Source organism: Neoarius graeffei, chromosome 6 (assembly GCF_027579695.1).
Source record: "Neoarius graeffei isolate fNeoGra1 chromosome 6, fNeoGra1.pri, whole genome shotgun sequence".
Taxonomy (NCBI): Eukaryota; Metazoa; Chordata; class Actinopteri; order Siluriformes; family Ariidae; genus Neoarius; species Neoarius graeffei.
Genome location: NC_083574.1, coordinates 80,736,721 through 80,855,644, shown reverse-complemented (window position 1 = coordinate 80,855,644; position 118,924 = coordinate 80,736,721). Strand labels below are relative to the sequence as shown.

Here is a 118,924-nt window from a genome sequence, read left to right as displayed (position 1 = left end):
GATTGTGTTGAATGCTGAGCTAAAGTCTATGAACAGCATTCTGACATATGAGTCTTTTGTCTCTAGGTGGGTGAGGGCTGAGTGGAGGGCAGTGGAGATGGCATCACTGGTTGAACGGTTGGACTGATATGCAAACTGGAAAGGGTCCAGGGTGGGGGGGAGGGCAGACTTGATATGTCACATGACTAGCTGCTCGAAGCACTTCATGAGGATGGGAGTGAGTGCGACAGGGTGGTAGTCATTGAAGCAGAAGGGAGACGGCTTCTTCGGGACCGGGATGATGGTGGTGGCTCTGAGGCACGTGGGAACAACAGCCTGGCTCAACGAGATGTTGAAGATGTCTGTAAAAACATCTGTGAGCTCCTCGGCACAGTCTCTCAGGACACGACCAGGAATGTTATCAGGACCCGGGGTTTTCCATGCATTTGTCGTCCTGAGAGCTCTCCTCACGCTGTCTGGGGACAGCGTCAACACCTGGTTGCCGGGAGGTGGTGGGGTCTTCTGTGTCGTGGTGCTGTTGTCTGCCTCAAAGCAAGCGAAGAAGTCGTTCAACTGATTCAGCAGAGACGTGGAGTTGTCACAGGTCTGCAGTGAGGGCTTGTAGTCTGTGATGGTCTGAATCCCCCGCCACAGGTTCCTGGTGTCTCTGCTGTCGTTGAAATAGTCAGCAATGTACCTGGAATACTGTCTCTTGGCCACCCTGATGCCTTATGACAGGTTGGCCCTAGCTGTCCTCAGGCCCACCTCATCCCCAGCTCTGAAGGTGGTGTTCCAAGCCCACAGGAGCCTGTGGACTTCCCCTGTCAGCCATGGTTTCTGATTGGCCTGAATGGAGATGGTTCTGGTGACCGTAATGTCATCCATGCACTTCCTCATGTAGGCAGTGACGGTCTCCGTGTACTCTTGGAGATCTGTGGAGTTGTTGTAGGTGGCCGCCTGTCTGAACATGCTCCAGTCAGTGGTGGAAAAACAGTCCTGGAGCGCCTCTGAGGACCCCTCTGGCCACACACGTATCTGCTTTGTAGCTGGTTTGGTGACTTTAACCAGCGGCCTGTATGCTGGCATTAGAATAACAGTGGAGTGATCTGAGGCCCCAAGGTGGGGGAGGGATAGGGCTTTGTAGGCGTCTTTATGCATGGTCCAAACATTGTCCAGAGTATTGTTTCCACATGTGGGAAAGTTGATATGTCCATAGAGTTTTGGAAACACGCTCTTGGGGTTTGCATGGTTGAAATCCCCAGCCAGGATGAGAAAAGCATCTGGGTGGGCTGTCTGCTGCTCACTGATGTGCTGATAGAGTTCATTCAGTGCTTCACTCCTGTTGTTATTGGAGCCGGGAGGGATGTATATTGCTACCAGCAATATGGCTCTAAATTCCCTCTGCAGATAGAATGGCTGGCACTTAATAATTATAAACTCCACCAGTGGTGAGCAGTGTTTGCAGACCACAACAGCATCGCGGCACCAGGCATCACTGATGTAAACACAGAGTCCTCCGCTGCGAGTCTTCCCCCCCCCTCAACTAGCACTCTGTCTGACCGGTAGCATGTTAGCCAGGCTAGCTGAATGGCACAGTCTGGAACGCTGTCGTTAAGCCATGTTTCCACAAACACAAGGACACAACACTCACTCACAGACTTAGAAGACGAGCGGAGCAGGCGGACATAATCCAGCTTGTTGTTCAGCGAGCGTACGTTGGCCAGAATGATGGTAGGGATAGCCGGCCGGTGAGGGCTAGCTGCTAGCCTAGCCCAGATACCGCCATGCTTGCCCCTCTTCTGCTTCCGCATGTTCCGCCTGTGGCGCTTCCATTGTGGGCTGGATGCAGGAGTGGGGGTCGGTGGTTGAGCAGGCCTCCGGAGCAAATCGTAGTCACATAGCACTTCCGCATCCACTGGATTTATATCTGTGAATATAGTTCTGTGGATGTTGAGCAGAAACTCATGGGAGTATGTGCGCCTTAAGACTGATGGACGTGACAAAGACAAACAGATACACACTGTTTTAAAACACAAAAATCACGAAAACACCGTTCTGTCGGGACAGAGAGGAGCAACTGCATGTGTACGCGCCACCATCTTGGAACCTATAGCAGAATAGCAGAGTAGAGTGCAGAGCAGAGTGCCTTCACTGTAAAATGAAAATAACAGTAAGAGCAGGTTCCACCACAAACCTGCACAGACACATCAGAACTGTCCATCCCACAGTGCAGTTGGAGGAGAGAGGGCAAGCTGGCTCAACGTCTACTGACCCTGGTGTGTCTGGTCCCAAACCAACAACTGCTGCAGCAGCTACTAGTAGTGCAAGTACTGCTGCAGCAGCAAAATGCACCCCCAGCAGCCAGCCAGCTCCACCATTAGAGGGCCAAATGGAGGAGGAGCCACAAACTTCTGCTGTGTGGAGGATCTTTGATGAAAGAGCTACAGGAGATGCTGCAAGGAGAAATACTACAGCTGATGTTATAATGGAGATGCGATGTTATCTTGAGGAGCCCCTCATCCAACGAGCAGAAGAACCACTGAGCTGGTGGCAGGCCAAGGCCTCAGTCTTCCCACACCTGGTGAAGGTGATGGAGGGGAGACTGTGTATTGTGGCAACATTTGTTCCTTCGGAGAGAGTCTTCTCAAAAACAGGGCAGATACTAACTGAGAGGAGAAACCGGTGCAGCAGCCCATCCAAGCTGAGGCATTTGATTTTTTTGAATGCCAACCTGCACTGAGGACATACTGTTTGGTTACTGAGTTTGATTTTGTTTCTGTTCTGGTTCTGTTCTGTGAATTTGTTTGCAGTGTTTTGTTCATTTGTTTTTGTGTTAAATTAAAATTAAAAGTTTGATTAAAATATTAAACAAAAGTAAGAATGCCTGCTTTTGTAACAGAACAAATACACAAAATTAGACAATTATAAGGGTCCGTGTATCATCCGATCATTCAAGTATTCCATTCAATCTGGAAAACGAAAAACAAAAAAATGACTCAATATTTCGTTTTCCTGTTTTTCTGTATGACCAAAAAATGAGGGATTGGTGTTTGTTTTCCTTTTTTCAACTCAAAACAGAACAAATAATAAACAGGGAAACCAAAACGAAATAATAACTCTAATTTATGATTATTGATTTTCTCTATTCCCCACGCTACATTAGCCTTCCCATGATCCTCAGCGACAGTTACCACCAGTGGCATAGCCAGAAATAAAACATTGAGTGTGCAACAGCAAATACTGGGTGTGCCAAATTTATTATGAAATGTATACACCTCCACATACATTCAGCATGTATCTCTCTCAAACAACATGCAACCACCGCAAAACAACACACAGACACTGAGATGAACATAAGTATAACACCTGAATATAGCATCTGAACAAATTGGCCTTAGCAGATGAGTGAAGAACATAACAACACTGCTGCTACACCTGCGCTGCGCAACTGAATTTATAGGGCAAGACGATGTGGCTTGGCCTTGAATGCATTTATTATGTCATCACAGTCTAATTTCTTGGCGAGCTCTTTTTCGAACATGAGCAGTGAGATGCTATTAATTCTGTCTGTGAGCCTCGTGCTTCGGATCTTCGACTTTACTCTGTTAACCGAAAATAGTCGCTCAACAGAGCAACTCGTGACTGGCAGTGTTACCAATACACGCAGTAAACTGTTAATTGACGGAAACACATCTTTACAACATGAATCCAAGACTTCAATAAGGGATGAGAATTTATGTCCTCCGTCCATTTTCCTTTCGAGCAATTGCCCAAACACGTTCAACTTGAATGCCTCCAACTCAATTCCATAATGCCTGCTTGCCTCGCGCAATGCGTTGAGCTGGTAACATGCGTCTGGCGCAGACATAAGGGAGGCAGCAGCCTTCATTATTCCGTACGAGTCACTTTGGAAACGGTTGTTAAGTTCCATCAGCTGTCTGTCAAGGATCACATTCCACAAGGACTGCAGGTCCGAATCATTCCTGATGGGCGCGCACCTGCCCACTGTGGAGGTCACATGTGAGTCGGCAAACCTGGCAGGCAGCTTTCTGTTCCATGCGCCTGGCCCTGCTACATCCCAGTTCTGAATATCATTTTCGGTCATAATATCATCCGTTTGCTTTAGTATTCTCTCAAATTCCCCGCCTGAGTTACTCCTGAAAGTAGCCAAAGTTTCCTTGAGACCCTCAATCATGTGGATGCAGTCAGTCACTGATATAGATGGGGACTGTAGGCTTTTGGTTGCAAAATCACTTGCACTGAACAACTTAGAAAATGCAACGAGAAGAAATATGAATCTTTTTGTCTGTAGTTGTTGCAGGAGAGACTCGGCGTCTATTTTAGTCTGCCCTGACCCCTCCGCAAACTCACTCAGTGTCTCCAATATCACATCATACAACTTCAAAACACGGCCCACAAACTCTGATTTTGAACTCCACCTTATGTCTGTGGCATGCGCAAGCTCCAGACTCGGTGCGCCTGGGTGAAGTTCTTGTTGGATTTGTAAAAATCATGCATGTCTGTTGGCTCCGGTCATGAAATGATGGAGTGAATTCACAACATCAAAAAAGTGGCCACAGTAGGGGACACTTTTGAGGCTGTCGAAAGCACCAAGTTCAGGCGGTGGGAGTGGCAGTGTACATACACTGCATGAGGAAAAGTTTTTTTGAGCTGCACCTGCACCCCTGATTTCTCACCAGACATAACTGCTGCTCCGTCAAAACTGAAACCCACACACAATTCAGGATCCAGCTGCAGTGGTTCAAGTACTTCCAAAATCTTTTTGGTGATGCCAGATGATGTCATGTCATCTGTCGCAAGAAATCTGACAGCTCTCTCTCTCAGGTTACCCTTATGCACATACCTTAAGCAGACAGCAATGAGCTCTTTTTTTGACAGGTTCTTATATTCGTCAGCTAAAATGGCATAATACGTGTCTGTCTGCATGCAGCTCGGCTTTGATTTTTCGAAGGAGTAGTGATGCTGCAGTTTCAAGGAGATCGTTCTGAATGTCTGGGCTCATCATTTTAGCGTTATTTGGAAGCTCATCAAAGCACTTTTTAATTTCAGGGTCATAATTACAAATCAGTTCGAACAGCTCTAGAAAATTTCCTCTGTTCAGGCTTTCTGCGTCCTCCTTGTGACCACGCAGTGCAATGCCTTGTTTCGCGCAAAACAGCAAAATATCAATGATAACTTTCACGTGTGCCCGGTTTCTTTCAATAGAGTCTATTAAACACTTGTGTTTGTCCTTTGTCACTTGATGTATGATGTCACTGTTTCCAGCTCATTTTATCTCAATGTAACCTTTGTGTCGGGCCACTGCAGAAGCATGAGCTTTACTTGATTCGTGCTTAACACAACTCTGACCTAGATGCCCCCAGTCTCTCATTACTGTTTTTATGAATCTGTCCTCCCTGACGTCTGTGCTGAAGTGACGACATGACTGACAAAACACCACATCCAATTTACAACTGTACTCCAACCAGCTGTATCGGGCATACCATTTAGAAGAAAAACTCCTCCTCTTTCCACTGACAGCTTCAGTGGTTGGGAAAGCTTGCAGCTTGGGCTGGCATGCAGGCTCATCCATGGCAGAGAGATCAGGGATCCCCGCGCTAGCTACTTGTATATTGGGGTCATCTGTAGTGCTAGCTGCTGTGGTAGGCTCACTTGGTGGTGTCGTGGGCCAGCTTGTTGAGGGTAAAACATCTTCCTCAATTCTCAAACTTGAGTCTTGCTGGCCCTCAAGTCGAGGCTTTTAAAAAAATGTTTGAGAGAACTCTGTTTCATCGCAGCACTGTCTAGCTTGTATCGTGCCCCGGTGCTTGCTTACTATCGGTTGCCAGGTGATGAGTGGGTGTGCCAACTGTGTCTTTGGGTGGCACTGGCACACCCTAGCACACCCATGGCTACGCCCATGCCACAAAGGATGTGTCCATCTGGTCCATCTCCGCTATAAAATGTCAATGACTGCTCGTCCACGTTGTTGGGGCCGAGGCTACTTTTTCCGCTTGCGCGAGCAGTAGAAAAGCACAGTGGGAAATGGGGACCAATAATCATAAATTAGAGTTATTATTTCGTTTTGGTTTCCCTCTTTATTATTTGTTCTGTTTTGAGTTGAAAAAAGGAAAACAAACACCAATCCCTCATTTTTTGGTCATACAGAAAAACAGGAAAACGAAATATTGAGTCATTTTTTGTTTTTCATTTTCCAGATTGAATGGAATACTTGAATGATCGGATGATACACGGACCTATAAGGCTTCTCCTAAAAACACTGAATGCAAAGGGTTTATCAACACATAAAGCATTCATATTTGCCAAGTTAGGCTAAAATATGAGGCTACAGATGATCATAAATTAAGAGCCATTTGGGAGCTGAAAAAGCCGGCTCTTCTTTGGGAGCCGTGCCACAAGAGCCAGCTCTCTGAAAAGAGCCAAACTTCCCATCATGACTGTGGTGGTCTGCATGGGCACTGGTCGATTGTATCCTCAAAGATGCAATACCACAAATCACCACCAGAAGTCACTAATGTTACTCAAACACTGACAGGAGTCAGCACAGTACTGAAAGGCAACTTTGTGGAGTATCTGGTGCAGGAGTCTGCTGTCTCTCTTTCTCTTTCTTCCAACTCCCTTGCTCCTCAGGACCCTCATCTTGTTCCCACTTCAATCCCCCTGGAGTAGTCCTGGGATAATTATCCTCAAGATGGATGGCATTGTCTGGTTCTGTGTGAAAGGAAGGGGGAAAAAAGCTCAATATGATGTGTAAATTTGACAGTTATATAATGCCTCACATTGAAGAACAACCCAATCAGCAGGGTACAACCATTTTTTTAAACACTGAATTTAACATGGAAGGGGAATCATCCAGTATCCTAGTGACCCCCCAAAATTCATAACTCCCCCACTTTTTTTTTAAAACATCTTTCATGAGCTACATCAAATTGGAAAATTTCCTTTGGTTTATAGTGATCTTTGCCATGTTTCAGTAACTCAGACATTACTTCCCAATCACATTTCACTCTTGCACATGTTGATTCTGTACACTGTCCTGATTCACTGAGACAGGTACTGTAGGATTCATGGTTTAACAGCAACAACAACAATAATAATAATAATACTCATCTCGTCTCGTCTTCTTCTGCTTATCCGGGACCGGGTCGCGGAGGCAGCAGTCTAAGCATGGAAGCCCAAACTTCCCTTTCCCCAGACACCTCAGCCAGCTCCTCGGGAAGAACACCGAGGCGTTCCCAGGCCAGCCAAGAGACATAGTCCCTCCAGCATGTCCTGGGTCTTCCCCGGGGCCTCTTCCCAGGGGGACATGCCTGGAACACCTCCCCAGGGAGGCGTCCAGGAGGCATCCGAAAAAGATGCCCGAGCCACCTCAGCTGATTCCTCTCGATGTGGAGGAGCAGTTGCTCTACTCCGAGCTCCTCCCGAGTGACTGTGCTTCTCACCCTATCTCTAAGGGAGCGCCCAGCCACCCTACGAAGGAAACTCATTTCCGCTGCTTGTATCCGCGATCTTGTTCTTTCGGTCATTACCCAAAGCTCATGACCATAGGTGAGAGTCAGAACGTAGATTGACTGGTAAATTGAGAGCTTCGCCTTTTGGCTCAGCTCCTTCTTCACCACGACGGACCGGTAAAGCGACCGCATCACTGCGGAGGCTGCACCGATCCGCCTGTTGATCTCATGCTCCATCCTTCCCTCACTCGTGAACAAGATCCCAAGATACTTAAACTCCTCCACTTGAGGCAGGACTTCTCCACCAACCTGGAGAGGGCAAGCCACCCTTTTCTGGTCGAGAACCATGGCCTCGGACTTGGAGGTGCTGATTCTCATCCCAGCTGCTTCACACTCGACTGCAAACCGCCCCAGTGCATGCTGAAGGTCCTGGTTTGAAGAAGCCAACAGGACAACATCATCCACAAAAAGCAGAGATGAAATCTTGTGGTTCCCAAACAGGATTCCTTCCGGCCCCTGGCTGCGCCTAGAAATTCTGTCCATAAAAATTATGAACAGAACCGGTGACAAAGGGCAGCCCTGCCGGAGTCCAACATGCACTGGGAACAGGTCTGACTTACTGCCGGCAATGCGAACCAGACTCCTGCTCTGTTCGTACAGGGACCGGACAGCCCTTAGCAAAGAGCCCCGAACCCCATACTCCTGAAGCACCCCCCACAGAATACCACAGGGGACACAGTCGAATGCCTTCTCCAGATCCACAAAGCACATGTGGACTGGTTGGGCAAACTCCCATGAACCCTCGAGCACCCTATGAAGGGTATAGAGCTGGTCCAGTGTTCCGCGACCAGGACGAAAACCGCATTGTTCCTCCTGGATCCGAGGTTCAACTATTGGTCGAATTCTCCTCTCCAGTACCCTGGAGTAAACCTTCCCTGGGAGGCTGAGAAGTGTGATTCCCCTATAATTGGAGCACACTCTCCGGTCCCCTTTCTTAAAAAGAGGGACCACCACCCCAGTCTGCCACTCCAGAGGCACTGTCCCCGACTGCCACGCGATGTTGCAGAGGCGTGTCAACCAAGACAGCCCCACAACATCCAGAGACTTGAGATACTCAGGGCGGATCTCATCCACCCCCGGTGCCTTGCCACCGAGGAGCTTGCAAACCACCTCAGTGACTTTGGCTTGGGTAATGGACGAGTCCACCTCTGAGTCATCAGCCTCAGTCTCCTCAGTGGAAGACATGACAGTGGGATTGAGGAGATCCTCAAAGTATTCCTTCCACCGCCCGACAATGTCCCCAGTCGAGGTCAACAGCTCCCCACCCGCACTGTAAACAGTGTTGGCAGAGTACTGCTTCCCCCTCCTGAGGCGCCGGACGGTTTGCCAGAATTTCTTCGAGGCCGACCGATAGTCCTTCTCCATGGCCTCCCCGAACTCCTCCCAGTTCTGAGTTTTTGCCTCCGCAACTGCCCGAGCTGCAGCACGCCTGGCCTGCCGATACCCGTCGGCTGCCTCAGGAGTCCCGGAGGTCAACATGGCCCGATAGGACTCCTTCTTCAGCTTGATGGCATCCCTTACTTCCGGTGTCCACCACCGGGTTCGGGGATTGCCGCCACGACAGGCACCGGAGACCTTGCGGCCACAGCTCCGAACAGCTGCATCCACAATGGAGGTAGAGAACATGGTCCACTCAGACTCAATGTCCCCCGCCTCCCTCGGAAGCTGGGAAAAGCTCTCCCGGAGGTGGGAGTTAAAGACCTCCCCAACAGAGTGCTCAGCCAGACGTTCCCAGCAGACCCTCACCATACGTTTGGGCCTGCCAGGTCTGTCCAGCTTCCTCCTCCGCCAGCGGATCCAACTCACCACCAGGTGGTGATCAGTTGACAGCTCAGCCCCTCTCTTCACCCGAGTGTCCAAGACATAGGCCCGGAGATCAGATGAAACGACTACAAAGTCGATCATCGACCTCTGACCTAAGGTGTCCTGGTGCCACGTGCACTTATGGACACCCCTATGCTTGAACATGGTGTTCGTTATGGACAAACCGTGACTAGCACAGAAGTCCAATAACAAAACACCACTTGGGTTCAGATCGGGGAGGCCGTTCCTCCCAACCACGCCCCTCCAGGTGTCACTGTCGTCACCCACGTGAGCATTGAAGTCCCCCAGTAGCACAATGGAGTCCCCAGTCTGAGCACCCCTCAGTACCTCTCCCAGGGACTCCAAGAAGGCCGGATACTCTATACTGCTATTTGGCCCGTAGGCACAAACAACAGCAAGAGCCCTCTCCCCAATCCGAAGGCGCAGAGAGGCGACCCTCTCGTTCACTGGGGTAAACTCCAACACATGGTGGCTGAGCTGGGGAGCTATAAGCAAGCCCACGCCAGCCCGCCGCCGCTCACCACGGGCGACTCCAGAGAAGTGAAAAGTCCAGCCCCTCTCGAGGAGCTGGGTTCCAGAGCCCAAGCTGTGCGTGGAGGTGAGCCCGACTATCTCTAGCCGGTACCTCTCAACCTCCCGCACAAGCTCAGGCTCTTTCCCCCCCAGCGAAGTGACATTCCATGTCCCAACAGCCAGCCGCTGTGTCCGGGGATCAGGTCGTCGAGGCCCCTGCCTTCGACTGCCACCCAATCCACACTGCACCAATCCCCTACTGCTACCTCTGTGGGTGGTGAACCCACAGGAGGTCAGGCCCACATCACCTCTTCGGGCTGAGCCCGGCCGGACCCCATGGGCAAAGGCCCGGCCACCAAGCGCTCGCATACGAGCCCCAACCCCGGGCCTGGCTCCAGGGTGGGGCCCCGGCTGCGTCATACCGGGCGACGTCACGGTCCTTGATTTTTTCTCCATAGGGGTTTTTGGTGAACTGCTCTTGGTCTGGCCTGTCACCTAGGACCTGTCTGCCTTGGGAAACCCTGACAGGGGCATAATGCCCACGACAACATAGCTCCTAGGATCATTCAAGCACACAAACCCCTCCACCACAATAAGGTGGCAGTTGTAGGAGGGGATAATAATAATAATAATAATAATAATAATAATAATATATATATATATATATATATATATATATATATATATATATATATATATATTGTTTTTGCTGTCTCTGACCATCTACTTCAAGATTCAAGATTTTTATTTGTCATATACACAATAACAGACACAGCGGTTTATTATTGGGTAATGAAATTCTTATTTTGCAACTGCCCGACCAAACTATGCTTACCAAAATAAAAATATATATATAAAATATGAAATATAAAATATAAAGTGCATATGGAATGCAAAATATAAAGGTAGAGTGAAAAATGAAGATAGCATTTTTAAAAAAAGAGGCAAACAAACAATGTGCAAACATAGAGGTAGATATACTGTCCAATGTCTTGTGCAGGCGGCACGGTGGCGTAGTGGTTAGCGCTGTCGCCTCACAGCAAGAAGGTCCGGGTTCGAGCCCCATGGCCGGCGAGGGCCTTTCTGTGCGGAGTTTGCATGTTCTCCCCGTGTCCGTGTGGGTTTCCTCCGGGTGCTCCAGTTTCCCCCACAGTCCAAAGACATGCAGGTTACTCTAAATTGACCGTAGGTGTGAATGTGAGTGTGAATGGTTGTCTGTGTCTATGTGTCAGTCCTGTGATGACCTGGCGACTTGTCCAGGGTGTACCCCGCCTTTCGCCCATAGTCAGCTGGGATAGGCTCCAGCTTGCCTGCGACCCTGTAGAACAGGATAAAGTGGCTAGAGATGATGAGATGAGACAACACATCTCAAAAAATTTGGGACAAGGCCATGTTTACCACTGTGAGACATCCCCTTTTCTCTTTACAACAGTCTGTAAATGTCTGGGGACTGAGGAGACAAGTTGCTCAAGTTTAGGGATAGGACTCTTAACCCATTCTTGTCTAATGTAGGATTCTAGTTGCTCAACTGTCTTAGGTCTTTTTTGTCGTATCTTCCATTTTATGATGCGCCAAATGTTTTCTATGGGTGAAAGATGTGGACTGCAGGCTGGCCAGTTCAGTACCCGGACCCTTCTTCTACACAGCAGTGATGCTGTAATTGATGCAGTATGTGGTTTGGCATTGTCATGTTGGAAAATGCAAGGTCTTCCCTGAAAGAGACATCGTCTGGATGGGAGCATATGTTACTCTAGAACCTGGATATACCTTTCAGCATTGATGGTGTCTTTCCAGATGTGTAAGCTGCCCATGCCACACGCACTAATGCAACCGCATACCATCAGAGATGCAGGCTTCCAAACTGAGCACTGATAACAACTTGGGTCGTCCTTCTCCTCTTTAGTCCCAATGACACGGCGTCCCTGATTTCCATAAAGAACTTCATATTTTGATGCGTCTGACCACAGAACAGTTTTCCACTTTGCCACAGTCCATTTTAAATGAGCCTTGGCCCATAGAAGATGTCTGCGCTTCTGGATCGTGTTTAGATACTGCTTCTTCTTTGAACTATAGAGTTTTAGCTGGCAACGGCGGATGGCTCGGTGAATTGTGTTCACAGGTAATGTTCTCTGGATATATTCCTGAGCCCATTTTGTGATTTCCAATACAGAAGCATGCCTGTATGTGATGCTGTGCCGTCTAAGGGCCCAAAGATCACGGGCACCCAGTATGGTTTTCCGGCCTTGACCCTTACGCACAGAGATTCTTCCAGATTCTCTGAATCTTTTGATGATATTATGCACTGTAGATGATGATATGTTCAAACTCTTTTCAATTTTACACTGTTGAACTCCTTTCTGATATTGCTCCACTATTTGTTGGCGCAGAATTAGGGGGATTGGTGATCCTCTTCCCATCTTTACTTCTGAGAGCCACTGCCACTCCAAGATGCTCTTTTTATACCCAGTCATGTTAATAACCTACTGCCAATTGACCTAATGAGTTGCAATTTGGTCCTCCAGCTGTTCCTTTTTTGTACATTTAACTTTTCCAGCCTCTTATTGATGAGGACTTTCGCTTTCCTTTTTCCGGTTTTTTTCCCGGTTTTTTTCTCTTTCTTTTTTCGGAAGAACGCCGAGACCGGAAGCTTTCTTTTTCTCTCCTCCTGTGTAAAGTCCACAAGCGGAGGCCATCTGATCTGCTTTAATATCAACAGATCTTCATTTAAGGTACGTGAATCTTTTCATCATGGCACACCTTCAGCCTGTTCAGTGTGCTGAGTGCAGGATGTTTAGTCATTCTTCCTCCGTCACTAGCGATAGCTCTATTAGCTTTACTTGTGATAAGTGCAGATTAGTTAGCTCTCTGACGGAGAAGATTTCAGTGCTAGAAGCGCGTGTCCAGGCTTTAGAGCAGGTTAGTGAGCGTGAGAACAGTGTAGTTTCTGTTAGGGAAAGTCTGGACGCCCTAGGGGGAGTTAGCAATCCCCCAACTCCGGCATTAGAGCCCTTACAGCGGGGCGAATGGGTGACGGCTCGGCGGCATAAGCGTAGAGCCAAAGCTACCGCTGAGGCTCGCCCACGGGAGCACCACTCCTCTCCGCGTCACGTGTCGAACAGGTTTGCTCTCCTTAGTGATGCACCCACTGAGAAACCTGAAAGAGCTCTGGTTATAGGGGACTCTATCATACGGCACGTGAAATTAGCTCAGCCTTTAGGGGCACCAGCAGCTTTAGTCAGGTGTATACCGGGAGCCAGGGCGCCGGACATAGCAGGTAATCTTAGGGTCCTAGGCAAGCACAGGTTCTCAAAGATAGTTATCCATGCAGGAGCTAATGATATACGCCTTCATCAGTCTGAGGTTACTAAGAGTAACTTTGTAGAGGTGTTTAAATTAGCGAAGGCGATGTCCGATGCTGTAGTATGCTCTGGCCCCATCCCAATGCGGCGTGGCGATGTAGCTTACAGCAGGTTATGGTCGCTGAACTGCTGGCTGTCCAGGTGGTGCTCTGAAAACAGTGTGGGCTTTATAGATAATTGGGCTAATTTTGAGAGCACTGCTGGCCTGTTAGGGCGGGACGGTATCCATCCCACTCGGGAAGGTGCTGCTCTCATTTCCTGCAGCATAGGTCATAGTCTCAGAACAGGCCTAGTTAATTTCTGACAATCCAGAGCCAAGGCCAGGGAGCAGACGAACAGGCTAAACCGACTGTCTGCTAGCTGCACAGAGTCGTCACTCAGGGTCCACTACATCGAGACTGTGTCTGTTCCCCGAACTCAACAAAAAGGTAGAAATTTTCAGAGAGTTTGTTCCAGTAACCTAATCAATATAAAATTAGATCAGACTGACTGTACAGCTGCTGCCAGCACCTTTGATCTAAAGGTGGGGCTATTAAATATTAGATCTCTTACATCTAAAGCGCTAATGGTTAATGAACTCATTACTGATCAGGAGTTTAATGTACTGTGTTTAACTGAAACATGGATTAAGCCAAATGAATATATAGCATTAAATGAAGCGAGTCCTCCTGGATACAGTTATATACACCAGCCTCGTCTAACTGGCAGAGGAGGAGGCGTCGCGGTTATTTATAACGATTATCTAGGTGTAACACACAAACCTGGTTATAAATTTAATACATTTGAAGTTCTTCATACTCATATAATGTATGTAGCCTCGAAAAATAAGTCTACCCAGTTAATTCCATTGCTTATTATTTACAGGACCCCGGGGCCATATTCTGAGTTTCTTTCTGAATTTGCAGATTTTATCTCAGATTTGGTTATTTCCTTAGACAAAGCTTTAGTTGTCGGAGATTTTAATATTCACTTCGATAACCCAGAAGACCCTTTAAAAACAGCGTTTGTGTCCATCTTGGATTCAGTCGGGATTAAGCAGAATGTCATAGGACCGACCCATAATGGTGGTCACACCCTTGATCTAATACTAACATTCAGATTAAACGTAGACAATATAGTCATACTTCCACAGTCTGAAGTTATCTCAGATCATTGTCTCATCTCATTCAAAATATGTCTGAGTAATAATATATGCACCTCACCACGCTACTGTATTAAACGTACTTTCACGTCAACTACTGCACAGAGCTTTATAAATGATCTCCCAGAGTTATCAACTTTGATTGGGTCACTGTCAGCCCCTGCAGAACTTGATCAGGCAACTGAATGCTTAGAGTCAACATTCCGCCATACTTTAGATAATGTAGCTCCTCTAAAAAGGAAAATGGTCAGAGACAAAAAATTAGCACCCTGGTATAATGATGACACTCGCACATTAAAACAGACCACTCGAAAATTGGAACGTAAATGGCGTCAAACAAAATTGGTAGTGTTCAAATTAGCTTGGAAGGAGAGCTTCCTAAAGTATAGAAAAGCTCTTAGTGCTGCGAGATCAACATATTTCTCCTCCCTAATAGAAGATAACAAAAATAATCCTAGATTCCTATTTAATACTGTAGCAAAATTAACCAGGAATAAGTCCACTATCAACACATGCACACCTGCAGTATGTAGTAGCAACGACTTCATGAATTTTTTTAATGACAAAATTGAGAATATCCGACAAAAAATTCAAACTACTAATTTAAGGTTAGACAATGAAAGTGACCTTGTAGTTAACTATATAACTGTATCAGATCATCAGTTAGAATGTTTTACTCCCCTAAAAGAAACTGAATTACTTTCATTAATCTCTACATCAAAAGCCTCAACTTGCGTACTAGATCCCTTACCGACACATCTATTCAAACAGATAATGCCTGGAGTAATTGAACCGCTTCTAAAAATAATAAATTCTTCTCTTATGATTGGCTATGTACCCAAATCCTTTAAACTAGCAGTTATCAAACCCCTGATTAAAAAACCTGACCTTGATCCCTGTCAGCTGTCCAATTATCGGCCAATATCAAACCTCCCCTTTATCTCCAAGATCCTTGAAAAAGCTGTGGCACAGCAGTTATGCTCATATTTACATAGGAATAACATCCATGAAATGTATCAGTCAGGATTTAGACCTCATCATAGCACAGAGACAGCACTGGTTAAAGTAGTAAACGACCTACTGTTGGCGTCTGATCAGGGCTGTGTCTCGCTACTTCTGTTGCTTGACCTTCGTGCAGCATTTGATACCATTGATCATTCCATTCTTCTGGATAGACTAGAAAATGTTGTGGGAGTTAAGGGAATGGCCCTCTCCTGGCTCAGGTCTTATCTAACTGATCGTTATCAGTATGTTGATATAAATGGTGATATTTCTAGACGTACCGAGGTAAAGTTTGGTGTTCCACAAGGTTCTGTCTTGGGTCCACTGCTTTTTTCTCTATATATGTTACCTCTGGGCGATATTATTCGTAAACATTGTATTAGTTTCCACTGTTATGCTGATGACACACAGTTGTATGTTTCTGCAAAACCTGATGAGAGACACCAGCTTAATAAAATTGAGGAATGTGTTAAGGACATTAGACACTGGATGCTTATAAATTTCCTTCTGCTTAACTCTGACAAGACTGAAGTACTTGTGCTAGGACCACATACAGCTAGAAGTAAGTTTTCTGATTACACAGTAACTCTGGATGGCCTTTCTGTTTCTTCACGTGCAGCAGTAAAAGACCTCGGAGTGATTATTGAACCCAGTCTTTCATTCGAAACTCACATTGATAACATCACCCGGATAGCTTTCTTTCATCTCAGAAATATTGCAAAGATAAGAAATTTAATGTCATTGCATGATGCAGAAAAACTAGTCCATGCTTTCGTTACCTCCAGGTTGGATTATTGTAATGCCTTACTGTCTGGATGTTCCAATAAGTGCATAAACAAGCTCCAGTTAGTTCAAAATGCCGCAGCAAGAGTCCTTACTAGAACTAGAAAATATGACCACATCACGCCTGTCTTATCCACACTGCATTGGCTCCCAATCAAATTTCATATTGATTATAAAATACTACTATTGACCTTTAAAGCACTAAATGGTCTCGCACCACAGTACCTGAGTGAACTTCTGCTCCTCTATGACCCGCCACGCCTACTTAGATCAAAAGGTGCAGGCTATCTGCTGGTACCTCGTATAGTGAAGGCTACATCAGGGGGCAGAGCCTTTTCTTACAAAGCCCCACTGTTATGGAACAGCCTTCCAAGTAATGTTCGGGAATCAGACACAGTCTCAGCATTTAAGTCTAGGCTGAAAACATATCTGTTTAGTCAAGCCTTTTGTTAATGGTGTTTATGAGGTAAAGGAGTAGATCTGGAGGGTCCTCAGACATAGAGTGTTTTGGTAAACTGGGATGTATGGATGCTGTCAGTCCCCACTCGCTTGCTCACTCGAGTTTGTTGACGGTGTAGTGGCTGGCTGCTTTATGTCCCGGGGCTCCCTCATGCCTGTGTTACCTTCTGGCTCTCTCCTTTTAGTTATGCTGTCATAGTTAGTTGCCGGAGTCCCTGCTTGTACTCGGTGCAATATGTATACTGTTCCTACTTATTCAGGTGACATTGGGCATACCTAACCACCTGTGTTTTCTTTCTCTCCCCCCCCACCCCAAATCTGTCCCTCTGAGTTACATGGAGTCAACAGGAAATCTTTTGGTGGAGACGGTGGGGACCTCGACTGGCTATCGTAGCCTGCAGGGAATCGGCCGTCAGACATTCTGTCGCATGTCCCAGACCCGGTGAAATGTAACTGAATTGTCTTGGCCAGGCCTAAGGGTCCCATCTGCATCTCATCATTGCTGAGGAGTGTGCTCCCATCACCCAATCAAGCATCCAGCCAGAGCAGGTCATGATATATTTTTTACCATATTAACATGCCATTGTGTGTTATGCCTGATGTAAAGACTCTCGTCTCTGCGAGCCTACCACACAGATTTAATAATTGTCATTTTTAGGGCATACCTAACAACGTGTTTTCTTTCTCTCTCTCTCTTCCCCCCCCAATCTGTCCCTTTGAGTTACATGTTGATCCTGGGATTGAGATGCTGGCCTCTTCTGCCCCTCGGACCTGCTTGATCCATCCTGGTGCCCTGTGTCTGGTCGGAGTTTTATCGCCCCACTCCTGTGAAGGACGGCCCCATGAGGACAGTTGAGGGTTATATCTGTTAAAACTGTTAATATTATAGTCAGGCTGTCTGTTGTTGCCCAAATGAGGATGGGTTCCCTTTTGAGTCTGGTTCCTCTCGAGGTTTCTTCCTCATGTCGTCTGAGGGAGTTTTTCCTTGCCACCGTCGCCACAGGCTTGCTCATTGGGGATAGATTAGGGATAAAATTAGCTCATGTTTTAAGTCGTTCAAATTCTGTAAAGCTGCTTTGCGACAATGTTTATTGTTAAAAGCGCTGTACAAATAAACTTGATTTGATTTGAAACTTGATTATTGCCCCGTCCCAACTTTTTCGAGATGTGTTGCTGTCATGAAATTTCAAATGAGCCAATATTTGGCATGAAATTTCAAAATGTCTCACTTTCGACATTTGATATGTTGTCTATGTTCTATTGTGAATACAATATCAGTTTTTGAGATTTGTAAATTATTGCATTCCGTTTTTATTTACAATTTGTACTTTGTCCCAACTTTTTTGGAATTGGGGTTGTACGGTAATAGCCAGCCAGCCCCAGGAACTGTCTCACCCCCTGTTTGGTCTTTGGCCTTGGGCAGGCCACAATTGCTGCTGTCTGGTTAATTTGGGGACGCACCTGCCCGTTGCCCAAGTGGAAGCCCAGATACCGTACTTCCACCCACTCAATCGCACACTTCTTGGGGTTGGCTGTGAGACCCGCTCGCCTCAGCGACCTAAGGACGGCCCTCAGATGTTGTAGGTGCCGCGGCCAGTCATTACTATAAATAATGATGTCGTTGAGGTATGCGGCCGCATAGGTGGCGTGGGGGGGAAGGACCCTATCCATCAGCCGCTGAAATGTAGCGGGCGCCCCAAACAGCCCAAAAGGAAGAGTGACAAACTGGTGTAAGCCGAACGGTGTGGAAAAGGCCGTTTTTTCTCGGGATAATGGAGTCAAGGGGATCTGCCAATAACCCTTTGTCAAATCCAGTGTCGAGTAAAAGTGAGCCGTGCCTAGTCGATCGAGCAACTCATCAATATGAGGCATTGGGTACGCGTCGAATTTAGGCACCATGTTGACTTTTCTATAGTCTACACAGAACCAGACCAACCCGTCGGCCTTGGGTACCAAGACCACCGGGCTGCTCCAGTCACTGTGGGACTCCTCGACGATGCCCATTTTGAGCATGGCCTCAAGTTCTTCCTGAACCACTTTTTTCTTGTGTTTGGGTAGCCTGTAAGGGCGGCTACGCACTACCACCCCCGGGAGCGTCTCAATGTGGTGCTCTATGAGGTTGGTGCGGCCAGGCAGGGGCGAGAACACGTCCGAAAACTCGGTCTGCAACTGGGCAACCTCTGCAATTTGGGTCGGGGAGAGGTGCTCTCCACAGGGGACCGGAGAGGTACGTGATGCCAATGCTCTTTTTGAACCTCCGGCCCCAGCTCCGCCTTCTCCAGAACCACCGACACCAACACCACGGGGACCTCCTCGTTCTAGAGTTTGAGCAAATTGAGGTGGTAAATCTGTAGCGCCCCATCCTTGTCCATTCGCCTCACCTCATAGTCAATGTCCCCGACTCACCGTGTGACCTCAAATGGTCCTTGCAACTTGGCGATCAATTTTGGAGCTTGATGTGGGCAACAGTACAAGTACTTGATCTCCTGGTGCGAATTCCCTAAGGCGCGTACCCCTGTCATACAGGCGGGTTTGCTGTTCTTGGGCCTACCGCAAGTTCTCCTGGGTTAGGTGTGTGAGTGTGTGGAGTTTTGTGTGCAGGTCAATAACGTATTGAATTTCATTTTTACTTGGTGAAGGTCCCTCCTCCCAATTTTCTCGCAGCGCATCCAGAATGCCGCGCGGCTTACACCCATATAACAATTCGAACTGGGAGAACCCCGTGGAGGCTTGGGGGACCTCTCGCACTGCAAATAACAAGGGTTCGAGCCATTTATCCCAATTACATGCGTCCTCACTTACGATTTTTTAAATTACATTCTTGAGGGTGCGATTGAACCGTTCAACTAAACCGTCCGTTTGTGGGTGATACACGCTGGTGCGGATCGGCTTAATGCCCAACAACCCATACAGTTCGTTCAGTGTACATGACATAAACGAGGTGCCTTGCTCAGTCAGAATCTCTTTCGGGATTCCAACTCGGGAGATGATTCAGAAGACCGCTTCCGCAATACTTCATGCTGAGATATTGTGAAGAGTCACCGCTTCCGGGTATCACATTGCATAGTCCACCAGAACTAAAATAAAGTGGTACCCTCATGTTGACCAATCTAATGGCCTGACGAGATCCATCCCAATTCTTTCGAACAGGGTCTCGATTAATGGGAGAGGGCGCAAAGGCGCTTTTGGAATGGATTTACTAACTGGCATTCACGGCACGCCATCCACCACCTATGGACATCGCCGCGAATCCCTGGCCAATAGAACTGGGCCATTATTCGGGTTAGTGTCTTATCCTGCCCTAAGTGTCCAGCCATGGGATTAAAGTGAGCCACCTGGAATACCAATTCCCGGCGGCTCTTTGGAATCAAAAGCTGCGTGACTTGCTCTTTTGTCTGAGTGTCCTGCGTCACTCGGTATAATCTATCCTTCATAATTGTGAAGTAGGGGAAGGATGGGGTGGCTTTTGGCTGGAGCGTTTGACCATTGATTACTCTCACTTGGTCATACGCAGTCTCGTCTCGCGACTGCTCTAATGGAAAATCCACAAGGGATTCCCCAATAGAGAGAGGAGGAGCCAGCGGCTCCTCACTCTGACGTGGAGATGACGTAGACAGCTCTGTGACAGCTGCTCCCACCAACCCGACACTGGGACCTCCCCCTGCTAAACTACGGCAGGACCCACTCTTCACTAAATGACTCATTAATTCCCCAAATCCTGGCCAAACAGTTCCCAAAATTATCGAGTGGGTAAGGCGAGGATTAACTGCCGCCTTTACTCTAAATTTTTCCCCTCAAAAAAGAATGTGGACCGACACTAAAGGGTAGTTTTGAACATCCCCATGCACACACAACACCTTCACCAATTGTGCTCCCCCTAATGCCTCGTCTTGCACCAGGCTTTGGTGGATTGAGGTCTGATTACAGCCAGAATACACCAACACCTGATATGTATCCCATTGGACACTCACCGCTATGCGATACGCTCTGACCCGATCGAGGGCAGCTCTTGGCGCGTCAGGGATCTGAACCACCGTGCCCACCTCCATTACCAAGCACTGATGTTGGAGGTGGCCCGGCTCCCCGCAGTGCCAGCAAACCGGCCCTGGCTTCCTCCCTTCACTGGTGCTCTGGGGCTCACTCACCTGAGGGGGGGAGAGACAGACACAGAAGGGAGAAACGGGAGGGCACCGCGGGTGCGGCGGGCCAGCTGGGGTGGCGCCAGCCCCCGCCTCCGCGGTGGGGGAACGGGGCGAGGATGAAACACAGGAGGAGAGGGAGAGAGAGAGAAGAGAGAGAGGAGAGGGGAGAAGAGGTTGTCTGCTGTCCTGCCGTCGGGACAGCCGCCAAATGGTCCTCCGCCAGCTCGATTGCCTGATCCAGCGAGGCCGGGCGGTGGCACTGGACCCACTCTGCGGTTCCTGCTGGTAAGCGAGCGATGAACTGCTCCAGTACCACCTGATCGATGATTCCCTTGGCGTCTCGGTTGTCGGCCCTCAACCACCACCAGCAGGCGTCCAGGAGTTGCTGGCCAAACGTGAACGGCCGACCGACTTCCTCTATGCGCAAAGTGCGGAAGCGCTGTTGTTGTTTCTCAGGGGTGTGCCCCACATGCTGGAGGACGGCCCGGCGAAGATCCACATTGACCAGCCGGCGGTCAGCGGGGAGCTGTAGCGCAGCCAGCTGCACCTCGCCCGTTAGCAAGGGGAGGAGGCACGCCGTGCGCTGTTCCACTGGCCATCCCGAGGTCTCTGCTACCTGCTCAAAGAGCGTGAGGATGGCCTCGGGGTCATCCTGCGGGCCCATCTTCATTAGGGTGACGTGGGAAGGGCCCACGGCGGTGGAGTTGGTGGACCCCGCTGACACGAGGAGGTGCCGGAATGCCTGTCGATCTTCCTGCTGAGCCAACACCAGGGCCTCAAACCGTTGCTCCTGCTCCTTCTGGAGGGCGACTAGTACCTGGTGCTGGCTCTGCTGGGCCGTGGCGAGGGTGTGGACCAGGTCGGCAAAAGGGGAGGACTCCATGGGGCTGTTCTTCTTCTGTGCTCTAGGTCCCGAGTTTCGGCACCACTGTGGCAGTTCGTAAGAGTGGGCAGAGCACAGAAGACGGCAGGACAGAACTAAGTTTGAAAATCTTTTTTATTTTATACACTTTTCAGTGGTCTTTCAGTCTAACATACAGACACTCACTCACGCACGCACGCATGCATGCACACACATCTGGTGTCTGGATCGGGAGAGAGCTCTCCTCTGCTCTCTCTCACTCCTTAAATAGCGCGCGGTCACTGGGGAAGACACACAAACACACATTAATTAACATCAGGTGCAATGATTCTGCCACTTACTTTCCCTGACTCTGCCCTCCTGTCACAGTCCGACGCTTGACCACGCCCCCACTACCACACCATGCCACTGTGGATCATTTCAAACATTTTTTAAATATGTTTTAAACCAAGTGAGAGTAATTGATTGTCAAAACTTCCAGCCTACCTTTCCTCTTGCCAATCCTTATTTATGAAGGCTGGAACTTCTTCTCTTTGACGAGGCATCTGATATCAGATGGTACAGATGGTGATGCTACTCGCAGCTGATTTTCCAGGTTTGGGCCAGTCAGTCTTGAGTGGAACCGATTATTTGCAAGGGTCAGTTTTGAGAAGAACTGCTCACAGCAGTAAGTTGTCCCAAACAGTGATACAAACATCAGTGCATGTCTCCTCAGAGTAGGAAAATCCTCAGGATGGACATACAGTTTGTAGAACTCAAGCAGAGGAAGGTTGTTGGACCTAGCTTTGAGCTCAGTGTTGTTTTGCAGCTCAATGATTTTGTGCTGTAGGTTGTCAGGCACATCAGCTGGTTTCACATTGAATGGCATTGCAAATATGTTCAGGTCCTTCTCGTAACTTCTCATCAGCTGGAACCTCTCTCCAAAGGGCTGGAGTAGTTTTGCACACTCCCCAGCATATTCAGATGTCACAGCAGGCTTTTGTTCTTGCAAAGTAGGAAAGTGCACAATGTTTCCCCTTTCCAGTTGCACTTGCCACAGCTTCAATTTAGCTCCAAATGATTTCACATTTGAAAACAGTGCACTGAAAAGATGGTTGGGACCTTGGAGCTTAACATTCAGTTCTGAGAGGTACTTGGTAATGTCCACCATGAAGCCCAAATCACACAGCCACTTGCTATCACTGAGTTCAACGACTGGTTTGCCCTTCATCTCCATGAACTGCTTGACTTCTTCCCTCAAGTTGTAGAAGCATGTAAGTATATCTGCGCGACTCAGCCACCGCACCTCACAATGGTAAACCAGGTTTCCATACTCTGACTCAAGCTCACTCAGTAGCTCTTTAAAGTGGTGGCTGTTAAGTCCTCTGCTTTTAATAAAGTTGATGTTGGAAACAACAGTAGTCATCACATTATTGAACTTCAGGGAATGTGCACACAGGCCCTCTTGGTGTATGATACAGTGGCACACAACCAACTCATTTGGATCCAGACTGAGATGACTCATTTCTTTTTTAACCAACGCAGTCAATCCTTTCTGCGCACCAACCTTGGCTGGGACTCCATCTGTAGCCAGTCCCCTTAGCTTGTCAAACTGCAAGTCAAATTTATTCATAGCCAAAACAACTTGCTCAAACAAATCCTCACCTTTGGTAGTGCCATGCATGGCTTGCAAAGACAACATTTCCTCCCAGGTATCAAACTCGGCTGTAATCCCATGCACAAAAATGGCGAGTTGGGCGGTATTTGTGACGTCTGTTGTCTCGTCACAGGCTAAAGAGAAAAACTGAAAATCCCTCATGGTATCCTTCAGTGTTTTCTCAATGTCTTGTGCCATGCCAGTAATCTGATTGGAGACAGTTCTTTGAGACAAACTGACACTTTGGAAAAGTTTCACTTTGTCCAGTGTGAGCAGTTCTGCAGCAGTGACAAGGCACTCCTTCACAAACTCCCCTTCTGAATGTGGTTTTAGTTTCTTAACGGATAGCTCACTTACCACAAAACTAGCCTGTGTAATGTTTTCTTGGTTACCTTGAGGTCTTGTGAATGTTGCTTGTTGGGTGCTCAAACTCTGCTGAAGAGCATTAATTTTATCCACATGCACTTGTCCTTTCAGCTTGTCCAGCTTGGCATGTTTGGTGCTGTAATGACACTCCAGATTAGCCTTTTTCATCACTGCAAGGGTGTCCCCACAAACTAAGCAAACTGGCTTGCCTTTTACTTCTCTGAAAAAATAATAGTTTGTCCATTTTTCCTGAAAAGCGCGACATTCCACATCTACCTTTCTCTTCCTCATACTTGCCATGGTGCGTTTTGGTGAAATCGTTAAACAGTCTGCCTATGCCCGCTAAATGACGTGATGTGACCCCGCATGACCACGCTCTGCTCATGTGGGGTTCAGGACCCTGACCTTGGCCTGGAAAGACAACCACTCACCTATTTTATTAATTGTGCTCTCATTTTTTCTGATTTAATTTTTTTTTGTGTGTGTGTGAGTAATTATGAATCATCTTGTGGGCCGGATTAAACGGTCTTGCCTGTATATGGCCTGGAGGCTGGACGTTCCCCACCCCTGGCCTGCACCATGGCCTATCTAGATGACATTGTCATTTATAGCAATGATTGGCAGCAGCACTTTTAACATCTGAGGGCTGTTTTGAAATTGTTGAGACATGCAGGGCTTATGGTGAACCCAAAGAAGTATGCAATTTGTTAGGATGGTATTTGGGCTTCCACTTGGGTCATGGGCAGTTGCATCCCCAAATTGATAAGACTGCAGCAATTATGACCTGCTCGATACCTAAGACCAAAGAGGAGGTGAGACAGTTCCTGGGGCTGGTTGGCTATTATCACAGGTTCATGCCTCACTATTCGAATGACCCCAGCCTGCTGACTGATCTCACTAAAAAGGGAGCACCAGATCCATGCCAGTGGACAGAGCCATGCCCCCAGTCTTTCCCAACAAGCGAGCAGGCTTGTTCTGCAGAGCTTCCCCCTGCTCCTGGCAGATGCAACCATGGTGGGACGGTTCACAGGGGAGCTGCTGCTGGCTAATAGCACCCGCACCCCTCCAACTACATCGGAGGCAGTAACTGGTATCCTGAATCCTATCCGAATTGTCACCTACCAGGAAAGTGAGGAAGGTTAGGCATGGGGGCAGCTTCCCCACCCTGTCAAACCAGGTGTAGCTATGGAAATGATAGGAAGGAGAATGAACTCATCTGGCAATAGGAGAGAAGCTGTCCATGCAAATGGACATATGATGGTGGGGGGTCAAAGCCGAGAGGAAACCCTCAACTCGAGAGTGGACATCCTGTCGCCAAAACACTGTATAAAAGTAGGTTGCTGGAATGTAAAGACTCTGTTCCAGACTGGAAAACTTGCACAAACTGTCAAAGAAATGAATGAATACAACTTATGTTTGTTAGGAATTACAGAAGCAAGATGGACTAAAGCAGGAAAACAAGCACTCAGTACTGGTGAAACAATAATATGGTCAGGAAGGGATGATGATAAACATCAACAAGGGGTAGCCCTGATTATCAGTAAGACATATGCTAACACTCTGATTGAATGGAAACCAATAAATGAGCGCTTACTGTATGTAAGATTGAACCCTAAGTACACGAAACTGTCTGTTATTGTGGCCTATGCACCTCCTGACGTTACTGAAGAAGAAGAGAAAGAACAGTTCTACAGTGCCTTGCAGGGAGCGTTAGAGGAAAGACCCAAGCACGATGTTCTTTTGGTAATTGGGGATTTCAACACCAAGGTGGGAAGTGATAACACAGACAGAGAAAAGACCATGGGAAAACATGGTCTAGGAGACATCACTGACAATGGAGAGTGTCTGATAGACACCTGCGAGGAGTATGACCTGGCCATTGGAGGTACACTTTTCACACATAAAGACATCCACAAACTAACATGGACATCGCCGGATGGTAAAACCAAGAGCCAAATAGACCACATCATTATCAATAATAAATGGAAGTGATCTTTACAAGATGTCCGAGTTATGAGAAATGCAGATGTTGGCAGTGATCACTACATGGTCGTAGCAAAACTCACCCTAAAATTGAGAAAAGCAAAAATTGGGAAAAGTAGAAATAAGTGTTTTGATGTTGCTAAACTAGAAAACCCAGTAGAAAGGAAAGAGTTCGGTATAACACTCACAAATTGCTTCAGTATATTACAAGATGAGGCAGCTATGACCATAGATACCTTCAATGAGGCTATGGCTCATGCTGCCAAGGAAACTATTGGTTACAGAAAGAACAACAAGGTAGAATGGATGACTGTAGACACTTGGAAAATAGTAGAGGAAAGAAAGGCGATAAAGAAGAAAATCCTAGGCTCGAGATCACAGAGACAGACACAGCGGTTGAATGCCCAGTATAGAGCAATAGACAAAGAGGTTAAGAAGTCTGTGAGAAGAGACAAAAGATGCTTCACAGAACAACTGGCAGAACAAGCTGAATCAGTGGCTCAGAGAAGAGACATGAAAACTGTTTACAAGATCACAAAGAAACTAAGTGGAAACCAGAGCACCAACTAAGATCAGCCAGTCAAAGCAGTAGATGGTACTACCATCACAGAAGAGAAGGGAAAGCTGGAAAGATGGAGAGAACACTTCAGGGGTATACTAAACAGACCAGAACCACAAGTACTCCCAAGTATAACAGAGGTGGACAACGACCTTGACATCAACATGAATGATATTACTGTTGAGGAAGTTAAAGAAGCAATTAAAAAATTGCAGAATGGTAAAGCCCCTGGGGAGGATGGGGTGTGCCCAGAAATGCTCAAGGCAGAAAAACAACTTACACCTCAAATACTAAGAAACATTTTGCAGAATATATGGGACCATGAAGCAATACCAGCTGTCTGGAAAACTGGAGTGATTGTGAAATTACCCAAAAAGGGGAAATTGACAGACTGTAATAACTGGAGGGGTATCACCTTATTATCAATTACAAGTAAAGTCTTCAGTCGCATTATTCTTCAAAGGATTAAAACAGCAGTAGATAACATATTAAGGCTGGAACAGGCAGGTTTCCGGAAGGGACGCTCATGTATTGATCACATTTTTGTACTGAGACAGATTTTAGAACAGTCACAAGAATGGAACAGTCCTCTGTATGTTGTGCTTGTGGATTTTGAGAAGGCGTTTGATAGCCTACATTGGGACTCTCTGTATAAGATACTCTGGCATTATGGAATACCTCAGAAGCTGGTAAACATCATCAGATCAATGTACAAGAACTTTGAATGTAGAGTTATCCACAACAACATGTTGACTGATCCGTTTATTGTAAATACTGGGGTTAAACAGGGTTGTATCCTCTCCCCTCTGCTCTTCTCATTGGCCATTGACTGGATAATGAAAAATGTCACCCAGGAAAATCAACAAGGCATTAAATGGACCTTAAACAAAGTTTTGGAAAACTTAGATTATGCTGATGACTTAGGACTACTAGCACATTTACACTGTCATGTACAAGAGAAGACAGGAAGGCTCCACATAACTGCTGGTACCATAGGGCTATGGATAAATGAAAAGAAAACACAAGTACTTAGAAATAGAACTGCTACAAAAGACCCGGTTAGTTTGAATGGCAAGCAGTTTGTAGATGTGAAAGAGTTCACATACCTAGGCAGCATGGTAACGTCTGATGGGGACTGTACTAAAGAAATAAATACACGGATTAGCAAAGCAAATCGAACCTTTGCAATGCTCGGCCCACTCTGGAGAGACACCTCAATCAATACTAACACAAAAAATTAAGATATACAAGAACAATGTGCAAAGTGTTTTATTGTATGGAGCAGAGTGCTGGAAAACCACAGCTACTATCAGACACAAACTTGAAGTCTTCCAAAATAAATGCCTAAGACGCATATTGGGGATCTTTTGGCCGAACACCATTTCAAATGAGGACCTTCACAGCAGAACAGGAGTGGCGCCCCTGGTGAAAACTATTGCAGCCTGCAGATGGACCTGGCTTGGCCACGTATGTCGAATGACTCCCAGCTCAATAATAAGGAGTGCATTAAAGTGGATGCCAGTTGGAAAAAGAAACAGAGGCCGCCCCAAAGAGACCTGGCGAAGAACAATAGAACGAGACCTAAAAGAGAGAGGACTGACTCTGGATACAGCCCCAAGTATTGCCTCAGACAGGGCCAGATGGACAGCACGCTTCCTAACGCCTCAAGGACCACTAGGCCCAGAAGAGGAAGGAAGGAAGGAAGGAAGGAAGGAGTGAGTGAGTGAGTGAGAGAGAGAGAGAGAGAGAGAGAGAGAGAGATCCAGACCAGTGGACAGAGCCATGCCCCCAGTCTTTCACTCAGGTAAAAGCTGCATTGTGTGTCGGGCCACTGTTACAGTTTTCTCTCCCTTTCGTTTTACAGACTGACACATCAGACAGAGAGCTGGGAGCTGTTTTGTCCCAGGTACTAGAGGGAGAGGAGTGCCCAGTGCTGTACATCAGACAGAAGCTCTCAGTGCAAGAGACTAAGCACAGCACCATCAAGAAGGAGTGTCTAGTCTTCAAGTGGGTGGTCTTCACCCTCAGGTTCTACCTTCTGGGATGCCCTTTCACTTTCTGCTCAGATCACACCCTGCTCCAGTGGCTCCACTGCATGAAGGATGCCAACCTGTGGATCACTCATGGGTATCTGGCTCTTCATCACAATCAGTTCAAGGTGGTCCACAGGCCATGGGTGCAGATAGCTAATGGAGATTTCCTCTCCCACTATTGGGGTGTTTGGCTGTAGATGGGAGGTGGAGTTGTGGTCATTTTCTGAATGGAGGGCAAGACTGTGGGCGGTGAGTGGCAAAGCAATTACATGTGTGTGTGTGTCCCCAGTGTATGTATTTCAGCTGCTTAACTCCTATACCTGTAATGGAACATACATTGTCTTCACCTGTGTTTCAGTGCTTGGCAGTGGGCTGGATTTTTGGCGGGTTTAAAAACACCTATTTTTAAAATTACTTCAACAATGTTATATCTAATTTCTAGAACATTGGCAATTTTCTTGTATGGTTGACAACAGTACTGTGACTTTAAACTATAAAATGATGACATTCAGTATTTCAATTTACTCTGAGTTATTTTTACTCAGTAAAAATATATATGATACACATACTCAGTATCAGTTTTTATAATGCATGAACTATTTGATTTAGCAGAACAGCAGACAGACCATAGTCTGATAATGACAAAATCTTGCCATTTTATCCAGTGTTAGGTTATGAATGTGCCAAAAAACTGTACAAATTATCTACAGCACTTTAGTTTACACGTTGTGTCAATATTAAATTAAATTATGTTGGAAGAATTCAGATTTTCACACATAGTTATGTGTAGTTTGAAAATAAACACAGCCTGGGAACTTATTCACAACATTGAACACAGTATGTGTAGACTGATCTGCTCTACACAAACTCAGTATCTTTTTTAAATGCATGAGCTATTTGATTTAGCTGAAGAGCAGCCATCTGTAGTCTGATAATGACATCGACTTGCCATTTCATTTTTATTTTATCCTATACTGTTATACATAAAATATCATATTTCATATGACAATCACTTCACTATGTGAAACACTCAGACAAAACAAAACAGAAAAATATGTGCGGCTTAGTGGTCACGGAACACATTTGAACATATCCTCTCTATTTCTCAGAGATAATGTGAACAACACTGCTAATGCCAGCCACTGAGAAACTCATCAGTACTTACTACTCACAGTATAATACCCTTTGCGGATAAGATTGAAGACCCCTGATTACAACCTCCTGGAAATGAATGGAATGAGAATAACTCGGGTGAGGGATTTCAGTGGAGGAATTTTAACTAATGGTGGTTACTTAAGTAGTGTTACATTACTGCTAGCTCTCTCTATCTTCAGCTTGAATAATAGTGATGTGTCGGTCGCGAACGATCCGGTTCAAAGAGCCGGCTCTTTGAAGTGAATGACGGGAGCCGGCTCTTCGGTGGGAGCCGAGTTGGGGAGCCGAATTAGTTTTTGTCCTTAGGTGCCTCAGAGAGAGAGAGAGAGAGAGAGAGAGAGAGACAGAGAGAGAGAGTTCAGCTCAGCTGAAGGATGAGTGTCTATTTGACAACCATGATCATTGTTTTGTTGCCGTGAATTCCTAAAGCTCATGATATAAATTGTCGCTCATAAATTGACGGGTTCGGTCAGCAACCGCCTTGGCATGGCCAGATTAATCTGCGGTATACAATGAGACAGCAGTCATTATAACAGGAGCATATTTGCTGTTCCAGAGGCTTATCATTACTGGTGGAGCAGAGTGCGGCACTTTTTTCTCTTTTTACATGCGCTCAAGGCAGTGGCGGCTCCTGAATTTTTTTTCAGGGGGTGCAATTTTCCCCCATTATGTCTACACAGACCGTAAATGTCCACAGGACTGAAGTAAATTGACCTAGGTAGCAAATCAATTGGCCGAACTTGTTTTTGCCTGGTAAATTCAGATATCAATATAGACAATATCTCTTCTCTCCACTAGGTGGCAAGACTAAACAAGTTAAAGGTGGCAAACTAAGGTAGCCTAGTAAACTAGACCCACCCGCCTAGCGGCCAAAAATGTTTTTGCCTACGAGTGGCAAATATTCACATTTAGTCTGGCTTGCCAGGCTAAAACTAAGGAAGATTCATTGTGAAGCCTTCAAAGCAAAACATCTGGCATCACAATCAGTTAATATTACATTACTCATTTATTTTCTCATATTATTCCAGTATTCTGTAATAAGTAGACACAAATTCTTAATTATAAACATATTCTAATTTCTTCAATTCTAAAGAATGCAATTAAAGTGGCAGGATATAAATCCAAAACAAGTGTTTATTTAAGTTTTGAAAAAGATGAAGAAAAGCAGAACCATCAAACAAACATGTGCAGCTTAATTATGTGAGTTTTTTATATGGAATTGCACCATTTTAACAACAAATAATAATTCTAAATAAATTCTGCAGTTTTTTTTCCCAAGAATTCCTCCAGAAAGCCATGCCTTAAAAGAAAATTTAAAGTATTACAAGCATGTCAATGAACACAAAAGGCTTTAGTTATTTAGCTATATACACACAAGGTTACACAAGGTTTTGTAGTCAGTGCAACTTGGCTTAACAAGTTGGAAAAAAGGTAAGGTGCTGCTGGCTCCAATGAACACATATACTGTACAATATATAAAAACTGAAAATATGCTTAATTTACACCAAGTCAGAGAGAACTTGAGGCTACTGAAATATTCCAAGCATGGCAATGTTAAACTGCCATTGGTAAAACAAAAACATGGCAATGTTAAACTGCCATTGGCAGGGGCGCTGCCAGAAATTTTGGGCCCCATGAAAGATTAGAATTTTGGGCCCCCCAACTTTGTCCACCCTAGTCACAATTGCACTATTGTCATTATTTGACTTTTGATAGCCCATGGACCTTGAGTTTGTGACTTTGTTATTACATTTTATGTATTAACCAATGGTTGAAACCAATGGTTTAGGACGTGTGAACATTCCACACAAGTAACCATGTCAAACACTTGACTGGTGTCCATTATTAGTGTAACGGGTTTATTTTTTTCCACTTGCCATTGTGTGTAGTGGTGGGGAAATTCTGCGCTGGCCCTTTAAGAGCGCAGGTAGTTATAGGAACGAGGCGCTGGCCTCTTTCAGTTCGTTTTTTGGAAATGTAAGCGCCAATGTCACTGGACGTTTGCAGCCCGTCCTCAGCAGTGTATTTGTGTCTCATTTCTTCAGAATAAAAAGACTGGTGAACAACACAACGCAACATCTGTTACATTAGCAACACTTTAATCTAGCAAACTGTATATGGTGCTTGCTCATTAAAAACTTCAATCCTAAAGCATTTATGGGTTGTATTGCTGCTTACCTCCTCCTCCAAAGGGGGGTTCAGTGGTTTGGTAGGGCGGAGGTCCCCCTGAGGCTGAATCTGTGCATATTTAGGGCACCCCATTAGTTATGAAACTGGTTATTAGCACTAGTTATTAGCACCAGCATAACGTAATATTTCATCTTGTTTATCACACAAGTCAGTTCAGTTATTAAAATGGAAAAAATGTCACTGTACAAACTGTAAAAGTGTTCTCTTGATAGGCTAATCCAACCACGTTCATACTGTTCATTTACCATTTGCTAATATTTTGAACACACATGTGAGCGATAGCTACCTTTCTTTGGGAAAAACTGAGTGACCAGTTGCCTGCCTCTCCAGTCCCTCTCAGCTTTCAGCTGCCTTTCTTTACGTTTTTGACAGCCACTCTTCATATTTATCATAGACTGTATAGACTTCATGGATCATAGACTGTACGCACTCCACTGCTGGCTGGCTGGCTGCTGCACCGCGACACAGCAGCAAGTAGTGTTTCACTGATCAGCACACAGATTTAACGCATCGTGCTTCTACCAGAACTGGACCGTACCATTTCGCAAAAGGGGGAGGGTTAAATGACAATATGTTGAAGAACTCAAGAAATAGACAACCTTGTTCAATTAGCTCATTTTACCAGATGGAATATTGCATTGTTATTTCAAAAGTCTTATTAAAATCATCAAAAGCATATTATCAGCCCCTTAAAGGGCCCCATGGCAGTGCTGGGCCCCTAGAATTGTTCTAACCTTTCCCCCCCTGGCGGTGCCCATGGCCATTGGTAACACACACACACACACACACACAAACAACTTTTGCCTAGTAAATTCAAATATCAGATATCACTGTACCATCTGCTGTGCTACTTCCAGGGTGGAAGAGAACGCAAGGGTAGCAAAAAAAGAGCATTGACTACATCCCAGCCAGCTAGCCAAGTTTTCTGGTGGTACCAGTTCTTGTTAAAACCTCTTGAGTAGGTCTTCTCCCCCTTCGTAGACACTTGCTTGATGTTTAAATTCGGTCTAGGAGGTCCTAGCTGTTTGATTGCCGTTTTCTCCTCATTGGTATGATGACTAAAGGGAACTTCTTTCAGAGACGCTATCGTATTGTTGCACTCAACACTCGCTGCCATCTTCATAGAATGTTCACACATTTCCCGTGCAAGTTGCGTTTTCCAGCCCAAAATTATGTTCAAAACCCGCCAAAATGTACTTAAAAGCGCCCAATCTGGCAACACTTGCGCGGCGCAACAGGCGTATGACGTAAGTACGCTGCTTGTGTGAGCACATAAAACCTAATAGAAAATGCATTGGGAGCATGATTTTCGAAAAAAAACGTACGTACCATTAGTGTCAATGGGAGATTTTGGGGCAAATCTGAACCTGACAGAAATCGCCCCAAAAGGGCTACACCAGGCTACACCAGGCTTGCCATAGGTTTATATGACCAGTGATATGAAACAAGTTCAGTTACACAAATTGAAACGTAGCGATTTTCTATGCTATGGAAAGTCCGCACTATAATGACAGGCGTACTAACACCTTCTGCGTGCTTCGACAGCGCATTGATACGGAGCTCCGTATCAATGCGCTGTCGAAGCACGCAGAAGGTGTTAGTACACCTGTCATTATAGTGCGGACTTTCCATAGCATAGAAAATCACTACGTTTTAATTTGTGTAACTGAACTTGTTTCATATCACTGGTCATATAAACCTATGTAAACAGGAAAAACGCGGAAGAGTTTGGTCGCATCTAACTACAGCCCCAAAAAATACCATTGGCTACGCTGAGCCTAGCTACATTGCTAATATGAGTGACAGTGCGTCTGACTGACTGGGAGGTCGCACAAAGCTCGGAGAGGTACGGAGCAGCTCGTCTAAATTCAGATAAGAGCATATTTCATTATGGAAGTACGGTGGACTGTTCCTTTAATACTAAAACAGGTCACCACATATCCCCATTGCAATTAAGATAATTGTTATGTATGTATCCCCAACCATTGTAAACTAATGTAACCACTATACGATCACTTTATGTAAACCCAGTCTATTGTTTTATGTTTTTGTTATTTTATCCCACAATGTAATCATACATATAAAAGTAACCTCAGTGTTTATTGTTTTATGTGCCTAATGTGTTTCCTATAATAGGTGCTATGGCGTTTCCACTCTCTCTCACACACACACACACACACACACACACACACACATAAGAGTTATTCAGAACATTCTGGAAGACTGATTAGAATCCTGTCAGAGACCTGCTGCTGTAATTCATGCCCGCGTTGTACCACTACTTTATATATTTCAGCAATAAAAAGGGAATACTGCTGTGACCAAACCTGCCTCCTGTGATGTCCATATGAGCCCTAGTGGGACACAAACCAAACCAGTCACATTGGTGCCGTGACCGTGGAGTTGGACCTTCGCCCGACCTGGGATCATTCTGGACATCATCTGCATTGTGGTTTTTGTGGTATTTTACAGTATATTGCATTGCACTGGCATTACAGCGTGTTCTCATTTTTTTGTTATTATTTTTGTTTTTACTGAGCATGACTATTGATGGTATTGTGAGAGAGTAATTTCACAATGAGTTTTACACCGCAGCCTCATAGTACTCCGTGTCGTCCTTCCATAGGTAGGGGTAGAGGGTTTGCAGCACTGGGGTTGGATAGTCCTGTTCAGGGTAGTAGTAGTCCCGGTATTGAGCATATACCACAGGTCCCACAGGTTGCTGAAACCATTAGCTCGCCTCCCCCTACACAGTCACCTATGGTAGCTAGTCAGTTGAGTGATGTAATTCGAGATATTGGTCAGCAACTGGCAGATAGCATACTTGCACGCCTCAGTACACTACACACACCTACACCTGCACCTTCAACACCCACTGCTTCACATGCTCAGTACACACCCACAGACACATTCACCACACCTGCTCCTTCAACACCCACTGCTTCACATGCTCATTTCATACCTGCAAACACATCCACTACACCTGTCCCTGCATCATCCACTATTTCACATGCACAGTTCACACCCACAAATGCATCCACACAGAGTCTGGACGTGTCACAAGTTCAGTTTGTGCCTCACAGAAAGGTGAAGGAGCCTCCTGCATTCAGAGGTGACAGCTCAGACACAGTGAATGTTTGTGAGTGGGAAGATCTTATGAGAAGTTACGTGAAAAAGACAAACTTGAGAGTCGAGCAGCAAGCGGAGGAAATACTTACACATCTGCGAGGCAGAGCAAGAGATGTTGTGAAGTTTGGAACAAGGAATAGTGGTGTCGATGTCACTCAGAATCCAGAGGCCATCTACAGCCTGCTACGTAAACACTTTGCCACTGTCCCCTGTTCTCCTCTCCCACTAGCAGATTTCTACACCACTCTGCCACGTTTGTGAAGATGCCTATGACTACTGGCTGAGACTCAACAGGGCCGCTGACATTGCCATTGACCGTCTCAAAGAGCAAGGTAAATCACCAGACAACCCTGGCTTGGAAGCGACATGTATGTTTATCAGAAACTGCCCATCCAAAGAGCTGGCCATGACCTTCAGGTCAAAGACAATCGATAAGTGGTCTGCTGAGGAAGTTCAGGCCGTGCTAGATGAGTACCACCTCGAAGTCAGTTTGAAGGGTGCTGCCTCTGCCTCTGCTGTGTGTAGGAAGCCAGGCGACAATGTGCGCGTCAACACAGCTGGCCTGATGGACGCTGAGATGCCTTCATCCTTCCAGCAGCCCTCCACAGCAGCCAAGCCCAGTGACTCGTCTGCCCTTGACCGTGTCATCTCTGTGCTGGAGAAAGTTTTGCTTGAAAAGTCAACCCGTGCCCAGTCCATGCCAAATAGGCACTCCAAGCCTAAGTTTCCTAAGATCGATGGTCTGAATAGCCTGCCATGCACTGTATGTGGAGATGCCGCTCACACTGCCCTGACTCACTGCCTTAACAACAAGCTCTGTTTCCAGTGTCACTCTCCTGACCACCCCAGACACAAATGCCCCCTGCTGAAGCCTGCTGAGTCGGGAAACTGATGGGTCTGCATCCAGGGGAGGACGATGCAGATCCTGTTCAGTCACCTCCCAACGAAAATGACTACGAGTCCACATACATGTCGTTTCAGTCCACACACTTCACTAACAAAACAGTCATTTTTCAAGGTCAACATAAAGTTCAGAAGTCTGATAGTCTATTCTACACTGATGTGTTAGCAGCAAATGTTACACTGAGAGCAATGATAGACAGTGGTTCCATGGCATGCACACTGAGTGAAGCTGCAGAAGCACGCCTCCTCCAACACAACAGTGACCTGAGGAAGTGCCCTGCTGACGACGTTGTCATTGTCAGATGTGGAGGTCATCAAGTTACACCTAAAACAATTTATGATGTGGACGTGGTTGCCTATGACTGCAAAATGGTCATTCCAATGCTTGTCGTTCCTGGGCAGACTGATGACATGATACTCGCCAGCAACGCCATCAAAAAGATCCTGCAGCTGATGAGAAAGACTGACAGCTACTGGCGGCTCCTGTCCACGCCTGCTGATGGCAACGATGAGGACTGTCATCGCTTTCTTTTTCTCCTTTCCAACACAGAGAGATGGAGGGGTGAGACAGTCCCAGACAAGGTCGGTACACTTAAGCTACAAAAGTGTGTCGTCCTACAGCCGCAGAGCGAACATCTTACATGGGGCAGACTGCCTGCATCAGCACCTATATCAGTGGGCAGTACAGTGATAGTTGAGCCAACCACAGCAAGGTGCAAGCCCAGTAAAGTCCTCGTAGGCAGAGTAGTGACGCTAATGTGGGGTGACAGGTGGCTGCCAATGAAACTCATCAATCCCACCTCTGAGCAGGTTGTGCTGAGAAAGAACATTAAACTGGCAGATGTGTTTCCCTGTATCGCCACTGAAGACCTGTCACAGCCCAACACCATTCAGTCTCTCCCCCAGTCCCTGTCTGCTGCCCAGACGACAATGTCAAAGGACGACATCACAAGTGCAATGGCAGAGCTCGGACTTCAGGATCTGGACCTGGATGCGTGTGAAGTTTCAGACCTGTGGAGAGAGAAGCTCTTTCACATCATTCAGAGGTACAAAACCATCTTTTCTCACCATAAGCTGGACTGTGGCGAAGCGTCCGAGTTTGTACACAAGATACACCTGGTGGATGAGAGGCCGTTCCGCCTGCCTTACCATAGAGTGCCACCTAATCACTATGAGAAGCTGAGAACTGCCATCAGTGATATGGAGGAGAAAGGCATAATTCGGAAGTCCACCAGTGAATATGGGTCTCCACTTGTCCTTGTGTGGAAGAAGAATGGCAATGTCCGCATCTGCACTGACTTCAGGTGTCTCAATGCCAGAACTCTGAAGGATGCACACCCGCTGCCTCACCAGGCCGATGCACTGGCTGCACTTGGTGGCAACACCTATTTTTCCACCATGGACCTGACGTCTGGCTTTTACAATGTGCCTCTGTGTGAAGACCATAAGAAATACACTGCCTTCTCTTCCCCCTTCGGTCTGCATGAGTACAACCGGATGCCTCAAGGTCTGTCCAATAGCCCCGCTACTTTCATGCGCATGATGCTGTCGATCTTCGGCGATGAAAACTTCACCAGCTTGTTGTGCTATCTGGATGACCTCATGGTCTTTGCCCCTACAGAACAGTTGACGCTGGAGCGTCTAGAGATGGTCTTCTCCCGCCTGAAGAATCACAACCTCAAGTTGGCCCTTAAAAAGTGCTACCTGATGAGAGCGACTGTGCGGTTCCTCGGACATGTAATCTCTGAAGTTGGAGTGCAGACAGATCCTGCGAAGGTTGAGGCCATCAGCCAAGTACAAGTGTCAGATCTGATGGACAGTGATGGCATCACACCCTCACAGAAGATCATCCACTCCTTTTTGGGCATGGCACTCTATTATCAGCACTTTATCGAAGACTGTTCAGCCAAAGCCAGGCCACTTTTTAAGCTCCTCTCAGAACAGAAGTCTGATAGTAAAGTCCATAGGGGTAGGAGGCTGAAAAAGAAGCGCCATAGCTATGTGATGCTCACACTTGATGACTGGACTCCTGAGTGCCAAACTGCTTTTGAGGCCTTGAAGCACGATCTGTCACACGCTGTGACGCTGTCTCACCCTGACTTTGGGAGGCCTTTCATTTTGGCAATCGACGCTTCGTTTGATGGGATCGGTGCAGTTCTCTCCCAGCTGCTGCCAGGTGACGACATCGCTAGGCCCATTGCCTTTGCCAGCAAGACTCTGTCACATGCCCAGTTGAACTACCCTGCTCATAGGCTTGAGTTCCTAGCTCTGAAGTGGGCCATATGCGATAAGTTTTCCCACTGGCTGAAAGGGGTCCATTTCACTGCATGGACAGATAACAACCCCCTCACATATGTCCTGACCAAGCCCAAGTTAGATGCCTGTGAACAGAGGTGGGTGGCCAAGCTCTCAGCGTACGACTTTGACCTGAAGTATGTGCCTGGGCCCAAGAACACTGTCGCTGATGCCTTGAGTCGGGAGCCGTTTGTCAAGTCATGCATAAGTCACTGTCTGGTGAGGGAGCCCTACCTGTCACTGCTTAATGACACAAGTGGAGTCATTAAGACTGGAGTGCAGGATGCCTTCCGGCTCACCACGAACTGCCAAAGCGTTGAAGTCCCCGATGGTCGTGCCGATGCTGTCCAGGGTCCTGGCCAGGACCTTCGTCCACCCACGAGTGGAGCCTTCAGTTTGGAGGAGGTGTCTGCAGTGATGGATGCTCACCAGGCTGGTGGTGTCTCACAGCTGCTGTGCCCGAACGCAGAGTCACTGCAACTGCCGGATGAAGACCCATCCATTATCATCCCACAGAGTCAACTACACAATCTGCAGCAACAAGACAGCATCATCAGCAGAGCCCTCTTCTATGTTCAACGGCATAAGCGTCCAGATGCACGTGAGAGAGCTGCCGAGTCAAGTTGTGTCCTTCGGCTGCTGAAACACTGGAAGAAGCTGAAAATTCAAGATGGACTTCTCTATCGAGTGAAGAGAGACAGACACATGAACAGGAAGATTTTTCAGTTCGTCATCCCTGACGCTTTGAAACAGCAAGTCCTTCACGGCATCCACGATGCTGCTGGTCACCAGGGCCAAGCTAGAACCCTCTCTCTTGCCTCTGAACGATTCTTCTGGACGGGCATGCAGAGAGACGTCATGAATCATGTGCAGCGCTGTCAGAGATGCGTTTTGGGCAAAACCCCTGAGCCTGATGCCAGAGCCCCTCTTGAGAGCATACGCACCTCAGCACCTATGGAGTTAGTGTGCATTGATTTTTGGACAGCTGAACTGAATGACAGGAAAACAGTTGACATCCTTGTCGTGACAGACCATTTTTCAAAGATGGCCCTCGCCTTCCCTTGTCGTAACCAGTCTGCCAAACAGGTTGCCCGCTGTCTATGGGACAAATTTTTTTGCATCTACGGGTTCCCCCAAAGAATCCACTCAGATCAGGGAGCTAACTTTGAAAGTCGGCTTCTGAAGGATCTAATAGAGATGGCAGGTGTACACAAATCCCATACGACTCCATACCACCCCATGGGCAACGGCATCACAGAAAGGTTCAACAGAACACTGGGTGGCATGATCAGGGCCCTGCCTCCAATATCCAAGTCCAGATGGCCGCAAATGCTGCAGACATTGACTTTTTGTTACAACTCCACAGTACATGAGACGATAGGCTTTGCGCCGTTTTACCTGATGTTTGGACGGACCCCGCGTTTGCCTGTCGATGTCATGTTCCACCATGTCCTGAAAGACACTAGTGTTGTCAGCCATCACGAGTTCGTGCATCGTCTCAAAAAAGATCTCTCCAACGCAGCTCTGGTTGCTCAACGAAACATCAGTAAGCAGCAAGACCGCCATGCCGAGATCTACAATCGGAAGGTCAGAGGGCTGCCCTTAGCAGTAGGTGACAGAGTGCTGTTGGTGAATCATGGTGAAAGGGGGAAGAAGAAGATTGCTGACTGGTGGGACTCAACACCTTTTGATGTGGTGTCAGTCAGATCTTCAATCAACGTGTACAGAATCAGAGATGCTGTCACGGGAAAGGAGAAGGTCGTGCACAGAAACCTGCTACTCCCAGTTGATTTCTTGGTGCATGCTGATCAGGAGGATTCAGCGTCACTTGGAGACGCACAGTCTGCCGTGTCCTGCGAGGGTGCTCAGAGCTCCGCTGCAGTAACATGCCCAGAGGCTACACAGAAGCGCACCATGGACTGGCTCATGCAGTCGCCAAGTCAAGCGGACATAGAGAGTGGGACTTTCCCTGACAAAGAAGCTGTCGAGCAGGCCTTGCCAATGAGTGTGGGTGATACCCGGTCTGATGAGCTGCCGGACAATGCCTCCATGGACTCAGTGGCAGAGCCACTTTCACTCCAGACTTCATCACATACATCACATTCTTACATTGATCCAGTACACATCACACACATACCTACTGATACATGCCTTACTCCTCCTGACCCTTCTGATTCTAGTGAGGTTAGGTCAGAGCACGTCAGTCTTACATGTCCTCAGAGTGTGCAAGCCCCTCTAGTTACGACAAGGTGTGGGAGAAGCGTCAGGCACCCACGTAGGCTTATTTGTGAGATGTCAAGCCAAAAGCTGTTGGGACTTGCTGGGCCTCTCATAGGATCTGTTTTTGGTTTCAACCACTCTGGCGCTCACAGGAGTGCTGTATAGACAGTCTGATTTTCTTGTTTTGATTTTATTTATTTATTTATTTATTTATTTTTTCCTTTTCTTTTTCTGTCCTGTCTGTTGTCTAACACTACGTTCAGACTGCAACCTGAAATGACCCATATCCGATTTGTTGTGAAATCCGATTTTTTTGTTAGGCCGTTCACATTACCAATTATATGAGACTTGTATGCGATCTCCAATATGAACGGAAAATGACCCAAAAGTGTCCCGCATGCGCAAATTGACACGTAATAAGCACATCGTGTGCTGTGTGTGTGAGTGAGTGAGAGTGCCTGTGTGAGAGGTTGTGTGTGTGTGTGTGTGTGTGTGTGTGTGTGTGAGAGAATGAGAGTGTCTCTGTGTCAGAGAGAGAGTGTGTGTGAGTGAGTGAGAGTGTCTCTGTGTGAGAGGTTGTGTGTGTGTGTGTGTGAGAATGAGAGTGTCTCTGTGTGAGAGAGAGAGAGAGAGAGAGAGAGAGAGAGAGAGTGTGTGTGAGTGAGTGGGGCCGTGGCAGCAACCTCCGTTGAAAGATTGATTGATTGATTGATTGATTGATTGATTGATTGAAGTGCGCATGCTCTCTACATAAACACTGTCTAGTGCAGACATCCCAAGTCTCCCGGAAGTTCCGGGAGTCTCCCGCATATTGATAGCGGCTCCCTGATGCCTGCAAATTGGAGAATATCTCCCGGAATCTAGAGCAAGTGAGCAAGAGCATGCACGCGAAACATTAATGTCTGCATCGCGCATATGACGGAGTGCGAGAGAGACTGTGTGTGCCTGTTCATGTAGCGCATTATGTCATTGTTGTTTTCCACCAAAGAGGCGGGATTAGCCAACGCAGAATAGTGACGTTTGTCTCTTGCTGATGACGTGTAGGTCGCATGAATGCGACCTGTCCGGTCAGACTGCAGTTGCATGTGAAAATATCGGATATGAATCGGATTTAGGACCACATATCCAAGCGGCCTGGGTTGCATGTGAAAAAATCGGATCTGTGTCGTTCAGATTGTCAATAATAAATCGGATACAGGTCGCATATGGGCAAAAAAATCGGATATGGGTCGTTTCAGGGTGCAGTCTGAACGTAGTCTATGACTAGACTTGAAGTTTCACTTGATAGAGCCAAGATATGTACGCTTGTGAGGTGTAGATGGCATCTCTTTTATTCTGTGATAAGTATTGGGTCTGGTACCACTCCATTCTTACGCACTTCTTATGGAAGAATTTCTGATATTGACTTTAGTACATCAATGCTTAAGATCCACAGTCTTTTTTTTCTCTCCTATCTTCTTTCTCCCTGTCTCTCTCTCTCTTCACTTTGCACTTATCTACATTGTTCATGTCAGGTGTACCATTTTTGCATAATTTTAGGGGGGTGTATGTAACAGGGTACGTCTGTATAAAATTATTTTAAATGGTACAAGGGCGCCCTCTATGGGTAGCTCCTGTAAGTTCATATGGTGGTACGGCGCGCGGCTTGTCTCAGAACATTCTGGAAGACTGATCACGTTCATGAGCAGTCCGAGACTATTTATACTATAAAGTCTTTGGAGTGTGCATATGTCCTGTGTTATGTAGTGTAGTTAGGAAACTAAGACTGATATTTTAAACGTATTGTAATACATGCATAATGATAGTTAAATATGGTTTTGTACATGTCTGATTAGCAGGCTAACATAACTTTGTTCTGACCACGCTTCCAGAATCCTGTCAGAGACCTGTTACTGTAATTCATGCCCGCGTTGTACCACTACTTTATATATTTCAGGCAACATAATTGTTTTGCATTGTTTATACTAGTTCCTCTTCTTCTATGTAATGTAATACTGTTTCATGAGAAGCTTCGGTTTATTATCAGCTTCTGAGCGAGTTATGTCAGGATGCTAGCGAGTTAGCAATGAGCTGCCTCACTCGGTGAGCAGACGTTATCGTCTGTATGTCTTGCTGCATCCACGTAGCTCCGTGTTTCATGTACAATTGTTCACTCATTTTAATACTAAAACAGGTCACCATGTATCCCCATTGCAATTAAGATAATTATGTATGTATCCCCAACCATTGTAAACTAATGTAACCACTATACGATCACTTTATGTAAACCCAGTCTATTGTTTTATGTTTTTGTTATTTTATCCCACAATGTAATCATACATATAGAAGTGACCTCAGTGTTTATTGTTTTATGTGCCTAATGTGTTTCCTATAATGGTTTCCACTCTCTCTCTCACACATACACACATAAGAGTTATTCAGAACATTCTGGAAGACTGATTAGAATCCTGTCAGAGACCTGCTGCTGTAATTCATGCCCGTGTTGCACCACTACTTTATATATTTCAGCAATAAAAAGGGGAATACTGCTGTGACCAAACCTGCCTCCTGTGATGTCCATATGAGCCCTAGTGGGACACAAACCAAACCAGTCACACACACACATTATATATATATATATATATATATATATATATATATATATATATATATAAATAATATGTGTGTGTATAATATGAAGTCCACTCTCAGTATTCCATAAAAACCTATATAGATTTGTCTTAATTATAAACATACAACAGTTCACCTGTTCTCTCTCCTTCCCTTTGTGTTTTCAGTTCAGTTTTGACCACACCCCTTCACAGTTTAAACCTGTGCATAATAATTAGCTTCAAAGTAACGTGTGGTTATAAATATTGACAATTGTTTGCATTCTTCTTTTTAAAGTTTGGGAAGAGTATAGACAGCAGCTCAAAGTGTCAAACTTGGCTGTGGAGCCAGGAATCAAAGAGACAGCAATTGTTCATCATAGCAGGAGACAGCACTTCATTAAAAGATGTTGAAAAACAGAAAATTAGAGGCGAGGGGACTCTGGGACAGTAACATTGAATTCCTTCTTGCTGTAGCAGGAGACATCGTGGGTCTGGGCAATGTTTGGAGATTCCCCTACCTCTGCTACAGGAATGGAGGAGGCAAGAACACTGAAAGGGGTATTATACTGTCTATTATCTCTTTTTATACTGTATGTTGTATTAACGATTCATTGTGCTTTCTCTGACGTAATAATGTCACAAAACATTCAACGACAAGAACAGAATTTTAGTATGTACAAATATTTTGTGACTAATTCTGAGGTTGCCATTGTTTGTAGGGGTGTTTTTGGTGCCCTGCTTGGTGTTTGCTGTGACCTGTGGTTTGCCCCTCTTCCTTCTGGAAACTGCTATGGGACAGTACACACAAGAGGAGGCATCACATGCTGGCAACATATCTGCCCACTGCCTGAGGGTAAGTGACATAAGGGTGCATTGTGTTCATAAACTACCCCATGGATCTGTATTCAAAGTCAACTTGTGAAAAATATTTATTATGTAACAATCAAGTGTCTGTGTCTTGAACTTCATATTTTTGTGTCTCAGTGAGACATGCAGAATGATGATCACGTGAGCCACTCAAAGTCCTTACATTCATCGAAGGAATGAGTAGAAAAATTGCACAAATTATGTGCAGTATTCTACACATTTTGTCAAAATTAAATAAAATTGCATTGGAAGTATTCAGCTTTTTTATACACAGTTTTTTGTAGATTTAAAATTAACACAGCCTGTGAATTTGTGCACAACATTCAATAGTATGTGTAGACTGATCTGCTCTACACATATTCAGTATCAGTTTTTAAAATGCATGAACTACGTATTTGATTTAGCTGAACAGCACCCTGCCCATCGTCTGACAATGACATCAATTTGCCATGTCATTTTCATTTTATTGTATACTGTTGAACATAAAATAGCATATTTTATATTATAATCATTTCACTCTGTGAATCACTAAAACAAAAAATAAAAAATGTCTGCAGTTATGTTGGTCACTGGATGCCTCTGAACATCCTCTCTATTTCTCAGAGACAACATAAACAACACTGCTAACACCAGGCATTTATGCTGTACATAAAATATATTTTATATTACAATCACTTCACTGTCAGTTGTTAAAAAAAAAATGTGTAGCTCAGTGGTCACTGAATCCATCTGACCATCCTCATTGTTTCTCAGAGATGATGTGAACAACACTGCTAATGCCAGCTATTTAGAAACTCGTCAGTACTTTCTTACTACTCACAGTATAATACACTGGCTCTTTGCAGATAAGATTGAAGACCCCTGATTACAACCTCCTGGAAATTGGTGGAATGATAGTAACTCAGGTGAAGGATATCAGTGGGTGATTTTTAATTAATTGTGTTACTCAAGTCGTGTTACCTTAATGTCCTCTGTTTTCAGCTTAAATACAGATTTTATTATTTTAAAAAATCTTCGATAACTGCCATTTTGATGGGGAGAGGATTCACGGCGGTGAAAGCTAGAGCAAAATTCTTAAAGTAAGTTGTGTTAGAGTTTGAATTAAATTTCCTGTTTTCTCATTCAATAAATATTGCAAGCAGGCGCATACACTTAGAGAGAGGAAGATTTTATTAAAGAAGTTTCATGTATGTTCACCTGTTTGTCCAAGACACTCTCTCTGACTGCCCCCAAAACAAACAACAAAAACCACTCACTCACTCACTCACTCTGGTTTCTCATAACAAAAAGCTCTTTCTCATAACATTTAAACTGAACAAAGATAAAGATCTTACTTTGGATTTCTGAGACCCTGAACTCACATACAAAACACTGTTCTGGTTCTCCCTCTGGGAATCCATACATGAGTGGATTGACCCCAGCTTCTCTGCAAGCACAGGAGTTAGTAGGCCAGACTTTTCATGCGTTACCTTCTGGTTCTACCTGACACTTGGTCATACCTCTCTGCCAAAACATATTAACGCAAATTACATGTCAGATTTAAACTGGCTCAGAGCTTCAAAACATCAAATACATTCAATGAATATTTATGCACTCAAAACATTATTAGTTGTTTGACATGAACATACTTATTTGATTAGAAATAGGGCAAGATATATTCACATTGATTTAAAATACTTATTATTCTGATGTTTCTACAGGCACACACAAACATTGGTCTGGGAATAAATTGATTCTTAAACACTGTTTCTCTTACTAAGGAGCATCTTCTGCCCACATGGTGACTGCGTTTTTGTGTGTGCGTGCAAATGCACTTGTGCACATTTCCTGAATGTTTCATTGTTTCAGTTCACTTAAATGTTCATTTGCGGCAAAGATCTTTTCAGTAGTGACAATAAAATACTGAGTCTGGGGAAAAGGGAGAAACTTTGATCAAGTGATCAGTTCATAAAATTGTTTTCATTGTTCTCTGTTCCAATGAAGACTCATTTCCTTGGGAGTTAGTTTAAGGTCAGTAGAAGTAAACCATTGTGTCTTAGGTGCCAGATGCTTGTCAAGGTGCTGGCAGACTGGGTTTAACAAACATCTTATGCATTCTAGCATCTTCCCAGGGTTGTATGATCACCTTGGTACAGATAACGAGACAGCAGTAATCTGTGTAGTGTTTGAAACAAACTCCTCTGAGGTATTAATTTGCTGAATATGTCTTTAAAAGAATCCAACATTTTGAGAGTTGTCATTGATAAACATTTTTGATTTAATATTTCACCATGGCTGGGTTTTGATCCTACATGAGCATGACCAAGATGCTTCTGTTTATCTGAGACTCTGAAACATGTTGAACAATTAATTCATTAGGTATGGTGAAGCAAGACCATGAAGGTATTTAAAAATGAGTAAATGGAGCTACTGGTAACCAATTTAGCTGTTTAAAAACAGATGAATTCTTGTACATGTCAAGATTACTGCAGCATTATTTTTCACTCTCTGTAAACCAGATAAGAGTCTTACAGTCATCCAGATGAGTTGACAAAAATGCATGTACAAGTTTCTCACGATCAGTAGTCAAAAGAATGTAACAGAGATAGATAATTAGTGATAAAGCTTTTTGGTAAACCAGTGAAGAGAGGCTTACAGTAATCCAGACAGGTTGAAAAAAGAGGCATGTATAAATTTTGTCACTATCAGTAGTTGAGAGAATGTCACAGACCTTGGATATTATTTTAAAGGTAAGCAAATGCTGTTTTGCAGACATTACTTCTGCAGGTAATAAAGCTGAGGTTGTTATCAGAAATAACTGGTTTTGATGCAGTGTTTAGTCTTCTCAGACAGGGACATCAGCTAAACCAGCATGTCCTTTCTATACATTTCATTTCCTCAAAGAAGGATTTCATTTTTAGCATTGTTTAGCTGCAGAAAATGACACATCCAGCACCTGATGTTCAACACAACAAATTTCCTCTTCCTCTAGCTTCTAACACAACAAATTTCACAAGCGCTTTGGAAATCAGCCATAAGAACACAAGAGCTTGGGCAGCGATGCCTTGTGCAAAGTTCTAGTTCATTCAAATTGTGTTCAGTGGGGTTGAGTTCCAGGCTCTGTGCAGGCCACTCGAGTTCATCCACACCAAACTTTGAACATGAACTTTATGGAGCTAGCTTTGTGCACAGGGGCATGGTCATGCTGGAACAGGATTGGGCCTCTTGGTTCGATTGAAGGGAAAATGTAATGTAACTGCATATAAAGACATTCCAAACAATTGTATGCTTCAAACTCTGGGGCCACAGTTGAGGGAAGGCTCATACCGGTATATGGGTTTAAATTTCAGGTATTCACATACTTTAGGCCACACAGTGTACTTGTCCTATGCAATGTTAGGAACTTTATTCCCTGTGGTCTATTACTTACTGGCTCTATGTCCTCTTTCAGGTGTTGGCTATGCAGGCCAAGTGATTCAACTGTATGGCTGCATGTGTTACATCATAATCCTGGCCTGGGCATTGCTCTATATTTGGTCTTATCCTTCAAGTCTCAGCTTCCCTGGGCCAGCTGTGACAACATCTGGAACACAAGTATGAAATGGGAACAAGAGTGCCTTATATTGATTAAACAGATCATCTAGCCTTGCTATATAAGCAATGTTACATTTACTTGTTTTCCTATTTTCTTAAAGAGCTTTTTTTTTTCTGCTTTCAACGCCTGATGCTCATTTGAGGACTAGTTAGGGAAATCTTACCTAGAGAAATTTTGTACATTTTAGAAAAATATGGCTTGGGTGGCACATTGAGGTTCAAATCTGAACTTGGGATTCCATCTGTGGTGTTCTACTTCCTGTGTCTACATTTTAATTTTACACTTTGGGTTTCTCCTCCTGTCCAAAAAACGTTTTAGTAAGTGGATTAACTACTCCAAAGTGTGCACTGGTGTAAATGGTTGTATATCTGATGTCCAGTGATTGCCTTGCACCTAGTGTTCCCAGCACAGGTTCTTGTTTGACTGCCACCCGATCAAGGACAAATTTTTCTTTCATATGAATTAATTCACATTTTCTGGTTGACTCTCTATGAAATTTGTTTATTTACACTAGACCCTCCCAAAACAAACAAAAAAATAACTGCAAGAAGCTATGGTACAAACCTGGAAAAGCATCACAACAGAAGAATGCAGTTTGATGTCGTCTGTGGAACATTGGTTTGATGCAGTTATTACAAGTAATGGATATTTAGCGATTATTCCATGAAATCGAGTCATACATGAGCTGATAGCTATAAGCCATGGACGACGAGATTGAGTGGAATAATTGTTTTGTTATATCCACATTCACTGGATTTTGAGAAACCGAGCATTTTTTTTTTTGCAATTTTGATAAATAAAATCTTTATACAAAACGTCCACAATCATTTCCGCTTAGCCGGACTTCTTAAAAACCTATCGATGGCTACACGAATTGACTTTACTGTTGTTTTTTGGTAGAAAGTTACATCTTGCTGTCATGCTGAGGTATAGAATAGCTTTAGACATTTAATTCTTCCTTGGACATTTCAGTGATGTAATTTTCAAACTTCTTTGAGCTTTTGAACCAGTCTAAACAATTTCAACAAATTTTAATGCTAAACGTGAAGAATGGAAACAAACCGGCACAATGACGGAAGGAATTTGTGAAAAATGCTAAAATAATAATTCTTGAAAAATAAAAAAAGATGTGTTCTTACCATCAAATATTTTCATTCCATATTTTGTTGCTTTTTTTCAAGTAGAGTTTTTATTTCATCCTTGGTTGGTCCAGCAAAACACTCCGTCATTTTGTTTTTCTCTACTCATAATATATGAGCTGATAGCCTTGTAGTAGAGTATCCAATTAGAGTGCATGATTGCTCATATCCAGTGAATGTAGATATAATAATGTTATTCACTTCATTTTAATTCAAGGGGATCTGCTGAGATACTTTTGCTCAATTAAAATCAAACGTGTCATGGTCTAAGTTGTAACACATCAAGATGGAAATATCAGGAAATTAAATAAATTATTTTGTCTCATATTCATTTAATGATCTCAAACCCAAATGAATTGGCCTTGCTGTTCCAATACTTTAATAAGGGTTTATAGATAGACAGACAGACAGACAGACAGACAGACAGAGGTATGCAAACGTTTGGGCACCCCTGGTCAAAATTGCTGTTACTGTGAATAGTTAAGCAAGTTGAAGATGAAATGATCTCCAAAAAGCATAAAGTTAAAGATGACTCATTCCCTTTATATTTGAAGCAAAAACAATTTTTTATTTTCATCTTTTACATTTTCAAAATGACAAAAAAAGGAAAAGGGCTTGAAGCAAAAGTTTGGGCACCCTGCATGGTTAGTACCTAGTAACACCCCCTTTGGCAAGTATCACAGCTTGTAAACACTTTTTGTAGTCAGCTAAAAATCTTTCAGTTCTTACCTGGGGGATTTTCACACATCCATCCTTGCAAAAGGCTTCCAGTTCTACAACCCCGATTCCAAAAAAGTTGGGACAAAGTACAAATTGTAAATAAAAACAGAATGCAATAATTTACAAATCTCAAAAACTGATATTGTATTCACAATAGAACATAGACAACATATCAAATGTCGAAAGTGAGACATTTTGAAATTTCATGCCAAATATTGCCTCATTTGAAATTTCATGACAGCAACACATCTCAAAAAAGTTGGGACAGGGGCAATAAGAGGCTGGAAAAGTTAAAGGTACATAAAAAGGAACAACTGGAGGACCAAATTGCAACTCATTAGGTCAATTGGCAATAGGTCATTAACATGACTGGGTATAAAAAGAGTATCTTGGAGTGGCAGCAGGTCTCAGAAGTAAAGATGGGAAGAGGATCACCAATCCCCCTAATTCTGCGCTGACAAATAGTGGAGCAATATCAGAAAGGAGTTCGACAGTGTAAAATTGCAAAGAGTTTGAACATATCATCATCTACAGTGCATAATATCATCAAAAGATTCAGAGAATCTGGAAGAATCTCTGTGCGTAAGGGTCAAGGCCAGAAAACCATACTGGGTGCCCGTGATCTTCGGGCCCTTAGATAGCACTGCATCACATACAGGCATGCTTCTGTATTGGAAATCACAAAATGGGCTCTGGAATATTTCCAGAGAACATTATCTGTGAACACAATTGACCGTGCCACCTGCCGTCGCCAGCTAAAACTCTATAGTTCAAAGAAGAAGCCGTATCTAAACACGATCCAGAAGCGCAGACGTCTTCTCTGGGCCAAGGCTCATTTAAAATGGACTGTGGCAAAGTGGAAAACTGTTCTGTGGTCAGACGAATCAAAATTTGAAGTTCTTTGTGGAAATCAGGGACGCCGTGTCATTCGGACTAAAGAGGAGAAGGACGACCCAAGTTGTTATCAGCGCTCAGTTCAGAAGCCTGCATCTCTGATGGTATGCGGTTGCATTAGTGCGTGTGGCATGGGCAGCTTACACATCTGGAAAGACACCATCAATGCTGAAAGGTATATCCAGGTTCTAGAGCAACATGTGCTCCCATCCAGACGACGCCTCTTTCAGGGAAGACCTTGCATTTTCCAACATGACAATGCCAAACCACATACTGCATCAATTACAGCATCATGGCTGAGTAGAAGAAGGGTCCAGGTACTGAACTGGCCAGCCTGCAGTCCAGATCTTTCACCCATAGAAAACATTTGGCGCATCATAAAACGGAAGATATGACAAAAAAGACCTAAGACAGTTGAACAACTAGAATCCTACATTAGACAAGAATGGGTTAACATTCCTATCCCTAAACTTGAGCAACTTGTCTCCTCAGTCCCCAGACATTTACAGACTGTTGTAAAGAGAAAAGGGGATGTCTCACAGTGATAAACATGGCCTTGTCCCAACTTTTTTGAGATGTGTTGTTGTCATGAAATTTAAAATCACCTAATTTTTCTCTTTAAATGATACATTTTCTCAGTTTAAACAGTTGATATGTCATCAATGTTCTATTCTGAATAAAATATGGAATTTTGAAACTTCCACATCTTTGCATTCCGTTTTTATTTACAATTTGTACTTTGTCCCAACTTTTTTGGAATCGGGGTTGTACAAGTTTCTTGGGCTGTCTTGCATGCACTGCTCTTTTGAGATCTATCCACAGATTTTCAATGATGTTTAGGTCAGGGGACTGTGAGAGCCATGGCAAAACCTTCAGCTTGTGCCTCTTGAGGTATTCCATTGTAGATTTTGAGGTGTGTTTTGGATCATCATCTTAGTGTAGGACCCATCCTCTTTTTAACTTCAACTTTTTTACAGATGGTGTGATGTTTGCTTCCAGAATTTGCTGGTTTTTATTTGAATCCATGCTTCCCTCGACCAATGAAATGTACCCTGCGCCACTGGCTGCAACACAACCCCAAAACATGATCGATCCACACCCATGCTTCAGAGTTGGAGAGATGTTCTTTTCCTGGAATTTAGCACCCTTTTTTCTCCAAATATACCTTTGCACATTGTGGCCAAAAAGTTCTTGTGGCAGCGGGGGTGTGGTCAAGCGTTGGTTGGTGACGGGAGGGCGGAGTCAGGGAAGGTAAGTGGCAGAATCACTACACCTGATGTTAATTAATGTGTGTCTTCCCCAGTGACCGCGCCCTATTTAAGGAGAGAGCAAGAGCAGAGGAGAGCTCTCTCCTGATCCAGACACCAGATGTGTGTGCGTGCGCGAGTGTCTGTTAGACTGAAAGATCACTGAAAAGTGTATCAAATAAAAAGCATTTTCAAATGTAGTTCTGTCCTGCCGTCTTCTGTGCTCCGCCCACTCTAACGAACTGCTACAGTGGTGCTGAAACCTGGGACGTGGAGCACAGAAGAAGAACAGCCCCATGGAGTCCTCCCCTTTCGCCGACCTGGTCCACGCCTTCGCCATGGCCCAGCAGAGCCAGCACCAGGCGCTAGTCGCCCTCCGGAAGGAGCAGGAGCAACGGTTCGAGGCCCTGGTGTTAGCTCAGCAGGAAGATCGACAAGCGTTCTAGCACCTCCTCGCGTCGGCGGGGTCCACCAACTCCACCGCCGTGGGCCCGTCCCACCTCACCCTAACGAAGATGGTCCCGCAGGACGACCCCGAGGCCTTCCTTACGCTCTTTGAGCAGGTAGCAGAGACCTCGGGATAGCCGGTGGAACAGCGCGCGGCGCACCACCTCCCCTTGCTAACTGGCGAGGCACAGCTGGCCGCGCTACAGCTCCCCGCCGACTGCCTGCTGGCCTATGCGAACCTTTGCCGGGCCGTCCTCCAGCATGTGGGGCGCACCCCTGAGCAACAATGACAGCGCTTCCGCGCTTTGCGCTTGGAGGAAGTCGGCCGGCCGTTCGCGTTTGGCCAGCAACTCCGGGACGCCTGCTGGTGGTGGTTGAGGGCCGACAACCGCGACGCCGAGGGAATCATCGATCAGGTGGTACTGGAGCAGTTCATCACCCGCTTACCAGCCAGAACCGCAGAGTGGGTCCAGTGCCACCGCCCGGCGTCGCTGGATCAGGCAATCGAGCTGGCGGAGGACCATTTGGCGGCTGTCCTGACGGCAGGACAGCAGACAACCTCTTCTCCTCTCTCTCTCTCTCTCCCCTCCTGTGTCTCATCCTCGCCCCATTCCCCCACCGCGGAGGTGGGGGCCGGCCACCCCAGCCGGCCCGCCGCACCCATGGTGCCCTCCTGTTTCTCCCTTCTGTGTCTGTCTCTCGCCCCCTCAGGTGAGTGAGCCTCAGAGCACCAGTGCAGAGAAGAAGCCCGGGCCAGTTTGCTGGCACTGCGGGGAGCCAGGCCACCTCCAACAGCAGTGCTCAGTAATGGAGGTGGGCACGGTGTTTCGGATCCCCGATTCGCCAGGAGCCACCCTTGATCGGGTCGGAGCGTATCGCATACTGGTGAGTGTCCAAGGGGATACATATCAGGCATTGGTGAATTCTGGCTGTAATCAGACCTCAATCCACCAAAGCCTGGTGCAAGACGAGTCATTGGGGGGAGCACAATTGGAGAAGGTGTTGTGTGTGTGCACGGGGATGTTCACAACTCCCCTTTAGTGTCGGTCCACATTCTTTTTCGAGGGGAAAAATTTAGAGTAAAGGCGGCAGTTAATCCTTGCCTTACCCACTCGATAATTTTGGGAACTGATTGGCCAGGATTTGGGGAATTTATGAGTCATTTAGTGAAGAGTGGGTCCTGCCGTAGTTTAGCAGGGGGAGGTCCCAGTGTTGCGTTGGCAGGAGCAGCTGTCACAGAGCCGTCTACCTCATCTTCGCGTCAGAGTGAGGAACTGCTGGCTCCTCCTCTCTCTGTTGGGGAATCCCTTGTGGATTTTCCATTAGAGCAGTCGCGAGACGAGACCCTGCGGCAAGCGTTTGACCAAGTGAGAGTAATTGATGGTCAAACACTCCAGCCAAACGCCACCCCGTCCTTCCCCTACTTCGCAATTATGAAGGATAGATTATACCGAGTGATGCAGGACACTCAGACTAAAGAGCAAGTCATGCAGCTTTTGATTCCAAAGAGCCGCCGGGAATTGGTATTCCAGGCGGCTCACTTTAATCCTATGGCTGGACACTTAGGGCAGGATAAGACACTAGCCCGAATAATGGCCCAGTTCTATTGGCCAGGGATTCGCGGCGATGTCCGTAGGTGGTGTACGGCATGCCACGAATGCCAGTTAGTAAATCCAGCGGCCATTCCAAAAGTGCCTTTGTGCCCTCTCCTATTGATCGAGACCCTGTTCGAAAGAATTGGGATGGATCTTGTCGGGCCATTAGATCGGTCAACACGAGGGTACCGCTTTATTTTAGTTCTGGTGGACTATGCAACGAGATACCTGGAAGCGGTGCCTCTTAGCAGTATCTCAGCACGCAGTATTGTGGAAGCGGTCTTCCACTTCATCTCCCGAGTTGGAATCCCGAAAGAGATTCTGACTGACCAAGGCACCTCGTTTATGTCACATACACTGAACGAACTGTATGGGTTGTTGGGTATTAAGCCAATCCGCACCAGCGTGTATCACCCACAAACGGACGGTTTAGTTGAACGGTTCAATCGCAGCCTCAAGAATATAATTAAAAAATTCATAAGTGAGGACGCACGTAATTGGGATAAATGGCTCGAACCCTTGTTATTTGCAGTGCGAGAGGTCCCCCAAGCCTCCACGGGGTTTTCCCAGTTCGAATTGTTATATGGGCATAAGTCGCGCGGCATTCTAGATGTGCTGCGAGAAAATTGGGAGGAGGGACCTTCACCAAGTAAAAATGAAATTCAATACGTTATTGACCTGCGTGCAAAACTCCACACCAGAGGTTCAAAAGGGAGCATTGGCATCACTTACCTCTCCGGTCCCCTGTGGAGACCACTTCTCCCTGACCCAACTCGTGGAGGTTGCCCAGTTGCAGACCGAGAAAAAACGGCCTTTTCCACACCGTTCGGCTTACACCAGTTTGTCACACTTCCTTTTGGGCTGTTTGGGGTGCCCGCTACGTTTCAGCGGCTGATGGATAGGGTCCTTCCCCCCCACACCACCTATGCGGCCGCATACCTCGACGACATCATTATTTATAGTAATGACTGGCCGCGGCACCTACAACATCTGAGGGCCGTCCTTAGGTCGCTGAGACGAGCGGGTCTCACAGCCAACTCGAAGAAGTGTGCGATTGGGCGGGTGGAAGTACAGTATCTGAGCTTCCACTTGGGCAACGGGCAGGTGCGTCCCCAAATTAACCAGACAGCAGCAATTGTGGCCTGCCCGAGGCCCAAGACCAAAAAGGGGGTGAGACAGTTCCTGGGGCTGGCTGGCTATTATCATAGGTTTACCTAATTATTCAGATGTCACCAGCCCGCTGACTGATCTGACTAAAAAGGGGGCACCAGATCCGGTCCAGTGGACGGAGGAATGCCAGCGGGCTTTTTCTGAGGTAAAGGCTGCACTGTGTGGGGTGCCACTGTTACACTCCCCTGACTTTTCTCTCCCCTTTATGTTACAGACGGATGCGTCGGACAGAGGGCTGGGGGCTGTTTTGTCCCAGGAGGGGGAGGACCGCCCTGTGCTGTATATCAGTAGAAAGCTGTCGGTGCGTGAGGGGCGCTACAGCACTATTGCGAAGGAGTGCCTAGCAATCAAGTGGGCGGTCCTCGCCCTCCGTTACTACCTGCTGGGACGCCCTTTCACCCTCTGTTCGGACCACGCGCCCCTCCAGTGGCTCCACCACATGAAGGATGCCAACGTGCAGATCACCCGTTGCTATCTGGCACTCCAACCCTTTAACTTCAAGGTGATCCACAGGCTGGGGGCACAGATAGTCGTGGCGGACTTCCTCTCCCATCAAGGGGGGGGGGGGGGGGTCCACTGCAGGCTGGATGGCTCCCTGGCCTGAGTCAGGCGGTGGGGGTATGTGGCAGCGGGGGCGTGGTCAAGCGGCGGTCTGTGACAGGAGGGCGGAGTCAGGGAAGGTAAGTGGCAGAATCACTACACCTGATGTTAATTAAGTTGTGTTTGTGTGTCTTCCCCAGTGACCGCGCCCTATTTAAGGAGAGAGCGAGAGCAGAGGAGAGCTCTCTCCCGATCCAAACACCAGATGCGTGTGCGAGTGTCTGTTAGACTGAAAGATCACTGAAAAGTGTATCAAATAAAAAGCATTTTCAAACTTAGTTCTGTGCTCCGCCCACTCTTAAGAACTGCTACATTTCTATTTTGATTTAATCAGTCCACAGGACTTGTTTCCAAAATGCATCAGGCTTATTTAGATGTTCATTTGCAAACTTCAGACGCTGACTTTTGTGGCTAGGACGCAGGAACGTTTTTCTTCTGATTACTCTTCCATGAAGGTCATATTTGTTCAGGTGTCACTGCATAGTAGAACAGTGCACTACCACTCCAGGGTCTGCTAAATCTTTCTGAAGGTCTTTTGCAGTCAAACAGGTGTTTTTATTTGCCTTTCTAGCAGTCCAACGAGCAGTTCTTTCAGAAAGTTTTCTTCATCTTCCAGAGCTCACCTTGATCTCCACTGTTTCTGTTAACTGCCATTTCTTAATAACATTACAATCTGAGGAAACGGCTACCTGAAAACACTTTGCTACATTCTTGTAGCCTTCTCCTGCTTTGTGAGCATCAATTATTTTATTATTCAGAATGCAAGGGAGTTGCTTAGAGGAGCCTACGGCTGTTGATTTTAGGGACAAGTTTGATCAGTCGGAGAATTTATACAGCTTTGAAATCTGCATCATCTGACCTTTCCTAACGAAGAATTTGAACAAGCCACAGCTCAATAAGCTAATTAAGGTCTGGAACCTTGGTAAAAGTTACCTGAGAACTCAAATGTATTGGGGTGCCCAAACTTTCGCATGGTGTTCCTTTTCTTTTTTCACTCTCCAGTTGTACAAAACAAAAATACACAAATCTTGCCGAAAACGCTGAAAAGAAATGTTGTCTTTACCTTTATGCCTTTTGGTGATCAGTTCATTTTCTGCTCACTTAACTATTCACGGTAACATACATTTTCAGTAAGAGTGCCCAAACTTTTGCATGCCACTGTATATATCCCTTCAAAACCTCCCCCACTCTTACCTCTCTGACATCCTCAAGGCTATATGTCTCCCCACACCCCATTATCCTCCTCTGCTGGGTAACTTATTAGAGTATAACCTACTACAGTTTACAAAATGTATGTATATCTTAATATCTGATAAAGGCAACATTCCAAATATATAACTGTAAACAAAAACACTGATGGAGCATCCAGTACATGCATTTAATGAGATAATTAGTGCCAAACTGTCTATATTCCCTTTTCTTCTTCCTCAGACAGCTGTATTACTCTTGTAAATAATGCCAACTGGACCAGACGCGTCAACTCCACATCAGCAGCCACTGAGTTTTGGGAGTAAGTGTCATATACATGCAAATGTATTTAAGCTTTTAATCAACATTTCAGTACAAAAATTTAGTGTTAACCAAGATGGACTATGTAGTAAATCCATACGAAGTTACACATAAGTTACAGAGAATATTATGCTATCGCTTATTTCCATGATATTACTGTATATTACAGGCGAAGTGTGTTCTCTCTCTCCAAAGGTATTGATGAAGTAGGTAACATCAACTGGGAGATTCTCCTGTGTCTAATTGCAGTGTGGAGCATATGCTATTTCTCTATATGGAAAGGAGTCAAGTCCACTGGGAAGGTGAATGTGTGCTTGGGTTCCATAATTGGCTTTCCATATTAGTCACTAGGAATGATTAAGGTGATGAGGCAGTTGAAGAATGGGCATTAAATAATGACATGACTTTACTACACAAGGCGAAAGACAAACCTTTTATGAGCGGGTGCTGGCGACATGGATACAATCCAGATCTGGTGTTTGTGCCCTCCAGACTTGCACACAACTTTGAGAAAACAGTTGAAAACACGATACCAAGGTCACAACACAGGCCGATTACAGTTAACACTAAACCCATAATTCGACCTGTAAAATCAAGGAACCCTATTCCTAGATTTAACTTCTGCAAGGCAAATTGGGAGAACTTCACCATGGAACTTGACGATAAAATCTCATCCCAACAACTACGACCAGTTCCAATCCCTTGTTTGGGATACTTCAAAGAAGCATATCCCAAGAGGATGCCACAAGTCCTACATCCCTTGTTTAAGTGAAGACAGCAAAGATCTCTCTGAGAAATATGCGAAAGCATATGAAGCCGACCCATTTGCAGAGGAAACAATAGCAATGGGAGAGTCTGTGCTGGCTTCAGTCTCAGAAGGACATAGAGAAAGGTGGAAGGAACTCATCACCAATGTTGACATGACTCAGAACAGCAAGAAAGCCTGGTCCACGATTAAGAAACTGAACTCTGACAAGAACCCACAAGCAAGGTTAGCTGCCGTGACACCCAATGCAGTTGCAAAACAGCTACTTTTGAATGGCAAACCTCTGAATAAAGAAAGAGGTCACCTGAAGAAGATGAAAGAAGAGATGGAGAAGGTGATGCTAGAAAGTGAGGATGAGTTCGTAAATTTCACCATCACTGAACTCGACGACGCCATCAAACTTTTGAAACCTGGGAAAGCTGCTGTCCTTGATGGTATCACGACCGAAGTCATAAGGCATTTTGGCACCAAAGTCAAAGCCTGGCTGCTACAAATGTTCAATAACTGTGCTACCACCCTCACAATCCCTAAGATCTGGTGGAAAGCGAAGGTGGTCGCCCTACTGAAACCCAACAAGGACCGCTGCCATGCCAAAAACTATCGACCTGTATCATTGCTGTGCATGCTTTTTAAGTTATGCGAGAGAATGATACTTGCCCATATAGGACCTACAATAGATGAACTATCTCCCAACCAAGGTGGTTTCAGGCCAAGAAGGTCCTGCTGTGGACAGGTTCTGAACATTACCCAATTCATTGAAGATGGTTTCGAAACCGGGCAGGTCATGGAGTGGTTTTTGTTGACCTGACCGCTGCCTACGACACTGTCAATCACAGACTGCTCTTACTAAAACTGGCTAAAATGGTCTGGAACTCCAGCATCGTTAGGGTAATCAAGTCGTTACTTGAAAACCGATGGTTCTTCGTTGATATGGATGAGAAAAGGAGCCGCTGGCGCTCACAGACAAATGGTCTCCTCCCTCAAGGTTTAGTGCTTGCACCAACCCTGTTTAACATCTACACTAATGACCTCCCCCATTTCAAAAATATTCGACAGTTTATAGACACTGACCTAGGACTCGCCACCCAACACAAGTCTTTCAGTGTCATTGAGCGAAGACTTATGGCTGCCCTAAATAGTCTTTCAGACTACAATGAAACCAACTTCTTAAATGCAAACCCTGGCAAGACTCACGTCTGTGCATTCCATCTGAACAACCATCAGGCCCAATGACAGCTGAACATCACTTGGAATGGTAAGAAACTGGTCAACAACAAATTCCCGGTTTACCTTGGAGTAACCTTAGACAGAACTCTATCTTACAGAGAGCATGTAAGAAAACTCAAGGAGAAGATCGCTTCTAGAAACAACCTAACAACTCTCAACTTGGGAGCTGACGCCAATACCTTGCGACCTACTGCTCTGGTGTTATGCTACTCTACAGCAGAATGCTGCTGTCCGGTATGGGAAAGGTCATTCCATGCTGGAAAAGTGGATGCTGAGCTTAATACCTCTTGCTGTATCATAACAGGAATGCTGAAACCTACACTCCTATCAGCACTATACCGGCTAGCAGGTATTGCACCACCTTCCATCTGACAAGAAGCTCACTCCAGAATCCAGATGTTTTTACAAGAGCAAGACCCAAGACATCCTCTACACCATTACCAATATATAAGAAGACTCAAGTCCAGAAAGAGCTTCATGGTTGTACAGAATCTAAACCCTAAGGACTCTGCCAAATACCGACTACACCATTGGAAAGCTTCTGACACTCTACCACCAAATGAAGCTCTTCAGAGTCCTTGCGAGTCCCTACCTCATGGTACTCACTTGCCCAGAAGGGAATGGGTTGCCCTGAACAGAGCCCGGAGTGGAGCAGGTAGAACTAAAGACAACCTACTGAAATGGGGACGGGTGAACTCAGCCAAGTGTCGATGTGGTCATCCTAACCAAACTATGGGACACATTCTCCGTGAGTGCGAACTGGGTCCAAATGTTACCAATCAAGACCTATATGAAGCTAACCAAGAAGCCCTGAACTGGCTGCAGTACTGGCATGACAAGATATGATGATGGTGATGATTAGCTTGTATACAAATTTTGAACCTTAATTTTTTTTTTGTCTGAAGAATCGGATATTATAATTCACTGGTCATGCAGCATGACATCATGGGGAAACATTTTGAAAAAAAAAAGTTTAATCCTAACCTAACAACATTTCTGTTTAATCTTAATTTTGGACTCCCTGTAAAATTGCCTATGCATGTATGTTAAAAAAAAGTCTATATCTCTGTCTCCATTTCTCTCTGTTAGGTGCTTATCAATTTCTTCTTAGTGAAGCAGGTCCTCTGGGTGAGCTGACTCAGTCTGACGGTCTGTACCGAGTCAGGCTTCTGCCACCTGTAGAACCTGGCCAATGGCGCTCAACATCACATCCCATGGGCCAATCACATTTAATGTCTTGGGTAAGCGGCTCTGACAAATCGGCAATCAAGCATCACATTTCAATACCATATAACATTTCCACTGTATAACGTTAAGTTGCATATGTGTGGCATAATACTTTTCTTTTATCACAAGCATATTTACATATAAAACAGTACATTAATATTAGATAACACTTTACAGATAAACAAAACAGAGAAACAATTAAAAATAAGCATTCATAAATAAATATATCTTAATTAAAAGGCAGAATAAATTCTGAATGTTTCATTATTTTGGGTGTTGGTATCTTCTCCTTTTTGGTACTTTCCATAATAAATTAAGGGATTATAAAATATCACAATTTCACTCAAACAGCAGGGTGTAAAATAGAAAATACATAAATGTGAGTCAGCATGTGATTTCTAGATGTCGTTCACACAACAGGAAACAAATGTATCCTACTATAACCTGATACTTTACCATTAAAAAAAAGAAAAATTGATATAAATTACACACGGTTTCTTTCTTTTTGTTTTTGGTCTTGGGAGAAAGCACTCCCAGGGCTGCAGAGAGTAGAAGGCAGTCCTATTGCAGGTAAACTACATTTGCTGATTTGATTGAATATGACAGCAGCATGGTGGTGTATTGGTTAGCACTGTTGCCTCACAGCAAGAAGGTTCTGGGTTCAAGTCCAGCGGCCGATGGGGGCCTACCTGTATGGAGTTTGGATGTTCTCCCTGTGTCTGTGTGGGTTTCCTCCAGGTGCTCCGGTTTCCCCCACAGTCCAAACACATGTAGGTTAGGCTAATTGGTGGCTCTAAATTGACTATTGAGGTATTTCACAGGGGCGGCACGGTGGTGTAGTGGTTAGCGCTGTCGCCTCACAGCAAGAAGGTCCTGGGTTCGAGCCCCGGGGCCGGCGAGGGCCTTTCTGTGTGGAGTTTGCATGTTCTCCCCGTGTCCGCGTGAGTTTCCTCCGGGTGCTCCGGTTTCCCCCACAGTCCAAAGACATGCAGGTTAGGTTAACTGGTGACTCTAAATTGACCGTAGGTGTGAATGTGAGTGTGAATGGTTGTCTGTGTCTGTGTCAGCCCTGTGATGACCTGGCGACTTGTCCAGGGTGTACCCCGCCTTTCGTCCGTAGTCAGCTGGGATAGGCTCCAGCTTGCCTGCGACCCTGTAGAACAGGATAAAGCGGCTAGAGATAATGAGATGAGATGAGGTATTTCACCTGACGTCACAGGGTCACGTGATGCCCCGGTGTCCGCCATTTTGAACGTCAAGCTACATATTAACGCTGCAGACAGAGAGGGAGAACCAGCTTGAAAAAAAACCTGTTACAGACACCTAGAATAGATTAATTTGTCAGTAAGCACTCTATAAATAACCATGGTGTTTGCTTGTTGTGCTGTGGGCTGCCACAAGAGACAGGGACAGCGTGCAGGACGCTCCTTTTACCGGTTTCCTACTCACCCAGACAAGAGGGCCAAATGGATTGCAGCTGTGAAGAGACAGGATTGGGAGCCAACAGAGTACTCCAGACTTTGCAGTGATCATTTCATTTCAGGTTAGTTTATCAGTTAACGCAATTTTGATAAAATATATAGCAAAAAGTAAATGGGTCAGTGTTTGTTAACCCATCTGAGCAGTGAAACAAGGCAATGTTAATTTGTCTAGGGTTGCATGTAGCAGACATCAGACATAAAACGCAATAACAGAGGCTAGAAAGAAACGGGACACAGAAATAAATAAACAGGGCTCCATACCAAGGCTGAGTACATTGTTTGTGATAAAAGACAGATCCAATTTAACACGAATCACAGCTTACTTTCTTGTTAAAATGTGCAAAGGTCTCCACCATCTCATACCGCCTTGCACTGAAGGACTTAAGCGTGCCGTCCAAAATGGCTGCGTCACGTGACTTGGTCACGTGGGTGAAATACCTCAATAGGTGTGAGTGGCTGTTTGTCTCTGTGTCAGCCCTGTGAGGATCTGGCGACTTGTCCAGGGTGTACCCCGCCTTTCGCCCGTAGTCAGCTGGGATAGGCTCCAGCTTGCCTGCGACCCTACATAGGATAAGCTGCTACAGATAATGGATGGATTAAATATGGTGTTTGGTAAAATGACTGAAATAAACAATACACCTGGCTAATGATGTATTTTCCTGTATATGGGTTTATATCTCATACCACCATGTTTTTTGTTAATCAGATATATCTTTGCAAATATGTGCACATGGAAATATGCCACTAAAGTCTAGAATCTCAAGACAGGATAAACATTATATAAGAAAAGCTTGTGCCAAGAAAAAAAACCCCAACAAATTTCTTTGATGAATATTCAGATTTAAAGATATACAGGTACAATTTTTGCTCTCACATCCTGTTCTTTTATGCAGTTTCTTAAAAAGCATCAGCTAATTTTTCTTTACGTTTGAATTTTTTTTGAAGAGTAGCTTTGGAGAATTACTTTGTGATTTAAATGAAATATGCTTACATTGCTGCTTCATTGCTTTGAAACTTTTTCACTTTCTTCCTCCTCACAGGTGTACCAGCATTTTTAGTGGTGGCTGTAACAGGCCTGTCCACCAATGATGAAGCCACTTTCAGACATGTGACCTTACTAGGGTCCAATGGGGAAAGCTTTCAGAAAGTATTACTGAATTCTTCGACTTCCAATTGGTCAGGAAAGGAGCTGATCGGCTTCATTGAGTCAGTTCCCAGGAAGCCCTTCAGTGTGTGTCTCTGTGGAAAAGACAGAATGGGGAATGAGCTTGAGAGAGCTTCCACTGAGATGGTTCAGCCCACACATACATATCATGGTACGTCTCCATATGGCACACAATTTCAGTCTAAAATCCATATTTCAGATTTACAGCCAAGTTCATCTCATCTCATCTCATTATCTCTAGCCGCTTTATCCTTCTACAGGGTCACAGGCAAGCTGGAGCCTATCCCAGCTGACTACGGGCGAAAGGCGGGGTACACCCTGGACAAGTTGCCAGGTCATCACAGGGCTGACACATAGACACAGACAACCATTCACACTCACATTCACGGTCAATTTAGAGTCGCCAGTTAACCTAACCTGCATGTCTTTGGACTGTGGGGGAAACTGGAGCACCCGGAGGAAACCCACGCGGACACGGGGAGAACATGCAAACTCCACACAGAAAGGCCCTCGCCGGCCCCGGGGCTCGAACCCAGGACCTTCTTGCTGTGAGGCGACAGCGCTAACCACTACACCACCGTGCCGCCCTCACAGATATGTAATATTGGATAATTTTCCTCAATAAATAAATGACCAAGAATAATATTTTTGTCTCATTTGTTTAACTGGGTTCTCTTTATCTACTTTTAGGGCTTGTGTGAAAATCTGATGATGTTTTAGGTCATATTTATGCAGAAATATAGAAAATTCTAAAGGGTTCACAAACTTTCAAGCACCACTGTATGTATGTATCAAATCAACCTTTTTGTCCACCTAGGAGCCTGACATGTCTCCTCCAAAATGTGCTGTGATGTATGTGGAATCAGACTGTTCTCTTCCTTAGTGTTTTCTGGGTAACTGGAGTGTCTACCTGACAGTGAAGGACAGGGGCCATTCTGGATTGGCGACCATACAACTTGCTGTAGGACAAGGCACTCTCATGCTACTCCATGATGAGGCCACTGGGAAAAATGAAAAAACTCTGATGTAGCTCCCTGAGGAAACACATATAAGCCCCCTGAGACCGTTCCACGAGGAAGCAGCAAGGCATCAGTTGCATACACACTCAGCACAGCTCAAGCATAGAGCTCACAGAGTAGCAAAAGACAGATTCGTGAATGGCAACCCTTCACTGAATATTAGTGAGTGGGTTAGGAGAAAGCACAAAATGCTGCACTATACTTCAGACTGCTGTGTCCCTGAGGCAGAGTTGCTCATGTGGGATGGAGCAGGCAATATGAGGAACTGCAGCCTGACAGCCAGCCAACAGAGGGCACTGAGAGAGAAACAGTGCAGCAAATGGGATTGCACATGCAGTACACTTGTGGCACTTGCTTTATGGATCTTGTTAGGACTTTGTGCATAGAAAAGCTTAAAATTCATGGCAGCATGCTTTTATAATAAGTGAAATATAATAAATTGGAAAAAGGAAACCAACACTGAAACTGTTGGATTTTGAAGAAATAATTTTTAATATTGGATGGCATGGGGGTGGCACAGTGGTGTAAGGCAAGGCAAGGCAAGTTTATTTATATAGCACATTTCATACACAATGGCAGTTCAATGTGCTTTACAGAAGCAAAAACAAAAACAGTAAACAATAGAGAAATAAAATTACATAAAATAATTTTATTTTTAATCCAAAACAATTAATTAAAAGAATTAAAAGAAAATAATAAGAATTAAACAACAGTAGAACTAAAATAATAAAATGCCAAAAAGAAAAAAGAAGAAAAAGAAACCAGCAGAATAAAATAGAATAAAATTAAAGTAAATTTAAAACATGCAGAGAAAGTAAAGATTATAAAAAATGTAAAAATATTCATTATTTAACAGAAAGCATCTGAAAACATCTTTAACCTAGATTTGAAGCTGCCAACAGCAGGAGCATTTTTAATGTCCTCTGGCAGTTGGTTCCATAGATGTACTGCATAGTAGCTAAAAGCTGCTTCACCACACTTTGTTTTAACAACTGGTTTTAATAGTAAATTTTTCTGTTGCGATCTGGTAGATCTGATTGGGTTAGGCCGCTGCAACATATCAGAGAGGTAATTGGGCCCTGTACCATTTAGAGATTTATACACCAGCAGCAATGCTTTAAAGTCAATTCTGTAGCTTACTGGAAGCCAGTGAAGGGACCTTAGAATTGGGGTAATGTGCTCTGTTCTTTTTGTTCATGTAAGAACCCTCGCCGCTGCATTTTGAACCAGCTGAAGTCGTTTGATGGTCTTTTTTGGCAGGCCTGTGAAAAGGCCATTGCAGTAATCAACTCTACTAGAGATGAAGGCATGTATTAGTTTTTCCAGATCATTTTTTGACATAAGTCCTTTTAGTTTGGAAATGTTTTTTAGGTGATAAAATGCCGTTTTAGTGATTGCTTTCATGTGACTGTCAAAGTTTAGCTCGCTGTCAATGAAAACACCAAGATTTTTAACCATTTCTTTAGTTTTAATCCCTTTTGTGTCAAGAATAGTGGTAATCCTGAGTCTTTCATCTTTTTTTCCAAATAGAATTACTTCTGTTTTATCTGTGTTCAACTGAAGAAAATTTTGTGACATCCAGCTATTGATTTGATCGATGCACTGGTAGAGACATTCAAGGGGGGCATAGTCATTTGGTGATGGAGCAAAATAAATTTGGGTATCATCTGCATAGCAGTGATACAAAATTGAATTTTTATTGATAATTTGCCCAAGTGGGAGCATATAAAGGTTGAAAAGTAATGGTCCAAGAATCGACCCCTGGGGGACACCACAGGTCAAGGGCATTGACATTGAGGAACAATTTCCCAGGGTAACAAAGAAGCTTCTATCTTTTAAGTATGATTTTAACCAATTGATAACTTTACCAGTCAATCCAACCCAGTGTTCAAGTCGATATAGCAGTATGTTGTGATCAACAGTATCAAAAGCTGCACTGAGGTCCAGTAATACCAGGACCGATGTTTTGCCTGCATCAGTATTAAGACGCATGTCATTTATAACTTTAATCAGCGCTGTTTCAGTGCTATGATTGGCACGAAATCCTGACTGAAAATTATCAAAACGGCTGTTTGATATCAAGAAGGCAGTTAATTGATTGAAGACAATTTTTTCCAGGATTTTCCCGATGAATGGTAGATTTGATATTGGCCTGTAGTTATTTAACACTGAAGCATCCAGATTATTTTTTTTAAGAAGGGGCTTTACAACAGCTTTTTTTTAGGGACACAGGAACAACGCCAGTCTCCAAGGATGTATTTATAATTTGAAGCACATCTGTAATTATAAGATGAAGAACAGACTTAAAAAAGTTGGTGGGCAGAATGTCCAATTCAGATGTTGAAGAACTGAGATTTTGTACAGTTTTTTCAAGAGTCTCATAATCAATTAAACAAAATTCTGACATTGTGTTAAAGTTATCTATCTGTGTCATGGTAGTAGGTGTAGTGGTTAGCACTGTCGCCTCACAGCAAGAAGGTCCTGGGTTCAAGCCCAGTGGTTGGCAAGGGCCTTTCTGTGTGGAGTTTGCATGTTCTCCCCGTGTCTGTGTGGGTTTCCTCCAGGTGCTCTGGTTTCCCCCACAGTCCAAAGACATGCAGGTTAGGCTAATTGGTGGCTCTACATCAGAGGTGGAAAGTAACGAATTACATTACTCGCGTTACTGTACTTGAGTAGCTTTTTTGTGTACTTATACTTTTTCAAGTAATTTTTAAAGAGTGTACTTTTACTTTTACTTAAGTATGTTTTCTTTTAATTAGTGTACTCGGTACATTTTACATCACAACCGTTACTGAGGAAAAAATAAATAAATAAAAAATTTAAAAAAGGCTAAAACGGAGAAGGGGAAATGCGTTCTGGAAATGAATCACAGGAAGGACAGTTGTCGCGCACGTGAGTCTCACACAGACGATTGCGGACATGCACTGGCGCTTTAAGGGGGGGGCTTCGGGGGGCTCAAGCCCCTGGGCCACAGCCAATCAGGGCCTTGTAATATTAATAAAATAATAAACTGTCGGAATCGTGGGCCTACATTAATGTACGGATAGAAATAAGGTTAGAAATAAATGAGCGCACAGTAGCCTGCTGTAAGAGACATGGTGGATGTGGTTCGTGAAACGAACACCCACAACTGTACCAGAATAAAATGTAACAAAATGTAACGTCACGCACGAAAGCGTGCCAAAGACTGCAGACTACAGACTACTGAGACACAAATTTAGAGGCTTTGAAAGATGAAGCGTTCACATGTTAGCGGGGCGCATAAAAGGGAAAAAAAGAGAGAGATGCAGGTAATGATAGAATCGTTGCCTAAAGTCACAGACTTTTTTAAGGTAAGGATCACCAATCTGTTCAGAATATCAGCTACTTATCAGTTATCAGCCGTACCAGCAGCTAGGCTATGTGCAGCTAGGCTAGATATGCTATGATCTGTCCAACAGTAAAATAAATCAGTTGTGATTTGAATACGTGTCGTGTGATTTGAGTTTAATCCTGTTAGTATAATGGCATATTTCGATGGGGATAATAAAATGTCTAAAACGGCATCTACTGAAGAAATTGATGAAAAGATTGTAGCCTATAATGTTCACAGTTCGGGCAGCAGACAGAGTAAGCATACTGAGGGGAATAGCAATACAAAGCTAGCGCAGATCCACATTTCTCGCTAGCTGTGTTGGGTGTGTTGTTAACCCGTGTGGATTTAAGTGAAATACTTGAAGTTCTGTGGTCAAGACAACGTTTTAAGGTAAGGACGCTTGATTATTAATGTTTGCCCGCCGTGGCTTGTTGTTGACGAAAGGCCCACATGATTTTGCCTTATGCAGCTACTGCTAGCGTCATGCTTTGAACTAGGTTAAGCTCATTTGCGCTAAAGGATGGGTTTATTGAAGGACTTTGATGTAGCTAGTTTCTTTTTAAAAAATTGTATGCTCAAAACAGTATGTCCGTGTTCATCATGTTTAACTTTATTCTTGATGGAGTGCGTGAAATATTGTTGCAAGTGGTATTTCGATGCAGTCATGTCAAAAAGGCAGTTGAATGCACGTCTTATTCAAGGAGAAGGAAGACTTGCATGATGCTTGAACATAGATCGGTAAAATAGACCCTAGTAGGACTTTGGTTTCGTGTATTTCGGTCTGTAGAGTTATGAATTTGGCCACTGTCCATGGTGTTTACGTTTCATGTGGCCGCCGAGCCAAGTACCTTCATCATCATCATCATGTTCCCCTGTCAAAAGTTAAACTCTCTAGGGGTGCTTCTGCTGTAGCAGTTGCTCAAAGTTTGATTTGTCCATCATCATGCGTCTTATCTGTTGGGTGTCTATGCCCAGCAGATTTTCCCATTTCGTCCATTTGTAACCATTTTTGTCAAACAGGAGCTGCTTTTGCACTTGGTTATTGCCCATCCGGCAAACGTGAGCAATATATTTTAGTTGTTGTACGTAGCAGGATAGTTTTATATCCTGGGTTCCTGTCAGTTTCCGGAGGTCAGCATCGGACATCTTGTAGCTCCAGTCTATATCTTCATTTGTAGTGTTCTTTTGGTCAGGGGTATTCGTTCGTTTATATCCACCTTTAATCATTTTCCTTAGGAAGCCGTGCCACACTACCTCAATTTTGTGAATTTCACTGGATGATAGTTGCCATGCCTGTGTGCTGTACAGGAGACGAGATCGAACGCATGCCACTAGGAACTTTATACGGGTTTTTAGTAGTATTCGGTGGTCGGTTAGAACGTGTTTCAGTTCATTCCATTTCATGAATGCAGCACTTATCCTAGCATGCAGGAAGTGTGAGGATTCATCACAGTTGCTGACATTATAACCAAGATATTTAAAGGTGTGGACATTTTTAATATTAGTGCCGCCAAGGGAAATGATACTTGGTTTACATTTGATATCCTCATTGACGTTAAAAGCCATTGTTTCTGTTTTGACATATGATATTTGTAAACCAAAGCAGGTGTAGGTCTTATCATACAACTGAAGAATATTCTGAAGCTCCTCGATGGATCCAGCGAGTATGGCCTGATCATCTGCGTATAGAATCTGTTATGCAACCCTCTCCTGATGCTCGTGCTTTCGTATGCATTTCTCTTGTGGATACCTCATTTGGAATGCAATATCTGAACTTGAAGCCTGTATCTGGGTACAGTTTTGATATCTCATGCTGTGCAATCCTGACAACAAAGTCCATATAGATATTAAAAACTGATGGCGATTCTAGGGCACCTTGTCTTGCAGTGAATGTTTGTTTTCATGCCACTGAGCTATTTTTATGTATTTTATTTTTTAAAAGGACTTGTCTGTAGGTGTTTGTGTTTTATGTTTACAACACATGGGTCTACATTAGCGCACGCACGCTTGTGTGGTCATCTCTGGCCATGCCCCTGCGTGAAAGTTATGCAGTATCACTGTCCTGTCCGTGGTAATAATCAGAACTGGCTCTGTAATGATAATGCGCGCGTTCTTCTCTCCCTCTGTGGTCGGATGTGTTGAGCGATGTGAGCGTGGGCCTTGCGCAGCGACGCTGAGCCAAACGTAACCTATCGTAGGCTTCTAGGCTAATTACGCGCTTACACTGTAAATGCTTGACACGTATTGCAAATAAAATAAGTGTTTTCCTGGCCAATGGTAAGGGTAGGGTTGACAGGTAGCCTATGAGGGGCCTAGCCCCTGGGCCACGGGTGTTGATAAAGCGCCCCTGCAGACATGGAGGAGACCGAGGAACCTGTGGTGGACGACCCTGCAGAAAACGCAATTTCTTCCAGTAATGAAGTGCACCCCTGGCCCTACATATGTGATCACTTCAGCTTCGTAGAGAAAAGGGGTGACAGTTTCATTATGCAATGCAGATTATGTGTGCCCAAGAAGACAACCATTGCGGCGTACAAAAATTCGACGTCTAATCTCCGCAAGCATGTTGTGGTAAGTATTGTCATTGGCATCATAATCACGGGCGCAGATAGAGGGTGGGACGGGTGGGATTCGTCCCACCCAGATTTAAATTCACCTCGTTCGGTCCCCCCCACTTATAGGGAGGAAAAAACGTCTATGCTGTCTTTCTTTGCATAAGGCAAACCTCACGGAAAAATCAAAAGACAAATTACCATTCGGTTTATTGAGGTGCACAGCAGTGTATACATAGTTGCAACAACTCACATAAAACAAAACAAAGACTGATATTCGGTTGGTTGAGCTGCGCAGACTGCACAGGTTGCGAGCTCAAGCTTGGTTGCTATGGTTACCCACAACAAGTTTGACAGGCATATCGGGGTTGGGGTTGGTTTGCTGGCAGCTTTGTCCCCCCCAGTTTTTTGTCCCCCCCCAGTTCAAAAAACGTATCTGCGCCCCTGATCATAATGTTTCCTTTCCATAGTAAAACCGACAATAGGCTGGTTATATTCCAAAAATAGTGGATGGCATTGCTAATGTTGAAGTAGCAACCTGTTGGTACTGTAACATAACGGTAACTAGTCTGTTATTCGGTTGGCTAATCATGCAAGCAAGTTAGCTCGCCAACCTGACGTGATCAGTCCTCCTACCATTCTACATCCAACAGGCCAGAAAGGAATACTAAGCAAAACAAATAATGTTTGAATTGAATTGTTCAATAACACACAGTGCACACAGGCAAGCTACGAGATTTCGGTGCAACATGTCACTTTCATATTTTGTGTACAATGCTTTGTGTGTGGTCAGGGCGATGTAAACGACATGACTGTGTGTATTGACCTTTTTTGTTTGTCTCAGTTTTAATGCAGCATTATCCTAAGCATTCAATTTGATACACTTCCTTTAAATAAAACATCTGGGTTGAGATGTACATATATCCTTGTTTCCTCTTCTTTTTCATTTATGCACAACACAATGGAGGCAGAAAACACCCATTGTTAAAAGTAATGTTTTACTTTTACTCAAAGTACATTTTAAATGATCTACTTTTTACTTGAGTAGATTTTTTGTCTGGTAACTTTACTTGTACTTAAGTAAAATTTCATCAGAGTAACAGTACTTGTACTTGAGTATAATATTTTAGTACTCTTTCCACCTCTGCTCTACATTGACTATAGGTGTGAGTGGCTGTTTGTCTCTGTGTCAGCCCTGTGATAACCTGGTGACTTGTCCAGGGTGTACCCCGCTTCTCACCCATAGTCAGCTGGGATAAGCTCCAGCTTGCCTGAGACCCTATAGGACAGGATAAGCGGTTACAGATAATGGGTGGATGGATGGCATGGTGAATTAACAGTGTTGCTACCTCACAGCTCCAGGGTCTCTGGTTCCTAAGCTTGGGATACTGCTACCATTTCACATCATTCACTTCTGTCTGTTTCGGTTTCCTCTGGATTTGTTGTTTCTTCAGACCTCCCAAAATCATACCAGTAGTTTGGCTACATTTGAATGCTCCTAGGTATGAATCAATGTCTTCATCCCATCCCAGGTGTATTCATGCCCTGTGTTTTGGGATAGGCTCCAGATCCTTGACCCCAGTTAATTGTTCAACTATAGGCCAATATCAAACCTGCCCTTTATCTCAAATATGTTAGAAAATGCTGTAGCACAGCAGGTATGCTTATAGTGTACCAGTGTTTGTAGTCAAGTCACTAAACCTCAAGTCCGAGTCCAGCTCGAGTCCCCAGTGTTCAAGTCTAAGTCATTAAAGAAAATTTCGAGTCAAGTCTGCGAACAAGACTCCAACCATACTATCTGACTGTGGCTATTGCTTCCTTTATGTGAAACTGTCTCTGCTACTGCATTGGACTAAAGTTACTGCTTGACTGCCCCATTTTAGTTAATTAGCAACAGATAAAAACAGGGCTCAAAATTAACTTTTTTTCTTTGTGTCTCCCAGTGGTCCCGAATTCTGTGTTGTATTGTCCCGAATGGAAGCAATAGTGTCCCCATTTTTTTCCTCTCTGAAATAACCAGTGGTTAATATTATCATATGAAGTTACTATTATATTTGTAACTATACGATTTTGAACCCTTTATATCATTTTTACAATAAGTCACAAAACACAAGTGACACATGTCCAATACATCATCTACTTCAAAATTACAGTTATTGCATTTTCAGTTTATTAAACTTTGGCGATCTCACTGTATGAATAGATACCCATTTATTTAAAAGGGGCCAACTAGCTCATTCAGAAAATGTTTCAACTCACTACATCTGCAGTACACTTTAGCTGAAAATAAGACCCCTCCTATGTTCATTTCATCTACTTATACCTTGAATATCTGTTGGCATATATAAGGCCAACTTATCATTTTCACTATTACCGTTATCCATTTTTATTTAATATACCTGTTTCCCCATTCAGAGATGTTTTGAAAGCCATCAGCCATACCATCAATGGATGAAATGCACACCCATGTTGCAAGCAGTACAATAGAAGGTTTGACCCAAAAAACGAAATATTTTAATCCAGTCTACAGTGTAAAATAAAGGAAAAACGCCATCCAATCATATCGAGGTACTACCTCAAAATGATTGGATACTGACACGTCAATCAGACTGAAGCCCGCGACTAGCCCGGCCCTTCTGTGTGTGTGTGAGAGCGAGCAGAGTGTCACACAGAGCGCAGGATTCTCTCAGTGCGCTCCTTCCAAACAACGGGGATTTACACGAAAACTGAAGGAGATATTCACAAAATTCTTTCACAGTGAGCACCACAAGGCTCTCCTGAACACACGGATGTAATTTTTTTTTGTCTGTAGTGTAAAAAATGAGGTCACTAGAGCGAGTTAAAAACGAGTGACTTTTCTGCCACGTTTATAATGGGAGTCTATGAGGCTGCGCGGCTGTGCTCTCGTTACTTTCAGGCTTCTCATTCAAAAACTGTAAATCCTATCGCTCAGGTAGACACATTGTGTGAATCAGGACAAGTGTGGCTACTACTTTTGAGAAAATTGTGTGTGGAGTGAAAATTGGGGCTGAAAACACAGTTTAAATGAGAAAGTTTGAGCTATTTTTCCAAGCTCTTTACGCTCTAACTTAACGAGCTCCACTGGTGTGTAACGCAATAGACACCCATTATAAAGCCGACTTTCTCAGGCTTTATAAGGGGGAGGAGGGGTGGAGACGCGGGGGGTGGGAGTGTTTCTTGTCAAAATATGGCTTGCGGGAACCGTTATTCCAAAATCTTGTACTGCACCTTTAATGTAGAACTTTTTTTCTAGATCTATTTTTTTCCCATTGTCCCGGGATTGTCCCAGATATGATAATTTTGTGTCCCGATGACATTTTTTATGGTCCCCGGGACGTCGGGACACCGTTAGTTTCGAGCGCTGTAAAAAGCTTGTTCATCACTCAGCAAGCCCCACTATCAACAGGGCAAATAACATGAGAGAGGGTTAACAATAGCTAGTTTATCAGTCAGAAAGCAAGCCCTGTTATCAACAGAGCAATGAACACCATGTGTCCCTTATTTCTGTGGGTGTAGTCTTGCCAAATAACAATTGAAGTTTGAGGTTGTCCCTGTTGTCTTCTCGATAGTTCTTCCACCTATGGAACAAATAGCAGTGCATTTTTTTCCCCACTACATAAGAAATCTGTATAAGCAAAGGGACAATCCTAGGGGCATTCTCTCCAGGTATTTTAGCACCATTAACATTAATTTGTTCCTGAACAGGTGAATGTGCATTCTCTTGCATGAAATTAGTATAAAAATTAATGTAGATATAAATCTTATGCCAAATTATGATGGCATGTTACAAAAATTAAAGAAAAAAAAATCTGAGTCCTCATTTCCAATTTTATAAGTCCGAATGCAGTTAATGCACAAGTCCAAGTCTGAGTCATCAGTGCTCAAATCTAAGTCAAGTCACGAGCCCTTAAAATTAGGTCACAAGTTGAACTCAAGTCCGACCCTTACAGAAAAAACACGTGAATTTCCCATCTATTTCACATGTGATCACATGATACCATATGTGGTAATGTGGAATACATGGTATCAGATTTTGTAACATGTTACCATGTAGAGCACATGTGTAAAACATTCCCACATGTGATTCACATAAAATTGGGCCAAAACCACATGTTTCCCATGTGCAAAACACATTTTCTACATATTTAACATGTGAAAAATCACATGTGAAGTTCATGTGGTTTTTCTGTAAGGGGAATCCTGGACTCAAGTATGACAAGCCTGTACTGTACCTACATAGGATTAACATTTATGAAATGTATCAGTCAGAGTTTAGCCCTCATCAAAGCACAGAGACAGCACTGGTTAAAGTGGTAAATGACCTACTACTGGCCTCTGATCAGGGTTGTGTCTGCTTGTTTGTGTTGCTTGACCTTAGTGCAGCTTTTGACACCGCTGATCAGACTATCCTCCTTGATGGACAAGAAAATGTTTTTGGAGTTAAATGAATGGCCCTCTCTTGGCTCAGGCCTTATTTGATTAATTGTTTGCAGTTTGTAGAAATAAATAGTGACTAAAATAAAAAGTGATGTAATTTCCGATTGAGAGTACCCTGTGCGCATTTGGCTGCTGATTCTCATTGTTGTTTTTGTTTTTTGACACTTCACTTTGCCTTTTTTTTTATTTTGGCAATTTAATTTTACTCTGTGTTACAGGTATATGCCTATATCACACCTGCTTCTTACCTGCAAAAATTCACCGGTTAGAATTGAATGTGAAGGTAAATGGATTGTATGCGAATGACACCAGATTGCCTCCATTATTGCAGGAGCCTGGATCGCCACATGATGACCTTGATAATTTCTCAACCATACAGACAAGGGTAAGGAGTGAGAATAAATCAGAAAGAAAATTGCTACTCGGTAAATTAATTACTGGGCCTCAAACTCTGTTTGTGGGTGACTTTGCTGTCAAAGATGGTATAAGCATGAGCAGCAAAAATGCCAAAATACTCTTTTCCCAAGGATATGGTCTTGAATATCTCATCTCATTATCTCTAGCTGCTTTATCCTGTTCTACAGGGTTGCAGGCAAGCTGGAGCCTATCCTAGCTGACTACAGGTGAAAGGCGGGGTACACCCTGGACAGGTTGCCAGGTTATCACAGGGCTGACATATAGACACAGACAACCATTCACACCTACGATCAATTTAGAGTCACCAGTTAACCTAACCTGCATGTCTTTGGACTGTGGGGGAAACCGGAGCACCTGGAGGAAACCCATGTGGACACGGGGAGAACATGCAAATTCCCCACAGAAAGGCCCTCGTCGGCTACAGGGCTCAAACCCGGACCTTCTTGCTGTGAGACAACAGCGCTAACCGCTACACCACTGTGCTGCCTGGTCTCGAATATGATAGATAAAAAAAAATCTCACATATTGTGGCTGCATATCCAACTATGAAAAACATCACACTGCACACAGGGACAAATGATGATGTGAAGCAAGAATCTGAAACAAGACTTTACTAATCTGTTTAATACAGTCAGCTCTCTGAATGCTGAGGTGTTTATCAGTGGCCTTCTACTGCCAGTTAGAAGAGGAGCTGAGAGATTCAGCAGATTGTTTGCCCTCAACACATGGCTCTCTACTGCACGTAGTCAAGTCAGTTTATTTGTATAGCACTTTTAACAACAGACATTGTTGCAAAGCAGCTTTACAGAAAAATAAAGACTTTAAACATATTAACTAATTTTATCCCTAATAAATTTATTTGTCCTGGATGAGCAAGCCTGACATGAGGAAGAAACCTTTAAAGGAACCAGACTCAAAAGGGAACCCATCAAAAGAGAGTTTGCATGTTCTCCCCTTGTCTGTGGGTTTCCTCCAGGTTCTCCTGTTTCCCCCACAGTCCAGAGACAGGCAGATTAGGTAAAATACCCAGCCACTGGGGTTGCACAAGCCAGTGTATACTCAGTGCTGATCTCAAGCCTGGATAGATTAGGGTGGGTTGTGTCAGGAAGGGCATTCAGTGTAAAACCTATGCCAAATCAAATACGCAGAACAGAACATCTGCTGCAGTGACCCCTAATGGGAACAGCTGAAAGAAGAAGAATGATGTAGCAACAATAGCACTAATTTCAGAAACTGTTTCCTTTCTAGCAGTACTTACCACCTGGGTAAACAAGAGAAAAAACAAACAAAGGGGGATCCAACCACTCCATGCATGGCAACTTTAAAAAGAACAATGTCTTTCAGACCTTGAAGAGTGTTTTTTTTTTTTTTCTGTGTGTATTTCTCTGCATGTACATAATGGGCACATGTCACAGGGTTAAATATGCTCCCCTGAATTTCCCAACTGAAGTTGTTCTTCCTTCCAAACTGTGCACCTCTTTGTGCATCTTTTGCATTTTCTCATGCCTCTGGAGTACAGTAGGGGGTGTGGCATACATGGTTCCCACGGTTGGGACACCTTAAATTTTAACGTTACCCCTTGCTCTGCCTCTTTTGTGACTGTCTCGAGGCAGAGGTATATGGTGTCTGATTAAAATGTGTTAACATTTCAAAACTTCTGACAATCCAGAGCCAAGGCCAGGGAGCAGACGAACAGGCTAAACCGACTGTCTGCTAGCTGCACAGAGTCGTCACTCAGGGTCCACTACATCGAGACTGTGTCTGTTCTCTGACCTAAACAAAAAAGTAGAAATACTCAGTTTGTTCCAGTAACCTAATCAATATAAAATTAAGTCATACTAACTGTACAGCTGCTGCCAGCACCTTTGGTCTAAAGGGGGGCTATTAAATATTAGACCTCTTACATCTAAAGCGCTAATGGTTAATGAACTTATCACTGATCAGGAGTTTAATGTACTTTGTTTAACTGAAACATGGATTAAGCCAAATGAATATATAGCATTAAATGAAGCGAGTCCTCCTGGATACAGTTACAGTATATACACCAGCCTCATCCAACTGGCAGAGGAGGAGGCATCGCAGTTATTTATAATGATTTACCTTGGTGTAACACACAAACCTGGTTATAAATTTAATACATTTGAAGTTCTTCATACTAATATAATGTATGTAGCCTCGAAAAATAAGTCTACTCAATTAATTACATTACTTATTATTTACAGGCCCCCGTGGCCATATTCGGAGTTTCTTTCTGAATTTGCAGATTTTATCTCAGACCTGGTTATTTCCTTAGACAAAGCTTTAAATGCCAGAGATTTTAATAATCACTTCAATAACCCAGAAGACCCTTTGAAAACAGTGTTTGTGTCCATTTTAGATTCAGTAAAGGTTAATCAGAATGTCATAGGACTGACCCGTAACGGTGGTAATACCCTTGATCTAATACTAACATTCAAGTTAAACGTAGAAAATATAGTCAGAATTCCACAGTCTGAAGTTATCTCAGATCATTATCGCATCTTGTTCAAAATATGTCTGAGTAATAATATATGCACCTCACCACGCAACTGTATTAAACATACAGTTAGGTCCATAAATATTTGGACAGAGACAACATTTTTCTCATTTTGGTTCTGTACATTACCGCAATGAATTTTGAACAAAACAATTCAGATGCAGTTGAAGTTCAGACTTTCAGCTTTAATTCAGTGGGTTGAACAAAATGATTGCATAAAAATGTGACAAACTGAAGCATTTTTTAAACACAATCCCTTCATTTCAGGGGTTCAAAAGTAACTGGATAAATTAAATAATTGTAAATAAAATGTTCATTTCTAATACTTGGTTGAAAACCCTTTGTTGGCAATGACTGCCTGAAGTCTTGAACTCATGGACATCACCAGACACTGTGTTTCCTCCTTTTTAATGCTCTGCCAGGCATTTACTGCAGCGGTTTTCAGTTGCTGTTTGTGGGCCTTTCTGTCTAAAGTTTGGTCTTTAACAAGTGAAATGCATGCTCAATTGGGTTGAGATCAGGTGACTGACTTGGCCATTCAAGAATATTCCACTTCTTTGCTTTAATAAACTCCTGGGTTGCTTTGGCTTTATGTTTTGGGTCATTGTCCATCTGTATTATGAAACGCGGACCAATCAGTTTGGCTGCATTTGGCTGGATTTGAGCACACAGTATGTCTCTGAATACCTCAGAATTCATCCGGCTGCTTCTGTCCTGTGTCACATCAATAAACACTAGTGACCCAGTGCCACTGGCAGCCATGCATGCCCAAGCCATCACACTGTCTCTGCCGTGTTTTACTGATGTGGTATGCTTTGGATCATGAGCTGTATCACGCCTTCGCCATACTTTTTTCTTTCCATCATTCTGGTAGAGGGTGATCTTGGTTTCATCTGTCCAAAGAATGTTCTTCCAGAACTGTGCTGACTTTTTTAGATGTTTTTTAGCAAAGTCCAATCTAGCCTTTTTATTCTTGAGGCTTATGAGTGGCTTGCACTGTGCAGCGAACCCTCTGTATTTACTTTCATACAGTCTTCTCTTTATGGTAGATTTGGATATGGATACGCCTACCTCCTGGAGAGTGTTGTTCACTTGGTTGGCTGTTGTGAAGGGGTTTCTCTTCAGCATGGAAATTATTCTGTAATCATCCACCACTGTTGTCTTCTGTGGGCGTCCAGGTCTTTTTGCATTGATGAGTTCACCAGTGCTTGCTTTCTTTCTCAGGATGTGCCAAACTGTAGATTTTGCCACTCCTAATATTGTAGCAGTTTCTCAGATGTTTTTTTTTTCTGTTTTCACAGCTTAAGGATGGCTTGTTTCACCTGCATGGAGAGCTCCTTTGACCGCATGTTTTCTTCACAGCAAAATCTTCCAAATGCAAGCACCACACCTCAAATCAACTCCAGGCCTTTTATCTGCTTAATTGAGAATGACATAACGAAGGAATTGCCCACACCTGCCCATGAAATAGCCTTTGAGTCAATTGTCCAATTACTTTTGGTCCCTTTAAAAACAGGGTGGCACATGTTAAGGAGCTGAAACTCCTAAACCCTTCATCCAATTTTAATGTGGATACCCTCAAATGAAAGCTGAAAGTCTGGACTTTAGGTCCATGTCCATTATATCACTATAACCTGAATATGTTTCAGTAAACAGGTAACAAAACAATTTGTGTCAGTGTCCAAATATATATGGACCGAACTGTACATTCATGTCAACTACTGCACAGATCTTTATAAATGATCTCCCAGAGTTATCAACTTTGACTGGGTCACTGTCAGCCCCTGTAGAACTTGATCAGGCAACTAAATGCTTAGAGTCAACGTTCCGCTATACTTTAGATAATGTAGCTCCTCTTAAAAAGAAAACGATCAGAGAGAAAAAATTAGCACCCTGGTATAATGATGACACTTGCACTTTAAAACAGACCACTCAAAAATTGGAATGTAAATGGCATCAAACAAAATTGGGAGTGTTCAAATTAACATGGAAGGAGAGCTTCCTGAAGTATAGAAAAGCTCTAGTGAGCATGTTGTTAACAATGGGCAGCCACAGATATCTGCATCGCCCAGCCAGATTGAGGACCTGACCAAAGACAATCATGCCAAGGCTGCATCATCCACATCTCGACCCCATGTAGGTATCACAGAGACAGTCATGGAGACACTCACAAAGACCTCACCAAAGTCCCAATCTCAGTCTCACTCTTCTGACTTTATTGTACCATCCCTGTCTCCCCCCGTATGGATTTCCCTAAAAGTATGCGGAGATTGCTGCCAATGGCTGCACTCTCTTTTTCCAGCCCAAATCATTCGCGACAAGCAGTGTACCCAGTTCATCGAAAATCAACCAACAGACTGAACTGTGTTCGCCCAGGACTTTCAGCTGGCTACCAATCTTTTTCACCATCTAAAAAATACATGACAACTCCAATCCTTCCTCCTCCCAACCTCACGGAATATACAGAGAGTCTTGTATGATGTGCTGTGGGTCCCTGCATTGGGTGTAGTTCTGAAAACAAGCTGGGACCCAGTATGCCTATGCCATTCTCTGTTCCTGTGTTGATAAGAAATAGAAAACATAGAGCATATTTAACCCAGGGGGTAAAACAGTCTAGTCTCCTTCCTGTTTCAAAACAACATCAGAGTGCCCAAGTGGATATTACTTCTAGACTTTCTGTAAAGCTAGCTCTTCTGAACGTTAGATCACTTTCAAACAAGTAATTTTTAATTAATGATCTTATCTGCAAACACAATCTTGATTTTTTGCTTCTAATTGAAACATGGCTGGCTCAAGCAAAGAGTGCTACCACCCTTATTGAAGCAGCTCCCCCAAATTTTAATTTCATGAGTGCTACCCGACATGGGAAAGGTGGAGGGATCGCAAATATATTCAAAGCCTCTTTTCAATGTAAACAGTCCTCACTTGGTGATTTTACATCCTTTGAACACTTATGTGCACTTGTTACATGCTCTCCTAACATATTGTTATTAATTATTTACAGGCCTCCGAGACATTCAGCCAAAGTTTTTCTGGAAGAGTTTGGTGAACTATTGTCAGTCATTTGCTTAGAGTTTGACTGTCTTATTATATCTGGGGATTTTACGGTAACTTGCATGTTGATAATCCTCAAAACACTTATGCCAGAGAACTACTTGCACTTATTGACAACTTCAACCTAGTACAACATGTACAGGGGCTGACCCACTCTCGTGGTCATACCCTTTACCACGTTATCGCAAAGGGTCTTACTGTTTCTACTACTGTTGTTGACCTGGCCTTATCTGATCATTTCTGTGTTTTCTCTGATGTTTCTATGTCCCCTCACATTCAGAACAGCTCAATGACTATGGGTAGGAGAGTCATAAACGACAACACGTGTTCTCTTTGAGCAAGCTCTATCACGGATCTCAACTAAAATGTCAGACTCTGTAGACGACTTACTGGAAATTTTTAATTTAAATATGACCCAAATTATGGATATTGCTCCATTCAAAATCAAAAGAGTCAATGACAAGCAGGAAGCACCATGGAAGCAATACTCAGCTGTTAAACTGCTAAAGAGAGAATGTAGGAAGGCTGAAAGAAAATGGCGCAAATCTAAACTTCACATCCATTATCAAATCCATAAAGAGATGCTTTGTAAATATAATTATGAAATTGGTAAAGCAAGACAATCTTTCTTCTCCAACATCATCAACAGGAATATGAACAGTGCCCATGTGCTATTTTCAACAGTAGAGAAGCTAACTAATCCCCCACCACAATTAGTACCTGAACTTCTCTCAGTTAATAAATGCAATGAGTTTGCATCCTTCTTCAAAGATAAAATTGATAAAATACGGCAGAATATTGCTCATAATATATCTCAGTTGCAAATATCTGAAAAGCTGCAATCACCAGTGACACAGACAGACAATTTCAACACAATGTCAGAATTTTGTTTGATTGATTATGAGACTCTTGAAAAAACTGTACAAAATGTCAGTTCCTCAACATCTGAATTGGACATTCTGCCCACCAACTTTTTTAAGTCTGTTCTTCACCTCATAATTACAGATGTGCTTCAGATCATAAATACATCCCTAGAGACTGGCATTTTTCCTGTGTCCCTGAAAAAAGCCGTTGTAAAGCCCCTACTTAAAAAGAATAATCTGGATGCTTCAGTATTGAACAACTACAGGCCAATATCAAATCTACCATTCATCGGGAAAATCCTTGAAAAAATTGTCTTCAATCAGTTAACTGCCTTCTTGATATCAAACAGCTGTTTTGATAACTTTCAGTCAGGATTTCGTGCCAATCACAGCACTGAAACAGCGCTGATTAAAGTTATAAATGACATACATCTTAATACTGATGCAGGCAAAACATCGGTCCTGGTGTTACTGGATTTCAGTGCAGCTTTTGATACTGTTGATCACAACATACTGCTATATCGACTTGAACACTGGGTTGGGTTGACTGGTAAAGTTATCAATTGGTTAAAATCATACTTAAAAGATAGAAGCTTCTTTGTTACCATGGGAAATTGTACCTCAACATCAATGTCCTTGACCTGTGGTGGTCCCCAGGGGTCGATCCTTGGACCATTACTATTCAACCTTTATATGCTCCCACTTGGACAAATTATCAAGAACAACTCAATTTTGTATCACTGCTATGCAGATGATACCCAAATTTATTTTGTTCTATCACCTAATGATTATGCCCCCCCTTGAATGTCTCTACCAGTGTATTGACCAAATCAACAACTGGATGTCTCAAAATTTTCTTCAGCTGAACACAGATAAAACAAAGTAATTCTATTTGGGAAAAAAGATGAAAGACTCAGGATTACCACTATTCTTGACGCAAAGGGGATTAAAACAAAAAGATATGATTAAAAATCTTGTTTTCATTGACAGTGAGCTAAACTTTGACAGTCACATGAAAGCAATCACTAAATCGGCATTTTATCACCTAAAAACATTTCCAAACTAAGAGAACTTATGTCAAAAAATGATCTGGAAAAACTTGTACATGCCTTCATCTCTAGTAGGGTTGACTACTGCAATGGCCTTTTCACAGGCCTGCCAAAAAAGACCATCAAACGACTTCAGGTGATTCAAAATGCAGCGGCTAGGGTTCTCACACGAATAAAAAGAACAGAGCACATTACTCTAATTCTAAGATCCCTTCACTGGCTTCCAGTAAGCTACAGAATTGACTTTAAAGCATTGCTGCTGGTGTACAAATCTCTAAATGGTACAGGGCCCAATTACCTCTCTGATATGTTGCAGTGGCCTAACCCAATCAGATCTACCAGATCGCAGCAGCAAAATTTACTGGTAAAACCTGTTGTTAAAACAAAGTGTGGTGAAGCAGCTTTTAGCTACTATGCAGTACAGCTATGGAACCAACTCCCAGAGGACATCAAAAATGCTCCCGCTGTTGGCAGCTTCAAATCTAGACTAAAGACCAAGCTGTTTTCAGATGCTTTCTGCTAACTGATAAATATCATCATCTTTATATGTTTTAAAATGTACTTAACTCTTACAGTCTTTGCATGTTTTAAACTTTACTTAACTTTTATTCCATTTTATTCTGCTGTTTTTTACTGAACTTTTACTTCATTTTATTATTTTATTTCTACTATTGTTTAATTCTTATATTATTTTAATTTTTCTCTCTTCTTCCCCCTTTATTTTATGTAATTTTATTTTCTATTGTTTACTGTTTTGCCTTTACCTCTGTAAAGCACATTGAACTGCCACTGTGTATGAAATGCGCTATATAAATAAACTTGCCTTGTTAGATCAACATATCTCTCCTCCCTAATAGAAGATAACAAAAATAATCCTAGATTCCTATTTAATACTGTAGCAAAATTAACCAGGAATAAGTCCACTATAGACACATGCACACCTGCAGTATGTAGTAGCAATGACTTCTAAAAATAATAAATTCTTCTCTTAGGATCAACTGTGTACCCAAATCCTTTAAACTAGCAGTTATTAAACCCCTGATTAAAAAACCTGACCTTGATCCCTGTCAGCTGTCCAATTATCGGCCAATATGAAAACTCTCCTTGTTGCGGCGACCTGCCACAAGGAGTGCCTGAACGCAGGCTCACATGATTGACAGCTGCCTCCGCCACTTCCTGCTACGCTGAAACGCTGCGCTGAACAGGCAGCCAATCACAACGCTAGTTAACAGGGCAGCCAATCACAACGCTAGTTAGCAGGGCAGCGGTCGTTCTAGAACGCTAGGCAGAATTAACATTCAGTTTGTAACGAAGCAGCAGCGCAGCAGTTGCAAAGAGAACTTCGCTACTAACACAAACTTTACAGCACATCAGGGAAAAAAGGACAAAAAAGGCTACCGGTAAACCCACTGAACTTTTTTATATGCAAACGCTGCGCTCGCAGTAATCCGTGGGCATGAGGAATGTTTGTTCCTTACCTGTGATTGGTTTAAACCTTTCTCAGTGGCGTGTAGTAAAATATCTTCAGTTAAAGTGAACAAACTGCCTGTGAAAGGGCTAATGGTTAAAATGGTTCTTAGTTTAAAACTGGTTTTCTGTTCATTTATATTTGTTCAGCAATATATTACCTGAATGATTAAAAATGGTTAAAATATACCTAATTTACCTTATACATAAATATTTATATATTGTTGCCTAATTAACTTGGGTTTTGTTATAGAAAAACAAGCATTTATTCATACATGCTTTGTTGTAGAAAAACAGGCATTTATTCATACATTTATTTTATGTTTGTATGTTTAAAGGTTTTTCACCTTCTAACTTCGGCTTCAAGCTCCAAGCTTCTAGCTTCTACTTCTGATTCTACCTCTGATTCTACTTCTGATTCTAACGTCAGTTCCACTGAAAACCAATAAAATACAAGATGAGTGGAATCCTGTGTCCGAGTCCTTCCCTTTCAAGTGTGGGAAACCCTGATGCTCACATACACTTGACACGCCTTTATCTCCAAGGTCCTTGAAAAAGCTGTGGCATAGCATTTATGCTCATATTTACAAAGGAATAACATCCATGAAATGTATCAGTCAGGATTTAGACCTCATTAAAGCACAGAGACAGCTCTGGTTAAAGTAGTAGTAGTAAAGTAGACCTACTGTTGGCATCTGATCAGGGCTGTGTCTCACTACTTGTGTTGCTTGACCTTAGTGCAGCATTTGATACCACTGATCATTCCATTTTTCTGAATAGACTAGAAAATGTTGTGGGAGTTAAGGGAACGGCCCTCTCCTGGCTCAGGTCTTATTTAACTGATCGCTATCAGTATATTGATGTAAATGGTGATTTTTCTAGACATACTGAGGTAAAGTTTGGTGTTTCACAAGGTTCTGTCTTGGGTTCACTGCTTTTGTCTTTATGCATGTTATCTCTGGGTGATATTATTCAGAAACATTGTATTAGTTTCCACTGTTATGCTGATAATACACAGTTGTATGTTTCTGCAAAACCAGATGAGAGACACCAGCTTAATAGAATTGAGGAATGTGTAAAGGACATTAGACACTGGATGCTTATTAACTTCCTTCTGCTTAACTCTGACAAGACTGAAGTACTTGTACTTGGACCACATGCAGCTAGAAAGTTTTCTGATTACACAGTAACTCTGGATGGCCTTTCTGTTTCTTCATGTGTAGCAGTAAAAGACCTCAGGGTGATTATTGACCCCAGTTTCTCATTCGAAACTCACATCGATAACGTTACCCGGACAGCTTTCTTTCATCTAAGAAATATTGCTAAGATAAGAAATTTAATGTCACTACGCGACACAAAAAAACTAGTTCATGCTTTTGTTACCTCCAGGTTGGATTACTGTAATGCCTTACTGTCTGGATCTTCCAATAAGTGCATAAACAAGCTCCAGTTAGTTCAAAATGCAGCAGTAAGAGTCCTTATTAGAACTAGAAAATATGATCACATCACCCCTGTCTTATCCACACTGCATTGGCTCCCAATCAAATTTTGTATTGATTATAAAATACTACTGTTGACCTTTAAAGCACTGAATGGTCTTGCACCACAATACCTGAGTGAACTTCTGGTCCTTTATGACCCACCACACCTACTTAGATCAAAAGGTGCAGGCTATCTGCTGGTACCTCGTATAGTGAAGGCTACATCGGGGGCAGAGCCTTTTCTTACAAAGCCCCACAGTTATGGAACAGCCTTCCAAGTACAGTAGTGTTCGGGACTCGGACACAGTCTCAGCATTTAAGTCTAGGCTGAAAACATATCTGTTTCATCAAGCCTTTTGTTAATGGTGTTTATGAGGTAAAGGAGTAGATCTGGAGGGTCCTCAGACAGAGTGTTTTGGTCAACTGGGATGTATGGATGCTGTCAGCCCCCCACTTGCTTGCTCACTCGAGTTTGTTGACGGTGTAGTGGCTGGCTGCTTTATGTCCCAGGGCTCCCTCATGCCTGTGTTACCTTTTGGCTCTAGTTACGCTGTCATAGTTAGCTTTGCCGGAGTCCCTGCTTGTACTCAGCGCATAATGTATGCTGTTCCTACTTATTCAGGTGACATTGGGCATACCTAACAACCTGTGCCCCCCCAATCTGTCCCTCTGAGTTACATGTCAATCCTGAGATCGAGATGCTGACCTCTTCTGCTCCTCGGACCTGCCTGATCCATCCTGATGCCCTATGTCTGGTCAGAGTCTCATCACATTGCTCCTGTGGAGGATGGCCCCATATGGACAGTTGGAAGTCACACTTGGAAGATGCTCTGGACAGTAATGCTTTTATGGCTGAGGACGACAGTTGACTTGCTAACTTTAGGACTGCAGTTGTCATGAACAGTTTTGCACTCAAGTTTCCATCAATGAAGAGTTATAAAATCACTGAAAACAGTTAAAACTGTTAATGTTATAATCATGTAGTCTGTTGTTGCCCAAATGAGAATGGGTTCCCTTTTGAGTCTGGTTCCTCTCAAGGTTTCTTCCTCATGTCGTCTGAGGGAGTTTTTCCTTGCCACCGTCGCCACAGGCTTGCTCATTGGGGACAGATTAGGGATAAAATTAGCTCATGTTTTAAGTCATTCAAATTCTGTAAAGCTGCTTTGCAACAATGTTTATTGTTAAAACTGCTATGCAAATAAACTTGACTTTATCTCTCTTGTTTTTCAGATTAGCCAATTGTATTTCATGCATTTCTAATATGAGAACTGTCATACGGTATTGTGTACCTTATGCATGAGTTGCATTATTTTATTGCTATATATAAAATGTAGTGTAGTCAGTGCACACTGTTAAGATTTTCTCAAACTCCAGCCTGTTAGCATGGTTGCAGGTGAAGTGAAGTTAACCTAACTGGCTAGCAGACGGTCTGTGACTTTTTTTTTTTGGGGGGGGAGGGGCAAATCGATTGTAAATGTACCTTATTTTAAGTGTGGTTTACCTGGGTTGTTTGGCAGGAGCTGTGATGTGCCTGGCTTGCTCTGTGCCTAATTTGTTTTCTTTTTTTTTCTATATCCCAGAAAGAGCAATACTGTAAAACACCAAAATCCAGGTCTGTTGTGGCATCCATCTGTTTAACACAATACAAGGCAGAGATAGAGAGGGAGGGGAGAGACCACCTCTGTTACAAACGCAATGATCAATTGTAGTTAGGGGTCCAAACACAATGTCTACCCAAAGTCTCAGCAGCCATACATAAATTAGCCATTGTGTGATGTCGTGTGGGAAGACACAAGTCTGTAATTCAACCTATTTCTGAGTAATTTAAAACAACACCCATCCCCCCCCCCCCCCACAAAAAAAAATTTTGTTCATCTGTCTCTGCCTAAGTATCTTTTGATATGTCTAGATAGATAGAACGTTATTGATCCCTTTGGGAGGGTTCCCTAAGGGAAATTAAAATTCCAGCAGCATGGATAAACAGATAATAAACAGGATAAACAGAGAATAGAAAATAAAGAAAACTTCTAGATAAATTAAGTATGAACATATGCAAATATAAAAAAATAAAATATAAAAAAAAGTCCAGCAGGAGAGGTATTGCACATTATATTGCACATTCTTCCAGATCTCAACAGGAGACAAGATGGCGCCAGTGTGTTTGTCGGCCTGCCGTCTGCTCCATGAGCTCTTACCTGTCCGATTGTTATTTTGTCTGTACCTGTACCTCTCCCTGCTGCACTGGAAATACTCCACTGCTTTTCGGATTTATGATCGCCAGACATTGCTACATATTAAGGACTCCCTAGAACTTTTCATCGGTAGTAGTCCTGCCGCTCACAATTGGCATCATCATACATTTGCTCACCTTCCCACAGAGTGCATTCGCCGGCTTCCCTGTTGCAACGTCCACCGCAAGAAGCGTTGCAAGCACCAGGGCAAACTGGGAGGTTTTCGGGTGAAGATCAGGAGCTGGGCCAGTTCTGCCCTCTCACAACCAGGACACACGGGGTGGGATGATCTTTTCCTGACCCGGCATTCATGGGACCGGAATTACTCTTGCCATGTCCCCATTGCTCCACTGACTACCCTGACGCCCGACAGCCCAGTTCGATCGAGGCCACATTCTGTGCTCGACAGCTCTGCTCGACCGAGGCCACGCATCCGCAGTGGTGGGGTAAATCCCCGGAACATTCGTAAATTGGAATACTCTCGTTGTCTTCAGGGCGTGGCTCATTCTGTGGCTAGGATGGCGTTAGTCAACAGCAGGTCGGTGGTGAACAAACTTTTATACTGAATGACTTTTTCTCCCGTCATGATCTGGACTTACTGTTCCTAACTGAGACATGGATCACTGCTGGAGTTGGTGAGTCTTCTGCCTTTGGTGAACTGTGCCCGATGAACTGTTCCTTTATTAGCACTCCAAGGCACATTGGAAGAGGAAGCAGAGTAGCTCTTGTTTACAAAAATGTCTTCAAAATACAGGCACTTCCTGTAGAGACATTTTCTACTTTTGAACTTCAGTGCATAATAGTGGAATCTAAAACTAATCCATTGGTGTGTGTATTGATATACAGACCCCCAAAGCCAGATAAAGATTTTATTGCTGAATTCTCAGGCTTTCTTTCTTATTATGTGTCAGTGTATGACCGGTTATTAATATTGGATGATTTTAATATTCATGTTTGCTGCCCAGACAAACCCTTAGTAAGGGAATTCTGTGATGTATTGGACTCTTTTGGTTTCACTCAACACATAGATCAACCCACCCATACACTGGGTCACACCCTTGACCTCATTTTGTCATATGGTTTCACTGTAGATAACATTATTATTGAGGAGGCTACTTTTTCTGACCACACACCTATCCTATTCAATACAATCCTTCCCAATCCTGTGCAGACCGTCAGAGCTCTTGGTCACTACTCTACTATATTTATATATACTCTACTATATTTATACTAACGCATAAACTCACTCACTACAGCTCAGTTCTCAGACTGTTTTCTCAGTAAGGCTGTTGCTACTACTTTGTCTACAGCTGCATCTGCCTCATCTTGCCCAGATGAACTGGTTGCTTTTTTTCATTCCTCCTGCACATCTATTCTCAATTTAGTGGCTCCTCTTAGTTATAGACGACCACATTTCAAATCTCAGGTCAGATTAGATGAAGCTACCTGCTCTCTTAGGCAGGCCTGCCGGAGAGCTGAAAGAAAATGGAGGAAAGATGATCTCACTATTTCCTTCGAAATCTTTAAATCTTCATTAAAATCCTTTCAGGCAGCTGCTAAAGCTGCCAGAGCTAAGTATTTCTCTGATATTATTAATCAGCACTCTAACAGACCTAAAATTCTGTTTAACACTATAAACTGAATCATAAACCCAGCACTCTTACCAGCTCCTGTTACCAATACTGATGCTTGTGAGAAATTCTTGGAATTTTTCATTGACAAGATTAAGAATATCAGAGCTCAGTTCCCCCTCCCACCACCAACCCCCCTTTATGTCTCCCCTGGCCCTATATCTAGTTTCAGTCAATTTCATAATATTCTCCTTGCAGAGTTGAAGAATCTAGTCCTACGCATGAAACCAACCTCCTCTCCTGGTGATGCTGTCCCCTCTTATATTACTAAAGAAGCTTTTGATGTAGTTGGTTCCTCCATACAGGTAATTATTAATTCATGTCTGTCATCTGGTGTTGTTCCTGCGTGTTTTAAGCATGCGGTTGTCCAACCCCTGCTTCAAAAGCATAAACTGGATGGTAAATGCTTGAGTAATTACCACCCTATCTCTAAGCTCCCTTTCATTTCCAAGGTGCTGGAGAAAGTCGTGCTGTCCCAGCCGCTTCTCTTCCTGTCTGAGCACAACATTCTAGAGCCGTTCCAGTCAGGTTTTAGAGCACTCCACAGTACTGAAACAGCTCTGCTCAAAGTGACTAATGATCTACTGCTCACTCTAGACTCAGGCGAGAATGCAATCTTGGTCCTATTGGACCTTAGTGCGGCCTTTGATACTGTGGACCATCCCCGATAGCAGAGGGTCGTTGAAACGACGTAGAGTTTTGGTCAGAATGGTCGGTTTCCGTCGTACGTCAGAAAATCAACGTTGAAACGGCGCCGTGAAACGTCGATTTCTCCGCCGTCTGAGAGGGTCGATTTATCACCGTTGAATCAACGTGGGTAAAGGTTGATCTGTCGACCGTCAGAGAAGGTTGAATATACGACGTTGAACCATCGTCACTTTTGCCGGCCAGTTTTCAACATTGGTAGGATGAGCAACTGGCCCGTAGCCAGGGGGGATCGGAGGGTTCGTTCGATCCCCCCCCCCCGCGACACCGCGCCCCGGACACACACGCCTCAAGATTACTCAAGATTTATTCATTTGTTCATGTCCGATGAATATACATTGATTCACATTTAAATTTACAATATCAAATCCAGACTAATCAAAAAAGAAAAGTAGACTAAGTGAGGACGAGTTAGAAAAACGGGTTCATTTCTCCTATGTTTATGTTTACACGTTTTGTTCAGACTGCTTTACACCCCAATCCAGTGGGTGGCGGTAATGCCCCCATTAGACCCCTTTCACTGACGTCACCCGAAACCGGAAGTAAACAAACCCTGCGCCACATTGGAAGACCAACAAACTCGTGATTTGGGGGAAATAAAGGCAGCGCGCGGTATGTGAACCCACGAGGCACTTGGTTCATCATAAACCTACAATGGTAAACTTTTGTGCTGTGTTAGGGTGTTCTAACAAAGCTGATGGGAAAGGTGAAAAGAAGTCTTTCTACAGAATACCAGCTGTGATTGAGACACAAGCAAACCAAGGAGCTTTCTGCCGGGAGACAGAGAGAGGATTTAGCTGCTTTATGCAGAGCGGATCTGAATACTTCAAGTCTATTTTGTTACTGGTAAGTCACTAGGCTAGAGTGTTGTAGAACATTTTTTTAAATGTTTACTGAATAAAAACATCCTTAATTTTATCAAATATTCTCTACTCTATATTTCATTTCTTTTGTTTTAATTTTCCTCCCTCCATCCCTCTTTGGATTTTAAATATAGTTTTTCCCCATGTCCAAATAATGAGGTAGGGTGGCATTTAGAAACCCATAGCCTACTGCTGACTTTCTTTATCAATGCTGCATCAAATTAATTTTGGTTATGTTTTTCTGTTTCCATGTACAGGTCTGCGCCGCAGGAGGAATAGGCCACAATTATTAATAAATCATAAAATGTTTCTAAGAACTTGTTCAAGTGTGTTCTGTTCCTTATAAATGTTAAAAGTTATGCCTCATTAGATAGCTTGACAAACATTAGGAGAGGTGCATTGTTGCATGCATTTTTATATCCTGTTGTCCATTAAACAGGACGTAGCCTACGCACATTGATATAAATTAAGTTTCACTTTCATGGTTGAAGTATGCATGTGTGTGTTCATCCTAGGCAAGAGCCCCGATGCTTTATTGTTAGCTAGTTTAATTTAGCCTGTTTTGCTTAATTTGTAGCCTTCCTGTTGTACATAAAACAGGAAGTAAAGTTGGATGAATCATCGCCGAAAATTCAACTATAAATTGACCGAAATACGTAGTTGAATAAAGGGTGAAAGGGGGTCTATTCTCTGTCGACCACCAGCCACTTTTCAACGTCATTTCAACGGAAACTCGTATGAGCAAAGCGGTGTTGAATCAACGTCGGTGATCGACGGTGATTCGACGGCGTATAGGTCGAAGAACATGCCGATGATTCCACGTCGAATCAACGACCCTCTGCTATCTGGGATGACATCCTCCTCTCTCATCTTGAGGAATGGGTAGGCATTAATGGGACAGCACTGCTTTGGTTCAGATCCTATCTAAAACGTAGAACCTTTTCTGTATCTCTTGGTCATTTCTCCTCTTCTTCAGCCCCAGTCTCCTATGGGGTCCCGCAGGGCTCTATTTTGGGTCCAGTACTTTTCTGTTTGTATATGCTCCCCCTAGGTAACATTATTAGAAAGTATGATATCTCCTTTCACTTCTATGCAGATGATACACAACTGTACCTTCCCTTTAAATCTAGGGATTCCATACAGCCACTATTGGATTGTCTTGAGGATAGTAAGTGCTGGATGACCAACAACTTCCTCCAGCTAAATAATGACAAAACTGAGGTTATCATTTTTGGTCCTCCCAAATCTAGATCCTCAGTGGCTGACAAGCTTGCCCATCTCTCTCCATACATTAAGTTATATGCTAAAAACCTAGGTGTCACTCTTGATTCAGAACTCTGCTTTAAAAAGCAGATTAGTACTGTTATTAAGGATAGCTTCTTCCAGTTGAGAGTGATTTCCCATCTCAAACTTTCTTTATCCTTTGAAGACCTAGAAAAAGCCATTCATGTCTTTACATCCCGACTAGATTATTGCAATTCCCTCTATCTTGGTCTCCCCCAGTCTCAATTAATGCGTTTACAGTTGGTGCAAAATGCAGCTGCTAGACTGCTGACAGGTACCAAGAAGAGAGAGCACATTACCCCTGTCCTGGCTTTTTTACACTGGCTTCCCATTAGTTTTAGGATCCAATTTAAAGTCCTACGCTGCATGGTCAAACCCCTACTTACATCTCAGATCTCCTGAAACCACCCCCTGCACCTAGGTCCCTTAGATCTGCTGATAAAGGTCTCCTTCATGTGGCCCGGACTCACCTCAAACATAAAGGTGATAGGGCATTTGCAGTAGCGGCTCCAAGTCTGTGGAACTGTTTGCCCCCAGACATTAGATTCGCCCCCTCTATCTCCTCTTTTAAATCCAGACTCAAAACTCACCTCTACTCACTGGCTTTTGCATCCTCTTAGCTGCCCATTCCCTAGTTTTTTTTTTTGTAGTGGGTGTTATTCAATGTTGTTGTTCATTTGTTATTTGTGTAATTCTGGCCTCTTTGTCTATCTGTTAATCTCTGTGTTTGTAATGTGTATTTTTGTTGCAGCTATTAATGCATCTTTTCTTTTGTGTTGTGTTTGTGTATTTTACTTTCTGATTTTCTAGCTACCCTATGTACAGCACTTTGGTCGGTGAAAACTATTTTAAATGTGCTTTATAAATTAAATTTACTTACGATTTATATTGCACATTGTCCAGTATTGCTTTTTATCAGGCTAGGCTACTGCTCCATCCCATCCTCTGTCCTCCTGTTACCCCTCCTCCCCCCAGAGAGGAGTTGTACAGTCTGATGGCATGAGGAACAAAGGAGTTTATAAGTCTGTTAGTCCTGCACTTGGGAAGGAGCATTCTGTCACTGAACAGATTCCTCTGGTTGCTGATGACGGTGTGCAGAGGGTGACTGGCATCGTCCATGATATTCAGTAGTTTGTCCATAGTCCTCTTATCTGCCACCATCACCAGAGAGTCCAGCTTCATGCCGACCACAGAGCCGGCCTGCCTGATCAGTTTGTCCAGCCTGGATGTGTCCATTTTGGATGTGCTGCCCCCTCAGCACACCACAGTGTAAAACAGGACACTGGTGACCACAGACTGATCGAATATCCACAGGAGTTTCCTGCAGATGTTAAAGGACTGCAGCCTTCTCAGGAAGTACAGCCTGCTCTGTACCTTCCTGTACAGGTGGTTGGTGTTACAAGTCCAGTCCAGCCACAGCCCAAGGTACTTGTAGGAATCCACAGCCTCCACCTCAACTCCGTCAATCAGAACTGGTCGGGACCTTGGTCGGGACCTCCCAAAGTCAATGACCAGCTCCTTGGTCTTCGAGGTGTTGAGTTGCAGATGGTTCCTATTGCACCAAATGGCAAAGTCCCTCACCAGGCTCCTATACTCCTCCTCTCTTTTGTCCCTGATACACCCCACTATGGCTGTGTCATCGGCGAACTTCTGAATGTAACACAGCTCCGAGTTGTAGCAGAAGTCCGCGGTGTACAGGGTGAAGACTGTGCACCGGGGTGCTCCAGTGCTGCTAATCACAGTGTCAGATGTGATGTCCTTCAGCCTGTCATACTGCAGCCTGTCATTGAGGTAGCTGGAGATCCAGGTGACCAGGCAGGGGTCCACTCACATCCTGTTCAGTTTGTCCTGAAGCATAAGGGGCTGGATGGTATTGAAGGCATTCGAGAAGTCCAAAAAGAGGATCCTCACTGTGCCATTTCCCTTATCCAGATGCAAGTGGGCTCTGTGTAGCAGGTAGAGGATGGCATTTTCCACACCAACACCTGCCCGGTATGCAAACTGCAGACAGTTCTGGGCATGTAGTACCTGGGATCTGAGGAGGCTGAGGAAGAGCCGGTGGTCACAGTGGTGTAGTGGTTAGTACTGTCGCCTCACGGCAAGGATGTTCTGGGTTCAAGCCTAGTGGCTGATGGGGGCCTTTCTGTGTGAAGATTGCGCATTCTCCTCGTGTCTGCGTGGGTTTCCTCTGGGTGCTCTGGTTTCCCACACAGTCCAAAGACATGCAGGTTAGGTTAATTGGTGGCTCTAAATTGACCGTAGGTGTGAATGCGAGTGTGAATGGTTGTTTGTGTCTATGTGTCAGCCCTGTGTTGATCTGGCAACCTGTCCAGGGTGTACCCCACCTCTCGCCCATAGTCAGCTGGGATAGGCTCCAGCTTGCCCGTGACCCTGTAAAGGATAAGCAACTGCAGATAATGGATGGATGGATGGATGGATGGATGGATGGATGGATATGTATGTCATGTCTCCACCTGCTTGCATTCAAGACTTCACTTTCCAGAATTTACATTGGCCTTTGAATATGGCTGCCATGGACTACAATAACCATCCTGCACCTCACCACTCTCAGGCTCAGGAATTATAATTTCTCACACACCTGAATTCAATTACTGCACTGTCACTCAGCCACACTAATTAATGACGTTACTCTAACAGTTCATTGTGAAGTCCATTGTGGGTGGCAGGGTGGTGTAGTGGTTAGCACGGTTGTCTCACAGCAAGAAGGTTCTGGGTTCAAACCCAGCGGCTGGCGAGGGCCTTTCTGTGTGGAGTTTGCATGTTCTCCCCGTGTCTGCGTGGGTTTCCTCTGGGTGCTCTGGTTTCCCCCACAATCTAAAGACATGCAGTTAGGTTGATGTGGGGTAGCCTGGGGCTAAGGTGCCCTTGAGCAAGGTACCGAACCCCTGACTGCTCCCTGGGCACTCTGGGCTGCCCACTGCTCTGTGTGTGTGTGTGTGTGTGTGTGTGTGTGTGTGTGTGCATAGGTTCACTGCTTCAGATGGGTTAAATGCAGAGGATGAATGTGGCAGTGGGGGTGTGGTCAAGCATCGGTCTGTGACCAGAGGGCGGAGTCAGGGAAGGTAAGTGGCAGAATCACAGCACCTGATGTTAATTAATGTGTTTATGTGTCTTCCCCAGTGACCGTGCCCTATTTAAGGAGAGAGAGTGAGAGCAGAGGGAGCTCTCTCCCCAACCAGACGACTTGTGTGTGTGCGTGGCTGGGAGAGTTAGTTTTTGCACTGAAAAGTGAAAACAAAAAGAGCTTTGTGAACTCAGTTCTGGCCTGCCATCCTTCTGTGCTCCACCCACCAATACAAACTGTCACAGTGGTGCTGAAACCTGGGATGAGCACAGAATAAAACAGCCCCATGGAGTCCTCCACCTTCGCAGACCTGATCCACACCCTCACCACGGCCCAACAGAGCCAGCACCAGGCGCTGCTCGCCCTCCGAAAGGAGCAAGAACAATGGTTCAAGGCCCTGGTGCTGGCGCAACAGGAAGATCATTGGGCGTTCCAGCACCTCCTTGCATCGGCGGGGTCCAGCAACTCCACCACTGCGGGCCCATCCCCCTCACCCTAACGAAGATGGGCCCGCAGGATGACCACGAGGCCTTCCTCACACTCTTTGAGCAGGTAGCAGAGACCCCGGGGTGGCCGGTGGAACAGCGCGTGGCGCGCCTCCTCCCCCTGCTCGCGGGAGAGGCGCAGCTGGCCGCGCTACAGCTCCCCACCGACCACCGGCTGGCATACGCGGACCTTCGCCGGGCCATCCTCCAGCGTGTGGGGCGCACCCCTGAGCAACAATGTCAGCGCTTCCGCGCTTTGCGCTTGGAGGAAGTTGGCCGGCCGTTCATGTTGGGCCAGCGACTCCGGGATGCCTGCTGGCAGTGGTTGAGGACCGACAACTGTGATGCCGAGGGGATCATCAACCAGGTGGTACTGGAGCAATTCATCACGCGTTTACCAGCAGGAACCGCAGAGTGGGTCCAGTGCCACCACCCGGCATCGCTGGATCAGGCAATCGAGCTGGCGGAGGACCATTTGGCGGCTGTCCCGACGGCAGGACAGTGGATAACCTCTTCTCTCCCCTCTCTCTCTCTCTCTCTCTCTCTCTCTCCCCCTCCTCCTGTGTCTCCTCCTCGCCCCATTCCCCCACCTCGGAGGTGGGGGCTGGTGCCACCTCAGCCGGCCCGCCGCACCCGGGGTGCCCTCCCGTTTCTCCCTTCTGTGTCTGTCTCTTCCCCCCCCTCGGGTGAGTGAGCCCCAGAGCACTAGTGCAGAGAGGAAGCCCGGGCCAGTTTGCTGGCACTGCGGGGAGCCGGGCTACCTCCAACAGCAGTGCTCGGTAATGGAGGTGGGCGCGGTGGTTCGGATCCCCGACGCGCCAGGAGCCGCCCTCGATCGGGCCGGAGCGTATTGCATACCGGTGAGTATCCAAGGGGATACATATCAGGCATTGGTGGATCCTGGTTGTAATCAGACCTCGATCCACCAAAACCTGGTGCAAGATGAGGCATTTGGGGGAGCACAATTGGTGAAGGTGTTGTGTGTGCACGGGGATGTTCACAACTACCCTTTACTGTCGGTCCACATTTTTTTTCGAGAGGAAAAATTTATAGTAAAGGCGGCGGTTAATCCTCGCCTCACCCACTCGATAATTTTGGGGACGGATTGGCTGGGATTTGGGGAATTAATGAGTCATCTAGTGAAGAGTGGGTCCTGCCATAGTTTAACAGGGGGAGGTCCCAGTGTCGCGTTGGCGGGAGCAGCTGTCACAGAGCCGTCTACGTCATCTCCGCGTCAGAGTGAGGAGCCGCCGGCTCCTCCTCTCTCTATTGGGGAATCCCTCATGGATTTCCCATTAGGGCAGTCGCGAGACGAGACTCTGCGGCATGCGTTTGACCAATTGAGAGTAATCGATGGTCAAACGCTCCAGCCAAACGCCACCCCATCCTTCCCCTACTTCGCGATTATGAAGGATAGATTATACCGAGTAAGGCAAGACACTCAGACTAAAGAGCAAGTCACGCAGCTTTTGATTCTGAAGAGCCACAGGGAATTGATATTCCAGGCAGCTCACTTTAATCCCATGGCTGGACACTTAGGGCAGGATAAAACACTAGCCCGAATAATGGCCCGGTTCTATTGGCCAGGGATTCGTGGCGATGTCCGTAGGTGGTGTACGGCGTGCCACGAATGCCAGTTAGTAAATCCAGCGGCCATTCCAAAAGCGCCTTTGTGCCCTCTCCCATTAATCGAGACCCCGTTCGAAAGAATTGGGATGGATCTCGTCGGGCCATTAGATTGGTCAGCACGAGGGTACCGCTTTATATTAGTTCTAATGGACTATGCAACTCGATACCCGGAAGCGGTGCCTCTTCGCAATATCTCAGCACGCAGTATTGTGGAGGCGCTCTTCTGCGTCATCTCCCGAGTCGGAAGAGGGAGGAGGGATCTTCACCAAGTAAAAATGAAATCCAATACGTTATTGACCTGCACGCAAAACTCCACACACTCACCCACCTAACCCAGGAGAATTTGCGGCAGGCCCAAGAACGACAAACACGCCTGTATGACAAGGGTATGCGCCTTAGAGAGTTTGCACCGGGATATAAAGTACTCGTACACCAGGCATCCCTGCCTCTCAGTCTTCCTGCCACTGAACTTCACACACACATCCTCCCAACTCCCTTTCCCCTGCTATCAATAAATTCAACATTTAAACTTGAGCTATTGGGTCCTTGTCTGTTTGTCCTAACAGAACGATCTGACCATCATGGACCCAGCGCCCTTCCTGACCAGCATGGGGATTGAGCCCGAAATGACCGCCCTGCAGTGACTGGAACACACAGAGGGAGACATAAACTGGATGTCCGGTGACATTGCATCTCTACTCCAGCTTGGGCAGCAGCAGCTAACCCAAGTACTCACCAACCTCACCGCTCCAGCTCCGTCTGCACCACCAAACCCCTCTGCCATGGCTTCTCCTCAAAATCTGGTTGCTCCAGTCCTGGCAGCACAGCCTCTAGCTCCCGGTGACCCGGAACCGAAGATTGGTAATCTGGAACATTTCAATGGTGACCCAAACCAGGTCTGGCCATTCCTGACCAGCTGCCGTATCCAGTTTTCTCTGCAGCCCAGGACCTTCTCGACAGAGGGAGCCTAGGTGGGGTATGTCATCACTCACCTGACCGGCTGGGCTCGGCTGTGGGGGGACAGCAGAATTCGACCGGCAGACCCCGGCCTGTGCCTCCTTTGGTGCCTTCGCTGAGGAGATGTTAAAGGTGTTCGACCTGGGCTTGTCAAGAACAGAGGCGTCACGAGCACTGATGAGTATCCGTCAGGGCAACTGGACGCTGGCGGACTACTCCATCGACTTTCATACCCTGGTGAGGCGCAGTTCGTGGAACATGGCGGCACTAGTGGACGCCTTCCTCCACAGTTTGGCGGACTACGTCAAAGACGAGCTCGTCTCCCATGAGCAACCCCCGACACTCGATGAGGCCATTGCCCTTGCTGTATGCATCGATCACCGTATCCAGATCTGCAGACGAGAGAAGGGGCGTCCGAGTCAACCTGCCACCCGCACTCGGGGTGAGTCTTCCGCTGCCCAGTTCCCGCCTGTCATGCCCCAAAGCCAACATAATCAGCCTGAGCCCATGGAGATCGACCGCGCCTCCCTCACCCCCGAAGAGTGACAGCGCCGCCTAACCTTAAACCTGTGCCTCTACTGCGGTGGGGAAGGTCACCGTGTCACCACCTGCCCGGCAAAAGCCAGAGCTCACCAGGCGTAGGGGAGATCCGGGTGAGCTCGACATATATCCAGTCTCCCTCCATCCAAAAACTCCTGCTTCAGCTCCGCCTTCAGTTTCCCAACACCACTTGTGCCCTGGCCGCCCTGGTGGACTCTGGAGCCGAAGCAAACATCATGGATACAGAGTTTGCACGGCAGCTGGGTGTGGGCCGTCACCATCTCACTCCACCTGTTCCTGTACGAGCACTGGGTGGACATCGTCTCGGCACAGTGACACACATCACAGCCCCCGTGACTATGCTGCTGTCAGGAAACCACCAGGAGTCCATCCAGTTCCACCTCCTACACTCACCCAGCCAACCACTCATCCTAGGCTACCTGTGGCTCCGTCAACACAACCCCCAACTTGACTGGGAGACTGGCACAATACGATAGTGGGGATGGGGCTGCCATCAGACCTGCTTAAAGGGAGCCGTCCTGCCAACCAACCAGGAGACCACCAGCTCCGCCCCTGACATATCCAAGGTTCCTGTCTGCTATCACAACCTGAGAGAGGTGTTCAACAAGTCCAAGGCCACGTCTTTGCCCCCACACCGACCATACAACTGCGCCATCGACCTCCTGCCAGGCACCGCACCCCCGAAGGGCCATCTCTACTCCCTATCAGCCCCGGAAAGAAAGGCCATGGAGGACTACATAAACAACTCTCTGGCTGCTGGCATAATCCGTCCGTCGTCCTCTCCTGCCGGAGCTGGATTCTTCTTCATTGGAAAGAAGGATGGTTCTCTTCGCCCATGCATAGATTACCGGGGCTTGAACGACATTACGGTTAAGAACCGCTACCCTCTGCCACTACTCTCCTCCGCCTTTGAACTGCTGCAAGGGGCCACAGTGTTCACCAAGCTAGATCTTCGGAACGCTTACAATCTGGTGCGAGTGAGAGAAGGCGACGAGTGGAAGACTGCGTTCAACACCCCGACGGGACATTATGAATATCTTGTCATGCCATTCGGTCTCACCAATGCCCCAGCAGTGTTCCAGGCACTGGTAAACGACATCCTCAGAGACATGCTCAATAAGTTTGTTTTTGTTTACTTGGACGATATTTTGATCTTCTCAAAAACCCTGTCTGAACACACCCACCATGTCCAGTTGGTCCTGCGCCACCTGCTTGAAAACTCGCTGTTTGTGAAAGCAGAGAAGTGCGAGTTCCACGCTCAGTCTGTCTCGTTCCTGGGATATGTGGTGACCGAGGGCAGCATTCAAATGGACCCTGCGAAGGTGTCGGCAGTGATGTCGTGGCCGGTTCCAGAGAGCCGTAAGAAACTGCAGCAGTTCCTGGGGTTTGCCAACTTTTATAGAAGATTCATCCGGGGCTACAGCACCGTGGCAGCCCCACTCACCGCACTGACCAGCATCAAACAGCCTTTCCAATGGACTGCAGCAGCTGACAAAGCCTTCGAAACCCTCAAGGCCCATTTCACTTCAGCTCCCATCCTCCGGATGCCTGACGCTGAGCGGCAGTTTGTGGTGGAGGTAGATGCTTCGGATGTGGGAGTCGGGGCTGTGCTTTCCCAGCGAGCAGCAGAGGATGGCAAGATGCACCCCTGTGCCTTCTACTCCCGAAGACTGACCCCAGCAGAAAGCAACTACGACATCAGCAACCGCGAGCTACTGGCTGTCAAGCTCGCCCTCGAGGAGTGGCGCCACTGGTTGGAGGGGTCTAAGGTTCCGTTTGTGGTCTGGACTGACCACAAAAACCTGGAGTATTTCCGGACAGCCAGGAGGCTAAACTTCCGCCAGCGCCGGTGGTCATTATTCTTCACCTGATTCAACTTTGTCCTTTCCTACTGTCCTGGCTCCCGCAACATCAAGCCCGATGCACTCTCCTGGATGTTTCAGAAGGATGAGGCATCCAGGGAGGAATCAACACCCATCCTCCCAAGCCCCTGTGTCATTGCTGCCCTAACCTGGGACATTGAGGAGCAGGTTCGAGAAGCCATCAGGGACCAGCCAAGCCCCAGCGCTTGCCCCTCCAACTGTCTCTATGTCCCAGCCAGTCTGAGGTCTCAGGTCATTCAATGGGGACATGACTCCCACCTGGCCTGTCACCCCGGGGTCACACGCACCCTCCATCTGCTGTCTCAGTGGTTCTGGTGGCCTTTGATGAGGAAGGACATCCAGGATTTTGTGAGAGCCTGCCCCACTTGCAACCAGCACAAATCCCCCAGTCAGCCCCCAGCCGGGTTACTCCAGCCCCTGCCAGTACCCATGCGTCCCTGGTCCCATGTCTCCCTGGATTTTGTTACTGGTCTTCCTCCGTCAGAAGGTAATACGGTCATCCTCACCATTGTGGACTGCTTCAGTAAGATGACCCACTTCGTGCCTCTCCCAAAACTGCCAACTGCGAAGGAGACTGCCCGGGTCGTCTTAGAACACGTCTTTCGAGTCCACGGCCTGCCCAGGGATATCGTGTCTGACCGGGGACCGCAGTTCTCCGCCAGTTTCTGGAAAGAATTCTGCCACCTCCTCGGGGCCACTGCCAGTCTGTCATCTGGGTTTCACCCACAGTCTAATGGCCAAACAGAGCACATGAACCAAGAACTGGAGAAGGCACTTAGGTGTGTGGCTTCACGCAACCCCCACGCCTGGGCTCAACATCTGCTCTGGGTGGAATATGCCCACAACTCCCTCACCAGTTCTGCCACCAGACTCTCCCCCTTCCAGTGTGTGTATGGTTATCAACCACCTCTGTTTGCCAGCCAGTAGGGAGATGCCACCTGCCCGTCTGCTCTCGCCTATGTCCGCCGCTGCCGCCGCACATGGGCCCAGGCCCACACCGCACTCCTGAAGTCCAGTACCAGCTATGCTATTGGGGCTAACCGGCGGAGGACCCCTGCACCTGTTTACCATGTCGGCCAGAAGGTATGGTTGTCTGCTCGAGACCTACCACTGTGGGTGGAGTCATGCAAATTGGCGCCTCGCTACATCGGACCCTTTCCCATACAGAAGGTCATCAGTCCAACGGCAGTTCGGCTGCTGCTGCCCAAGACCATGAAGATACATCCCACCTTCCACGTCTCCAAACTCAAACCGGTGCACGAGAGCCCCCTGGTCCCGGTAACACTGCTGCCCCCTCCCCCACGCTTCATTGATGGTGGACCTGTCTACACGGTCCAGCGACTGCTCCGCTCTCGACGGAGGGCTAGGGGCATCCAATACTTGGTAGACTGGGAGGGTTATGGTCCTGAGAAGAGGGCATGGGTCCCCGCTGGAAGGATTTTGGATCTGGCCCTCATCGCCGACTTCCATCGCCTACACCCTGACCAGTCCTCCATCCGACAGGGTTGACGTAGGGGTTCTCACCGGGCGGATCCATTTCTGGACCCTGCCCCTGCTCCAGTGCCCGAGTCTGACACTGAACCGAATCCTGGGCAGGGGCCCTTGGATGATGAGTCTTCCGACAGTGAAGATGGTGCGGAGGCTATGGACACTGACCGGTCAGAGGAATTCTGACCCTCCACCGGTATTCCCCCTCCAACCGCCCATCTTGGTGGATCTGTGTCTAGGGACTTCTGGAGCCGTCCCTTGAGGGGGGGTTCTGTCATGGTCCTACCTGTGGTTTCCTCTCATCAGTTTACATTCCACTCCTCTCCACTCAGTATTACCTGCCACGCCCGCATGCTCCTTCCCCATCAGGCTCACCTGCTGTCAATTACCATCATTAACTCTCATTTGACTTTCAGTGGCTGTCATTGGCTGTTGCCTATCACCTGCTCCCTTCCTTGTGTGTATTTAAACTGCAGTCCTCCCAAGCTTCAGTGTCAGATCGTCTTTCAAGGCATCGACTCCATCAACTCTTCAGCCCTGGTAACCTGACCCTGCATTTCTGTCTCCATTCTCACTACCTGACCTGTGACTCTCTGTGTTTCAGCCTGTTCCCAAACTCCTGTCTGTCATGCTGTCCTGTCTGCCTGCTGAGAGCCTGCTCGCTGGGAGACCGCCTGAACACCAAGGGCTGTCAGCTTGCAGCCAAACTACTCTGACAACGCCTGATCCCGTCTGATCTCAGAAGCTAAGCAGGGTCAGGCCTGGTTAGTACTTGGATGGGAGACCTCAGACGTCACCACCACACTCCCACCAGCCATCCCTGCCTCTCAGTCTTCCTGCCACTGAACTTCACACACACATCCTCCCAACTCCCTTTCCCCTGCTATCAATAAATTCAACATTTAAACTTGCACTCTTGGGTCCTTGTCTGTTTGTCCTGACAATGTTGTCTCTTTGTATATTGTGTGTTTGCATGAATTGTTGGTTCATGGTTAATGTGTTTTCCCTGACTTAAGTTCATGAAACCCTGAAGTACAGGAACCATATTTTAGTGAGGGAAATTTAGTGGATGAACATTCCTGTTCTTTGTGTTTCTGTGTGTTGAGCTCAAGTGGCCGAGTGTACTGAGAAAGATGTTTTTCCAATGTTGTAATCACCTTTCTGTGGCCTTGGTGGTAATAAGCAGGGTGCCTGAGTTCTCCCTAACTATGCATCCGCCTGCACATACCAGAGCATGCCAGGTGCACGCTTTAACAAAGCTTCATAGAAAATCTTGACCCAATCACATGAAGAGGCAAGCAGTAAGCTTTAGAGTATAATAGATAACAGCCACTAAAACACAACTCAGAGTGCGCGTACTCTTGGCATCATTGAAGTGGTGTCTTCTTCTCTCTTCTTCCTCTTTCCTTTCCTATTTTATATTTCTGTTTTATATGATCTACTATAATAAATAACTGAAAAGACAACTGCTAAGTGTTCTGAAGTGTTTATTAGAAGTTTCCATTACATAGTATTTACAAGTATTTTGTCTTTAACAACTGGCTGCTGTGTTTCTCTATTTGCAGAAACCAAGTAAAACTCTTTTTGTATTTTGTTACTAATTTGGAGGTTGGCATTGTTTGCATGTTATTAGGGGTGTTTTTGGTGCCCTACTTTGTGTTTGCTGTGACTTGTGGTTTGCCCCTATTCCTTCTGGAAACTGCTATGGGACAATACACATAAGAAGGGGCTATCACATGCTGGCAACATATCTGCCCACTGGCTAAGGATAAGTGACAATGGTGTGTTGTGTTCATAAACTGAATAAACATGGATCTGTATTCAAGGTCCGCTTGTGACAAATAAGTGGTATAGATGATGGGTGGATGGGTTGTGTTAGTTTATGCATGCATTGATGTGGAATGTAACTGGGTTCAACTGCTGACAAATGGATGTCTTTAGTCTCCTTTTAAATGTTTCCGGATGATTGACAGCTCTTGGGTAATCACAGAGGGAATTGCAAAGTTTGGGGCCATAAACAAAAGGCTGCCTCTTTACCCTTTTGCAGGATAGTGGGTATGGCCAGGATATTTGTTACAGTAATTGATCTGGGACATTGGAACAATTAATTCACGAGGTACAGTGGAAGCAAGACAAAAGGAATTTAAATATCACTACACATCTTAAAATCAATTCTAAGTCAGTGCTAGACAATGTAGTTGTTTACAGATATATAGTGACCTTGCATTCTTGTACACCAAGATTAATGCAGCAGCATTTTTCACTCTCTAGAAACTAGTGATAAAGCTTTTTGGTAAACCAGTGAAGAGGTGGCTTAGAGTAATCCAGATGGGTTGAAAAAAAATGCATGTATAAATTTGTCAATATTAAATAAAATTGCACTGGAAGAATTCAGCTTTTTTTACACATAGTTTTGTGTAGATTTAAAATTAACAGTCTGGGAATTTGTGCACAACATTCAACACAGTATGTGTAGACTGATCTGCTCCACACATAGTCAGTATCAGTTTTTTTTTTTAATGCATGAGCTATTTGATTTAGCTGAACAGCACCCTGCCCGTCGTCTGAGAATGATATCAATTTGCCATGTCGTTTTCATTTTATTGTATACTGTTGAACATAAAATATTATTTTAATCACTTCACCATGTGAATCATAAAAACACTAAAAATAAAAAGCCTGCAGTTATGTTGGTCACTGGATGCCTCTGAACAGCCTCTCTATTTCTCAGAGACAATGTAAACAACACTGCTAACACCAGGCATTTATGTTGTACATAAAATATCATATTTTATATTACAATCTCTTCAATATGTAAATCACTAAACACCTGTGAACATCCTCATTGCTTCTCAGAGATGATGTGAACAACACTGCTAATGCCAGCTAATTAGAAACTAGTCAGTACTTTCTTACTACTCACAGTGTAATACACCGGCACTTTGCAGATAAGATTGAACAACCCTGATTACAACCTCCTGGAAATTGGTGGAATGATAGTAACTCAGGTGAGGGATTTCAGTGGGTGATTTTTAATTAATTGGGTTACTCAAGTCATGTTACCTTAAAGCTAGCTCTGTCTTCAGCTTAAATATAGATTTTATTCTTTCACAAAATCTTCGCTAACTGCTATTTTAATGGGGAGAGGATTCATGGCAGTGAAAGCTAGAGCAAAATTCTTGAGATAAGTTGTGTTAGATTTTGAAGTAAATTTCCTGTTTTCTCATTTAATAAAGATTGCAAGCAGGCACATACACAGAGGAAGATTTTATTTAAGAAGTTTCATGTATGTACACCTGTTTGTCCAAGATGCACTCTCTGAATACCCCCCCTCCCCAAAAAAAGAAAACAAAAACCCTTCACTCACTCTCACTCTGGTTTCTCATAACAAAATCCTCTCTTATAACATTTAAATTGTAACAAAGATAAAGATATTACGATGGATTCTGAGACCCTGAAAAAAAAACACACACACAAAGTTCTAGTTCATTCCAATGGGGTTCAGTGGGGTTGAGTTCCAGGCTCTGCGCAGGCCACTCGAGTTCATCCACACCAAACTTGGTGAACCTTAACTTTATGGAGCTAGCTTTGTGCACAGGGAGATGGTCATACTGGAACAGGGTTGGGCCTCTTAGTTCCATTGAAGGGAAAATGTAATGTAATTGCATATAAAGATGTTCCAAACAATTGTATGTTTCAAACTCTGGTGCCACAGTTGAGGGAAGGCTCATATATGGGTTTAAATTTCAGGTGTTCACATACTTTAGGCCACACAGTGTACTTGTCCTATGCAACGTTAGGAACTTTATTCCCTGTGGTCTATTACTTACTGGCTCTATGTCCTCTTTCAGGTGTTGGCTATGCAGGCCAAGTGATTCAAATGTATGGCTGCATGTGTTACATCATAATCCTGGCCTGGGAATTGCTCTATTTGGTCTCATCCTTCAAGTCTCAGCTTCCCTGGGCCAGCTGTGACAACATCTGGAACACAAGTATGAAATGGGAACAAGAGTGCCTTAAATTGATTAAACAGATCATCTAGCTTTGCTATATAAGTGTAGGACTCCCTATGTGTGGGTGGAGCACAGAGGACGGCAGGACAGGGATCAGGTTCCAAAATAGCGTTTATTGCTAGACTTTTCAGTTTAAACAATAATTCATTCATCCAAACAGACACACACACAACCGGCGTCTGGTTCAGGGATGAGCTACCTCCGCTCTCACTCTCCCTCCTCATATAGGGCGCGGTCACTGGGAAGACACACAAACACAGGTTAATTGCTCTCAGGTGAAGTGATTCTGCCACTTACCTTCCCTGACTCCGACCTCCTGTCACAGACCGGTGCTTGACCATGCCCCCGCTGCCACAATAAGCAATGTTACATTTATTTGTGTTCCTATTTTCTTAAAGAGCTTTTTCTGCTTTCAACACCTGATGCTCATTTGAGGACTAGTTAGGGAAATCCTACCTAGAGAAATTCTGTATATTTCAGAAAAATATGGCTTGGGTGGCACATTGAGGTTCAAACCTGAACTTGGGATTCCATCTGTGTTGTTCTACTTCCTGTGTCTGCGTTTTATTTTTTCACTTCCGATTTCTTCTCCTGTCCAAAAAAGTTTTAGTAAGTGGATTAACTACTCTATTGTGGACGGCATGGTGGTGTAGTGGTTAGCACAGTCGCCTCACAGCAAGAAGGTTCTGGGTTCGAACCCAGTGTCTGGTGAGGGCCTTTCTGTGTGGAGTTTGCATGTTCTCCCTGTGTCTGTGTGGGTGTGCTCTGGTTTCCCCCACAGTCCAAAGACATGCATTTAGGTTAACGTGGGGTGGCCTTGGGCTGAAGTGCCCTTGAGCAAGGTACTTAACCCCTGACTGCTCCGTGGGTGCTCTAATGTGGCTGCCCACTGCTCTGGGTGTGTGTGTGTGTGTTCACTGCATCAGATGGGTTAAATGCAGAGGATGAATTTCACTGTGCTTGAAGTGTGCATGTGACAAATAAAGGTTTCTTCTTCTAAAGTGTGCACTGGTGTAAATGGATGTATATGTGATGTCCAGTGATTGCCTTGCACCCAGTGTTCCCAGCACGTGTTCTCGTTTGACTGCTACCCGATGCAGGACAACATTTTCTTCCATATGAATTAATTCACATTTTCTGGTAGATGAAATTTGTTTATTTACGCTAGACCCTTCCAAAACAAAAAAACAATAACTGAAAGAAGCTATGGTACAAACCTGGAAAAACATCACAACAGAAGAATGTAGTTTGGTGATGTCAGTCGGTCATTGGTATGATGCAGTTATTACAAGCAATGGATAGTTAATGATTATTCCACGAAATCGAGTCATACATGAGCTGATGGCTATAAGTCATGTACAACGAGATTGAGTGGAATAATTGTTTTATTATATCCACATTCACTGGATTTTGAGAAACAGAGCATTTTTGTTTTTATTTTTTGCAAATTTGATAAATAAAATCTTTATACAAAACGTCCAGCAAAATAATTTCCACTTCGACGGACTTCTTAAAAACCTATCAATGGCTACACAAATTGACTTTAGTTTTGTTTTGTTTTTTTGTAGAAAGTACCATCTTGCTGTCATGCTGAGGTATAGAATAGCTTTAGACATTTATTTAATTCTTCCTTGGACATTTCAGTGATGTAATTTTCAAACTTCTTTGAGCTTTTGAACCAGTCTAAATAATTTCAACAAATTTTAATGCTTAAAGATGAAGAATGGAAACAAACCAGCAAAATGACAGAAGGAATTTGTGAAAAATGCTAAAATAATTCTTGAAAAATAAAAATACGTTCTTACCATCAAATACTTTCATTCCATATTTTTTTAACTTTTTTTTCAAGTAGAGTTTTTATTTCATCCTTGGTTGGTCCAGCAAAACATTCTCTCATTTTGTTTTTCTCGACTCGCAATATACGAGCTGATAGCCTAGTAGTAGAGTAGCCAATCATGATTGCTCATATTCAGTGAATGTGGAAATAATGTCATTCAAAATGGCTAGAGATAATGAGATGAGATGAGACTTTATTTTAATTCAAGGCGATCTGTTCAGATACTTTTGCTCAATTAAAAACAAATGTATCATGGTCTAAGTTATAAGATCAAGATGGAAAATAAGAAAATTAAATAAAAAAAAATTTTTGTCTCATATTCATCTAATTATCTCAAACCCAAATGAATTGGCTTTGCTGTTCCAATACTTTAATATCCATCCATCCATCCATCCATCCATCCATCCCTTCAAAACCTCCCCCACTCTGACATCCTCGAGGTTATGTCTCCCCACACCCCATTATCCTCCTCTGCTGGGTAACTTATTAGAGTATAACCTGCTACAGTTTACAAAATGTATGTATATCTTAATATCTGTTAAAGGCAACATTCCAAATATATAACTGTAAACAAAAACACTGATGGAGCATCCAGTACATGCATTTAATGAGATAATGAGTGCCAAACTGTCTATATTCCCTTTTCTTCTTCCTCAGACAGCTGTATTGCTCTTGTAAATAATGCCAACTGGACCAGACGGGTCAACTCCACATCAGCAGCCACTGAGTTTTGGGAGTAAGTGTCATATACATGCAAATGTAGAAAAGCTTTTAATCAACATTTCAGTAGTTACAAAAATTTAGTGTTAACCAAGATGGACTATGTAGTAAATCCATACGGAGTTACACATAAGTTACAGAGAATATTATGCTATCACTTATTTCCATGATATTACTATACAGGCGAAGAGTGCTTTCTATCTCCAAAGGTATTGATGAAGTAGGTAACATCAACTGGGAGATTCTCCTGTGTCTAATTGCAATGTGGATCATATGCTATTTCTCTGTATGGAAAGGAGTCAAGTCCACTGGGAAGGTGAATGTGTGCTTGGGTTCCATAATTGGCTTTCCATATTAGTCACTAGGAATGATTAAGTCATAAACACTTAAATTCAACATTGGAACTCATTTTACATGACATTACTTAATGTGTTTTCCATCCACTGTTCTGAGGTGGTGTATTTCACAGCCACATTCCCCTGTGTAATGTTGCTGGTGTTGCTGATTCGTGGACTGACTCTCCCTGGAGCCATGCAGGGTGTTATTTTCTACCTCTATCCTGACTTCCAGTGACTGTTGGAGCCTCAGGTGCTGTAAACACACACAGACACAGGGCTAACACTTTCATTGACTATTTCTATGGGGTTATTTTGAAAGACCAATGATGATTAAAATACATTGCCCCCCCCCCTCCCCCTTATAATGGGATTTTTTTGTTTGTCTTATGTTTTCTCTGTATAAAAAACAAAGTATTTTCTGTCTAAAGAAACATTCTGTACACTTTTACGTTTAGAAGTTAGTCTTCAGCAAAATTTGACAAGCAAATTTATAGTGGATAACTGTTATTCAAAATATAACTTTATTATTGGCATATTTTGAAGGAAATGGTTTAAGAATTCTTGGCATATAAACAAAAATCAGGTAACAAAGTAAGTGTAGTGTGTTACTCACAACCTTTATAAATTTTTCTGTGTGTGGGTGTGCAGGTATGGATGGAGGCAGCCAGTCAAATTATCTACTCTTATAGTACAGGTGTGGGAATATTGACTGTGCTAAGCAGCTTCAACCAAAGCAGCAACAACTGCTACAGGTGACCTGAACATTTTGTCAAACAACATTTCTCTCCCATCCAGCTATATGATGATGATAATGTTTTGCACTAAACTAAAATAGCTTTTACACGACTAAATATAAGGCACCATAAATTAACATGAATTAATTTGCAACACATTCAATAATGGTGATAATTAGGTCAGTGGGTATAAATACTGAAACCTACAGTGGTCTCCATAATTATTGGGACCCCTTGTAAAGATCAGTAAAAAGGGTCAAGAAAAAAATCCACCTTTTCGTGAAGTCGCTTCATTTTGCACTGAAAAAAATGCAAAAAATCCAACCTTGAATTGAAATAAATGTATTCAGAGAAAAACAAATCCCTCATCAAGAAAATTGTTTTAACCAACAACACATGCCACTATTATTGGCACCCCAAGAAATTATAGTGAACACAATGTAACTAAAGCATATTTCCCATTGAAAATGTAAATTTTTGAGTTGATTGGAGTGTGTAGGAACTTTCAAGCTGTAATCCATGACTTCCTGATTAACTGGGACACAAATATGAGGTGACACAGAGGCCTATTTCCCTTAGTCATCCATCAGTAGGGGAAAGACACACAAACCAAATGAGGGAGAAGTGTGTTGACCTTCATAAGGCAGGGAATGGATATTAAAAAAAAAAAAAAAAGCTACTCACCTGAAAATGTCCATTTCTACTTTTGGGGCAATACAAAAGTGGACACCAAATAGAACTGTTAAAAACTCGCCTTGAAGAGGACCCAAGTTTATTTTGTCCCTATGTACAGTGAGGAGGAGGGTAAGAGAGGCATACATACATACATACATACATACCCAAGGATCACTTTTGGTGAATTACATGAAAAAGTAAAATCTTGGGGTTTCCAAAACCACCATCAGATGCCACCTCCATGCCAACAGATTACAGTGCCTTGCAAAATTATTCATACCCCTTGAACTTTTTTCACATTTTTCCACCTTACAACTACGAACTTAAAAGTTTTTTATTGAGATTTTATGTGATAGACCAACACAGAGTAGCACATAATTGTGAAGTGAAACTAAAATGATAAATGGTCTTTAAAATTTTAAACAAATAAAAATCTGAAAAATGTGATGTGCATTAGTATTCAGCCCCCCTGCGTCAATACTTTGTAGAGCCACCTTTTGCTGCAATTACAGCTACAAGTCTTTTGTGGTATGTCTCTACCAGCTTTGCACATCTAGACACTGAAATTTTTGCCCATTCTTCTTTGCAAAATAGCTCAAGCTCAGACAGATTGGATGGGGAGCGTCTGTGAACAGCAATTTTCAAGTCTTGCCACAGATGCTCAATGGGATTTAGGTCTGGACTTTGACTGGGCCATTCTAACACATGAATATTCTTTGATCTAAACCATTCCATTGTAGCTCTGGCTGTATGTTTAGGATCATTGTCTTGCTGAAAGGTGAATCTCCTTCCCAGTCTCAAGTCTTTTGCAGCCTCCAACAGGTTTTCTTCCAGGATTGCCCTGTATTTAGCTCCATCCCTCTTCCCATCAACTCTGACCAACTTCCCTGTCCCTGCTGAAGAAAAGCATCCCCATAACATGATGCTGCCACCATCATGTTTCACAGTGGGGATGGTGCGTGCAGGGTGATGAGCAGTGTTAGTTTTCCGCCACACATAGCGCTTTGCATTTAGACCAAAAAGTTCAACTTTTGTCTCATCTGACCAAAGCACCTTCTTCCACATGTTTGCTGTGTCCCCTACATGGCTTCTGGCAAACTGCAAATGGGACTTCTTATGCCTGTCTTTCAACAATGGCTTTCTGCTTGCCACTCTTCCAAAAAGGCCAGATTTGTGGAGTGTACGACTTATAGTTGTCCTGTGCACAGATTCTCCCACCTGAGCTGTGGATTTCTGCAGCTCCTACAGAGTGATCATGGGCCTCTTGCTCTGTCAGTTTAGGTGGACGGCCATGTCTTGGTAGGTTTGCAGTTGTGCCATACTTTCTCCATTTTTGAATGATGGATTGAACAGTGCTTCTTGAGATGTTCAGAGCTTGGGATTTTTTTTATAACCTAACTGTTAGGTTTATATAAGTATTATTCTTGACCAAGAAGGCAGTAATTTATTAAAATGGTGACAAAATTAAGGATTAACTTAAGGTTCAGTTAAACTTAAGGTTCAGTTAAAAATGACCTTCTGTCTCGGCTGGACATTGTTTGGGAACATTTTGTTTATGAAATGTGTATTTTTGATCAGAGATGTGTCTGAACGACGCCAAGATCTGTTTTGATGTCAGATCGACCCACACACGCTTTAATGTTGGATGTGTAACCCTGTGTAACATTTAAAAGTCAGTTCATAAAAATTAGTATATGTATATTAGTTTTGTTAAAGAGTTCATAATATTTAGGTTGAAAAAAATGTTTTGGATAAAACATAAATATATGTACAATTTAATAAGTTACGCTACTTACAGAAAAAATAAATAATAAGAAATAAATAGATATATGGTTAAAAAGGTCTGTTATATAAAAGATGAGAAATTGATTTGAGCACGAGTGTGATTACTGTGAAATCTAACTTTTCCTTTAAGTTGTACGTCAGTCATTTGATTTCTGTGTTGTCATTGGTCAGAAGCAAGTAATCAGCCAATCCAATTCATGCAGTTATGTTGGAACGGGGCGGGAAGTTCACGCTGTGGTTTTAAGCGTAGTTGAACCGGAGAGTGACGGAGCGTTTTTTCAGTCAGAGTCCTGAAGGAAGCGAAGGAATTGTGGGAAACATTTTGAGAATTATCATCGAGGACGACTACCCGTGGTCCTGTGTGTAATATGCTTTTCTGTGAACTACAGAAGGTAAATATAATGTACATTTTTAGTTCGAGCTGTAACTTCATGTTGTAGTTGAAAAGATGCGTTTGGATACATGCTATGCTAACGTAACATTCCATGTCTGCTGTTTTCCCAATGCTAAAATAAGCTAGTGCTAAGTATGACCTGGCGTTCGGGTATAACTGAATGTTATAGCTCAGATATTGTGGCTCAATTCGCTTTTGTGCCGTTAAAGGAGACGGACGCTGTGAAAACAAGATTGAGACGAGTTTTGCTGGTGGATGGACCCTGCTGTTTTTTTTTCTTTCCCGGACTTGGATGCTGCATGCGGACTGCAACTTGTGGACTGTGACTGCCCTCGGCCTCTGTGGTCGCCATTAACTATCCTCTGCTATCCCTTTTGTCCCTCATTTGGATTTGTGAGTACCTTACTGACTTTGACATTGCACGTGCTTCTTAGTTTATGCTCTTTTTTGAGTGAAGTGACCGAAAAGTTTTAGGTCTCACCGCACCCGAGCTTCGGCACAGGCCTGAGTTTGGGGTTATTTGGAGTGTGTGTGTGTGGGCCCACGGGTGAATTTTGAGTTTATTGAAGTTAAAGGAAATTGAGACCAGGGACATTTTATTTTAGTTTTGGTTTATAGGGTATAAAACCAGAGTTCCTAGAACCTGACGTACACCGTGTAAAGAGACCCTGTACTTTATTTTATTTTTATTTTTGCGTTTGAAAAAATTCTTATTTACTTTTTTATAACAGCTTTCATTTTGTCTTTTTGTAAATAAATACCTGTAAAGGTTTTGGTTTTTCTAAAACAGTGTGGTGGTCCTTACTGTAAATTAGTGAGTTAGTAAAATTAGAATAACTTTCAGATATAAGGGGTAAACCTTTTACTTTACGAACTCAGGCCCAGTCTCCCTCAGCATTTAGTTATATTGGTAAACAGGAGAACCTGGGTTACATAAATGGAGGCACCGCTGGGATCATCATAACATAAACTAAATACTAGACAACTAAAAAGTAACTGGACCCCACCACTTTAGCAGAGCTTTAACGTAAGAGTAACATGCTGAGCAGTAATTAAAACAAACTATGATAATGGCAGGCCAAACAAGCAGTCCATCACAACTTGAGCTAGTTAACTGGTGTAAAGGAGAGTCAGTAGATGTCAAACATGCCCTTCTATTATATGGAGTGCCTAAAGGTGTTTCAAGGGAAGATATTGAAGAAACAGCAGGGACTATCAAAGCTTTGGGGAAAGTTACAGTTAAGGGAAAAATGTTTCACCCTCAACAACAATCCCTAATGGTGTTTTGTGAGTGTCGTGAAGAGATAGACCCTTCCAAAATCCCACCTGAGATAATGCCCATAAGTGGTGGCAGTAGTTGGAAAACAGTATACTATATTGAGCCCCAGCTCGATAATTTTGAAGATAAATTGCTTACCTTTCTACAGAGTGAGGGGAGAACCTTAGAGGACATCCAGGGTCTATGCACCCCCACAAAAGAGGGTAGTAGCAACCCAGAAGCCATCATTCGTGCAGTCGGTGATGTAATGAACAGAACAAATAAACTGTCCGACAGCCACTCCTACAGACGTTTGAGGACATTTTCCGGGGTCCGTCCCACCCCAGCTGGAGAGGAATCCTTAGACAACTGGCTGGAGCAAGCCACACTCTTAGTAGAGGAAGGTGAGTGCTCAGACAAAGAGAAACGACGTCGGATATTGGAAAGTCTCAAAGGGCCCGCCTTCGAGATCATTCAAGCTGTGCGCCTGACTCAACCTGATGCTAGCCCGTGTGAGTACATAGAGGCTATAGAAAGCATTTTTGGTACAGTAGAGTCTGCAGAGGAACTATATCTGTCGTTCAGAGCTCTCCACCAACAGCCTGGTGAACGCCTGTCTGAGTTCTTGCGAAGATTAGAGAGATCCCTGGTCAAAGTAGTACAAGGAGGTGGTTTACCAGTCAGCGCTGCTAACAGCGCTCGGTTAGAGCAGCTTATTAGAGGATCCACCTCTGAACTCATGTTGCTCCAGTTAAAAATCAGGGATCGACGCAGTAATCCCCCTACCTTTTTGAACCTGTTAAGAGAAGTGATGGAAGAGGAAAGTCGCCAGTCAGCCAGACAAAACCAAGCAGCACCGATGCGTCACCAGCGTGTACGCACTATCCAAGCAGGAAAAGAGAAAGAACCTGTTTCAGTCTCTCAGAGTGAACTACAAGCTCAGATTCAAGAGTTGAGAGCTCAGTTAGAGGAAAGAGACAATCCAAGGCTCCCGTTGCCGTCCAGTGAGTCTCTCAGAGGCAAGGAAAAGCAAAGCCAAAAAAATGATTCACAGACTGAGCTACAGTCACTAAGAAAACAAGTGAAAGCCCTAGAAAGTAAGATGAGTGTAATGGCAGTGAAATACACATCAGACCCAAAACGAGAACCCACATTGCTGCCACACAGATACAAAGCTGCTCCAGGTTCCAAGCCCACTCATTCCAAAGTGTGTCCTCCTAAAGACAGTGATAAGTTTTTCTGTTATAGATGTGGGGAAAATGGTCATGTAGCTACCCAGTGCATTGCACCTGAGAACCTCCAGAAGGTCATTAGAAAACTCATACGCTTAGTGCGAAGTTCCCCTGATGCCAACAAAGAGAACCCACAGCCAGTAACCGAAGAGCAGTGTGTAGCTAGAATCAACAAGATTGAAGTCCCAGAGAATAACCCTAACCTACCGGAGGGTCTGGTAGGTCCATCATTTATTCACACCATCAGAGTCAATGATGTGGCCTGTGATGCTCTCATAGACAGTGGGTCCAACGTGTCTATTATTTTTGAGAACTGGTATAACAAACACTTACCAGACGTCCCGATAAAACCCCTCTCTCGCCTCGGACTCTGGGGGCTCGCTGACACAGAGTATCCTTACAAAGGTTACGTCGTGGTAGAGATGGAGTTTACAGAGGAGATCACTGGTGTGTCAGGACGTGTAGAAGTGCTTGCTTTGATTTGTCCTGAGCCAAGAAACCAACAACAAACCCCTGTGCTGGTTGGAACCAATACATCACTGTTCCGTCGCCTATGGGAGTTGTTGAAGACAAAGGGTGACAAGAACATTGTGCATTCCATGAGAATTCAGTCTGTATATGCCCCTGTTAAAACCCAAGAGCAATGAAAGGATGAAGTTTTGGGACAGATAAAGTGGAAAGGACCTGGTCCACTCTCTATTGCTCCCGGTGCAAAGTATTATGCAACCTGCAAAGTAGAAAAACAGAGTGCCCCATCCAAAGACCTTGTGCTGATTGATGCACCCACTTCCCAGTTACTCCCAGCCGGTGTGCTGGTACAGCCCGGTGTGCTCTCAGATGCTGACATAGACAGAAATAGTTTCACTGTGCTCATTCAGAATGAGTCAAAAAAGACAACTTCAATACCAGTGGGGACTGTCATTGCGGAGATGTATGCTGTGGACACGGTTACCCCAGTACAGCCTTCGGACCTCACAGCCGAAACTTTGGACCCAAACCTTTTCGATTTCGGGGACTCCCCAATCCCCGAAGAGTGGAAGAGTCGGCTCCGGCATAAGTTGTCTGAGAGGCGGAATGTTTTTTCACTGCATGAGTGGGAGGTTGGTTTAGCCAAGGGGGTTAAACACCACATACGCTTGCATGACCCCAGACCCTTCAGGGAAAGGTCGAGGAGACTAGCCCCTGCAGACATTGATGATGTGCGGCGGCACATACAACAGTTGTTGGCCGCTGGAATTATCACAGAGTCCCGAAGCCCCTACGCTTCGCCAATCGTTGTAGTCCGCAAAAAGACTGGGACTATAAGGATCTGTATTGATTATAGGACACTCAACAATCGCACCACACCAGACCAGTACACAATGCCACGCATTGACGATGCCTTGGACTCTCTGTCAGGCAGCCAATGGTTCTCTGTGTTAGACTTAGGCAGTGGCTACTACCAGATAGAGATGGCTGAGTCGGACAAAGAAAAGACGGCGTTCATCTGTCCTCTCGGGTTCTATCAATTTGAGCGTATGCCACAGGGAATCACAGGAGCACCAGCAACGTTTCAACGCTTAATGGAAAAAGCTGTTGGAGATATGCATCTTCTAGAAGCCCTGGTGTACCTGGATGATATTATTGTTTTTGGCAAAACACTTGAACAACATGAGCAACGTCTTCTCAAGGTACTGGATAGACTGGAAGAGGTCGGATTGAAAGTTTCTATTGACAAATGTCAATTTTGTCAGCCTCAGGTCAGGTATGTGGGTCATATTGTTTCTGCAAAGGGCATAGCTACTGATCCAGAAAAAGTAGCAGTAGTAAAACATTGGAAAGAGCCTACTCACCTGAAGCCACTCAAGTCCTTCCTTGGATTCTGCAGTTATTATCGGAGGTTTATTGCCAACTACTCTGCCATTGTTCGTCCTCTCTCCGAACTCACTAAGGGTTATGCCCCCACTTGGCAAGACCCTAAGTCCAAAAAGACTGACTCAAGCAAAGCCTATTTCAAACCATCAGAGCCCTTTGGAGAACGGTGGACTCAAGTCTGCCAGGAGGCTTTTGAGCAAATCCGTGACTGCTTGATTAATGCCCCAGTGCTGGCATTCGCTGATCCCACAAAGACTTACATCTTGCATGTTGACGCCAGTATGAATGGGTTAGGCGCTGTCCTAAACCAGGAATATCCTGAGGGCCTGAGGCCAGTAGCGTTTGCCAGTCGGAAGCTTAAAGACTCCGAGCATAACTATCCAGTCCACCAATTGGAATTCTTGGCATTGAAATGGGCTGTCGTGGACAAGTTTCACGATTACTTGTATGGTGCCAAGTTTATTGTAAGAACTGACAACAACCCGTTAACATATGTGTTGACCTCCGCCAAGCTGAGTGCAGTCGGACATCGTTGGCTTGCCACCCTGGCCACCTACGATTTCACCATCCAGTATCGTCCTGGCAGGCACAATATTGACGCTGATTTTCTGTCTCGACAGTACACTCCAAAGGAGGGTGAAGAGTGGACTAGTGTTCCACCTGCTGGCATTAAAGCCCTCTGCAAGCGAGCCTGCATCAGCAAAGAGGCAAATGTGCCTGACAGACTGGTGGATCAGTTGGGAGCTCCTGCCGCAGCGGTACCAGAAGCCTATGTGTTCCCCGTTAACCTGAGCCTAAACACTCTTGATCAGCTGAGCCCGAAAGAGATTCAGGCATCACAAGATATGGACCCAGCAATTGGGCCATTGAAAAAGGCAATGGAGAACAATAACAAGCTGACTCATTTCAAAAATGACTCACCCGAGACGGTGTTGCTGCTACGAGAAAGTCGCAAGTTGGAATTAAAGGATGGATTGCTGTACCGCATAAAAGAAAAAATTTGTGGAAAGCAAATCAAACAACTTGTCTTGCCAGTAAGATACCGCCCTATGGTGTTACGGTCTCTACATGATGAGTGCGGACACATGGGAGTGGAACGCACTACTGAACTGATCAAAGACAGATTTTATTGGCCACGGATGACAGCTGAGGTTGAGCAGTACATTCGGACCTGTGGAAGATGTGTTTCTAGGAAGACACTCCCTCACCAGGCCTCGCCTTTGAATCAGATAACAAGTAATGGTCCTTTAGACTTAGTATGCATTGACTTTTTGCAGATAGAGCCGGACTCAAAAGGTGTTGCCAATGTGTTAGTAGTGACAGATCATTACACCCGTTATGCGCAGGCATTTGCTACCAAAGATCAAAAGGCTATCACTGTTGCAAGAGTATTGTGGGAGAAGTATTTTGTGCACTATGGCTTACCTGCACGCATACATTCAGATCAGGGCCGAGATTTCGAAAGTCGTCTGATTAAAGAGCTTTTGTCCATGCTTGGTGTCCGAAAATCGAGAACATCCCCCTACCACCCTCAAGGGGATGCACAACCAGAAAGGTTCAATCGAACACTTTTAGCAATGCTCGGCACCTTGGACACTGTAAAGAAACAATGTTGGAGTCAGCATATCACTTACCTGGTGCATGCATACAACTGTACAAAAAATGATTCCACGGGATACTCACCGTATTATCTCATGTTTGGAAGAGAGGCAAGGTTACCCATTGATATCTGTTTTGGAATCTCACCAAATGGTGAAAGTGAGTCATCTTACCAACAGTACGTTGCCAGGATGAGGGAAGAGTTGCAAAAAGCCTATCAACTGGCATCTGACGCTGCTACAAAGAGTCACTTGAAAAACAAAGCACGCTATGACCACCGTGTGCGAGACTTACCTATGATGAAAGGTGACAGAATCCTCATTCGGAATGTGGGTCTAAAAGGCAAGCATAAACTTCAAGATCGATGGAAATCAACACCATATGTTGTTGTAGAGAAACTGCCCAATCTGCCAGTTTACAAGGTCAAACCAGAGCATGGCACAGGTGTGGTCAAAACTCTCCATCGAGACCATCTTTTGCCCATTGGTTATATGGTCAGGATATCCAACCCCTCAGATCATGCCAACCCCACTCAGAGACCTGTCACGAGATCACAGCATACACGGCAATGTCCACAAACAAGTAAGTTTGTTGATCCAGCAGAAGAAAGTGACGCAGTTTCATCAGATGCAGAGTATGCAACTGTCCGCAATCCTCCAGATTTTGACGTAGATGAGGTCAGGAGACAGCTGGAGATTGTAAGTCACAACTCTGTGGAGGGTGAGAGTAGTGAAAGTTCTGAAGAGGATGGAAAATCTGAGGCGGAAGCAAATCAAAATCAGCCCAATACAAAAACGGAGGATGAGGAATTGTCTGAAGATGCTGCACTTTCTCATTCAGACTTTGAAGTACCAGACACACATGATGAGTTTGTGGAAGAACAAGATTTAGAACGGGGGGCAAGCTCACCCCTATTGAAGAAAGCCAGACATGATAGAGTATCTAAAAGTGCAAGAAGTGAAAGTGAAAGGTCTTCTACCTTCCGGAAATCTCTGAGGAAACCAAAACCCCCAGTGAGATTGACCTATGAAAAACCTGGTTACCCCTCTTGTGAGCCAGTTACCATTATGCACCATGGTATGGTCATTCAACTCAAGCTAAATTCTCCAAACCAAGTCAATAATGAACTGAGACAAAAATGCAAAGAATCCAAGAGGTACACAGAAGAT

General features: G+C 44.5%; 1 pseudogene; it reads left to right on the top strand.

Annotated features, from left to right (window-relative positions):
- Window positions 1–43,060: 43,060 nt before the first annotated feature.
- LOC132888333 (sodium- and chloride-dependent GABA transporter 3-like) lies at window positions 43,061–108,980 on the top strand (annotated as a pseudogene).
- The last annotated feature ends 9,944 nt before the right edge of the window (window positions 108,981–118,924 follow it).